Genomic DNA, 121,896 nt, shown 5'->3' with positions numbered 1-121,896 from the left:
AAAATTGGAAAATCTGGGGCTCAAAAACCAGCAGTAAATGAAACTATCCTAAGATCTACATAAAGGCCTTCTAATACAGTATCCATTGGTGGCATCAAGGAAGAGAAATATGGAGCAATAAATATTAACCACTTCATAAAAAGTGGCACCTCATTTTCTATGTTACTACCCTACAAATATCATTGAAGCTGAGAAAACATTGCATAATAGAACGCTACTATTAGAAATTATGACAACAAAATATTCTCTTACAAGTTAGTTTGGCTACTCCTATGTGTGAACTGAATTATAGCCCAATGCCGTCTGCATGACCCTGGGCACGCCACTTAACCTTTAAGAATCTCTGTGTCTGTAAAGATAAAGTCACTTACCAGGATTATGAGAACCAAATGACAATACATGAAAATGTTAGTGAAAAATGGGGTACCATACCAAAGGTATTATTTCTTCTCTGCTTAAATATTAAATCAATATGTTTACTACATTAAACTTGTATTTTATTTTAAGGCATAAATAGATATTTTCTGCTTGATATTTGAGTAAAAATTCATACTAAAGGACAGAAATTAATAATGAAATGTCTAGTAGTACTACAGCCATATTTTAGCAATTTTCCTCTCTCAAATGAGTTCGAGTTCTATTTTATCCTATTTAGATGTTATCATGTAGCAAGTGGTTCTGACTTTTCACTTACTGCAAGAACTTGTACAGGATGCTTTAAGTATTACGTGTTCCCCAGAGCCTATTCTCATTCTCATTCAGCCTGGGGAGAAAATGATATGAAACATTTTTTCCTTGAAGACTATAGGACACATGCTCTTCCTCCTCCTCCTTCTCCTCCTCCTCCTCTACTCCTTCTTTATCCCCTTCTCTTTTGCCTCCTCCTTCTTCCCAGAAATATAATGTGGATATGAACGCCAGAGTTCCATAGAGCTTCAAAGGACCCAAGGAACCATCCAGGCATTCTTAAGACTTGGAAATTTGGGACCCACACGGTACAGGACATGCACAAGATCATACAGCTCAAACAACCCTGAGAAATCTAATTTTAGAACTGTAATCTGTGCTTTCCTCTTCAAGGAGCAGCCAAGTTGAAAGAATCAGTCCATTCGAGTCTTCATATTCAAGTCCAAGATCTTTACAAATTTCCTTAACTTGTTCTTTCCCTCACCAACATTAAGCAGGATGTAAACAATAATTTTATCCTTGTTTTTCTGATAGCTCAATGTAGGGGAAAGAGAATTGGACCAGACGTAAGAAGTCCTGGCTTAATGTCCTGGCTCTGCTCCTTAATTTGTAACCTTGGATAAGTCACTAGATTTCTTTAAGTCCCTGTTTTTGTACTTGTAAACAAAGATGCTTGTCTTAATTACCTTACAGAGTTTTAACAAATTAGAAGGTGAATGTGAATACCTTTTATTCTATTAATATATCTATTAATGTGAATATCTTCTATTAAATTATACAGTTCTGAGTGAACACAGGCACTTTTATTATTTATTCTTTGATCTCCTGGAAGGTTTTTGAAGATTAAAAGAGAAAATTTTATGGGGCAGAAATATAAACCACTTAAATTCTCTTTGTAAAATGTAGGATAAGAATGATGTCAGATTCTTGAGTTGAGTGTCCCATGAGGAGTTTCAGCGCACGTCCCAAGCTGAGGTGTCGGCTCAGCTGTTTCACGAGGAACTCTGGTCTGAAGGGCCGGGGGCAAGGCCTCTGCATGGGGCCCGTTATGAGCAAGTGAAACAGACTAAGCACAAAGGGAAAAAAGGTGGATGGGCTAGGCCTGAAGTGAGATTGCCAGATTTATGTCCTTTCCAAATGAAATGTGGACCCTCTAGCAGCAGGAGGTGTGAAGAGAGAGGACCTTCAAGATGGTGGAAAAGTAAGACGTGGAGATCACCTTCCTCCCCAAAAATACATCAAAAATACATCTACATGTGGAACAACTCCTACGGAACCCCTACTGAATGCTGGCAGAAGACTGCAGACTTCCCAAAAGCCGTGTGGCTGATAGGGTCTTGGTGCTCTGGCCGGCTGTCAGGCCTGAGCCTCTGAGCTGGGAGAGCTGAGTTCAGGACATTGGACCACCAGAGACCTCCCGGCCCCATGTAATATCAATCGGCGAGGGATCTCCCAGAGATCCCCTGTGTCTTGGCTGAGCATGCTCCTTGGCTAGAAAAATCCCTCAAAAACTCACAGCTTTTTGCACTAAGTGGCCTTTAGCATGAAGAGGTACATGCTAAAGAAAAGTGGACAGAGCACCAACAGCATCTACGACAATGCAGATCTCAATATCTAAGTGATTAAAATGTGACTGAATAGTTTGATTTTGGTCTTTTGATTGGAAGGAAAGAGAGCACACTTCAGCTAACCAAGAAAAGTTAAATTTATTGTAAAGATACCAGTAAGTTTGTGGCATACCAGTACAGAAACCAAAGTAATGCCAGGTCTAATGGGAACTATAACAAATAAACAGGTAAGACGCAACATAGCTACTTTGTCTCTTTTAAGGGCTATACTCATGACTTGCCTTTGCCTGTCTCTTCCATTTATCTCTCTTTACTACTATATTAGTCAGGTTAGGCTGTGCTGTGTTACAGTAACAACCCTCACATCTCTGGCTTAACACACAAAAGCAAATTTTCCTCAGTTGTTCTTCAGGCAGTGAATCACCAATTCTGATAGCTGCTTTCTATGTGCAGATTCAGGGATCCAAACAGCTTTGATCTATGGTTCAACAAAATCTCAACACATTTTCCATAACTTTGTGCAGGAGCTTTTTATTAACTCAGTCTGGAAGTGACACACATTTCTGCACACATTTGTATGGCCAGACCTGGTCACAAAGTCTTGCCTAACAACAAAAGTTTGCATAGTCTCCAATACATACGCCCAGGAGGGAAAAGATATTGCTAAGCACTGATAACATCTGCCGCGCCAGACATGTTCCTTGAAACTTTAGCTTACATATAACCATACTGGCTAATTTGGCCTCTAGTACACTTCATGACCTTTATGTTTTGCACCTCCAATTAACATACTAGTCTTTCAGTTTCCCAAATTCAAAATTCTAAGAGAACAATTCCTATATTCCTATATCCTATATTCTCCTATATTGGTCTTCCAGCATTACCAAAAGTAATAACAACTAAATTTAAAAGAAATTGTGTATGACTCCTGACTTTGAGACTTAAACAGAGAAGAGCTTGGGGCAATGTTCACTGAACACCTACAGCAAAAGAATTCTGCTGACAAGTTAATTTTTCTAGCAAATTATCTGCTTCTTAAAGGCAGGGAAAAAATATTTGAAAACTTGTAGAAAGTAGAGAAATTCACCAGGAAGACAGCTCCAGAGAACACTATAAGAAGCAATGGCATTGGAACTGTACTGGGAAGCTTAAGTAGAAACTAGCTCTGGTTTCCTATTAGGATAGAATAAATGATATATAGTCAGATTAACACTGTAACAGCATATGTAAAGTAGAATTCCAAAATTTAAGATCAGAAACATGAGATGCTTTTTAATTCTGACATGTAACAATGAAGATTAGATAGGAGAAAGGGAATTACAAGTAACAGTAGTCACACTCCTTCAGAAATTATTTCAAAATTCTTGTAAGAATTATTTTTTAGATATTTTTCAAGTTATAACACACTTGTAACACGTTTGTTACAAAAAGTGAAATAACCTAGAACAAAGTGTATAAAGGCTAAGCCAACATTTTTCTTTGCTTTTCGAACTTTTTAACTTTATTGATGTTTGTTTTTAACTTTAATAGATGTTTCCACACAGCTTACTTAGAATCTTTATTTACAATTAATTGACCATAGATATATGAGTCTATTTCTAAACTCTATTCTGCTTCATTGATATATATTTCTATCCTTAAGCCACTAACACAACAGGTTAATTACTGTAGCTTTTTAGTAAGTCTTAAAATCAGTTAGTATAAATCTTTCAAGTTGGATCTTTTTCAAAATACTTTTGGCTGTTCAAGCTTCTTTGCATCTTCAAGTAGACTTTAGAATCACCTTGTCAATTGCTTACCCTCAGAAAAAGCCTTCTGAAAATTTTCATTGGAATTGCATTGACTCTATAAATCACTTTGGGGGAAATTGCCATCTAAACAATATTGAGTCTTACCAATCTATGAACACAGCCTATCTCACCATTTATTAAAGTTGCTTTAATTTCTCTCTGAAACGTTTTGTAGTTGTCAGTGTATAGATCTTATACATATTTTATTAATTTAGATTCATGGTTTTTGATGCTGTTATAAATGGTACAGTTTTAATATCAGTTGCTGATTGTGCATTGCTAATGTATTTTTGTATATTCAATGCTTCCTCTTCATTCTGGCTAAAGAGAATATGAATGATTCCTGGTCCTATGTGTGCTCTGAGAATTGTTTATATTACAAATCCAATAATTGCTCTTTCCTCAGAAGTTGTTATTGCCCATTCTGGTGGAGAGTCACCCTATATATGCACACATTGTGTTCAAGCACTCAAGCAAATCCCCATGCAGATTCCTTGAAACTGTCTAATTCTTTCCTCTCTCCAATTCTAGCTTCCTTCACCTCCCCAAAATTGAATCTCTTTCTCCTCAGCTCAGGGAGATTGGTGGGCTTTGTTTGGATTCCTCCTCTGTATCACAGTCTGGAAATTACCATTTGGTCGAAAGCCTGGTTGAAGGTAGGGCTCACCTCTTTGTCTGCCTTCTCTCAGGAATTATAACCCTACACTGTCTGTTATCCAGTGTCTGACAATAGTTGATTCCTATAGTTAATCCTGCTTTTTAGTCATTTATGGAAGGAGGATTATTCCCATATGGCCAAAAGAGGGAATTTTGCCCCTTTAATTTTTCATGTAATAATTTGTGTTGCTAGTTTACCTGACACTCAACTGTACTAAGATTCCTGGGGAAATCCTAAGATCCTAATCTTTTGCTACAGTGTTGAAATCTGTTTGCTAATATCCTACTTAGCGTCTTTACATCTATTACTTAGGTGGTTTAGGTCTATAGTTTTTGATTTATTGCATTCTCCATTAAGTATATTATTATTATTATATTGTGTTATTAAACTTATGATGGCTTTATAAAGTGGACTAGGGAACATTCTATATTTTTCTTTAATTTAGGTTATTTCAATAACATTAAAATTACTTGTTCTTAAAAAGTTAACTAGAGCTCATCTGTACAACCATGCTATCCTTTTTAATGATAAATCAAAACTTAACCTTTCAAATCTCTTTAATGGAGGTTGGTCTATTTAAGCTTTCTACTTTGAAGGATTAATTCAGTTAATATATTATTTTGCCAGGAAAATATCCATATCTTTAAGTTTTAAAATTTGTTGTCATTGAGTTTCACATAGTACTGCCCCCAGGTTTGTTAATTGTGAGTTATATTGTACTTTCCATTATATTAATAGTTATATTTCCTTTCCCAGGCCTCATAATGCATGCATATATTTACTCTTAAGTGAAAAAGAAAAGATAATAAGTAATCCCTCCAACAAAAATATTCTATTTCTCACCTATCCTTTCACATTTTTTCTCTCTCCCCAATTCTGAGGTCCTCAGAATACTTTTACTTTCTCATCAGCTCCTTACGCATCTTGTGGACTCTAAGATTCATTTGTTATTTAGTTTAAAATCCTTCTCAAGTATTTTTCTTAGATGGAATATGTGAGCGCTGTATTCTCTAAATTCTTGCAAAATCTTTTTTTAACCTGACAATCAAGTGATCTCTTGGCTGGCTATAAAATACTTAAGACATCTTCTTTTACTTCTAGTAGGCTGTAGACTTTATTTCACATTCTTCATGCCTTCAGGGCTGCAAAATAGAAATCCAATGCCAATCTGATTCTTTTCTTTTTATAATTAAGTTGTTTCTGTCTGAGAGCTTGTAGATGTTCTTTTTTCCTTGGAGTTCAAGAATTGTATCTGTATGTGCTTGGGTCTTTTTTTAAAATCAATGTCACATATAATTCTAAAATCCTTTCAGTCTGTAATCTTATATCTTTATTTGATTCAGGAAAATTATTTTTTTCAGTTGTGATCTTTCCTCCATCTGTGCCTTTTCCTCTTTCTAGGATTCCTGTTATTCACAAGTTGGGTCTCCTGGATTTATTCTCCAGCTGTTTTACCTTAATATAAGATTCATTAGATTTCCATCTTCCCAGATTCTCCTGTCTACCCTTTCCAAAGTACTAGTCCCATATTACTTGTAGTTAGAAACAGAATTTGAATAAGGTCATGTTCCAGTAGTACTAAATGGGCAAAACACTCTTAATTTACTGTAATTATTGCATAATTAAAAAGAAAAAGAATATCAACAATAAATAAATATGTAAGTTATTAAAGGATGGCACAAACATTACAAGTTTAAAATTAAATATTAATGGATTAAGTTACCCCATCAAAAAAAAAGTTTCCTCAAAATTTCTTTTGAAATAGAACATCACCTCCATTACTTTCAAATAATGCAATTTTTACAAACCACATTCAGCAATATCCTTAATCACAAAATAAATACAGAATATTTTTATCTATTTGTCAGAGAATCTTAAAGTGCCAGAGCCTTTAATCAGCTCCTTTCATTGATTTTTTTTCCCCCCTGTAACTAAGGATTGATGGCTCTAGAAGAGAACGTGGGGGGAAGAGAGAGAATTCTTTCTCCTCTGAGTGTTCATTCTTTATAATCAGAGACAGTTATGTTAATAATCAAGCATTGTAGTCAAAAGTAAATAGGAAAGCACCTAAATTTTTCATTGGAAAACACTTTAAAAAAAATGGAAAAGCCACTAGTACATTTTAAATTAGCTCAACTTATTGCTAAAGAACATCATTTGGGTGAATAGTAAGTTTCAGAGGCACTTTACACAAATGAGAACATCTGCAGTCACCCCAGGAATGATAAAATTACAGGGCTATCAATCCTCGTGCTTCAGGGCATGGGCTGATCACCAGCTGGAAGAGAGAAGATAGTCCCTATAGTATTTCTATAGTATCAGCTACATTCAGATTTTTATTTCCTTTAAACACAACTCATTGGAGGGTTGTAAAGTACATTATGGCCAAATACTGCAACATGAGGGGAAAATATAAAATATTTTAGAGAAACAAATTCAAGAAAATGCTGAACTATCAGAGAAGGTAAGCAGAATAAGCATGGAAGTTAAAAAAGATCATTTGGGATATTTATCACACACAGAGCCTGACAGAGAGTAGAGCTCAGCAGTTGTTGAATGAATGAATGAATGAATGAACAAAGAAAGAAGTCCCAGCCTCACCAATATTTGACCTTCAGAACTTTGCTTATCCTCAGTTTACTCATCTTTAAAATGGGGATAATTATACCCATCTCTTCTTGTTATTACAGAGATTGAACTAGGTATGCATGTAAGTAAATTAACTTACTTCCTGGAACAGTGTGAACACTAAACAAATGATAGTCATTTAAATCTCCTGGGTTTGATTTAGCTAATCCTGACCAAATAGATCTAACAAATCATCTCAATATATTTCATATTTCATAGATTTCATATATATCTGTCACAGGTCTAGAGACTGGGAAGTACAAGATCAAGGTGTTGGCAAATTTGGTAACTGGTGAAGATCCTCACAGTGGTGGTCTTCTCATGGTAACCTCACATGATGGAGGGGGCAAGGGAGATTTCTTGGGCTATTTTTATAAAAGCACTAATCCCATTCATGAAGGCTCTGCCAAGGGCCACACCTCCTGATACCATCACCTTGGGAGTTAGGATTTCAAGATAGGAATTTTGGGGTGACACTTTCAATCCATAGCAGATGTTATACTGTGATAAGCAAAGTTCAAACTCTTAAAAAGAGTAACAGCTGCACACCTTGAAATGTCCAAAGCACTGGCCCAAGGCTACTACAATCAGCCAAACGCATATAAAAGTCATTTGAAGGATTGTAAATTATGAGTGGTACTGACGCTCCTTTCTAACAATTTATTAATTATTAACTACTTGTTATTAGCAAATTCTCTTGGGACCTATAAATTAGATGTATCCTGCAAATAGATAATGTTCCAACCTCCAAGAAGTTCAATGTTTATAAACAGAGTACATATGCCTTTGGATGCTCTGGACTCAACTAGTTAAAAGCTAGGTTAAAAATAAATCACATAGAAATCAACTATACTCCAATAAATTTTTTTTAAATCACATAGCATTTGTAATTAGCATAACTTAAAAAACAATGAAAACTTTTTTCCCCAAACAATGATCACGTTCTGTTTTTACTGCAATTGAAGGTGGGAAAGATAACCTAGTTTACGGACTATTTCTCCAAGAGCAGGGTTATAAAAAGTCCTTTTTTTTTTTTCCTGCACAGTAGTGTGATTTAAATGAGCTGCATATAATCAAGTTATCTCTTTTTTGGAAGGCGGAAAATTGGAAGATTTGTTAAAACTTGGAAAGAAATTTTGTCATTTACTTCATGAATCACTCAGCAAAACAGCCATGTGCAACTTCAAATAAGTTATTACCTCAGAATATCACTAAGTCACTTAACCTAAATATGAGTTTTTTGTTTTTTGGATTTTCTTGTTCGCCACCATCAGATCAACAGTTCTGCAGGCAAGGGGCAGGACCAATTATCTCCAGCGATGTCTGGGGAGAGGGAGAAGAGTGGAGCTTAATATATGAGTACTAACACTAGAACTAGGCCCCCACCATCACCAGCACCTCTCGCATTTCACTAGAAGAAACAGAAAGAACCCATCCTTCTGGAAGCAGTGGTAGATGCTCGGGCCACATAACATTGAATAAAGCTGTTTGGAGTCACACACTGAGACTCTACAGTGACACAGTGATTCATCTACAGAGCTAGTTTACTAAACTATGGGCCCTCAGAAATAAGCAACCCATTCCTGCCTCAGCTGAACCAAAGGTTCTACTGGCCTTGTGAAAGCTCAGCCAGGTGCTGAGCGCCCCGGTGAGAGGACAGCTTTGGGGGGAGGGGGACTAAAGAGGGGACAGAAGCTCTTTTACATGAAGAGGGGATATAGAGACACGTTCACACCACAGGGTAAGAAGCCTCTGGGCCGAGCCTGAATTGAAAGCGTGAAATGAAGGGGGCATAGATTTTAACGAATATACTGAGCCTTTACGTGGGTCGCGTAATTTAAATCTCACAGCAACACTAGGAAATCGATATTGTCAATCCCCTTTTAGACACCAGGAACTGGGAGAAAAAGAAGCCAGAAGACTCCTGCCAGGCCTGCGCCGTCAGACCCCCGGGATGCAGGAGCACAGGGGCCGGCTTCCGCGGGTTCCTGAGCGGGAGAATGGCCCGGCTGGGGTACAGAAACCTAGGCCTGGGTGAGGCGCCAGCAGCGGAAGAAGGGGGGGTCTCCCGCGCGGCGCAGCACGGGCGAGCGGAGATCGGCGCGGAGACTACAGCTGCAAGCCAAACGCAGACGCCGTCGACAGGCACCAGCCCCTCTGCCAGCCCCCTCGCTGCGGGGAGGGGTTTCTCACGCCCCGCTCTTGGGCGACTGAGCCGGAGGTCGGAAGGAAGCGGGGCGAGGGATGAGTCATCCCGCCTAATCCCTCCTTCCCGGTCCCCTCGCTTCCGCACGCCGGCCCCCTCCCGAGATCATGCAGCCCAAAGCGAAGACTCCCCTCATCCTCAGAATCCTCCACCAAACCCCCTGTGGCCTGCGGAGGAGAGGAGAAGGACGGGGCGTGTGGCCAATGAGAGCTTCGCTCTCTCGCCCGCCGTCCAATAAGCCGCTGCTTACAGGCTGGGGCGGGACTAGAGGGGCAGTAGGGGGCGGTCCCGGGTTGGCGCTCGGCGCCGCGGTTCGGTGGCTCACTGAGAGAGCGCCTCACAGGGAGTCGGCGCCTAAGCGACGCGGGAAGGCGCCACTGCCAACGCCACCGCCGCCGCTGCTGGCCAAGGTGCTGGACACGACAGGCCGGCGGCCACCTCGTCAGTTCAGGCTCCAGTTGCAGCCGCCTCTGCTTCGCTCCCAGCCAGGTCCCCATGGAAGAGATGGAAGAAGAGTTAAAATGCCCCGTGTGCGGCTCCTTCTATCGGGAGCCCATCATCCTGCCCTGCTCTCACAATATATGTCAGGCGTGCGCCCGCAACATCCTGGTGCAGACCCCGGAGTCGGAGTCCCCCCAGAGCCGACGGGCCTCGGGCTCCGGGGTCTCCGACTATGATTATCTGGACCTTGACAAGATGAGCCTGTACAGCGAGGCGGACAGCGGCTATGGCTCCTACGGGGGGTTCGCCAGCGCCCCCACTACCCCGTGCCAGAAGTCCCCCAACGGCGTCCGTGTGTTCCCCCCGGCTATGCCGCCACCGGCCACCCACCTGTCACCGGCCTTGGCCCCGGTGCCCCGCAACTCCTGTATCACCTGCCCCCAGTGCCACCGCAGCCTCATCCTGGATGACCGGGGTCTCCGCGGCTTCCCCAAGAACCGCGTCCTGGAAGGGGTAATTGACCGCTACCAGCAGAGCAAAGCGGCGGCCCTTAAGTGCCAGCTTTGCGAGAAGGCACCCAAGGAGGCCACCGTCATGTGCGAACAGTGCGATGTCTTCTACTGTGATCCGTGCCGCCTGCGCTGCCACCCGCCCCGGGGGCCCCTAGCCAAGCACCGCCTGGTGCCCCCGGCCCAGGGCCGCGTGAGCCGGCGGCTGAGCCCAAGAAAGGTCTCCACCTGCACAGACCACGAGCTGGAGAACCACAGCATGTACTGCGTGCAGTGCAAGATGCCCGTGTGCTACCAGTGCTTGGAGGAGGGCAAACACTCCAGCCACGAAGTCAAGGCTCTAGGAGCCATGTGGAAACTGCACAAGGTGAGTCCTAAGAAAACCCACCCCTAACTCCCCGCGCCTCCGATCCTCCGGTTTTGCAGCAGACGATCCCCCTCTTCTACGCACACTGCCTCCCAACTGGGGCGCAGTGCAGGTGCCTCCAATATCTACTTCCCCCGTCTGGTGCATTGCAGGAAGCGCAGGGGACCGTAAACGGCGCACAGGGGAGTTGAACCTCTCCAGAGAGTTGAACCTCTCCAGAGAGTTGTTTCGGGGATGCGTAGAGCGGGTCTCCCGGTGCACGCTGCCTGCGAGCCAGGCTTAGGGCGCCCCCTCCCCGCTGCGGACGTGCAGCTCTCGGCGGCCGCCAGCGTGCGGCAAGGCGATGAGTAGCTGGGCCGATCCGCGGCTGTGCTCAGGGCCGCCAGGGAAGCTCCAGGGCAGAGCTAGTTGCGGGGCTCCGGCCGTGGTCCCCGGGGAGGAGGTGGGCGCGGCTGGGCGGTGCGGACCGAGGGGTGCTGGAGCTACTGGATAGGCTGGAGCCTGGAGTCGCAGCGGGGGCGGGGAACACGCCGCGAGCTGAATGCTGATAAGTCGGCGCTGGCCCAAGCCCAGCGGCAGCGTGGTAAGGATGCAGGTCCGGGTGCTTTGCGCGCAAGAGGTGTGCGAATGCGGAGTGGGGTGGAGGAAAAAAAAAAAAAAAAAAAAATCCTGTAGTCGCCATGGCAACACGGCCTGAAGGCTGCGGCCCCGACCCTCGCGGAGGGGATCTGGGCTGGAGTAGCAGGACTGGAGGTTTCTGCGCGGTCGCGGCCTGAAAGCTAGGCAGGTGCATCTCCCAGTCTCCCAGGGTAACCCCTTCCTATCGATCACCCACACACCCATTTGTCCAGAGTTCAACCATTTTCCTCACAGTAGTTGTCTGTGAAAATTTGGGGACACCTGTTACCAAATTTATCTTTCTGATGTCATTTGATGGTACCTCCGCCAAAGCTAGCCTCAAGAACAGGGCCTTTAACGACTTGTTAGGTGATGCCACTCCTCTGTTCAAAATCCTCCAATTGCCCCCCGCGTTTCTTAGATGGTCCTTAGGATAGTCCACCAGGACCTCAGATGGCCTGTTCCCCTTTGGCTTCATCGCCCTCATTTCCTCCCATTCCCTCTGCTTTAGCCACGCAGTCCCTCTTGCTGTTCCTCCACCAACACCGGGCCCCTTCTGGACCCGCAGCCTTTGCATCTGATGTTCCTTCAGCCTGCATCTGAACAGTTCACTCTCTTGCTTCCTTCAGATCATTACTCAGATGTCACCCTTGCAGTGAGACCTTTCTGAACCCCTTGGTTCCGTCCCCGCTTTATTTTCCTCACTAGTACTTACCACTAACTGGGACGCTATATATTTTAACTATCATGTTACTTTTGTATTTATCTATTGCCCCCCCCCCACAACATACACACACAAAATAAGCTTCGTGAGGAAAGAGATCTTTATAATGTTATTGCCCACACTGCTTAGAAGGAAGGAAACCACTCTTGAGGAGATGTACATGAATTGGACTTTTACTTTTTAAATAATCCACTTAGTTGGGGGTGCAAAGGGCAAGGCAGGGGTTCAGGACTGTTGTAGGGAGGTTTTCTTCACATCATTGAGTTGCAGGCCCCAGGGTGAGGCAGGGCAGTAGGGATGGTGTTTAGGCATCAGCTCTGCCCCACTCAGGGTTTCCTGGCATTCCTTGGAGACCAGAAAGGCTAGCCTTTGAGAGAGGCCTTGGGGTTAAGGAGGGGAACATTGATATTTTATTTGCAACAAGAAAAAATAAAATAAAACATCACCATATTCAGCAATCAGGGAGCTCAACTCAATACTGAATACTGAATGGGATCCATGTTTACAGTCATTTATGTTCTCACATATAGTCTATTAAACTGTATTAGTACTGATGGAGAGACTTAATTCAGCACAAATTTGAGCTCCCCTCCTAGGCACATGCCACTATTTTTTAAACACTTCAATTTAAGTTGTTTAAATGATGTTTAATTTTGAAAGTTTTCAGGACTTTAGTTCATGGCCAATTTTTTCTTCATATTACGATTTCACTCTTAAACTGCTAACTATAGCCTATGTTAAATTGCCCTACAAAACTCTCCTTGGAACTAAGAAACTAATCACCTGTCTGGAAAAAGAACTTAGAGGCACATGCTAATTAGGATGGTCAAACCACTGCATTATTCTTCTGTGAAGAAGAGCCTATACTTTATCCATTAAGACCAAAGGCAGTCTTTAAATCTCCGCCAAGCCCCATGTAGATTTGAAATGTTAAACTATTTGTTTTATCGGTAATGGACATTGTGAGTAGACACTGTGGCGTGGACAGGGTTGAAATTTGGATGTCTGCTAAAAAAGAATAATGTAAAGCCCTTCAGACATGACATAAGTAGGCTAGGAAGGGAATATTGGTTCATTTTTTAAAAAGACCATTTCTTCTCTGATCTTTTGCACATTTTTTCAAAAGAGTAAATAGTTATATTTTTTGTTCAGTCAATATCAAGATTATTAAACTGCCAATAAATATAAGGCAGAAGGATGACAGATTTTAACATTCACTTATCATCTGTTAGATGAACAACAAACATTATTCCCCCACCTTATCTCCTTAATAAGGTAATGTGATAACGTGCGATTTTCTCCTATGTCTATTTATCTTCCATCCTCACAAAAAGCTTATGGGCCAGAATTTCTATGTCCTTCAAAACATAGGAGAGCAAAGAATTACACTAAGTAGTTCTCCCAAAGTTGGGCAGTTAGTTATCCACCCAAGTTATCGCTAGACCTGAAAGTTTTCATTAATATTTAGTCATTTCCAGTGATAAAGAAAACCCTGTGAATAACTGTTTCCCTCAGAAAGTCATCATCTTACACATTTAAGACAAAATGACTGAAGTTTATCTTTTAAATGGTATTAAAAACAACTGGTTGAAATTCATTAGTTGTCAATTGTCTAAATTAAAATACGTTTCAGATATAGATGGCCTTCAAAATCCATGAAAAATAATGCAGGAAGTGGCCTTATAGGACAAATATCTGGTGACAATTTTTATTTAGTATCAGCACTTGCTGTATTCCTTATCAAACTTAGGTTGGTATAAAGAATTGCCACTTAACACAAAAAAAGATTTTGTAGACATTTTCATATAGGCAATTGGAACCATTATTATTACTTTGTAATTTTAGCAATTCATATTTCTAAATCTAACATTATCCTTGAATTCTTGGTGTATTTTATCAATCACTGAATCAGTAATATATTTGTGACCGTTCCTTTGTGTTTGTACTGTTGAGCAAGAATTTTCTTTTCCTTTGTACTCTAAACACTGACTATTCATTCTGAATCTTGTCTCAAATGTTATTTCTCTCTTACCTTCTTTTTTTTAAACAAAGATTTGCAAGTTAAACATTTTAAAATAAACCATCAGTTATTATGCTTTCACCTTCAAAGCCTTCTGGAAAAAATACCTGCTTTGTAGTATGGTGGCATCTCATCAAATATTTGTGTAGTAAATGTGTTATTTAATGTAACCAAAGTGGTGTTCAGTTTTATATCTATATATTAAAAAATATATAATATATTATATATATTATAATTATAATTATATATTATAATATATACAATATACATATTATTATATATATTATAATATATTACATATATTATAATATATTATATATATATATATCTCAGCAGTAAATACAATATAATCTAGATGTCCATATGGTAAATGTAATAGGTAACATATGTTCATGTTTTTAAATTCTTAAAAATTTACTTTTCATATAATCAGAACATTCTGTGAGCAATGTAAATATTCTTACAGGTTATTAAGGAGAATGTTACAGAGGAATGAATTGTTCCTCTTTGTACTGAGGCAAAAATAGAAAGAACTAGATGAGGTTCTGGGTTCCAGACCTGATGCTGCCACTTACTCGCTGGTAATTTTAAGCAAGTCTATAACCTCTCTGTGCTTCCTACACACAGGATGTAAAGCCCCTAAAACTATATTTGTGAAAATATTTTGAAAAAGTAATTTAGATGTTTATAACTTACTAATTTCAGTTTGGCAAAATAGAAAGTTTTTGCGTAAAACGGAAGTTATTGTCTCACTAGTCAACAGTTACTGCATAAAAATCTCATCCCCCAACTTGGGATAATTTGCTTGCTCCTTATAGAGCACAAGGTGCCGTACAAAGACTACTCTTAAAGGTGGCCTAAAAGAGTGAGCCAGATCCTCATGGGTCCTCCGAGAATAGTCAGTTGAATTAACCCCAAGGAACAAGGACACACACAAAGATTTACTTGTATATTAAACAAAGATATTTTGTTTTTCAATTACAAAGCTAAAATGATAACTGATATAATTCAGTTTTGAAGATATTATCACTTTTGAAGCAGCAGAAATTGTTCTTCCTGTATATACCATGAAAAGATGCTATTAACTGGAATTTCAGATCAAATCACAGTTTTCATAAAGTTAGAGAAAACTGTCACAGCCATCTGTCATTGAGTAATAAATATAATGCACAGGCAAAAATTATCCTTACCATGAGTACAATAAATTGCACTTCTCTCACCTGAGCACCTTTCAAAGTGTGTGTATTCGTATAACTTAGCCTTGGCACAGAGGAGGCTAGAACCTATTATATGATAAATGTGTAAGAAAAAAATAGTTCTAAATAATATTGTTTTTTATCAGTTTTATCAGAGATTGTTGGTGGTAAGGAACAGAAACCCACTTAGGGGATCTCAGAGGATTTCATGGGAAATAAAATCAACTCACAAGGAGACTGGAACTGGAAAGCTAGAGATTAAATTCACTTCTGTGTATCAGTCAGCTTGGACTAAGTTATGCTGCAGTAACAACCAATTTTTTGTTTTAAAAAAACAAAAAATTAATTTTTTAATTAAAAAGTTAATTTTTAAAATTCTCAATGAATTACAACAATACCATATAATTTCTTACAATAATACCCACTGAAAGTCAGCTCTGGCCCTTCTCCACATCCTCCTTATTCTTAAACTTAGGCTGAAAGAGCATGTTTGGAACATGCCAACCTTATGGCAGAGAGAAGGGAGAAGAGCAGAACCACTCAATAGCACTTAAAGTTTCCACTCAGACATTGCGTGTCTCTTCTGCTTACATTCCATTGGCTAAAACAAACCATGTGGCCAAGACTGACATCCGTGCTACAGGAAATTCACTCTTCCAACAGAGAAAGGCACCGAGAAGAGCCTTGTAGAGGAGGACAGAGAATATTTTGAACAAATAATACAGTCTGGCATATGCCTAACTCTCTCATGCCTGCTCCTCTCTCTGGATGGGCTTCCTTGGGCTGCACAAGGCCTGACATGACTCCTCCAGCCCCAATGCAGCATGACATTTCAGTTCAAGTATCCACTCTCATCTAACTACTGTCTCTGTGTCTCTTAGGCCACATTTTGAAGTTTAGAGAAAGAATGTGATTGGCCCAGCTTGAGTCAGGGGTTTACTGATGACTGCCTAGGTCACAAGCCCACCCCTTTAGTGAGGTGTATGCAGTAGACTTGGGTGAGACAAGTGAGGCACTCACCTTGGGTGAAAAACATAAGGGGGTACCAAAAACTCAGTAATCAGGATAAAAAATATTATAAGGCAATATCTTAAAAAACAAAGATGAATACAAAAAATCCATGATGAGCAGAATATCAACGTTTTAAATGTTGATCAGTAACAGTGCCATGCTGAGCCATATAGGAGCCTGAGTCAGAAGGGAAAATCAGTAGTATTGATCCTATCTTTGTTTAAGATTTTGCTCTTTTGTTCATCATGTATTTTGGGGCATTCATTTTTATTTTTAAAAATATTCCATTAAAATATTAACGTTGACTACTGAGGTTTTTTAGCACCCTTTTAAATTCTGCATCCAAGGAGAGTGCCTTACTCCCCTCACCCTAGTCCTGGCCCTAATGAACAGACACTTGATACAAACCTGGCTCCTGGTTTCACTGTTCAGCTGGAGGAAAGCCCAGGGCAGAATGCCTTTGTGAGCAGCAGGGGCAGGGAGGCACTGACCGGCGCCTCTTGTACAGTCTAAGAGGAAACCATTCTGAGTGCAGAAGAAAGCCCTTTTGCTCTCCCTGGATCTTCTGCATTTTAAATACAGCACTAATTTCTTGAGATGCTTCAAAAGTGGAGCAACAGAGTTGATGAAGAAAAAGAAGACAGAAAAGGGTAGAGAACACTGACAGCTATAGCTCAGTGCTTCCTCTCCCCAGTAATGCTCCACCACCAAGCAGTTTGTGTGGTTATTCCTACTGCTATTATATATTATGGTAAATGTGGCCACCTACGAGCAAAGTGATCCCTCACTTGGCTTGTGTATGAGTGGAGGAAGGAGGACAGAAGGTGCCAAAACACAATTTTGCACTAACTTCAGGTGCCTCTTTAAAAGTATGTGATTGGGTTGGGAGTGGGGGGAACCATATAGTTTCATTTCAATAATTCCATCTATTTGTTAGAAGAAGAGAGTGTATAGCAACCATAGAGTTTAGTGTTTCGTGTTGTTTATGTTTTGGTTTCATAACGGCAGTATTCTTCTTACTTAGTTAAGTGCTTCCCCACACCACCACATTCCTGCCTCTGCTCAGTCCTTGTGATTCTGGTGGGCTGCCAATCCAGTGCTCTGCCTTACCTGGCCAAGTGGGAGGGCATGTGACATAGGCCTGACCAATCATCACACCCTATCCCACTGGCCAAAGTGATTAATTCAAAAAATGAGCACATGAAGCAAGCCAATCCAATCAGAGTCCTCTTCTGAGGTTTATAGATACTGAATCAGGGACAGAAGAGCATTGCTTTCCTCTGGGCTTGGTGCAGCTAGAATAAAAGCCAGAGGTGTCTGTGTCCCTGCCTCTTCCTCTTCCTCTTACATTAGTAGAAGAAAGTAAGGCAATCCCCAGAGTTACAGAGATAAGAAACAGAGACTTCTGAGAACACTGTTGAGTCCCTGGAACCCTTCATAACCCACTTCTACCCCCTCCTGCCTTTCCAGTTATGTGAGTCAGCAATCCTCCCCCTCCTTTTTCTCTTTGGCTAGTTTGTATTGGTTTTCTGTCACTTTCAACTGAGATTTAGCACATATAAACATTTGTATCTGAAGATACTAATTCTTATTCATTCTAAGTATCATCTCTAGAATACTGTAGTTGGAAGGCTGCATTCTGATGCCATAAATACAAAAAAAGTAGTTTTGATTCAATGAAGCAGAAATTATATAATGTTTAATCTAACTCTGTCTACTCGTTGACCACTGTGTAATCTTCACTAGTTTTTGGCTAGTCTCCTCTATTCTTATTGAGAGATTGCTTACAAAGAAGCCTCAGGGATTTTTTTTTAACCAATTCTAAATTACTCGGCATATATGGCGATGTTACGGTTAAGACCAACAGGCTAGACAGGGAGGTTCTGAAATCAAACTTCTGCCCCAAATCAATTTTGTTTGTTTTCAAAGGCAAGAAACTTCTGAAGACATGCATGTTGTTTTGACCCATTCTCTAGGTTGGAATTTTTTTAAGTGTGTTCCCACGAAGTTTCCATAATTAAATAAGTTTGAGACTCTCTACTCTGCACATGCTCTTGGTGGTCCACTTTCTGCATTGTTATATCCATATACCGATCGATCCTGAGACGGAGAAACCTGCTTGGTTCAACCTAGAATTTTCCAAGCTTATTTGACTTTGGAAACTCTTTTCTGTTTGTTCGTTTCCTTTTGTTTCAGCTTTATTGAGAAGTTATTGATGTATATATAAATTTAAGGTGTACAACATGATGATCTGATACATGTATATACTGTAAAGTGATTACCACAGTAAGATTAGTTAACACTTCCATCCCCTCACATAATTATCTTTCTTTTTTTACAGTGATAACTTTTAAGATTTACCCTCTTAACTTTCAAGTATATAATACAGCATTTTGAATTATAGCCACCATGCTGTACGTTAGATCCCCATAACGTTTATCCTATAGCTGGAAATTTGTACCCTTGGGCCAACATCTCTCCACTTCCCCCCACCACCACCCCACCCCCAGCCCCTGGCAACCACCATTCTACTCTCTACTTCTTTGGGTTCAGATTTTTTAGATTCCACATATAAGTGAGAGCATACAGTATTTGTCTTTCTCTGTCTGACTTACTTTACTTAGCATAATACCTTCGAGGTCCATCCATATTGCCACAAATGGCAGGATTTCCTTCTTTTTATGACTGAATAATATTCCATTGTATGTGTGTGTGTAGGTGTATATATATATATATATTTATGTATATATATATACCACATTTTCTTTATCCATTCATCTGTTGATGGACACTTAGGTTGTGGAAGCTCTCTTTGCTTCCACACAAGTTTGGGAGACATCATTCTAGGCAATGACTAGCCAGTAAGTCAGTAAGTAGGTCAGTGTTCTTAATTTCTTGTGTGTGCAGAGTAGACTACTCTAAAACTCTACCCTGCACATAAATGTCCCTAATTAGCCTATCCTTAAATCTTATGTTAAATCTAAAATATTAAAAGTTAAATTTATGTTATTCCTTAAATATTAAAGTCAAAGACAAAGAGGTAAAGCAATTATATAAATTTTGTAGTATGTATGTACACATATTTAATATATGTTGCTTCTCTTTCTATTATAAATAACTGAAAAATGATTTTGGACGTCAGTAATACTAATGTAATATAATTAAAAATAACTGCTTTGATCTACTTCTGACTACTTTTACACTTTGTATACACAATGCCAAATGACTGGCCTGATTGAGTTGGGTTTTTTTTGTTTTTTATTTATTTATTTATTTATTTATTTATTTTTGGCTGTGTTGGGTCTTCGTTTCTGTGCAAGGGCTTTCTCTAGTTGTGGCGAGCGGGGGCCACTCTTCATCGCGGTGCGCGGGCCTCTCACTGTCGTGGCCTCTCTTGTTGCGGAGCACAGGCTCCAGACGCGCAGGCTCAGCAGGTGTGGCTCACGGGCCTAGTTGCTCCGCGGCATGTGGGATCTTCCCAGACCAGGGCTCGAACCCATGTCCCCTGCATTGGCAGGCAGACTCTGAACCACTGCGCCACCAGGGAAGCCCTTGATTGAGTTTTTCATTAAATTGTGATAGATAGATATAGATTGTTTTAAACGTTCTTTTATAAAGCAAAAAAGGACAATATTAAAAGGTCAAAACTGGTGCTGCTGCTGTGACAACAGAGCAGAACAATGTGTGAAAGTTAAGAGTAGTACTTTGCCTGTTACATCCCAGCCTTTCTAGTACTTTCATATTGACATTCAGGATCAACTTTTAACCTTGGAAAAGGAGTTAGTATAAAATGGCCACCAGCAGAGAACCTAGATTATCAGAGACCATCTAGGTTTTGTCAACAGCATGTCTAATTCATCCCCCAAAACGTCTCAAAGCCAAAAACCACTGTCCTGGGGTGTTCTCACAGCAGTTTTATCCCTAACCTGAAACTGCGCCCCTGTGTTAAACTGAGAACTATCTCAGAGTAAGATTACTCAGAAAAACCCAAGCAGAATGCACGGAAGGCACTTGACATCATTGTCAGGGAAATTGTCATTTCACTTCTGTTTGGCCCTGACTTTGCCATCTTCTTAACTTTTCTGGTTTACGTTACAGATACAGCCATAGTCCCACCTGCCTGCCTAAGTTACCTCTTCCTTCTTGACCTTCATGACCTTCCAGCTTCCCCACCAGCCCTCTCCTGGTCCACCAGGCCTCCCTCCACCATTTTCTTAGACTAGACCTTCAAATCACCCCACTAAGCTTGCCAGGCCCAGCTCACAGGAGCCAGCCTCAGTAGCCTTGCCCCAGAGCGGCGTGCCCGCCGGGAACCTGGGTGCAGCTCTGCGTTCCAGCAGAGCCTCTCCTGCACCAGCAGAACTCCCACCCCAGCTGGGTTTAATTACAGACACTTTTATTCCTTAACTGTAGAAAGAGTTTTCTTCCTTTTGACTGATTGATTTTAAGCTGAAAGAGCAAGAAAACTCGTCTTGAATTTCTAGTCATGAATAAAGAAACATCACTGACTTTTCTGTTCTCAACACACCTGTCTCTAGAGACTCATCTACCCCATGGCTTCAACTCCCACATGTACCTGCATGTCTGGAACAGAACCGGTCATTTCAGTGCCCTACCCGTTCACAGTGTGGTCCCAAACTCTGTTCTACCTTCTGTCCACCCCACCCATCCGCCCCCGCAGAGCTCCCATCTTTGTGTCCTAACACTGAACATCCTCCCACTGTATTATAATTGCAAGTTTTAGAATCTCCCATTGGACCCTAATAACTCAAAGTCATAGACTTTTCCTATATATCTCTGTTTCCCCCCATTTCTGCACTCAGAAGATGTTTTAAAAAGGCTTGTTTAATGAAAAAAAGAATCAGTACAAAAAAGATTAATGATTAGCAACATATCCTAATATTTTGTTTCTCATATGAGCCTGACTGTAATAATTAGACTTGAAAACCTGTATTTCACACTTTTTGTTAAAAATGTACTGAACACTGGGACTTCCCTGGTGGTCCCGTGGTAAAGAATCTGCCTTACAATGCAGGGGACATGGGTTCGATCCCTGGTCAGGGAACTAAGATCCCACATGCCGCCGGGCAACTAAGCCCACGTGCCACAACTACTGAGCTCTTGCGCCTCAACTAGAGAGCCTGCATGCCGCAAACTACAGAGCCCACGTGCTCTGGAACCCGCGTGCCACAACTAGAGAGAGAAAACCTGCAGGCCGCAACTAGAGAGAAGCCCGCACGCTGCAATGAAGAGCCCGCGTGCCGCAACTAAGACCCAAGGCAGCCTAAAATAAAATAAATAAATTATTCTTTTAAAAAAAGATGTATTGAGCACTTACTACATGCGAGGCACTGTTCTAAGCCCTTTCTAGCCACTTTCTCATTTAATCTCCAGAATTCACATATTTTCCTCTGAGAAAACTGGGGCACTGGGACTTTAAAGGTTATAAAGTCGTACCGGTTGTAAGAGGCAGAGCCAGAGTTTGAATCCAGGCTGACTCCAGAGCTCCTGTGTCGAACTGCTCTTCTGTCCTACCTTCTGATAATCCCAGGAAACATATGACTGCAAAGCACAGTTTTACGGTCTTATAAATTCAATGACATAACTGAGATCTTTTAGTTCTCATGTATGAAAATTAGTGAGAAATTAAAAGTCATTTGTCTCCTAAGTCCCCTTGTGACAAAATAAATTTAAAGAGGAAAATAGGGGGTAGAGGGAAGGGAGAGACAAGTATATTGAGTGTTCCATAGACCAGATCATCAGAAATGTGCTAGATACCTTGGCCTTGTCAGAACCAAGCAAGCGACAGATAGGCAGTAAGGTTCCATCAGCTCAGCCAAGGATTCATTGTCCTCTTCTAACAAAATAATCGTCTTAAAATTTATAGGCAGAAATGATATAAAAGAACAAGTAGATTTTTTTTGGCATTTTAAGTATATTTCTGTAAATCTAAAACATTTATAAGTCTATCCTGGAAAACATAAAAATGCATTCAAACCTGTAACCAGTTATTAATTCTGTTTACTTTCAGTTTTTTCTTGCACCTTTGGCCAAGATGGTTAAAAAAAATTATGTGTATTCCTGTTCAGGAAAAGACCTAACCTGCCTTTTACCATAAATATAAAAAGGAATATGTGACCTGGAAAAGCCTATTGTTTAAGAATGGATTAAAGCACAACCAAATAAAATGGTTTTTCATAAGCCTTGCATAGAACCAGAGCTGCACATTTTATCCTAATAGCTCTGATCAAAGAAGAAACTGTTCCTTAAAAAGTTAGCTTGGGAAGTAGAATGCTGAACCTTGTGCTTTGGTGTGGGAATAACTACCTTCTGTCATTAGGCAGTACACATAGGTGGTTAATCCTCATCTACTGCTCATTTATTCATTGAAGCTGACTTTCCAGCCAGATAGCATCTATTCAGCCTTACTGAGATTTTTCTTTATCCTCTCTTTACTCTTACTTTCCTTGCAGCTTGCATGTTAAGAAGCAACTGTTTGACACCAAACACTTATCACTCTCTGCCACGCTCCAGGAAGAGCCTGCGAGAAGGCCGTGCTGTTCTGACCTGTGCTGTATATCAGTCTAAGACATTATCTAGTCTCTGAACAAAGCCAGTTGCAGAAAGAAGTAAATGTGAACGTGGGGGATTAAACAATTTCTACCTAAGGCAGGTCTTCATAACAGGCTTTTTGATTTTGTAAGGAGCAAATGCTCAGAAGGTCAAATATACACAGATTCAGTTGTAATTATAACTCACCCAAAGCCAAAGGGAAGTGATTTTATAACATAATCTACCAGTGTTGATCATCTGTACTTTAATTTCTTTTCATCAGTGCAAATAATCAATAGCTGATTTTACTATAGATGTGTGTCCATTACATAGTGCTACTTAGCGTATTTATGCCATCACCCAGACACACCAATTCATGAACTTGAGAAGATGGTGTCACTTGTGCTATGCCATCCCTACCCCCACGTCTATGAAATGTTATCCCAAGAGCATTAGCCACATAAAATCAAATGTAATATAGGACTTCCATCCAATCTAATAAATCTTACACGGCACAGATAAATCTGTGGTGCTTTTAACAAGCAGTTATTATTGATTTTATTGACCATCAATCATCTGGCCCAGACTCAGCAAGGAAATACGATAAACAGCTTTTAGCACACAGTCAGTGCAGTGTGAAGAAGCTCCATGTTTACATTCAGCTCATGTTATCTGGCTACCTTCTGCCATTATGGAAGCAAATCTGCCGTTGGTGGAACTAAAGTATTATTCAGAATTTAATAAAATTTTCTCTACATTCTACTTGGAGGAACAAAAAATACGGAATATAGGAACTTGTATGAGCAATGAATTTCCAGGCTAGCTTTAACAAACATGACAAGCAAGTGTACAGAGTGTAACTACTATTCCCTTACCATTCAAAAACGGCACCTTTCCACCTGAACTAAGAATGGTTGCTCTGGTCACTGTATATAGACATTTTGTGGAAAAGTTTGACTTGACAGTAAGGTCCTGCTATGTAGATTAAAAAACATATTAATAAATATTGGTATTAATTGGCAAATCAACACACAAATATTTTACATTAATTTTAAAAAACAGCAAGCCAAAGAGAAAATTAATGCTTCCAGCATTGAGAATATCCTTGATTCTTGTTTTCCAAAGAGGCTGCATCATCTTACATTCCTACCAGCAATGGATGAGGGTTCCAATTTCTCCATATCCTCACCAACACTTGTAATTGCCTGGCTTTTTGACTAGAGCCATCCTAGTTGATGTGAACGGGTGTCTCATTGTGGTTTTGATTTGCAATTCCCTAATGACTAGTGATGTTGAACATCTTTCCATGTGTTTACTGGCTATCTTTATATCTTTTTTAGAGAAATTTCTATTCAAAGCGTTTACCCATTTTGAAATTGGGTTACTTCTCTTTTATCATTGAGTTGTAAGAATTCTTTATATATTCTGAAGTTTACTCACTTTTTGAATGAAAGGAACAGAGATGTGAGCCTCTCATCTCTCAGAGACACAGGAAATAAAAAGCTGACACAGATATGAGTGGGAGAAAAAACTTGTCAAGACTGGCCTACCAGGACCTACTGCTGCTTCCTTACCCAGTAACCTCTATCAGACAGTTCTGAAGCAGAGCTCAGATAAGCTCTGCCAGGATTGGCTCATGACAAATAGGAAACATGGAAAAATCCAAAAGCAGGGGGAGGAAATAATTTCGTTATCAAAATCCCTGAATATGATGGCTGTGCCTCTTCTTTACCTCAAGTTCCACTCCTCCTGACTTTAGTGATGGAGTTCACTTTAGTACAATATTATAAAGTTCCAGTGGTTCTGTGGTTTCTGTTACTTACAGGTTACCATTGTGGTATTCAAAAAAGTCACTTCAGGGTGTCAAAGTGGTGGATGTTTCCCCTATATTTGAGAGTTATAAAATGATAGAATTGGGATCATTTGCCCAACCCCCTCAAAAGTCAGAGAAATAAATCCCAGAGCACTTCAGTAAATTATGTACAGTATGTATTACCAAAAATGCCTTTGATTTCTTAGAACTTATATTAATTATTCTGAACAACCAAGGACCTATTTTCAGTTGCTTCTGTGTGTGTGTGTTTGTGTGTGTGTGTTTGCACGCACATGCATGTGAAGCTCAGTTGAAACACCTTTTCTCTCTTTTGGAGGCCTTCTCGTGCCCCCAGACAAGCATAATCACAGTTTTTTTTCCCACACTCCATGACTACAACTATCAAAGTTTACCTTAACCATGTTGTTCTGTCTTTAAGGGGAAATTATATATGTCTATACTATTGAATAATGTTCCTTCATTATAAATGATAGTCTTTTTTTAACATTTGCCTTCAGTAGATAGTGCCTTTGCTCAAAGCATTGATCTAATGGTAGGAATATCAGCATAAAGGCTGGAAAAGGAAGAATTTGTAGGCCACAGGCTTTCCTTTGTCCCTCTCGCGGGGAGAACTGCTGCATTGCAGCATGGCTGTCCCCTGATTGGCTCCCGCCCTGGCCAAAAGCACAAAAGAAGTTTATGAGATGACGCGAAAGAGTCTCCTGTTGCTCCTCTCCCCCTTCTGGTGCACTGCTTGCCAGCTTTGTTGGCACCTTACTGGCCGCCACCCTTTTCTATTCCCCCCCCCGCACCCCGCTGTGGTCTCCTGTGAATCTCCTGGTTTCCGCTCACCTGTCTGTGGGCCCAGCTTTGGTTTCAACGTATGTACCTTCCTTCCAGCCATCTCCATGCCTTGCTCTGACCAGTGTGTTTCCAGTCTGCTCATCTAGCTTCAGACCCTTGATAGCAACTTCCGGGGAGTCTCTCTGCCCAGCCCATCTGGCCTGTGCACCCTCTGCCTCCAACCTAACACTGACTTTCCCAGCCCTGGCTTCCTTCCCAGTTAAACGTCCCAGTGCTGACAGCTCCTCAGCTCATACCACGTGGGTAGCAGCTGCAGGGCCGGCACTGATCCCAGCAAAAGATTACTGTAATGTACTTGGCCAATCACCTGTAATGTTAAAATAAGATTCCAACATATATATCTGGGTTGTATAGAAATGAACTCACATAACACTTTTCTTTTGAAACACGCCATAAAATGATTTAACTAAATACAAACACAGAATCCATTGACTTATAGCCACCACCGAAATGAAATATGGCAGCTATTTAGTAGAACCTGGAAGCTCTGCTTACATTGAAGGCAGGAATTAAAGAATAATTTATAAATTTTATCTGCAAAACTGGGAAGGAATGAATTAGTAGGTAGAAGATTATTACCCAGTTTGGAGGCCGGCCAAAGACTGGTCAATTACTCTCTTCTGAGTGGAGCCAAATGGTTCAATTATATTACAATTTCACTCCCCTAGGTCTTATATTTACTTTTATAAGAACAAAGTCATCAATTTACAATTTACATTATTTAATTTGCATGCTATGAGGGCTTTTGGGTTATGGTCAATTATTAAGTTTTCTAAAACTATGTATAAAAGGTTATTATTGTGAGACAGCCATCAAAAATTAATCCAGTGTTTTTAGAGAAATTCTATAGTTAGTATATCTGAAGGGATTGGTATAAAATTTGCATAAATATTAGATTTGAAAACTAATTTCATTTAGTATTTGTTCGTATCACATGATTTTCTTCAGGGATTAAATCGTATTTATCAGTGGCCTACTAAACCCACTACATTCCTACTGTTCTTTAATCTTCCCAGCCATGCTAAGGAATTTAGATGGTCTGTATTCAGAGCTCAATCCTCACTGTAACTTCCTCAAGGCCCAGTGTGGGCTGAGTGAGGACCTTACTGCTGTTGAATCAGGTTCAGGATGCTGATGGTGTAGCGTGAGACCACTGGCTGTTTAGCCAGCACTGAGCTCCGGGTTTATTCAGCTGCTCAACTGAGGAAATTCATACAATGAGGGAGATTTCCAGTTTGATCATAGAAACAAAGCACTTTTATACACCCAGAAAGAGGAGTGGATAATGGTTACACAGATAATGGCGTGTGACCATTTTAACTCCCAAGCACCTCTGAGAAGAACTGGTTCTTGTAATGTATTAAAACAAAGGTCACGGAACAGTTGTTGCTAGAACGGGATTTGCTGTGTGAACTGTGCTATGAGATGTGATGTCGCGTCAGTGTCTTTTCCACCATGAACTATTTCTGTGATTTAACAGTGATCATCATTATAACTGGGTTAGGAGGGCTTCATGCATGTTGAAGTTGAGACTCAGGGCCAGGACTAAAGCCTGGCAGCTCATGATCACCTTACCTCAAACCTTAAAATACCCTATTGAGGCCACCATGTCACCTACCAGAAACATGAGCCTCCTTCCTCCCCACTCCTAAAAGCAGTTGATCATGTATGCCATTGTGAAGTTGCCATATCAATGCCTTGTTGGCTGAGAGCAAATGATGGCAAGCATTTTAAAACTATATATAAGCTAGAAGAATCTGAGATGCACAGCAGGAATTCAGGTAACAGACAATAAAATAGGAGAAACAGGAAATAGACTGAGCATGGCGGAATGTAAAAACTAGTCTCTGGTTAAGCCCTTTTATAGCAAGCGCTGTAACGAGAGTTAGAACCAAAGGACTAGAGCCCAGCTGAAGAGGCCTTTTCATGATAAAGCTGTAGTGGAACTGCCTGCATGGTACTGGGCCAGAAAAGTTAGTATAGGGCCAGAAGAGCTGTGTTCTGTTCTTGGGTCTGCTATTATTCAGGCAACACAATGGAGGAGTTAAGAACACGGACCTTGAAGCAGACTGCCTGGGTTTAAACCCTAGATTTACTACCATTTAACTGCATGAACTTGGGTAAGTTACTTGACCTCTCTGTGCCTTGGTTTTCTCATCTGTAAAATGGAGATAATAATCAGATCGATCTCCAAGGATTGTTGTGAGGATGAAAGGAATGGTAGATACAACACCCTTGGAACAGAGCCTGACCAGAAGAAGTGCATGATTAATGTGAGCTATTGTTACCTGTTAAATAGGACAGGAAATAATAATAAGTCATATATGTATATGACTTATTTTTAGGAATTGGCTCACGCAATTGGAGGCTGAGAAGTCCCATGATCTGCCAGCTACAAGCTGGAGACACAGGCAAGCTGGTGATGTAGTTCACTCTGAGTCTGAAGGCCTTAGAACCAGGGGAGTTGATGGTGTAATTCCCAGTCTGAGGGCAGGGGAAGAGCAAGGTCCCAGCTCAAGCAGTCAGTCATAGAGAGCAAATCCTCCTTGCCTCCACCTTTTTGTTCTATTCAGGCCCTCAGGCTGATGCCTGCTCACACTGGGAAGGGCAATCTGCTTTACTCAGTCTACCAATCCAAATGCTAATCTCATCCCACAACATTCTCACGGACACACCCAGAAATGATGTGTAGGCGAATACCTGTGATCCAGTCATGCTGACACATAAAATTAATCATCACATTGGGTTAGTCAGAAGCTGGCCAAGAGCAGTGAGAGATTCAGATAGATCGGACCCCTCTCCCCAAAGGCTTGAGAGTGAGGGTAGCGCAGCCATCCACATTGCCGTCTGCTCTTCCCCAGTGGCTGCTCCAAGGATTCCTGACTCTCACTCACCTCTGGGTGTTTGTGAGGAATTCGGGCCATGACTTCACGGAGAACAGCAAAAATGGAAAAAAAGATTGACAGGCAACAAGCTGCTAAGGACTGCTTCCAAAATGCAGCCCCAAGTGGGCATGCGTTCCTGAAAACTTCATGTAAACAAAACCATATTTTTTAAATTTTTTTTAATTAATTAGTTTTATTTTATTTTTGGCTGTGTTGGGTCTTTGTTGCTGCACGCAGGCTTTTCTCTAGTTGCGGCGAGCAGGGGCTACTCTTCGTTGCGATGCACGGGCTTCTCACTGTGGTGGCTTCTCTTGTTGCGGAGCACAGGCTCTAGGCATGCGGGCTTCAGTAGTTGTGGCATGCAGGCTTCAGTAATTGTGGCACACAGGTTCACTAGTTGTGGCTCACGGGCTCTAGAGCGCAGGCTCAGTCGTTGTGGCACACGGGCTTAGTTGCTCCGCGGCATGTGGGGTCTTCCCAGACCGGGGCTCGAACCTGTGTCCCCTGCATTGGCAGGCGGATTCTTAACCACTGAGCCACCAGGGAAGCCCAACAAAATCATATTTTAAATGTACTAGAAACATTTCCTACAAAGAAATCTCCGGTATATATTTTTCAAATGTAAAAATATCTGTTGTAAATCTACATTGCCTAGATTCCAGGACACCAACAAATTAATAACAGGCTTTAATTTATTTCTAGGAAAAAAATGATAAACAAGAAAAAGAACTTTAAAAAGAATTACAAGGTACATCCCAAATTCAGAAACATTAACATGGAGTAAGAGTGGGGGAAAGAGTTGGGGAGGGGTCCATCAGGAATTTATGAAAGTGGCAACCAAGTACCAATATGAATAGAAAAAGCAAGAGACACAGAGTTAGAGGCCCCTGTTCTGACCTTGGGTCTACCTCTTGGGCAACCCACTTGGCTTCTCTGGACATCCAGCTTCTTATGTATAGAATAAGGATGTAAGATTAGATGAGAGCTAGAGTCACCCTCAGTGCCAAATTTAATTGGGATCTAGATTTATTGATGTTTCTCTGGCTCATTTCCTGATAAGAGTTTCTTGGATAAAACCGTCTGCTGCCTGCTGCTTGTGCCTTTGTGAAGAGACCCTTTAATTTTCCTAGTGTTTCAAGTTTCTCAGTTGGGGCTTCAATATTTGGGGATCAAAAGAAGATGGACCGGGTAGCTGCAGCATCTTCCGTTCCCCTCCTATTACCCTGGCCTTGGAAGTGCCCCAGGGGTTCCAGAGCCGTGTGAGAGGGAGGCTGACAGCACAGGGTGGAATGGGCAGAGGCAGCTAGGTGGGGACAGGGGAGCACGCGCCCCCCAGCTTTGACCTCTGCTTCTCTGTCCTGGGCGGGACAACCCACTGGCGGGTCTGTAATGACCCCTGTCTACAGATGACACTCATTGTCACCTCCTTGCCGAGAAAGAAAAAGGCAGGGCGGAGGGGGGTGGTCAAAAAGGAATAAAAAAGCTGCTTTGATTATTTACTTCCTAAAATGAGAAGATATGATTGAGAGAGATAAAAGGTGAAAACTAAATGGGTAAATGTGCTTTTGCCTTCTCCCTTACCCACCATGAGGATTTTGAAGTTTGAGTCTTGATGTGGAGTTCCTTATCTCAGTGCAAGAGCCAGTCTGGTGCTCATCTTCTAAGGGGAATGTTCATTTTAGATGCCAAATTTCTTCAATTTCAAGTGATTATTATTTATGCAGAAGAAATTTATCACTGCTGTGATTCAGTGGCACACCGGAAAAAAAAAATGTAAAGCCCTGATTTGTAGGATTTGCCATATCTGACTTCAAGCTATCCTGATGTGAAAGCAATGACCTTGGAGCTGGGATGAGAGTCAGAACAAGCCAGCTCCAGCACACCACCACTCATTGTTAGTGCTTTTGCTTTATGTCAGAGCCAGGAAGTGCCAGATTGCAAGTTTTCTGAAATTACTTCTAAAATTATTTGAGCCTGCAGCTGCAAAAAAAAAAAAAAAAAAAAAAGGAAACGTTACAGCAAGTTTTAGTGGAGAAATCGTGAATGTACAACTCAATGAATTTTCACACCTGTGTAATTAGCACCTGCCCCTGCCAAGGGTACAAGTATCCTGGCTTCTAACAGCATATTAATTGTGCCTGGTTTTGTATTTCACGTGAATGTAATCAGACAGCACACACTCCAGCATGGCTTTTTTTTTTTTTTTTTTTTTGCTTATATTTATGTTTGTTGGATTCATTCGTATTGTTGCATGTAGTTTTAAATCATTCATTTTCATTGTTTTATAGTATTCCGTTTTAGGAATATTCCACAATGTATCCATTCTACCATTGGTGGACATCTGGGCAGTTTCCAGGTATTGGCTATTACGAGTAGTGCAGCTGTAAACATTATAGTACATGTCTTTGGGTGTACGCTCGTAAGCAGTTCTGTGTGTTATATCCCTAGGAAGGGAGCTGCTGGGTCATAGGGTACAGGTAAGCTCACCATTAGTCCATGCTGCCAAACAGTGTTACCAGGTGGCGGTGCCGTAGTGCGTTCCCACCAGCAGCACCCCTCATTCTCACCAACACTTGCTATTAATTGTGTTTGCATTTTAGCTATTCTGGTAGGTATATAGCGGTATCACAGTGTTGTGATAGCCAATGGTATTGAGAAGGTTTTCATATGTTTTTCTGGTCATTTTAATATCTTCTTTTACATGTAGTCAGCTAAGTAATTTGCCCACTCTTCCATTGAGTTGTCTGCCTTCTTATTACTCACTTGTCTTTTTTTTTTTTTTTAAAGTATTTATTTATTTATTTATTTTTGGCTGTGTTGGGTCTTCGTTTCTGCGCAAGGGCTTTCTCCAGCTGCGGCAAGCGGGGGCTACTCTTCATCGCGGTGCGCGGGCCTCTCATTATCGCGGCCTCTCTTGTTGCGGAGCACAGGCTCCAGACACGCAGGCTCAGTAGTTGTGGCTCACGGGCCTAGTTGCTCCGCAGCGTGTGGGATCTTCCCAGACCAGGGCTCGAACCCGTGTCCCCTGAATTGGCAGGCAGACTCTCAACCATTGCACCACCAGGGAAGCCCTACTCACTTGTCTTTTAAATTTCTTTTCTTTCTTTTTTTTTTTTTTTTTTTTTTTTTACTCACAGATACTAAAAACTCCCTAATTCTGAAATAAGCTGCTTTTCCTTGGGGCCCAGAGGTGCTAATTAGAAAAGATTTGCCACCTCTGCTTTCTCTACACTGTACATCTGCCTATCAAGTCATCAGATTTTGTGCATATTTCATAGTGTCACTTGGCAGTATTGTGAAGCAATTTAGGGAAAAGGGCTTTTTAAGAGCAAACAGTGCAAATGCAAATACATTTTCAAGAGAGAACAATTCTTTCTTAAATGAAAGTAAGAGCTGTTCAAATACTCTGTTAGAAAAAAATGAGTTGAAACATAAGTAATCTCAAAAAAGTAATTCTGATTCCATATTAAATATGAATTTTTTAAAGTTTCCAGAGGTAAGGCTTCTTTTTCCTTTCAATTATCTCAATAGAAAAGCTTTGTTCCGTATCCTCCGTCTTTTTTTTTAGAACCTTGTCCACTAAAAATTGAATTCCTCTTGCATATTGTGTGAGCTGTCTTATTTTTTAAATCCTTATTTAGATATGGGAGTGCAATCTATTCATCTATAAGTGATTCTTTGGCAAGAATATAGAAAATTATAAAGAATAGTTCACTATTTCAGAGCTTAGGGAACTTTCCTTGGATGGCTGGATGTGGGTCAGATACACCAACAGGTTTGCCATAGAAGCCTAATTACTTTATCCTCCTTCAGTATTTTTTCTCATGTAATAAGACAAAGTATGAAGACAACTATTTTGGGAGTGAGAATTAAGTTCCCCTATGAGAAGGCAGAAATAAATTTCTTGAAATATTTCAGAAAGAATTGGGGATATTCCCAGTAATTTGAATTGGATCATAGACCTAAAAGTATAAGTTGGAACCGTAAAGCTTCTAGAAGAAAACATAGAAGAATATATTTTCAGTTTTGAAAAAGCAAAAATTTCTTAAAGAGGACACAAAAAGTGCTAACCATAAAAGAAAAAATATATAAATTAATGTCATCAAAATTTTAAATTTTTCTACAAATCAAAAGGCATCAAGATGTAGACTAGGAAAAAATAAAACATATATCAAAGAACTTGAATCTGGTATATATATTCCTGCAACAAAAAGCAAACAATCCAATTTTAAAATGACAAAATACTTTAATAGACACTTTACCAAAGAAAATAGAGGAATGGCCATTAAGCACATGAAAAAGTACTCAACATCATTAATCATTAAATAAATGTGAATTAAAACCACAATAAGATACCATTTTATATTATATTATACATTATAATTATTTTTTACATTATATTATATTTTATATAATTTTTATATAATTAAAAAGACTGACAATACCAAATACTAGCAAAGGTATGAAGCAATTAGAAATTTCATCCATCACTGGTGGGCGAATAAATGATTTTTGGAAAGCTGACAATTTCTCATAGATTTAAACATGAATCAATAATGAATTGATCACTATTACACTATGAATCAATAATACCACTCTTACGCATTTACCCAAGAATAATGAAAACATATGTCTACAAAAGACTTGTGCAAGAATATTCATAGTAGTCATATTCATAATAACCTAAAACTGGACACAACTCAAATGTCTATGAATAGGAGCATGGATAAACAATTGTAGAATATCCACATAGTGGAATACTACTCATCAACACAAAGGAATGAACATGCAACAGAACGAATGAATCTCAAAAACTTGATGTTGAGGAAAAGCAACTGACACAAAAGAACATATACTGTATGGTTCTATAAAAAATAAGAAAAGTATGATATGTGCAGAGAATGTTATGATGTTGACCTAAGAAGTAATGAAGGAATAAAGAGGTTGGCAAGGTGGTAACAGGAAGATTGGCTGATATAGGACTTCGAAGGGTAGTCTAGAGAATGAGAATTGACCAAACAAAATAATAATATTTAGACTCTTGACAGGTAAGTAATATGATAAAAATGCTTTCTGAAGACTATCCTGCCAGTCAAGTGCATTTTTCTTTATAGAAGAAAGAAACAGAAAGCTAGAAAACCCATTACAAATTCTGAAGTTTTCCAGGCAGGAGGTGATTCACCTGTGTATTCCAGTTTAGTGGAATTTTTTTTTGAGTGAAAGAGCCATAAAAATCTTGAAACTGGGACAAAACATTTCTTTTACAGAATTTATTCCACATTTTCCGCTTAATGAATTATTTGGAACCTGGTTTTAGAGCCTTGCTAGTAACCAGTATTCTAAAGAAACTGCACTGATATCTGTAGCTAGAGGAATATTAAATTCCCTAGTAAAGCTGTATTTTTTCCCATTCTTCTCATTGTGCCCCCAATTCTATGTCCCCAATTTGTGGTGAACAATCGAAAGTAAATGTTGAAAGACAAGACTACCCCATCATGTATTTTTAGCAGATGGCCTGTAATTTCCTATTACTAACGAAGGCACCTGGGTAAACGCTATGCTTATGGTGTCCACAACTGCTCTTTCTGTAGAACTTAATTCAAAAGTCATGTGGTAACCATGGTAACATCAGGCAAAGTTATAGAAGTAGTGTTTAGGGGAAATGAAAAACCCCAGCCCTTCTTCTCATCTCTGATCTTCTGTGCTCCACTGTTTCCCTCCTTGGAGGAAAGAGCTGATTTCCCAAAAACCATTATGGGGAGGATGGGCTTTGGGCTAATATTGGGCTGGTCCTAGGCCTAGCCAACTTAGCCTCCATTTCATCACTTCTTCCTTAAAAACACATTCTGGGGGACTTCCCTAGTGGCTCAGTGGTTAAGAATCTGCCTGCCAGTGCAGGGGACATGGGTTCGAGCCCTGGTCCGGGAAGATCCCACATGCCGCGGAGCAACTAAGCCCGTGTGCCACAACTACTGAGCCTGCACTTTAGAACCCACGAGCCACAACTACTGAGCCCATGTGCCACAACTACTGAAGCCCGTGCTCCTAGAGCCCATGCTCCGTGACAAGAGAAGCCACCGCAATGAGAAGCCCGTGCACCACAACGAAGAGTAGCCCCCGCTCGCCGCAACTAGAGAAAGCCCGCGGGCAGCAATGAAGACCCAACGCAGCCAAAAATAAATAAATAAAATAAATACATTTATTAAAAAAACAAACAAACACATTCTGACCTGCCCTACAGAACTTGGAGACCTGTGCAGTCAGCCCATGGGTCCCAAAATCCTTGTTTCCTACTAAGATCTCCAAAGAAAACTGCAAATCATCACAAGAATTCTTACTTGTATGTGGAGAGCTAAGAGTATAATTTTTAAGCTTAAGAAACAGCAATAGTTTTCTTATTCTTCAAACATCCTATAACAAATCCCATCCAGAACTTTCAGGGCATAGGTCATTCAGATTTAGTGTGATAGAGACACACCACATGCAGCTGAACTGAAGGCACTTAAACATGATGGAAATTTTCTTCTTTTACATAAAAGTCTGAGCTGAGTGTACCTGTTCTGCTGAAGGAGTCATCAGGAATGTAGGTCCCTTTGGTCTTGCTGCCATCATCCTCACGGCCCAGGATTGCTCACCACCACACCTGCATTCTCACCACCACCATGGCCAGAGTTAGTTCTAGGGCCACACCCAGAGGCTAAGAAATACAGTCTTTATTCTCGTGGAAAGAATTCACATGCAGCTGAATCAATAACCTAATACATACGTGATCTCATTTAGTCTTCCCAACCTGTAACATTGATAGAATAGGCAACGCAGGAATAACTCTTCCCATTAGGTGGATGTGAGACTCATAGCACCTCAGTAACTAGCTCAAGGGCACTCAGATAATAAGTGGTTATGTCTGGACTAGACTAGCGTTTCAGCTCTCAGTTCCAGTGCAAGACTGTGTTGTGCTGTAAGTTCAGGACCCTCTCAGCCGTACTGAGGAAGGTTGAAATGTGCTAGCCCAGGCCCCTAGATCACCATGGGACTTTTCTTCATTTTCACTTGTTTTTCAAGTCTCTTCACTAGGCTATCAACTGTTGTCTCTTGCTGTAATCTGTTTATAGAAACGTTACTTTCAATGAGCCATAGACTTTGAAACAAAATAATCAAGGTTGTTAGAATTTAATTTAAAATCAGAGTAAATTGTCTTGGAATCAGGTCCCAACTTTCTCTCCTCTGAGTAAATTATCTTGAATTGATCTTTAGCGGATAACCTTGCGTATCAACTTGGCTCTGTCAACATCTTTTCCAACCCACCTCTTCTTTCTTACTGAATTCCAGAGAGATGGTTTAGCCTGTACAAATTGTTTTGGTCTCAAAAGAATTTTTTTAATTTATGGATTTTTAACCTTGGTGATTTTTTAGTCAACAGACTATATTACTAGAAGAAAGATGAATAAATTCAGATTAAAAGACCATGATTTTGGTTTTTTAACAAAAATAAAACATGATTTTCATACCTTCTGAAATTTGCTGATGTGCAATGCTATTCTGCCCATGTACTGTATGTCATATTTTCAGTGGGTCACAAATGAACAGTTGACAAGCAGATTTTAAAGATAAAATCTAAGAAAAACATTTCAAATATGACAAAGCAGTATTTTTAATTTAATGTATTTTATTTTAGCAGATAGAATATTACTCTAAAAGATAGGGGACTCAAGTTTTAATAATATTAATTATTATGACTTCCCAGAAAACAAATCCCTTCATCTTTAAGAGGAAATAGTGTGACTTGCATTATAAGCTTCCTGAAGACAGATAAAAGAATATTTGTAAATTTCTTTGGGTTATTTTAGAAAACAGAAACATTTCAATTCTGTAAAATGAGCAACACTTCTAATAATCAGGCTAATAACAGTAATAGAACAATTCATTAGCTCAGTCATTTGCTGTTGAGACCACCCAAGCAATTTGCTTTCCATTGAAAGTGTGAGCAGCAATTTCTGTCAAAGTGTGGGGGGGGGCGGTTTAGGGTGATGAAATAAGGATCAGAAGATTTAGAGCACAGCATCAATGGCCATGCAGGTATAATATGTCTGAAACCCCATGCTGGCTACCCAAAGAGCCTTATCAATAAGTGCTCCAAAAATGAACATCTCCAGAATGATTCTGTTAATGAATGGGAAGTGGGTTCATTTACTCATTTTTTTATCTGATGGGCAGAAGCTAAGCCAAGCCAGATGAATATTAAGGTACAAAATATTGCCTTAAATCTCTATTTCACTGTAATAAATATTTGCTTCTTGATCCCAGAAGCTGGAAACACTGACCTTCGATTTGAAGAGGATCAGGGAAAGGGTTGGGAAAATTGCATTATGTATGACAAGACAACAATGATAGAGGAAACAAAGAAATAAAAAGAAAAAAACTGTTGGCCAGAAAAAACAAGATCTTGGACCAGCCACAATTAAGATCCTTCCTGGAATTGTGAAACGCGAAGGATAATGACATAAGAATAACAAAATAATAATTTTCTTTGATGGTTTGCTGAGCTGGTGCTCCAAACCAATTCTTAGGTCATCTATTTTGTATTCAGAGTGCTGTGCCCCCTGAGGGATAGCTCACTGTGCCCATGTGAGGTGACATTTCCAAATTGCCTGAAAAATGTTGGACTCGTTTGTTTAATGTCAAGGTTTTATACATGAGATTATGAGATCTGGGATCTAGAGTATAGTAGACCTGGTGCTGGGGATTATTCAAAGATTAGTTTGTTTATTTTGTTTTTAGAAATTCAGCTTTGGATTTAGGTAGTACAGTTGCAAACTATACATGTGTATAGAATGAATGTATTATGTGCTAGACTGAGGGCTAACACAAACAATTTGATATTTAAAAATTTTTGAAACCAAATAAATACCAATTAATGTTTTTCATTCCATTACATGATAAAGATTCACTGACTAAAAACTAATGTCTGGTCTGGTTAGAGAGGTTTTAATACTCTGGAATATTCTAATTTTTTAGCTGGATCAGGGATTATGAATGCATAGGCATTACTTTGTCCCATTGTAAAGGGTTTTTTTCCACGTCTGTAATAAATAGAAGTGAGCAAAACTTCAGAGACAAGTGAAATGTTGAGTAGTGAGGTTGGTTCCTGAACATATTTATCTGAATTTATACATCCTAATGAAGGTTGTCCCCTATGGGAATGGAGTGCATAATTAAGCTTTTCAGGCTTGTCTAAAATTGTTTATGAATAACAATTGAATAAGTCTCACGAATTTCTATATCTAGTAAAATATAAATATTATAATTTCAAATTTGTACAAGTTATATTCATGGATTCTAAGATGTACATTGTATTAGCTTCCTATCCCTGCCATAAAAAATTACACAAACTCAGGAATTCCCTGGCGGTCCTGTGGTTAGGACTCCGCACTTCCACTGCAGGGGGCACAGGTTCGATCCTTGGTCGGGGAACTCAGATCTCACATGCCACACGACCGAAAAAAAAAAAATTAATTAAAAAAAAAATAAACGACAACTTCTCACTAAAAAAAAAAATTATACAAACTTGGTGGTTTGAACAATCACAGGTTTATTACCTTTTACAGTTCCATAGGTTAGAAGTTCGATACAGATCTCTCTGGGCTAAAATCAGGGTGTCAGCAGGGCTGCATTCTTTCTGGAGGCTCTAGAGGGAAATCTATTTCCTTGCCTTCTCTAGCTTCTAGAGGCCACCCACACTTCTTCACTCATAGTTCCTTCCTCCATCTTCAAAGCCAACAACCTTGCTCCTCTCTGACGATTCTTCTGTAATCATATCTCCCTCTGACTCTTCTGCCTCTGTCTTCCACTTCAAGGACCTTTGTGATTATAATCCAGAATAATCTCCCCATCTTCTGATTAGCAACGTTAATTCCATCTGCATGTATTCATCTATATGAATACCTAACATGTTTGTGCGTTCTGGAGATCAGGTTGTGGACATGTTTGGGGGCCATTATTCTGCCTACCACACACATTTTTTTTCACATTTTATCATTTCTGCAATCAGGATATGACTTACAATCAATATGATTTAAAACAATTGCTTCATAGTTTAACTGGCAATGCTTTTCTTTCTTATTGGAACATAAAATGATGGTGCTTCTTAGGATCGATGGCATTTAGACCTAATGAAATAACTTATGGTAACTTCAAAGTAATATGCCGAATGAGTACAAATAAGGTTTAATCCTTTCTTTTCTGTGTGAGTCATAAATCATACTCTCAAAATGATGTCAAACTTCTTTCTAGAGAAAGATGAACTAATTCTGTGATGGTCCCTGGACTTCAATTACTAAATTTTAAGATAATGAATTTTTAAAATTCAGGTTGACCATTCATCTATCTTTAGAGATGATGGCTGATTAAACTGACAACTTCTTTTATTAAAGATTTTAAGAAAGCGGACGCTTGTAGATTCATTTTTGCCCATAAATATTTCCTGTACATTTGATAGTCTTTATCTTCAGGTGATAATTTGTAACCCCTCTCATCCCTAAGAATACTCGTTCTGATCAATCTTGCAGTTGAGCTTGTGTGTCTGAGACACTCCCGAAGAGTGTGAAGTATGAACTACAAACTGAGTGTTGAATGAACTTTTCTGCATTTGAATTGAATGAAGCCTCATCCCCTGTTGTCAGTGTGTGCAGGGCATTGCTTCTCATCAATAAGCGCCTCCCCAGCTCCATAAAGACTAAGCTCTTTAAAAGAAAGTACCAGGAAGAAACAGATGATTTCCCTCAGGACTTTGGGAGGAAATGGGCTTGACACCTTGACTCATCTTGGGACCCTTAAGAGTCTGATAAATAGTGTGAGAGTACCTAAAATAAAGCTCATCTAATTATCATTAATAAAACATTTCATAAATATGAAATGAGTGCTTAGTGCAAGGTATTTTTCAAGATTCTTTTCAATTCTTAGTTTTTTGTTGGTTTGTTTAGTCTACAGATGGTAAAATGACAAGTTCTCTCCATCAGTGTCAGGAATGAGGTATGGGGCTTATACTGTGCATCAATAAAATGATGTGACCTGTGAATCCTAACTCTCAACACTTAGAGATTTACAGCCAACGATGTTTGTATCTGGGGTCAAAAATGAGGGTTAAAGAGGAACCTGCTTAAGTAACGGAGTCTGAGTGCATAGTGGCAGCCGCTAAACTGAATTATAGAATCTTGGCAACCTCTGTGCCTATGTCAAAACTCTGCTTTGAAATCGGGGACTTGTATCACTTGAAGAGTGATGATATATCAGAGTACGCTGCTTCAGGCAACAGAATCACTGTCTCCTTCCCATTCAAAATCAAATCCATAGGGATTAAACACAAATTAAATGTTGCTAATAGCAACGATAGCCAAAATACTAGGGGATGAGACTGTTGGTGATTAAATTTAATTCTCCTGAGAAGAGGAATTCCAGCAGACACACAACAGGGGGTAAAAATGTTTTGAAGAGTCTTTATTAACTAAAAAGCAATTCCTAATCTTTTTCACAGACCTTGGCCCTTTTGTTACTTGTAAAGTGTCTCCTCAAGTGTTAGGGAGTTGGCAGTTTGCTTTACAACATTTATAGGCCTTTTTTCCACCATACTAATGATTTCGGAAAAATACACATTGAGAGAATTAATTTAATGACAAGCCACATAAGGTATTAATAGAATTCAGTAGCTGGATCCTTGTGCCTGTTAGATAAAAAGACCGTAAGTATGGATTGTTCGACTGCTCCATCTTTTCTTCAGGGAGCCTCCATTTATACCTCACTAACAGTCCAAGTTTAGGATGATTTAGCTATTTGCATTCCACTCCTCTGCTAATTACACCCACACTGGCAAGTTAGGTGAATGCATCTCTTCCTGGGTGTTTTCTGTAAAAAAATCTCTCAATCTCAATGTGCAGCAGAGGCCTGCCAGGTGAGAACTGCCTGCCTTCACCTCACCCACCCCAAATTCTTCTTCAATCCTTTCCCCACAGTGGTGGTTTGGCTAAGAGAATCACAGCTCCTCTGAGTGGCACTGGGGAGGCCAAGGAGGGAGGGAATGCGAGTAACTGAGAGAAAGGAAAGGAGCAACAACAAGAGAGAGGGGCATTAAAGAGAGAGCCCAGGTGAGAGAGATGAGATAAAGAGACAGGAGGAAGGAGAAAAGATAGATACATGTTCAGGGACAAAGAGGGTTTCCTGTAGTTATCTGGTTATGATAATATTTTTTGTAACTGGCAAATCAGATCATATCAGTTCCTTACTAAAAACCTTCCAATGACTTTCCATCATACGTAGAATTAAATCCAGGCTCCTCACCATGACCTGCAAAGGCTTGCATGATCTAGCACTTAGTGACACCACTTAGTGACTAAAAACAATTCGTCATCTCTCACAGTTTCTGTGGGTCCGGAATCAGGAGTGGCTTGGCTTCGTGATTCCAGCTCAGAGTCTCTCATGAGGTTGCAGTCAGATGCTGGCTGGCACCGAAGTCATCTGAAGGCTTGTGTCGGGGTGGAGAATCCATATCCAAGGAGCCTCACGCATATGGCTGGCACATCGGGGCTGGTTGTTTGCAGGAAGCCTCAGTTCCTCTCCATCAGCTTCTCCAAGGGGTCTGGGCTTCCTCACAACCTGGCAGGTGGGTTCCTATGGGCGAGCATCTCTGGAGACAGAGAGGGAAGGAGGGAGAGAGAGAGGAGAGAGAGAGGGAGAGAGAGAAGAGAAAGAGAGGGAGAGAGAGATTGGAAGCAAAACAGAAGGAAGCTTTATCCTCTTTATGACCTAGCCTTGGAAGGCACATAAGATCACTTCTGTCATACTGCAATGATTGGGACAGTCCCAAGCCCCTCTCTAGCTTCAAGGAGAGGGAACATAGACCACTTCTCTTCGTGGGTCACGTTGTTAGAAGTACATCTAGGAAGAGATAAATATATAGATACGGCCATCTTTGAAAAATACAGTCTTCCACGGGGAGGGTTCCCTGTGGTTATATGGTTATAATAACTATTTTATGTAAATGGTAAATCAGGTAATATCAGTTGGTCTAATGGCTCTCCATCAGTTACTTTCAAGAACTCCTTACCTACAAAACCTTACATGACCTAGCCCTTCACTGTGAACCCTTCTTCTACTCCCCTTGTCCCACCACACCCCTCTCCAGCCACGCTCATCTTTTTGACACTTCTCACACCTGCTAAGCACATTCCCTCTCCGCGGGTTGGTTTTCTCCCAAATTGTCACATGATTTGCTTCCTGGCTTTATTCAGGTCTCTGTTTAAAGGGTACCTTCTGAGAAGGGCCCTCCCTGTGACCCCTCACTACTTGCCCACGTACACACTCACTTTCTCTCTCTCCTCTCTTTCCCCTTCCCTCACTCTATTTTTCTTCAAGGCACTTGTCACTACCTGACATCATGGATAGAGAGCTAGATGGATAGATGGATGGATAGATAGATGGATAGAAAGAGATAGAGATCTATATCTATATAATGTCATATATTAGATACAGATATAGCTTTGTTCTCTTGCCTCTCAGCAGAATATGTGTTCGATGAGGGCAGGAACTCATTTTGTTCACCAAATGAGTTCCAATACACAGAACAGTGTCTACCCCAGAGTAAGTGCTCACTGTGTGTGTGTGTGTGTGTGTGTGTGTGTGTGTGTTGAATGAGTGAATGAAAATAAAAAAGGATGGCACCTCTTCCTGAAGGCCATTCCCAAGTTGCTCTGATCAATGTTGGCAGCACTGTAATGAGTGTGTCTGGGAGGCTTAGGAAGGGCAGCGCTCCACAGCATGTACACCTTCTAGCTGCTAAGTCACAGTGAGACCCAGTATAGTCTTTTCAGGCTTGATGAAAGAATAAGAAAAGCCCATCACGGTGCTTACACTAAACTAAGTTAACGTAAATGATAAGACTGAGACGGGATGACTTTTAATTTGTGGATTCAGAGTCCAACCCAGCCCTTTGCTTTGCTTTTGCGTTTGTTGATTGTGCCAAAATCAACAATCTCGGAGGCTTTTTGAAGTAGTGGAACACTGTTTTAATGATGATATATCAAAGAGTTAAAACTTCAGGGTAAGTAGCATTCTGCAATGGATTTTAAAGGCAGGCTTGCCTTGCGTATCACTGGGTTCAAGGGAAATGGTACTGCTAAGGAGCTGAGAGTTCCGACCTTTTCTGAAAGCCAGCAGAATAAAAGCAAGAATAATGCGTATGCTTACTCATTTAAGAAATTTAGCAACAACTTGATCAGTGATGGTTCTGCTTACTACGGGAAGCAGAGAAAGCATCAAGACATCTCTGGACCAGGTCTCCTCACTGCTCTGCTGCAGCCATGCTGAAAGTCTCACAGTTCCCAACCAAGCTGGGCCGTCTTACCCCTCCACGCCTTTGCTCGCTGGAAATGCTACAGCTCTTGAGCTTTACCTCCTGACGCTCTCTTAACCCACACCCCCCAAAGTAGAACCAGGCGCTGCATTCTGTTAAGTCCACAGTAGCCTGACGCACACCTCTCACAGCACCATAACACTTTTTTGCATTTATGTAAGTTCACGTGCCTGCCCCCTCTCCTGGATCACCAGCTTCTCCAGGGCAGTCTGGGGTCATGCTGGTCTTTGTGTCCCTACTAACTAACCAATGACTTTGACATAGGACACACTCAGTAGAAGGATTTGATGGATGGACAGGCAGACAGACAAATGCATGAACTTTCTTAACAGTGCTCTGTTGAGAACGGCTCTTGAAAATATGAGGGAAGACGTGCTCAGCACCCTGCTGTCGTTCTCACTGGGGAAAAGCATTAGTGGCTCTCTTCCTAGACTGTTACATTGAATGTGGCTCCTGTCTGTAAAGTCTGTGAGATGAGAATTCTCAGGACAGGCCTTCGGGGACAGAGCTGCATGACCTCTATATCACCTGCAGTCAAACCTTCACATGGCAGACACTGCCCATATGATGATCCTTCCCTAAGCTGCCAGACATCCAGTTTAACCCTGAAAACCTCTGCATGTGCAACAATTGGAGAATTTAATTTGGTATAGCTAGATATTCATTTTTCTAACATTAACGATAGAGCCTTGTGGGAGTAAAATTTAGGAAATGGCATCTTGGAGCAAGCTATTAATCAGGAAGGAAAATATTACCTTTCAAGGCCTGAATGAAGGCATGGACTGTACAATGATAAGATTAGCTAAGGGGACTTTTTAAAAAGAATAAATTGTATAAGAACGTATATATTCGAAATAGATTGTTCTTTTAGGTGTTTCTTTAAATTACAATGTAATATAAATTTGTGTTAAAAGCTATGTATTTCCATTGAAAATATTTTTATATGAAATGTTGCTAAAAGCTATATACTTCCATTGAAAGCTTAGTTCTTGTTCTCTAAAATGTGTTGCATTATTCTCACTTGGGGAAAAAAAAAATGAATCTCTCAAGATTTTCCCATAGCATTTGGTTGGTACCCTTCTTTGGCCATTTTTCTTACCAGATACAGATCATATGTGCAAGTCTTGCCTGTACTAGATCTTATGTCCCTTGTCCTGTTTGTGTTTGTACAGCAGGGCCTAGACCAGTGCCTTGCACATGTTAGATGCATCCGGAATATTTTAATTAATTACCAATCAAATAACTGCTGCAGAGTGTTAATTGTCCTCTCTTGATTCCTAACTTTGCAACACTGCTGGTAACAAATCAGTCCCATGATTTCACCATCCTACAGGATGGATTTCTAAGCATTATGTTCATTCCTCAATATTCAGCCATTGCCCAGTGGGCCTGACCTTGCCATCAAAGAGCTCCGGTGGGGACACAGCCATGGAAGAATGAGTGCTGAGGCAGGGGTAGATGAAGGTGCTGTCTGAGTGTGACTGATGGTCTCACCTGGGGCAGGGCAGTCAAGGACAGCATCTCAGGGGAGGTGATGTTTGAGCTACAGGACTCAAGAGATAACACACTATACAGACAAATGATGCTCCCAGTGTGTGCCTCCCCAGGGACATTCCCTTCCCCGTTATCAGAGGTGACTCTGTTCTGAATTTGTATTTATCACCTCCATGCATTTCTTTATAGTCTTACTATAAATATACGTATCCCTGTTTTCCACCTTTATATCTCACTGCTACCATAGTGTTCATGCAATAAGAACCAATGATTTACTGGGCACCTAAGATATGCCAACACTGTTGTAAACATTGTACATATACTGAGCCAGTTAATCCTCACAACAACTCGATGATGTGGGTGCTATGGTTATCCCATTTTTACTAAGAAAGAAACAAAGGCTCATAGTCTTTCTTTCATGATTTCTATTAGCTTATACTGAAAATAGAATTGCCTACATTTCAAATTTTATTTAGATTTTATATAGCTGAAACCCTGCTTCATTGATCAAAAAGACTTTGAGATTGATTTCTTAAGCAGTTGCTTTATTGAGATGTAATTCACTCACCCTTTTAAAATTCACCGTTTCAAAGTTTACAATTCAGTGGGTTTTAGTATAGTACTCACAGACTTGTGCAACCATCACTACAATCTAATTCCAGAATATTTTCATCACTCCAAAAAGAAGTTCTGTACCCATTAGCAGTCAATCTCATTTCCCCCTCCCCCAGCCACCGGCAACAACTAATCTATAATACTTTCTGGCTCTACAGATTTGTCTATTCTGGACATTTCATGGAAATAGAATCATACAACATGTGTCCTCTTGCATCTTGCTTCTTTCACTTAGCATAGTGTTTTCAAGGGTCATCCATTTTGTAGCATATGTCAGTACTTCGTTCCTTTTTATTTTTTATTTTTTTAAAGAAATTCACGTTCTTTTTTTAATTTATTTATTTATTTATGACTGTGTTGAGTCTTTGTTTCTGTGCGAGGGCTTTCTCCAGTTGTGGCAAGTGGGGACCACTCTTCATCACGGTGCGCGGGCCTCTCACCATCGCGGCCTCTCTTGTTGCGGAGCACAGGCTCCAGATGCGCAGGCTCAGTAATTGTGGCTCACGGGCCCAGTTGCTCCGTGGCATGTGGGATCTTCCCAGACCAGGGCTCGAACCCGTGTCCCCTGCATTGGCAGGCAGATTCTCAACCACTGCGCCACCACGGAAGCCCCGTTCCTTTTTATTGTTGAATAATATTCAGCAATAATACTGCATAGATATAACATTTCATTTATCCATTCGTTAGTTGTTGAACATTTGGATTTTTTTCACTTTTTGGCTTTCATGAATAATGCTGCTGTGAATATTTCTATACAAATTTTTGTGTAAACATATGTTTTAAATTCTCTTGAGTTTATACCTAGACATGGAATTACTGGGTCATGTGGTAACTCTATAACTTTTTGAGGAACTGCCAAGCTGTTTTCCAATGTGGCTGCACCCTGTTACATGCCCACCAGCAATGTATGAGGTTGCAATTTCTCCATATCCTCCAACACTTGTTATTGTCTGTCTTTTTTATTATATTCATCCTTGTGGGGATGAAATGGTATCTCAATGGGTTTTGGTTTGCATTTTAATTTGACTTTTATATGCACAGAGTTCTTAGCATTAAAGAAGACTTTATTTGCTTATTCTGGAACTAAATGTTTTTCAAATCTTTCTTTCCCTTCTATATCAGCCAGGGTTCAATCAAAGAAGCAGAACCACTAGGAGATATGCCAGTTAGTTAGTTAGTTAGTTAGTTAGTTAGTTAGTTAGTTAGACAGACAGGGGGATTTGTGACAAGGATTTGACCTCACACAATTGTAGGAGGAAGTGATTAAGCAGTCTCTGTAAGGCTGTTATCTGAATTCATATCTGATCCTGGAACTTGAAGTCCACAGGGCAGAACTAGAGGAGACTGAAACACACAAGCACAAGCTGGAGCTCATGAGGACGGACCGAAACCCATGTCAGTTCTTCTTGCTTCTGACCTTGGTGACGTGATGCAGGTGTCTTGCAGAATCTGGGGCCTTTTGTCATAGAACTAAACCACACACACACCTGGCCTAGGAATTGGAGAAGCTGGAGGGTCCAGGGGAAGGTGGAGCAATTGCTGGCTCAGTGGCTGCCTCATGCCAACTAGTTGAACCAGCAGATAAGTGACAATGTGTGTAAGTTACCAAATGACTGGTAATTCCCTCCCCCACTCCAAATCTCCCTCAAGGATCTCTCTTGTGGCCCACCCTAACTGGACATCCAGGAAAGGGAATTCTGGAGAGTGCAGTTCTACTTTCCTTCACACATTTCAAAGCCACCACCGCTTCTCAGTTTCTTTCTACAAGCAGAGAACTGAAAAGTAGGCATATAATTAGTGAGATGCCTAGTTCTATTAACTCTGTATGCACATCCCATAAAAACAGGTAAAGGATCTCTAAGTTATAAATCCTAATATTTGGTTTCCTGACCAAATTTCACATAAGACTTCTGTAGATGGAATTGATCAAGAATGCTTATGAGTCAACAGGCATTTCAACACTACCCCAGATGGTCTAGTATTTGATTCTAACTTGTTCTCTATCTTCTCTTTGTACATTTCTATCTTGTTCTTCTCTCCATCGTTCCCACCATTCTCTGCCTTCCCCTCTTGGATGCCCCCCCACCAGCTTGATGTCTCTGCTGTGCTCTGCCCATGAGACCACATATTCTACCCACTCTGGTTTCTTCCTTCCCCAACACCTCTCCTCTCTCCATACTTAACTCTAATCAATTAGCCATCAGCATACCAGAGTTCTGTCATTTTAAATATATAACTAGAAATAGACGGAAGATGATATTCTAAATATAAGACATTCAGGTAGACAATTCCCATAAAGCTGATTCACTCTAGTAACAACATTCTCAGTCAGAAATTCAGAGGTAAAAACACTATAGGAGCTATAATGTTTGCATTTTAGGACCTCATGTAAGCAAGTTAAGCTGTTAACATTATTAACCATGAGCTTAATATTTTATGCTGGGAATATATATGTGTGATACATATGTAATTAGAAGTGGCAGAAGAGGAGGCCAGCCCTGTGTTCACCCAGAGAAGGTTGAGGCCGGGTCTAGAAGAAGCAGGCAGGTCTGTAGCAGAGCAGGCTTGGCTCAGCTCCTGGGAAAGGCTCACGATGAAGGGACACCAGTTCCTCCACCCACACCTGCCAATAGGACCAGGCCTCCAAAGGCCTCAGAGGGCTGCTCTTACCCTAAGGAGGAAGATGCCCAATGGGAGGGATGGGAGGAGAGAAACTTTATCCTAAAAAGATCATTTCAGGTTTGCCTTTGTGGCCAGCACATTTGTAAAACTAATGTAACCTCAAGGTCCCCTTTTCTCACCAAAATTCTTCCCAGTTTTCTCAACATTACCAAAAATTCCCTTAACTACAAAGTCTTTCATTTGACAACTAGAAATAAAAGATTTACAAGGGAACTCTTTGGTTTAGATAAAATTTTAATGTGAATGAATTTCAGTGACAGGATAATGGCATATTTGGTCGATCATTCGATCATTCTTAAGTGACTGGTATCCGATCCTTCCTAAGCTATGAGAGGAAGAAGGAGAATTGACATCAGGGGACAGGCTGAGGGGACAAGGAAGGTGCACAGCACGGAGAGGCAGACTTTACCAGATTTGGCCATAATTATCTTCTGCTGGGTGGGGAGAATGACAGGTGGGATACTGAGGAATTGCTGTGTAACACTTGCAATGACATTTAAAAACCACTTAGCATACTGCAGCTTAGGCTGGGGAGGGAGGGGTTGATTTAGCTATCAAGTTCACACTTTGCAGAGGGTCCTCATCACAGTCTTGAATAATCAGCATCCTTATTCAAAGCTGCATACTCATTCCCTTCTCAGTTCTCTGCTGAGGACACCACCTCACTCCAACAGAACTTCCTGCTCCAGCAGTGAGTCCCATGGTTCAGAAGGAAGTGTGGCTTAATGGATTCAGGAATGGAATTAATGGAATTCACTTTGTTAATTATATACTGCTAGATTGATGGCAATTTCTTTCTTACAAATCAGAATTAACCATTATGAGTTGTATAAATGTTATTAGGAAAATATGTTTATAAAACATTATTTGAAACTCTGAACATCATGTTAGGTTTTGAAATGAAAATAAAAAACCTGAAAATGTTCCTACATATCTTAACATATAGAATAACTAATATATTTTAAATTATTTTTAATTGATAAAATAAGATTACTAAGAAGGGGAAATGATGGTAAAGAGAAAAGAGTATTCTTGGACAATAGCAGCACCTTATTTTAACAGAGATAATAAGCAATTAAATTCATATCATACTTAAGAACAGCTCCGGGAATCTCGTCTTTTCAAGAACTAATAGTTTCTGGAAATAAGAGGAAAGACATTTGGGGGTGAACACTTGTCACTTGCTGTGAGGTGCTCTAAAATCTATTCCTTCTACCTCGGATGAAAACATCATTGAAATTCACAGGAGGGCTAGGCTGTGCAGCCCACACTTGGCGGGTGCAGAACGCAGCGAGCTGCAGCTCCAAACAGGCCTTTCCCTGTACATTGCTCTGTCTGCGTGATGTCAGCGGCAGATTCGGCAGTCACCTCACATAACCCACCCTTGCTCATGCAAGCTTTTAACAGGCTTTTCTCTGGAAATGATTGCACAGTTATTTAGTCGTTTACAAAATCAACCAATTCCCATGGTGAGATTTATTTCTGCGGGAGTCAAATCTTAGATTCTAACTAGCAGAGCGAAAAGCTGTTGTCATGGAAACCATTCCCATTTCACTAGGCAGGAGCTGCAATTCACTTGCCTGGAGATAGATTGACAAAGACGCAGAGGGAAAGGGTAAAAAGAAATCAGACAGAGCTTAAATCCATTTTTCTGAACAATATTGATGATCGCTATTAATCTTACTTTGGATGGAAAATTGACCTATAAATACTGGATCCTAACAAACCTTTCAATGCTGGGGGATAAAAAAATCGAAGTATGTTTTAGAAGCTATTTGAGATAACCCAAAGAGTTTCTCTTTTGTCAATGAAGAGGATCATTTATTAGAATAATAAGATTGTGTTTTAATTTGTTCTCAGAATAATTGAAGCCATGGTAGTGAGAGAGAGAGTTATGTTAAGGATAATTCAATGTCCTTATATTTAGGCTTTATAAGTTAAATGTTAGGACTGTCAGAGAAGTAATATGTGGATTTATCATGAATATGAAAGAATCGCATGCATCTCAAACTCATAGTCAAACCAAGCACGTCTGCACATAAGTTCTTCTTTCTACAAACTTCTGGCGTCATGAGTTGACCAGAAAGGACATGTGTATTTCGAGGCTTATGGTATTCGTGCCTTCCTAAAGGACGGGACATTTCTAAGCGTAGGTGGAGGTACTAGTAGAGGTGGTGTGAGCCATCCCATTTCTTATTCCATAGCCCCAATCATTCCTGCTCCCTCTGAGAAATTACTACTTTTCAGATTAGGCATACATTTCCTCCTAAAGGACCTTCAACCAGACACATCCTTTATTTTATTTTATTTTTTATTGAAGTATAATTGATTTACAATGTTGTGTTAATTTCTGCTGTACAACAAAGTGATCGTTATACATATATATGCATTCCTTTGTATACTCTTTTCCATTATGATTTATCAGAGGATACTGAATCTAGTTCCCTGTGCTATACAGTAGGACCTTGTTATTTATCAAACCAGACACATCTTTTAAATTACAATGATGTCATTGTGAGAGGGCACACAGACCAGAGTTAACAGATGCCATGTGGCCAGATTTCAGGTGCTGCTGGGTATCTGCAAAAGAAGTGAAGTGACAACATGGTCAGAGGAAGGGTTGAGAGATGACGGTCTTCATCCAAGGCAGCAACAGCTCCCAATATCAAGTAGTACAGAAAATTGAGTGAAATATTTCTAGTAGTCAACTATAAGATCCTTGAGGGTTTTGTGGGTATCTGTTTAAATTCAGAGATTCAGTTGAAAGACAAAGTCATCTGAAAAAATACTAACCCCACAGCATGGGGTCTTAGTAAAGAAAGATTAATTACATATAAGGAGTATTTATCCTTGGGAAAAAAATGTTCATTTTAAAATAAAAAGCGTAAAGTATCTCCAGTAAAATATACAAACCTTAAATTTACAGCTCGATGAATTTTTATATATATACAAACTTTTACATTTATATATATATTTCCACCACCCAGATCAAGATGTAGAACATATCCCTACACATAACACTTTCACCATTTTCCTGACTTCCATTATCATGGATTAGTTCTGCCTGTTCTTTAACTTTACATAAATACAATAGATATATTTTTGTGTCTCACTTCTTTTGATCAACACAATGTTTTAAAACTCATTTATGCTTCTCATATATCATTATCTTGAATGTATTCATTGCTAAGCAGTATTCTATTGTATGAATATACAGAATTTATTTATCCATGTTACTATTGATAGACATCTGGGCAGTTTCCAGCTTGGGGCTATTATAAATAAATAATGCTGTGAACATTTTATCTAAGTCTTTAGATAAAATGGACATATGAACATATGCTGTCATGTAGGGTAGCTGTATATTTAACTTTCCTAGAAAGCGTCAGTTTTCTCAAGTGGTTTTGCCATTTTAACTCTCATTAGCTTGTGTGAAGCTCTCCATCCTCACCAGCACTCAGTGTTGTCAGTCTAGTAGGTGTGTAGTGGTCTCTCTGTGTGTGCCCTTTTTTCTAAAGAAGCTTTTTAAAGAAGCTGTGCTAATATCTGCCTCAATGTTATAAGAGGGTCCTGAGGTCAGAATAAAAATTCAGATATTGTGATTAACACTTCCCAGCCTCCCAACGACCCCATGACTTTGAAAAATGTAGCTTTTCCAAGATAAGTAAAATTTCAAGTGAGCTGAGATTTCAGGGTATATATAAACTGATGGTCATAACAGGTTCAAGTGGAAAGGAACACTGGTATCCAAAACACACGTCACTTTAGGCTTGAACAAATAGCCACTTGCTCTGAAGAGACCAAAAATCGGTTTCCGGTCCCTATTTTAAAATAGCTGAAATTCAATAGCTGACTCCAGCCTCATGGGGAAGCTTCACTCTTGGTGATTAGCCACAGGGCTATTGAGACAGCTCAATCTCACAGAATTTCTAGTTTATGAGGAGGTCAGGTGCCTCAGATACTTCACATGTGTATGTAAAGGGCTGAATAGCCAATTATTGTTCCTTAACCTTGAAATGTGTCCACAGATTTCACTGGGCCAAATTCTTTGTGGTCGTTCTACTTTTCTTTGGAAGCTAGTCCAATGTCAAAGGGAGAACAAAGGATGCGTATTCTAAATACATTTACAATATATAAGATGAAGCAGTCTGGCCATTGCCCAAGGGAGGAAGCATCCAGCTCCTAACTGACTGCCTTCTCAGGTGTGTTAGGTTTCTATTACCACAACCCTTCATGACTTAAAACAATGCAGATTTTTTAATCTTATAGTTCTGTAGGTTAAAAGTCCAACACACAGGGCTGAGTCCCTTCTGGATACTCTGGGGAGAATCTGTTTCCTTGCCTTTTTCATTTTCTAGAGGCCACCTGTGTCCGTTGGCTCATGGCCAGCTTCAGAACCTGCAATGTTGCTTCTCCCTGATCCTTCTTCTCTTGTCACATCTCTCTCTCATTGACTGTAGCCCAGAAGGTCCTCTGCTTTTAAGGACCTATGTGATTAGAATGGGCTCATCAAGATAATCCAGGATGATCTCCCCAAACCAAGGTCCATAACCTTAATCACATCTGCAGAGTTCTTTTTGCCATGTGAGGTAAGATAACACAGGTTCCAAGGATTAGGGCGTGGACATTTGGGGGAAGGGCATTATTCTGCATACTACATCAAGAAATAGAATCGACACCCAGGAATTGAACCTGGTCACCCTGATAATGGTGGCTGAGCCCTGCTCTCAGTGACACTACCAAGGCACAGGTGCTCCCTTGGAGTGAACATTCATTAATGCTGCTTAATGGTGTAGATGCCACAAGTGTGGCTTTTATTCCTCCCAAGGTGTCACAAAAGCTGAAGAATAGATGGTATCCCACCTCTTGTATTTGTTTCCCAGTAAAGTTTAAAGGAAACTTGTGACTTTAATCTCAGTTACAGGATTGCTTAGCTGTGAGCTATTCTTTGATGTTATGAAAAATATTTTTAAAAGAGTTAGAGACCACTGTATCTTGCCATGCAACTCATAACTTAATACTGGAAAAAAAGACACTGAAATTATTGAATGTTCAGAACATAAGAAGAGTCTGCCAGAGCCATCCTGATGTAAGCACTTAAGTGCAAAAAAGCCTCTTCTTTCTTTTATGATCTGGCCACCATTGTGATTTACCTTTGAAAGTATATTAGAGTTGGGAAGGATTCTATTCTGGGTCTAGGAGGTGCATGATAGGGAGAAGGGAAAAAAATATTGCTGGTTTTCCAAGTTCCATCTAAGAACAGTATTTCTAGTAGGAACAATGTTATAAAGAGTATGTGGGTTTCCTACCTCATCCAAATAATCATATTTTTAACTGTAATATATTTTCACAAATTATTTCTCATTAATATCTAGATAAATTATAAATTCAGTTTCAATTTCCAGTTTGATCCAAGGGTTATTTAGAATGGTATTTTTTATCTTCTGAGAGATACATTAAGCAAAGCATTTGGGGTACTGTAGTGGGAAAGGAGAATCAAAGTTATTAGTTAATTTTGACTCAGTAATGGACAGATGTAGGTTTACAGGTGATGAAGATGGGAAGGTAGCAGCTTGCAAATGGAAAAGCATAGCAAAACATCCAAATTAATTGGTGAGTGGGATTAAGATATTAAAAGAAATCTGATAAAGCCACACATTTTTTAAAAAGGAAAAATGGATTATAACAAAGAGAAATATAAACAATATTGATGGAATACAGTCAACTATATCAATTAATACAATAAGTGTAAATAGCCCAAGTTTCCCTATGGTAATGAAAAAAAATCAGATTGAGTTAAAAACAAATGTAGTTTTAAAATGAAAGATGAGCAAAGTTTTACAAGAGAGACAGGAGGGTATATATATAGTAGTATCATATGAAATTGAATTCAAGGCCAGAAGGACTAAGTGAAACATAGAAGGATAAGATCTAGTGTTAAAAGGTATAAAGAAGATATAACAAAGAAGAAAGCCACAGATACAGAAAGCAAAAACTCCTAAAAATAAAGGAGAACATGATCCTTGTGGGAAATTTGATATCTATTTGTTTTAGAAAATTATAAGTCAAGTAGACAGATAATGAACAAAAATATAAAGTATCTTAATAACCCAATTAACAAGTTCAAGTATGTTTACAAATATGTTACAAAGGTTTATATTATGCATATCATCTTTATATTATACATATCCTGTCCTGTAAGAAGAGAGTATATTCATCTCTTATGCCCGTTACATGTTTACCAGAAGCTATCGTGTACTTGTATCTGTCCACAAAATAATGATTATAAATTCAAAAGAGTAGAGATTTTGTGAACCAGACTTTCTGACCATAATCTACTAAAACTAGCAACCTATGACTTCACTTCCTCTCCAACAGGCAACCTGAATTTTCCAGATCTCTTTCCAGTTTTTGACCCCTAAGGTAAGCAAACACGTGTGGTGAGGCCAGCCTTGTCTGGTCTTCAGCAGTGGGAAGAAACTAGTTTCTGTAATTAAACACTTAGGTAGCACCCCATGGACGAGAACCTCTTCTAAGGGCTTCACAAATAATACCAGTGAGAACTTATACCTTAACTAGGAAAAGATCAATAAGAAGCTTTTGAAAAAAACCCACCCACCCACGCTGGTAATTTTAAAATGCAAATTTTAAAAATGAGGTTCCATTCTTTGCCTATCAGATTACAAAGATAGATACAAATTATGATATTTAGAGTGAGATATACAGACAATAATACTTGCCTATATATTACCTTCAGCAGGAGTGTAAATTAGATGATTACTTAGAGGGACATTTTGATAACATGATTTTTAAAACCCTCTAACTATGAAAGTTTGCTGATCAAGCAATTTCATTTTCGGAAATGGGAATAATCAAGAATGTGTCCAAATATCTCCTACATGAATTTCATTTTAGCTCTTTGCAACAAGATGGAAACAAACTAAATATCCTAAAATAGGAGATTATTTAAATAAATTATGATGCACCTGCACAGTGGGTTACCCTACAGTTTATTGGTGAATAGCAGAGATTCTGGCCGCAGACTTCCTAGGTTTGAATCTCTGCTCTGCTTCTTAACAACTGTATGACTTTGGACCACTTAACCTCCCTTGCCTTCAATCTCTCACCTATAAAAAATATGAATAATAATAGTCACCACCTTTGCTGGGTTATTTTGTGAAAAAAGATGAGTTAATATGTGTAAAGCTTTGTGAGAAGTGTCTGCCATGTAGTAAATGTTATCAAAGTGTTACATAGCTATTATATAGTCAGATAGGTAGTCAGTGTACTTAGTCAGATGGAAAAATATTTATAGCATATTAAATGAAAAGGTCAGATTTCAAGACATCAATAAGTATATGACATGATCCCAATTTTGTTGATATACACTATATGGAGACATATATAATTGACTATAAGTGTATACAAAATTTCAAAAGATAAACATCAAGGGTTCATTATCAAGGCTATTAGTAGTATGTCTCTGGTGAGATTGAGGATTTTCTTTTTTTCTTCTAAGTCTCTTTATTCTCTGATTTTTCTGAAATGAGCATGTTCTGCCTTTGAAATAAGGTGGGAAAAGTTTTTTCTTAAAACAAATAAAAAGTCTTGCTCTTGCCAATTCTCCTCACTGGAAACTTGAAGGGATGAGTAAGAAGTCGTTCCCGTTTTGAGCACTTAAAACTTGAGTCTCTGAAAAAGCACAAAGCATTTCTATATGAAAAATAGTTCAGTGCTTTTTTACCTTTTCATGTATGTTTCTAAGATCATGTTTTAAACTATTTAGTGAAAAGTCCTGATTTTAGAACTGAGAGTTTCTATCTGAGGTATTTAAATACTATTAAGAACTGAAAATTTATAGATCTTACATCTGTTTTGCTTGTCTTAAAACAATTCCCTGGCAGTAGCAGACAAAGCAGAATACTGTAATACCACCTGGAAGAACATGATGGACCAGTGCAGATGTGAAGGCAGCCAGGGGGATCCACAGAGAAAATAGCTTTCTGGAAAATCACTCAGAGCCTGCTGGTTGGGGCCCTAGAATTCTCCTAGGAGAAAAGGCAACACACACACAAAGGAGATCTATCCTGTAGACCATCTCCAGGATGTAAAATCCAATATTTGCACGAAGGCTTAGCCCAAGGAAGGCATATTTCTGATTCTCGGCTGTAAATAACTTAGTAACTGCCTAACAACACACATGTGGTGGCTTAGAATATCCACAGAAAGGCGTGCTCTGCCTTGGGCAGAGTGGTGTTGACCTTACAGCCTGTGTGCCTGCCACTTTATTAAAGTTTCAAGCCTTCAATCACAACAGTTTCTGCATGAATTCTTTCACAGCTTGCAGCACTCTAAGCAAAAACCATAGGGACATGGAAAATCAATTTCCACCAAGAAACTATGAACACTGGGGTGAGGCAACAGTTATTTTGCTTTACGATGAGGTAAAAAGTGGCTCCTCTATTTCATTGCTGAAAAAACCTTCAGTGTTGATTTGAATCTCCATTTTGAGTGTTTTCTGTCTAAGACAGAGAAAGATCTGAAGTTTGGTGGATAAAGGCTGTGCAGAGGACCTCTGGAATCAAACTCTGGCCGGAACTGGCTATGTCTTACTAGGAAAGCAGATACTTCTCATTTTCTCTGAGAAGTGGAGAAGCTACATTTCTGTTGTTAGTTGTTAGAATATTCCAGCTTTCTTCTGCTTTATTAGAGATCCTATGGGAGAGAACTTTTAAAGGGGACATTATTAAACTCAGAATGGTGGAAGTTTCAATGCAATGATGGTTCCTTGAGGTAAGAGATTATGTCTACTTTCTTTATTATTGTTTTCCTGGCATGAATCACTGTGCCTCATCCATGGTAAAAATGGAAGGTTGATTAAATTAATAAATCATGAAGGGAAAGTTATAATTGCTATCTGTATTAGTCAGTTTTGCTGCAGTAACAAACAACCCCCAAAATCTCAGTGGCTTATAAACCAAAGGTTTATTTTTTGCTCATATTATATCATAGGAAGTAGTCTGAAGTTCCATTATACATGTCTTCTTTCTAAGGGCCACAGCCACCATGTGGGATATGCCCTGTGGCATACTGACCTGACTTATACCAGCCCACAGCTCAAAAGAGTTGATGGTGCACATCTCTCTCCAACTCTGTTCAGTGATGCCATGTTGGTGGCCTAAAATTAACTATGTATTTACACCATGGGAATTGGCAAACACTGAAAATCAAAATTTGTTTGTTTCTTGTTTTTGTTTTTTGAGGGCCAGTTTATCAATACACCCCTGGATCTGTGTGACAAAGAGGAAGAGCAAAAGAGCTGGCAGAAAATCACAAGGCCTCTTTAAGCTAAAGCAAACCACATGGCCAAGGGTGACAATGGGGCAGGAACACATGCTCCATCTACAGGAGGTCCTCCAAGTCCTGTGACAAAGATGGGGAGGGAACAAACAATTGTAAATACTACAATATACCCGACTGTCTAGATAATTATAATTGACCAAACCCCACATTGGGACATGTGGTATGACAAAGTGTTTTAATGATTTATGTAAGTGTATTTTAACATAATTCTCATTGTAAAAACAAGACTATTTATTAAATGCTTACAATATGCCATGTGTTGTATAGAACTTTATATAGTACATAATCCTCACCACAGTACTATGATACAGGTACTGTTATTATCCACGTGTTGCAGATGAGGAAACTGAAGCCTAGAAAATTGTTTTTTTAGATAGGGTCCCCTGGATACAGATTCAGAGAGTTGAATAGGGATGATTAGTTGCTCAGTGGTCTCCATAGATCCACCTCCAAGGAAGTGAGAAGGCCAGGATTGAGCAGAGGGAGGAGTTGACCTGCAGGAGCCTCAGCCAATCCTGCAGGGAGTTCTGGAGCTGGGATGACCCTTCAGGATTATTCTCAAAACAAGGTAAGGGGGTCCCAGCCGGTCCCTATCCATGGGACACCCCTGGAAGGGGGCATAGCCTTGAGCAACCCAGTTTGCTATGGCCAAGAACAATTCCTAGTGTAATTTATCAACAGCAGATAGTCCCAGCTGGAAGACGGATGCAGCAGCCTTGAAAGGGAACCTGGGCAGAGCACCACGGAATGCACTGTGGTTAGGTGATATGTCCAGGGCCACACAGCTAGTAAAAGGCTAGGATTGAAACCCACATCCACCTGCAAAGGAGGCAAGAGTATACAGTGGAGAAAAGACAGTCTCTTCAATACGTGGTGCTGGGAAAACTAGACAGATACATGTAAAAGGGTGAAATTAGAACATTATCTAACACCCTATACAAAAATAAACTCAAAATGGATTAAAGACCTAAATGTAAGGCCAGATACTATAAAACTCATTGAGGAAAACATAGACAGACAGATACTTTAAGGGAGACTAGGGTCATCCTAGGGATGCAGTCTTGAGCTATTAGAAACTATGTTAGTGTTTGTTCAAGTCTTTGTAGGCCAAAATTGAGGCCTATAAAGTAAACAAGAGGGCTCAGAGGAGCCTGGCTAGATAAAGTTTGGTCAAGGAGAGACTCTTTGTCACAACCAACTAGCAATAAGCAGCAGTTTAGTGGACCAGTGCCCTACCCTTAAGACCCCTGTGATACAAGCCTCATCCAAAGCCAAGAGCCTCCCCATACACCACTGATGAGACAGCTCATACACACAAAGTCACATACTCTCACACACTCTATACTCACATTCACACTCACATATACACTCACACTCACATTTACATACAATCACACATAGGCTTTCGCACACACATATGCATACACACTCACATACACAGCCTCGCACACACATGTTCTCACACTCACATACACTCACACACACACACACACACTTGCCCCTGGACTGTGTGTTTCTGTTCCCAGGCCCAGCTACTCAGTTTGTAGATTGCAGCCTGTTCGCTGCCCCAGCCCTGCTGTTAGGTAAGAGACAGGGTGGCAGCTCCAAGCAGGCCAGCCTCTGAGGCCTCCCACCCATCTAACTACCGTGAGCTGGGGCTGGGATAGATCCGGGATCTCCCACCAACAGAGAGACCAGAGGAAAGAGCCCTTCGTGGAGGGAGGAAAGGTACAGGCAGGAACTGAAGTTCTAACTGGAAGGAGAATCAGGCCCCTTGGGTAGCTCAGCTTAGAGGCTCCCCGGGTTCTACTCACTCTTCTCTTCCTTGATCTCATTCCACACTCAGCCCAGTCCCTGCCCGAGATCTCAGGTCACTAGGTGATAAAGCCAGTACTGGACCCCAAACTAAAGCTTCTGGCCCTCTCTCATGAGACCCCTCTCTTTGACAGGGGTCCTTTTTAAAGTCACTAAAAAAGCTTCAAGAAGGAAAAAAGTTGACCATTTCATAGGGTAACCAGTCTTGCTGTGGTTTACATTTAAGCTGACTGTTAAGCATAATCAAATTCCCTAATAATCATAATCCCCTCCTCAACTCACATTCTTTAGTTTTACGTGCTCTCACCATGGGTTGTTTTTGTTCCTCTGTGGGTGAGGAAAGAACTCTCTTCTCAGGAGGCTGGAGCAAAGAGCACAGCTTTAGAATCAGACTAGGGTTTGTGTTCTGGCTCTTCCATGAACCAGTGAGTGGTAAAACCTTAACTCAGGAGTATCCACACCTTTGAGCCTCTGCAAAATGGCAGGGAGGTGATTGGGGTTAAATAGGACACCTGATAAAAGCACCCATCAGAGTTTGTGGCTCATAAGAAATGACCAATGTGTTGACACCGTTTGAATTTCTTGTTTTTACTTTTTAATTATATAATGTCAGTAATGTAGTGAGACTCAAAAATCAGTATTTCTTCAAGAAAAATTGTTATTCTCCCGGGGAGTGGGGGCGGGGGTTGGGGGGTGGTTCCTTCTGAATCGCATTACATCGATCCTCACTTTTCTCCTGTGTTTTGTGGTGACCTCAGTATCTGGCAAAGAGGTGGTGTGGGCCACAGTCCCAAGCGGGGTGCACTATGTCAGAGCTGCCCAGGGTGGCAGCAAGGTTGTTTTCCGGGCCATCAAGGTGCCTTTGCATATTTGCCGCCTCACCTATTTTGTACCAATTCTTGGTTGACCCTTTTTGACCCATCTCGTGCTTATAACTTCAGATCCCAGACAGCCAGGAAGCTTCCTTTCATTTGTTCCAATTTGTCTCCATCCAGTATTTGTAGTAAACTGACGGGGGGAAGAATAATGTTCACGGCAGGGAAAGGAAAGAAGACGCGACTTTCTGTCTGGGAAAGCTTGGTCTCTGGGATGATGCACTGAATTCGTTACCGGTTTCCTGAGCCTAAATAATAGTGGTTCTGAAACATCCTCCACAGGGGCTCCCAGACTGAGCTCTGACCTCTTATAACACACACTCCTTTGGGAGGCTAGGGGAGCCAGCCAGGGTAGAAGCTGGAGGGGGAAAAGCCCGGGAAAAAGAAGGGAGGAAGTGGAGTTCTTTGTTTCTCTCCTTCAAGCTCCAAACAACGTGCCATCTTTCTGGGCGATCTTGGTTATTCCGAGCATTCTCTGAGCTCTGGACTGGAAATGTGTCAGTGCTTCTTTGGCTACATCATTTTCCCACTCCCATTCACTTTCTGATCATGACATCTTTTCAAAAGTAAATTGGAAAACAAATATCCAAGAAATCAGGATGTCATTGCTTAGGCATTATAAACAGCTTCTGATGGCTACAGGTACAGCCAAAGATGCCGAAATGAAAACACATACTAAATATTTTCATCTTCAGTGTTCTGGTATAAATTTACAGGGCTGCTCTGTGGTCCTGAATACAGAACATCTCTGTTAGCATAGAGCAGGAATTTAAATGCTTCTGGGAAATAAAATCAATCAAAAATAATGTTCTTCTACATCAGATGTGGCTTATAAATGTAATCGAAAGACTGTCCTATAAAAGCAATGCACATATAAATCCTTACAAGGAGACCATTGTCTAGTGATAGATCGTTTCCAGGATTTTTCATTGTCTCCTGCTCTGTTTCCACAAGGTGGCAAATCTTAAGAGAAAGGTTTCTAGATCTTTATCTTATAATGCAGTTGTTTATCAAATACCAGAACAATCATTAGCCAGGTAGAAGGCCTGAACATAGACACAAAGGGAGGAAATCTGCAAATAAATTGAGTTTTGCAGTTTATGTACTGCTTTACCGTATAAAATCCAGGGAGTGGTTGAGGCCAGCACTCTTTTTCTACTATAGTATAATTTTCTTCTAAGTATATAGCAGCACCTGGTCAACAATTCTTACTGGGCGTCAGGTCTGACTTACATTATACACACACATTTAGTCGCAAGGCTGGACTGTAAGAAATCAGGTAGCTCCAGTTCTGTGCAGCTGAATGAATTTGACTTCTCTACTCAAACCTCCAAATGTGGTTACTAGGCATGGGTTACAATAAAAGGGGGAAGAAAACTGTGGTAGCCCAGCAAACTCTGACTCATTTAGAAGGAGAGAGAATATGAGTTCTAAAGTCACAAGAACAAACTTTTTCCTTTAGAATATGATTCCCATTCTGTTGCTCACTCTTCCAAATAAGACTCTCTTTACCTTCTTCATCCCTTGGGCTCCTGAAAAAGTTCTTGAGAAAACTTTTACCCCAAGTTATAGTGCAGCTGGGACCCAGTAATAAATCATTGAGTAGCCCTTTCAGCAACTGTAGGCTCACTTTTTACTTTTTCTTCCTGGGCTGCATCGGTTTAGACTCCCAGAGTTTGAGTACCTCGATCAAAGTACAAGTGATGAAGGGTATCCTCCGAAAGATCCTGTGCCAAGAACCTGCCCTGTGAATCCCACCCCAGTCAGTTCGCAGGTGTTTGTGGGCAGGAAGGAAGAGGGGAGTAAGAGTTCATAACAGCCGACATTTATTAACATGCACCATGTGCCAGCAGGGTTCTGGACTTTAGACACAGTATCTCATGCGATGCCCACAGCACCCAAGAATCGTAGTGTTCTTCTCATTTATGGATGAGGTAAAACTATGTGTAAGATATGAACAGCCGGTAACTGGCAGCATTTATGAATTTGGAATAGTTCCCCTAACCACTATCCTTTATTAGCAGGAGCCTTCACGCTGATGAATGCCTTAAGCCTTCACAATAATCCAACTACAAAATATTATTATTCCCACTTTTTCCATTGGAGTAACTCAGGCAGAGGTCACTTTCTCAAGGTCACGCTTAGGAAGGGACAGAGCCAGAATCTGAACCCTTCCAAAGCCTGTGCTCTTCCTGCCTCCCCACAGTGCTCGCACCAAGCCTGTAGCATGCACACTTTTAAAGAGATTCAGGGGGGCTTCCCTGGTGGCGCAGTGGTTGAGAATCTGCCTGCTAATGCAGGGGACACAGGTTCGAGCCCTGGTCCGGGAAGATCCCACGTGCCGCAGAGCAACTAGGCCCGTGAGCCACAATTACTGAGCCTGCGCGTCTGGAGCCTGTGCTCCGCAACAAGAGAGGCCGCGATAGTGAGAGGCCCGCGCACCGTGATGAAGAGTGGCCCCCGCTTGCCACAACTAGAGAAAGCCCTCGCACAGAAACGAAGACCCAACACAGCCATAAATTAATTAATTAATTAATTAATTAAAATCAATAATAAAAAAAAAAGAGATTCAGTGCCTGACTGGGTATTTAATTATGCAAATATAAGTGAAAAACATCCATAGGACCAAGAGATATAATTTTAAGATTCTGCCCTTTAACTGAAAGGACAGAGTGGTTGAGGCACTGTGTTGGCAAGGAGGAGAAAGGGATTTAGTGTTCAAAGAAGGTGTTGTGGGGAAAGGCAGCGTGTCTCTGTAATTTATAGGAGGGATGGAAGGACTTGCCCAGTCTGCCAGGAGCAGGAATTTTGTACCAAGTACAGTGGTAATGGCTGCAAGTAACGGTAAACTCCAGTACAGGGATTAAACTCGGAGGTAATTTTCCCCCCACCCTAACAAGAAGTTTGGTGGTAGGAGACTTCAAGTGTTGGTTCAGATGCTCAAAGATGCCATTGGAACCCAGGCACTTTCTCCTTTCACCATCCTCCCTTACCACGTTGGCCTTCTCTTCTTGAGAGTCACAAGGCATCTGCCGTAAAGTCAGCCGCGAAAGGGAAAAGGTTGCACCAGCCACAATGGTCCCATGTTAGCAGAAAAGCAGAATCTTTCTCAGACCCCTCCAGCCCCCAGCCAACTTCCACTTAGGTCTTGTCAATCAGCAACAGAGATTGGGAGCCCCTGTGCAGGGTGTTTCAGAACCACTATTATTTAGGCTCAGGAAACCGGTAACGAATTCAGTCCATCCTCCCAGAGACCAAGTGCCACCCCCCAGCAGCAAGTACTTACCTGGACACCTGGCCCCCCCAGCAGAACTGCATCCGCATGTGGACGGGGCGGTGTGGAAAGTCAGAAGAGAGTGCACCTTGCTTTAGGAGGCTAGTGTGGAGAGGAGCTGGGGCAACAGGGCTGCACTTGAGAGAAGGACGAAGACGCTGATGAGGAAGAACATCATCCTGCCCTCTGTACCTGTCGTTACATTTAAGTGACCCAAGAGCATCGCACGGGCTCTCACCCTTTCTTCCCTCATCCTGTTCTTAACTCTCTTCATTCTTTCTGCCCTAATCCCAGATCAGTAGCACATGGAGCTAAATAATATTGATAAGTATCAGATCATCTGACTCACTGGTTTTTTTTAATTTAAAATTAAATAAATTACTGCTGAATTAATTAAGTAATTAATGAGACGAGGAACTTCCAGGCAGATATCAGCTGGGAAGGGCCTTTGACTGTGAAGTTTTCACCTTCTCAGAAGGGACAGTCCTCGGGGGCCTCTGGAAGGAGTCGGGATGCCGTTATTACCAGCATCCTCAAGTACAGATGTTGGCTCAGTGGCCCAGCTCAGACAAGAGGAATCTGAGGAGGGCGAGGGCTCCTGGGTCTTGGATGAAAGCCACCCTGTGTGGCCTTGCGGCTGCCTCCTGTGATGAGAGCTCCATGGTTTCCTTCTTCGTCTCTGCAGAGCCAGCTCTCCCAGGCGCTGAACGGGCTGTCGGACAGGGCCAAGGAAGCCAAGGAGTTCCTGGTGCAGCTGCGCAACATGGTCCAGCAGATCCAGGTATTGGCAACACCGGAGGCGGAAAGCACGCCCCGCGGGTTAAGATGTAACTGTGGGGCAGGCGGCGGGGGGGGAGGGGGGGGGTTGTCTGTCTCTTTTATTTTTATGTTTTGTGGGAAATATCCTATGTATTTTTTTCCTGATCTTTCTCTTCTAATACATACGAACACACATACAGGCCAACTTCAAATATACCCCTTCTCAAGGTGGTTACGTTTCCCCAACAGGCCAAAGACACAACCCCGTTTTCCAACTGGTTCCCATCTTCCACACTGAGCTCCTAATTCTCTGCTGCTGTGCAAAGAAAGATACCTATTTCTTTGTGAATGCAGCCATTATTGTTGAGTTTTTAAAATTCTATAGGTTCCCAAAGCACCTTGCAATCATTACATCTTATCTAATGGTAGCAAACAGGTCACATTTTCTTTTTTTCTTCCTTCTTTCCTTCCTTCCTATCCCATAATAATGCTTCTCCTCTACTTAGATACTTAAATGTTTTTCAACCGTGATCCCCTGGCAGCTATAATTTGCACAGTGACCAACAGATCAGCTGACATTTGAGAGCTTGTGAGCTCTCTACTATAGCTGAAGGGGAGAAGCCAGAAATTGCATGAGATGCTAAAATAATGACCTTCTTCACTGTTTACTGTTCTTATGTTTTGAGGTTTGCCTCACAGAAATAACCTTAGCTCTGGCCTCCAGTAGATTGGCTGAGTTAATATTTAACCTCTGTCAAGGCAGAAATGGCTTTTTAAATGTAAGCCTGGCTTCCAGAGCATCTCACACTGATTTCTTTGCCTTTAGTTAGCGTGCAGGCCCATGTTAAAACTTTTGATTCCCTAACAACCTAACAGTTGTACACTTCCTTCTGTTTTCCAAAGCAGTGGAGTCTATCAGTTGGTCCCTTCTTTGCTTTTGCTGGCATAAAGTGTGCAGCCCCAGGCTTGCCTCTGCCCCTCACTTCTTCATCAGAGCAAAGCTTTCTTTCTGCTTTAAATCAGAGCCTGTATGAAGACAGCTGCCCCCTCCCTACCAATATTACCCTGCTTGGGACATAGAGAGCTCTTCAATGATGTTTTCCAGGAGAGTTCTGTGAGAGCTCAAAAGCAATTGCCATGAACACCAAAACTTAACATTTGTAGAAGTCATTGCTGAAGCAATTACAAACGCACGCCTTATACAGGCGTGTATAAGACCTTGCATTTGAGACAGTGACTTAATACCTGTCCATAGATCCTTATATTAAGAGACACAGTTCTTGATGACTTTGGGAATAAATTAAAATTTGATAGGCTAAGCTGTTCCTTCCTTTCCAGCCCCCCAAATTTTACTCAGTTTACTCAGTTGACTGCTATTTTTTCAATACTATTACTGTATATGTGATGAGTATTCAGCTTTCATTTGCTGTAAATTACAATTGTTTTCCAGATTATGGTTTGAGAATCAAAATTACATATGTAATTTATTGAAAGGGTTACCTTTAATGAATGCTTATAATTTAGGGAGAGAATTGCTTAAAAGAAATGTCTGTATCATGTACAGATTTAAATCACGTAAAAAATTTTAGATCCAACATTCAATTTAAACGTCATGGGAAAGCTACAATCCATTTAGAACATGCTTACTGTTCCCCACAAGCTGGTTGGTTCACATCTGATTTTTACAGCAGGCTGATGCCTGTTACGTATACCAGCTATTTTTCACTGCCTACATGCACTCATGACTTGCTTTTTTAATGAAAGGAGCAAGGGCTTTTGCCCATGATTATTCTGTTGTCACTGGATTATTGTTTCATATCGAAGATGATTGCCATCCGCTTTCTTCTTTGTCCCCCTGGATTCGATGATTCTTTCTCCCTCATGCCTCAACATTCCCCCAGCAACCAGCCTTTCTGAATGCCACCTTCCACCGTGCACAGCTGGGCACATGCCAGCCCTCAAAAGGATTCATGTTCAGCTCTACAAACTAAAACTTTATTTTACTTGATATAAGTCAAACTGTGGAGAGGATTTCCTTCTGATAAGAATAAATGTATTCAGTAACGTTTATTCCTTTGAATCTAAATTTAAAGTGAAACACCACCACTGTGGAATAAAATTTATTCCGTTATTTGTAAAAAGCAAATGTGCACTGTGGACGGGGCTCCTCTTCCTTCCCTTCAGCAGGGATTTCTGCCCCCCGAGTGGACAGGGGTTCTGCTGTCTCTGGCAGCCCCAGGTGCCCAGGCACCTGGCGGCTGAGAGCTGTGCTGTCTCACGCAGGAGAACAGCGTGGAGTTTGAGGCCTGCCTGGTAGCTCAGTGTGATGCCCTCATCGACGCCCTCAACAGGAGGAAAGCCCAGCTGCTTGCCCGTGTCAACAAGGAGCACGAGCACAAGCTAAAGGTGAGTGCTGCGCCCTGGGGGAAGCAGAAGGCCAGCAAGCCAGGTTCCCAGGGTGTGGCAGGCAGACGTCCGCCCACAGCCTTGGATGGCCAGTAGCCCGGCCGGGGAGAAGCAGGCACCTCCCTTCATTCACCACTCACTCCCTCCTTTACATCACCGATACTCATTGAGGGATTTCTCTGGACCAGGAATTGCTCTGGGTACAGACGTAATAAATAAATAAAAATTCCTGCCCTCCTGGGGCTTATATCCTACCAGAAGGGATAAACAGGAAGCAAGATAAGTAAGTAAAATATGCAGTATGTTGGTAAAAAGTGCTAAGAAAAAATAAGGAAAAATGGGTGGGGAATACGAAGGATGGGGGTTGAAATTTTAGACAGAGTGGCCAGATAACCATGCAGAGGCAAATGTATTTTTGAATTGGGAAATGGAATCTGTACTTTCCAGAAAACAAACAAGATTTGTCTTAACTTCTGAAGCAAACTATGCAACTGAACAGCTGTACAGACTTTGGTCATCACACAGTAGAATCAATTGATTACGAGTCTGGGGCCCTGTTGGCAGGAGGACTGATCTTCCTGGAGACATCTGATACCCCATCTACTGCCCCCTTGGAGCAGGGCAACAACACGTGAGAGCAGGGTGGATAGACATAGACGGGCAGCGCCCAGCCGAAGGAAGCAAGAAGTAGGCCATCAGGAGAGGGCCACGTACATGGCCAGTAGCCTCAGGGTGGCTACCAGTGGGTGGTGGGTGGGCAGTGTGCCATGTTGGCCTGGCCTTGGGGTGGAGGGAGAAGTGAGGTCTGACTATTGGTCCTCTGTTGGGGTCAGGCAGTCAGCATCAGGGAGCTTCAGTATTGGGCAACAGTGAGTGGACACAGCCTCGGGGGAGCTGGCGGCTGGTGAGCAGCCCAGGAAGTGGCAGATATCCCCAGCAGGCTTGGAACAGGCTTTAGTCCCTGAAGAACCAAAGGAGGTCCCATTTCTAAAAGAGTGGGGTTCCAGTAGGAGAGCCAAGGGAGAGTTTCAAAATGAAGAACTAAGACAACAGAGCTTACAAGATTTGGGGCCAAAGCTTGGTGGCAGGGAAGCTTCAAGCAGGGCCAGCGCCCAGTTCATGGTTACTAGAAACAAGGCAAGAAACTAGTTGCCTGCTGGGGCACGAGACCTCAGCAAGACCTGCAGCAAGACGGCAATGCTGAGCCTTGAGCAGCGGAGTCACCGTCCTTAATCTGTGCCCAACACACACCAGCACCCAGGGCCCAGGGGACTCTGCTGTGAACATGGGGACCTGGGCAGCATGAAAAGAGAAACATTTCCCGAGGGAAGCTTAACAGGTCTCTCCAAAGTTGAAGGAAACCCCAACTCTATCTTCTTCCTTAAGGTTCCCTCCTCTGCTACCCACCTGCAGCTCCTCAAAACACATTGAGATCCACATACCCGCTTCTTCCTTCCCCAAAGCCAGGGCAGTGATGTGGCTGGAATATAAACCTTTCTCCCCTACCTTTGTGACTTACCCACCTGTCACTCTGAAGGTGCCTGTGACATGGAGGCTGAGCTGTGACAACAGGGTCCAAGCCAGAAAGGGCCTGTGAGGGCTGTGCCCTACGATAAAGTTGGCCGGCCTGACCTCACTGGTGCTGTATCAGGGCCATGTCCCTTTGAGTGTTCCCGATGTGACACAGAAGAGCAATTGCATCAAGGAGAGGCACAGCAGATTCTTTGTTAAAGACAATTGCAGGTCTCGAAGTTGGAATCTGAACCAGGAGTTAGGAAAGAAAAGTGCCCGGGGATTGAATGTTCAGAGAGCCTCAGTCTGTTGGCTTGGACAGCAAGCCAAGGCTGGGGATCTTACCGTTTCTTCCAGATAGGCCATTGCTGTTTCGGGGTGGTGGGCCTAACTGGAAGACCCTCCCAGTTTCATCTTAGAATGGACACAAGCCCCTGAGGGGCACCACACCAACCCCAGCCCTGTGGCACCTTTGCAGTGAACTGCAGGTGATGAAGAGAGCCCTGGGTTTTCCTCGGGAGACACCCACACTGACCCGTGTCATGCATGACTCACAAAGTGCTGACTGAGGACGAGTTTTACTTAGACGACTTTCTCTAGCTCATCAGTTTCCAGGCTCCTGTCCCTTAGTGTCTGTGATCAAGGTTTTTGCTTTTGACTTTTGTATAGGGCCACTGGACTGTGTGTGTGTTTCATGGTAACATATGTAGTCATTCCTAAAATGTGCGGGAGACAAGTGTGGGTGTATTAAAGATGCTGTTTTATTACCCAGAAAGTTCTCTGAAGGTTGTACTATGTGGTTGTTAATCTTATACATTTAGCTGCAACAACCTGGAAAATGGGTTTAAATCCATAAGCATTTTCATCCAAGCTAATTTAGGCCTAAATGAAAATTTCTTCTGGAGTCACCATTTTTTATCTGAATTAAAATCTAGAAGTGCTGTGAAATGTGATTCTGTAGTTACCCAGGAGCAACACAGAATGAGCATCCTTGATGACCAAGCCCTGGCTTTCATAACAGCAATAGCTAACGTTCGGGGATACTTTCTTTGAGGCAGCACTATACAAACTGTGTTACAGGGATCAACTCCTCTATTCCTCACAACAACTCTGCAGGGTCATTATTACTATTGTCCACATTCTAGAGATGAGGAAACCATGGTACCATGATATTAAGAACTGGTCCAAGGATCCAGAATTCCAGTCCTGGTAACCTGGCTTCAGAACCCAGAATCTGGACCGTGGCCCCCTACTGCCTCTGGCTGGTAGTACAATGCAGAGAGAAGGCATACGGGGATTTACCTAATCCGTTCACCAGTCAGCCAGCATCTACCTAAGGCACACCTGCTAGGAGCTGAGTGCTGGGCACAGGGGCAGGGGGAGGGGGACACAAAGGTGACTCAGGATTATGGGGCTTACAGTCCTGTGGATGAGATCAGTCACACCCACAGATGACTCCAACGCAGGTAGAAAGTGAGCTTCCAGGAGAAGGTGGCCCATGTCGGTAGAGTTGTGAGGAGGGCAAAGTTACTTCCAGCTAAAAGGGTCACAGAGCGCCTCATGGAAAAGCTGGCATTGGAGGAGCCCAAACTCTGGGAGGCGTGTGTTGATGGCGACTTGCGTTCTTGCCTGCAGGGATGGGCCAAGCTGTGCGGAAGGAAGAGGGTGATCCGCAGAGTGCACCCTGGTCTTGCTGCATCCAGCTCGTCATGAGGACCGATGGATGCTTTCTGTGTCCATCTCCTGCTCTAACACTACTAAAAACGTTATCACCAGAGCCCTTCCTTTTAGCACCCTTCGGAAACCCAGAACTTTTATTGTTATAGTGGAACTTAAAATGTCATTTGAACCACATAGAGTATCTAGAATAAAACCACAGCTGTCTTCGGGTAATGAGCTGGACAGCTGGGATTTCCCTCTAATAGTGGACCAGCCATTTTAATATGTAGCCATAAAATGTTAACTTTTTCCTTAATGGACGTCTCTTTTGTGAAACATTGCAGACACTTTCCTGGCATCTTTAAACAGAACACTGGGAACAGTTTGTGTTAAGTCATAGGGTGACGATAGTGGCAACTCCGGGTTTTCTATACGGGAGAGATGTAAGGGCAGCAATCTGGACAGATAGGGGACCGAGGATTGAGAACACATCATTTATCCATATCAAAAACTGCAGAGCCCCCTGTCTCCCTCTCCTTAGTGCTGCCTCTGCAGGACGGGACTGTGTGGAAATCAGTTATAGGCTGTGCTGTGGGTACGGATGAGGATGGCACAGGAATAGCCGAAATAATGTCTCGGGGACCCCACGTCCAGTGTCAGTTCATCGGTGCTGGTGGTCTGACCGGCCAGGCACACTGATGCACTCGGGGACCACTGAGCGGAGGCAGCTGCCTGCCCTCATTACACCCTGCCCAGGGTGGAGTTCCCTGCCCCAGATCCCAAAGGGCTACTGGAACGAGAGACAGGTGGCTGGCTGTGGCCCACGGCAGCAAAGCTGTTCTGTCTTCCGTCTCGAGTGATTTGTTTCTCCGCGGATTGTATGTCACTGCTTCTGAAAACAGCCAGCAAGGTCGACACCGTGACTGCTGATGCCAGCCTCCATGTCTCCCTCCCTCTGCTTTTCTCCTCCTGCCTCTTCCCTTTCTTGTCACTTCTGTGGCTCCTCAGATTTGTGAGAAAAGACTGGCCTTTTATAGACGTCGCTTGCCAAGCACAGTACTTCTTTCTGTCTTTGTTGGCTAGCCCATCACTCACGGTCTGGCAGGGGTAATCTTATGGTCTTCCGCTTCCCTTTGGCAGAGTTCTCTTGGGGGCCTGCTTTTTGCTGACAAAGAGGAGAGTTGTATGTGTGTGTTTTTCTGGAAACTTTCTCTTCTTGAGCCATCCAAAAGGCTAGGGGAGCTGGAAAGCAAGTGTGCATAAAGGCAGTCTTTATAATCTACTCATGCCCCTCTCTGAAAGCACTGATTGCTTGAGCAGATTGTACAGTTCTGGTTCTGAGGCAAGATGGAGCTGAGGGATGAGGAGCCCAGATTCTGGGTCATAGAGAACGGGGTGTGAGGACAAACTTTATCACTTACTAGGTCTCTAACCATGGACAAGTCTACAGCTCCATTTCTTTCACCTGCGTGTAAAATAAGGCTAGACGTAGTCGACACCTCACAGGGCATTGTAAAGCGCTTAGCACAGTACTCAAGATATTAGCTTTAGGGTTGCTGTCATTGGAAGACTGGAAATATGGTCTCACTCAGCACACTGAAGAAGTGCTCCTAGGGACTCATTTTCCATAATACCAGAGTTCATATTGTAAAATTAGCCTATGTGCTGGTGTGATTGTCTCTGAACCTAGGAAATTCTTTAGCGGCTTGAGTATAATTGATCATCGCATAAAATAGTGCACCAAATTTGGTGAGCTATTTTTAAAAGCTGAAAAAAAGGCTTTGAGGCATATGCAGATGTGACCATATTTTAGGAACACTGTCTGAAATATAAATTATAGTTAATGCTGTTCTGTGGTTTGAAAACACACTGGGAGCCAAATGTCTGTTTTCAGGGTGTGGTAAACTAATCAAATGTCAGAAAGCTACTGGAGAGAAAAAATGCTTTTGAGCTTTCAAAAATTATTACTAACTCACATTTGGTACTACTTGGGCAATATTCCCACTATCAGCAGAGTCAGCTGGGTCCCCAGTTTTCTTGTATGAACTGCGTATGTTGTTAACATCCTTCCCAGGTCTTCCTTAGCTGAGTAAGTCTTTAAAATATCTTCATTGTCTGTGATCCTCAGAGGGAATTTGTGACAACACTTAAAATGTGCCATTAATGAGATCTATGCTTTTTTTCAGGAACTTTTACAAATGTCATTTTTCTTTTGGTAAGCCCAAAGAAATATCTGAGAATTATTTTTATTTATGTAACATTCAGAATTTGAAATAATTCCACAATCATCTTAAATGTGTTCTCTCCCCAATATTTTAGAATGAATTCATGTGTTGAATAGTACACAACTATGATGATAGGTGATAGGTGACAGGTGTCTTCTTGGTTTCTTGGTTCCCTTGCAACTCTAGAGCCTCTGAAAGAAAAAAAAAATAATTATAGCTATTCAAATATATTCTGAGAAAATCTAATCTTTAATTTCCATGTGTGGTTGGTAAATTAACATACCAATGACATTACTCAGTGAGAATGCTGAGGGATAATCATAAAGCTTACTGTTTTATAGAGCTTTCACTTTTACAGAGGGCTTCCATGTCCCAACTGTAGTTATCTATGGAATGCTTGATTTTGAATCCAAGTGTACCATTGAGTTTTGTTAGATTCATTACCATGATTGTCATTGTTATCTTTGTTATTATTTACCATGTATTGCCTGTATGTCCCCATTATGTTAGCAAAAAAATTAGTTATACGGCCATATCATTAAGAGTAGAAATTTACACTAGGGATATTACTGGCTTGCTTAAGCCATTTTGCCAATGCTTCATAATAGGCAAGTAATCCTTTGATTCAGGTTGAGAGAGAAAGAGAGAGAGAGAGAATGGAAGAAAAGGAAGAAGGTAGTCAGGAAGGAAGGAGGGAAGGAAAGATGACCAAGCTCACAAAGAATTTAAAAATAATTAGATAGGATTTGACTGTTACAGTCATTTCTAGAAAGAAAAGCAACAAACTAGAAAGAAAAAGTCAATAACCCACTCAATTCCCATAAAACTACTGGCAAGGAGTTCCATTAGTTCATTACAGTGAAGACATTTGGAAAAATTAGGCACACTGGAACGCTTGAAACCTTTGCCCTCAGCAGAAGTCTTTTGGGGGTCAACTTTCATAATTTAACCACAGTTATTATTGATTACAAGCCTATCATTAATGGGGAATTCATTTGGCAAATTCTGTGGTCCTCTGCTTCCCACCGTGTAGGAGCAAAAGTCACAGAGGGCCTGTAAGGAATAGAGTGCCCAAGAGGCCCGTGGAATCATCAGGATGCCACCACTCACAGTTGGAACTCACCAAAGTTGGAGGACATACCTTTAAACACCCTCAACCCACTCTGGCAATGCCAATGAAGCATAGTCACAGAACTTCTTTAATGCCCTTTGCCTAAACCCATATATGAGTGACATTCTTAACTCCAGAGGACACTTAAAGCACACTTTGAAGATGATGGAATAATCCACCATATCTCACATCTTACAAGACACCATACTGGATGCATCACTTTCATTGCGGAACACCATAAATTGTAAATGTTCTCCTGTGTGGGTGGGACCACACCAGGATGCTTCTCTCTCTCCAAATACCTTGTATTTCTTCCTTCATTAACTTCTCTGTACAAGGATACAGTATTCTATACACTAAGAGCATGCTTTGGATATTCCACTCAATGTTTATTGATGGGGTTATTGGCATTCACACTTCTGAGATAGAAAGTTCACAGTTTTACTGTTAAAATCTCAAGCCTTCCTCAAAACAGGTATGTGTTTTATTTATTTAATAGGCCTAAATGATACTTTTATTGATTAAAAACTCAAAGCCTCAGACTTGTCTTTGAAATAATTAGTTGCCAATGTGGTTAAATTAATAACACTAGTACAGAGGATGGTATCTAGAGAATGGGGGAAATAGCTGCCATATTTCCATAAACCATGTGGGAGAATGGTGGCACGTGAGAAATTAAAAATGTTCTTCCTTAATTTAAATGCCTCTAAGTTTCAATGAATGTAATAATATAGGAGATAATATTCTACTCTAGGAGAAAATCAAGAGAATTATTTATTTTACTAGATGAATCTAATGGTCAAAGTACTTCACCTGTAACTCACCAAAGAGTTAATTCCAAGTATCAGTTGGGCATCTTGCTTCAGGACATTATGGAACACATAGAAAAAACTATCCCCACTGACCAAAGGGACCTGTGAAGAATAAATTCTTCAAGACTGTATCTTGAAAGTACTTGTATCTTAGACAGAAAAAAAAAAAAGAATTGCATTATACTTAGAGGAAATTGTTTTAAATGGTGATGGAAATGTATAGATTCTATTTAAGAAATAATATCTTGAAATATGAGAGAGAGAATGTTAGTATTTACTTAGACTAAAAATTCATTAGTGTTATCCCTCCAGACCCCATGATGAGAGAGAATACTATGAGAAAAAGTATTTATTAAAAAGAAGATTTAAAGAACAATTTTTAAAGAGCCACATGTATGATGGAGAGGTGAATGGAGGTGGAGGAAAGGTGTCAAGGTCAATATTGGATAAAATAATGAAATTCCCCTTAATTAACCTCAGTTCTTGCTGCTCTTTGTATCACCTGAGCTGAGTGGCGAGAGATTGGCCTGTTCGAGATGTGGTGGGAAAATGTAGTTGTGGATAGGCAGAATGAAATTTCACATTTGTACTGTATAAGCTCTCATGGGTTACTCCCTGACACTAAAAAAGTCTAAGCATTCAAAGGGGCACAACAGTCTGTTCTCAAATTCTCCTTTTCTGAAAAGGTACAGTGTCATATCCTGACCCAAGAAATGACCTTTATAAATTTGCCACTCAACAAAATAAAGCTCTTCAAGTGATCAGTAGGACTTGCCATCCAGAAGAGATGGTGACTGCTTATAAAATTGTGGAAGCCTTCTCTGAAACAGTGGACCACAGATTAATTGTCCCCTGAGAGCTGGTTTAGGCTTTAATGCACATGAAAAAGGGAAGATTGTTTCCAAGTTCCTATTTGTGTCACTCCTGCAACTTGTACATTTCCTTCTTAAGAAAAGAAAATCCGGACTTCCCTGGAGGCACAGTGATTAAGAATCCGGCTGCCAATGCAGGGGACACAGGTTCAATCCCTGGTCTGGGAAGATCCCACATGCCACGGAGCAACTAAGCCCGTGTGCCACAACTACTGAGCCTGCGCTCTAGAACCTGCGAGCCACAACTACTGAGCCCACGTGCCGCAACTACTGAAACCCACGGGCCTAGACCCTGTGCTCCACAGCAAGAGAAACCATCACAAGGAGAAGCCCGCGCACTGCAACGAAGAGTAGCCCCCGCTCGCCGCAACTAGAGATAGCCTGCATATAGCAACGAAGACCCAATGCAGTCAAAAAAAATTAAAAATAAAAAATAAATAAATAAAAGAAACTCCTTAAATCCAGCCAGCTGCAAACATGGTGCCAAGGGTTTCTCCGGAGCATGAGAGCCACTGCACAGAAATGTGGAACTCAAAGAAAAAGTGATATGGCCTGGCTTCCTAAGGATTGTTTTTCATAAAAAAATATAATGTAGAAATAAATAATAATAAGTGGTAGAAATAACACAGAGTAAAGAAGGTAGCAAGTAAGAAAGCTGATAAAGACACTCAGAGAGGGACTTCCCTGGCCGTCCAGTGTTTAAAACTTCGCCTTCCAATGCAGGGGGTACAGGTTTGATCCCTGATCCGGGAGCTAAGATCCCAAATGCCTTGCGGCCAAAAAAACCAAAACATAAAACAGAAGCAATATTGTAACAAATTCAATAAAGACTTTAAAAAATGGTCCACATCAAAAAGATCTTTAAAAAAAAACACTCAGAGAAAAAAATATTTATACTCTTAAAAGATTTAATTATCTGGCTGATTTCCATAAGATGGGAAATCTTGCTAGATTAATTGAGAAACTAAAAGTTAATTATGAGGGACTTCCGTGGTGGCGCGGTGTTTAAGAATCCCCCTGCCAACGCAGGGGACATGGGTTCGAGCCCTGGTCTGGGAAGATCCCACATGCCGCGGAGCAGCTAAGTCCGTGCACCACAATTACTGAGTCTGCGCTCTAAGCCCTTGAGCCACAGCTACTGAGCCCACGTGCCACAACTACTGAAGCCCGTGCGCCTAGAGCCCGTGCTCCACAACAAGAGAAGCCACTGCAAGGAGAAGCCCGCACACTGCAAAGAAGAGTAGCCCCTGCTCGCAGTCCCTAGAGAAAGCCCGTGCTCAGCAACAAAGACCCAACGCAGCCAAAAATAAATATATAAATAAATAAAAATTTTTTAATCTTATAAAAAAAAAAAAGTTAGTTATGAAACACCCAAAAATGCTGCTTCTGGGAACCCCACTGTTTAATTTTTAACAGTGATTTTTATCACAGGCTACTGTGATCATTGCGAAACAGTTCATTAAAATGCTTTAAAAATGGACCAGCATCCATTGTGGCAACAGGGGGAGTTGAGAGCCAGGAATTTAGGGATGTTGAGTCCTTCCAAGAAGCTTGAACCATGGACTACAGGAGCCAATGGCAAACAGCCTTGAAACTCAAAGACTCTTGGCAGTGCAACAGTGAAGCTTCTTCAGAGTAGTCAGAGCCCCCAACACTCCCACAGCTCCTTTGGCACCAAAAAACCTTGCTTGAGAAGGAAATTTATAGAGGCAGACATAGAATTTTATGAGGCCTGAGTAATGTATTTATTTCAGCACATTTAGGTCATAAAATTATCATTGAGCTGATTGTTCTGGAAAGTAAACACAATTCCGTCTTTTTTGCCTCAAAAGCAGACTTACTTTGGGTTACAGCACTCAGATCCAGTCTGTGCTTGTTATCTGGACTTTCAGTACCAGTCAGTTCTGCATAGTCTAGAGCAGATGCCATTTGGATAGTGAATGGTGACTGCTGAGGTTTCTGCTACCTAGCAGCATTGATGCACTGGCGGCTGAAATGTAAAAACATTTTTTGGGAACAATTTAGTCAAGCCTCCTATAGCAGAGAGGAGTAGCGTATTAGCTGTAGGTCACCTGTGTTGCATTTTTAAGGGTTTAACCTGTGGGTGTTTTTTCCCCCTAAGAAGCAGAAACTTAACCTTTCTTTACTTTCCAATTTTAAAGTAAAATAATAAAATATAGTAATTTGCATTCCTTGAGCCCAGACCAACAGACGGTGGTGGTAGTTTGACAGAAACATGCTAGATGTCAGAAGAAAATAAATCAAACAGTGAATTTAAAATTTGATCTCTCCACCCCCGCCAGTCAAAATCACAAAACAATCTTCACATCAAAGTTGGTTTCTTTCACCAATTCCGATAAAGAGATTTTAAAGCCTACATTTTATTTTTTATTTTAATTATATTAAAAGTTTAAAAGCAATAACAAATCAGCTGTCAAAATATTAGGAGACTCCAAATAGTCAAAACAATCTTGCAAAAGAAGGGCATGATTGGAGTTCTCACACTTCCTGATTACAAAATGTACTGCAAAGCTATGAAGTATAATACGGGCATAAAGATAGACAAAAGACCACTATTGAATAGAACCCAGAAATAAACTCTCACACATATGGTCAAATGATTTTTGACAAGGGTTCCAAGACCATTCAATGGGAAAAAGGAAGTTTTGTAACAAATGATGCTGGGGACACTGGCTATCCTCATGCAAAAGAATGAAGCTGGGCAGTTACCTAAAGCCATGTATAAAAATTAACCCAAGGTAGATCAAAGATTGAAATGTAAGAATTGAAACTATAAAACTCTTAGATGAAAACATAGGGCAAATGCTTCATGACACTGGATTTGGCAATGATTTCTTGGATATGACACCAAAGGCACAGGCAACAAAAGAAAAAGTAGACAAATTGGACTTCATGAAAATTTATAAACTTTGTGCATCAAAAAACAGCAGAAAAACCAAACAACCCAATTTAAAAATGGGCAAAGGACTTGAATAGACTTTTCGCCAAAGAAGATACACAATAAGCACGTGAAAAGACGCTCAGGATTACTAGTCATTAGGGAAATGCAGATCAAAACCACAATGAGATACCACTTCACACCCACTAGGATGGCTGTTTTTTTTTTTTTAAACAGACAACAATAAGTGTTAGTGAGAATGTAGAGAAATTGGAACCCTGTGCATTGTTGGTGGGAATGTAAATCGTGCAGCTGCTGTGGAAAATAGTATAATGATTTCTCAAAAGAAAAGTTTTAAACAGAATCACCATATGAGCCAGCAATTCCACTTCAGGGTATATACCAAAACAAGAACCAAAAAAAGTGAAACAGGAACTCACACAGATATTTGTCTTCTCATGTTCATAACAACTTTATTCACAACAGCCAAAAGGTGGAAGCAACCTGAGTGACCATCAATGGATGAATGGATAAACAAAATGTGGTATATACATACAATGGAATATTATCCAGCCTTAAAAAGAGGGGACTTCTGACACAAGCTACAACATGGATACACCTTGAAGACATTATGTAAGAAAAATAAGCCAGTCACAAAAGGACAAATACTGTATGATTCCACTCATATGAGGGGGGACTACTAGAGTAGTCAAATTCCTAGAGACAGAAAGCAGACTGATGGCTGCCAGGGGCTGGGAGGAGGGGGGAATGTAGAGTTAGTGTTTAATGGGTACAGAGCTTCAGTCTGGGAAGAAGAAAAAGTTCTGGAGATGGTTGGTGATGATGGTTGCACAACAATGTGGATGTATGTAATGCCACGGAATTGTCCAATTAAAAATAGTTAAAATAGTAAGTTTTATGTATATTTTATGAAAATAAAAAAATCAGAAAGGAAGATCAACAATAATGAATGTATGAACTGTCAAAAAATTAGGAAGAACTTTAAGTGTCAAAAAATAGGTTAAATAAATTATGATAAGCCACGCAATCAGATATTTATGTAACCAGTAACATTTATTGATGGCGGCAACATGGGAAATGCCTATGATATGGTGTTAAGTGGGAGGAGATAAAATTGTCACATACTATAATTGCAGCTATAACTAAATCTAGCTCGGAAAAAAAACTGAAAGGAAATATCAAAATGCTTTAACCATTTACATTGGAGTGGTGAGGTGATTTGCTTTTTTTTTTTTTTTTTTTTTTACCTATTTTCCTATTGTTTTTGAAAGAGGATGTCATAATCTTTCATGGAAAATAAATTTATAATGAAAACTGAAAAGAAGGAATAAGGAAAAGTTTTAAAATAATTGTTATTAAAACCCCTTTTAGTTATTACCCATAAAATCCAGAATGGTGGTTATTTTTGAGGCTTTTTGCAAGTAGTATAAATATAGAGGATGAGTAATTGTGGTTCCTAGAAAACCCTTGTTCAACTCTATGCTTCAAAAACTCCTTCAGGATTTGGGTCACTGAGCAGAGGACACAGAAGATGAGCGTTTCTAAAGAAGGAAACTTTTCAAGGACTGCCATGCCCTTGACACTGGGCAAAGACAACTTCCTGGAGACAAAAACTGCACGTTCAGAGAGATGCCTCTCTAGGTTAAGGTAGACTCATCTCTCGGCAAATAACCTTTGAAACTGCTTTCCGAAGTGAAGCAGTGAGTGATACTAAGTGGATTATAACTTGATTCTGTATCCATCTTTCTCTGGCATACTTGCTGTCATTAGCTCATTGTCTTTCAGCAAGTTCCACCTCTAGCCCTACTCTACCACCCACCCAGGGAAAAGAGAATCGGAACAAGAGAGGATCTGGGTTCAGATGATGTCTGCTCTTTAGGAGGGACCGGTAGAGGGCTTCTGTCCCAGAGCAGAAGCTGCAGGTGCACCTCAGGTTACTCAGCTCCTTGACAGGCTCTCCACGACCTCCCACGTAGAGCAGCTCCCAGAAGAGGGGAGTGAGGGGGACCTGTGGAAGATGTCCCTTGAGGCACCAAGGTAACCCGCTTCCCAGAGGTCCAACATCTGCGTGCCTTTCTGATGGGTCCAGTTGTTATAAGCCCCTCCCCATAAGAACCATTATCCAATCGGTCTTCCAGACCCATTGTCCACAGCAGACATTGCCATGCCGCAAATATTCTTATAAATTTATATATAAATTTAAAAGTACTTCAAAGTGTATGTTGTTCTGGTCCCAGTATTAAAAAAAAAAAAAGTAGAAACTTTGACCATATATGCAGGAAAACAAATAAAAATTCAGCAAGGAACATAAAGGAAAATTTGAACAAGGGGTAAAATATTTTCTTACAGGAAAGCACTGAGTAAAAATGTCAGAAGTGAGTAGATAGGTTATACAAGCACTTTTATTATTTATATTATTGCTTATTTATACATGTTTTCCCTTGAGAAGGTGTGTGGGTGGGTGTAAGCATCGGTGACAGTGCAGAGCCCTCCAATGTCAGAAGGAAGGATGGGTAAGTGATCAATGTCAGTAACTGACACCACACAGGGGTTACTGTACCTTCTGGAATGTAAGTCCTAATAAAATTTTATTGTATTTTAAAATTAAAAAAAAAATATTCTCATAAATTTAGTTCCATTCCATGATGCTCTTGGATTCTGGTTGAAAGAAGCTTTCCAAAGTCCCAGTTTGCTTTCTTTTCTACCCTCTGCCATTTTGGACCATTCTGTTGTCTCCTCAATCCTAGGTGGTTCGAGATCAGATCTCTCACTGCACAGTGAAATTGCGCCAGACCACGGGTCTCATGGAGTACTGCCTGGAGGTGATTAAGGAAAATGATCCTAGTGGCTTTTTGCAGGTAAGTGTCAACTAGTTTCTGCTTCAGATTCTCAATGTCCCACGAGACTGAGTCTACGACGCCAAGGCCAGACTCCCAACAGCCCTGGCTGGGCATGGGCCCCTGCACAGCAGAACCCACCTTTGTGCGGCCGTGTGGACATGGGTGCCTGTGGAACTTCACTGGCTTCTCAGAAGTCTCTGCCACCACGTGCTACAAGATTGAGAAGGGCATGGGCTTTTAAATTTGTTTTTGTTTATGTTTGATCATGAAAACATAATTCCCTCTAAGTTCCTCCAAAGCAGTTATTGCCTTGCTTAAGAACTGGGTCCCTTTACTAATATCCTGGACAGTTTTGTCAGCTAGAGATGTAATTATACAAGGTTTTTACCTTTTTTGACACCTCCTTCTGGCCAGTAAGTCAGTGATTTCCCAAATAAATTGAAGTTTTTTCATTCCTTGGATGTCTCATGATTTCTTCAGAGTTGTTTTAGTGACATGTTATGATGTCAGCTAAATTTTACTTAACTTTTGATCCTAGTGATTAAGGGACCTTTTATTAAGGAACATGTAGATTCCTTCCAACTGACATTCTACCAAACTGTCCAAGAACAACAGAGGGAACCTAAATATAAGAAATGAAAAAGTTCTCTACCAAAGAATAAAGTCATACGTGAAGAAGATATGCTTAAAGTGTAGGAAATTCTATATTACAAGTTAGCATATGCAGCCTCTCTGAACTATTTAATAAAACTAATTTCTAAGTCTTGACAGGATACCCACAGCTCCTATCAGAAACTTAGGGCCATTGGTTCTAGTAGATTTAACTAATTGCTAACATATCATTATTTAATGTTGTTGGCTTTGAGTTGATAGGTCATAAACAGCATGATCATATATTAGAGCAATTAACAGCAGCTGATTATATATAGTGCCTCCCTCTGACTCGCAAAAGTGTTCAGATTTTCATGATAAATCACGGGTCACCCTCGTCATAAGAGGCTCCTCGCTGCCTGCACAGAGACAGGAAGGGTGTGAGTCCCGAGGCACTCAGTGGGCTGCTCTGGGAGAGCCAAAGAGCTCTGTGTCCATTGTGGGGATGTATTTCTTAGGCTGTGGTCTTTGTTGCGATAGATTTCTGACGCCCTCATAAGGAGAGTGCACCTGACTGAGGATCAGTGGGGGAAAGGCACGCTCACTCCCAGGATGACCACGGACTTCGACTTGAGTCTGGACAACAGCCCTCTGCTGCAGTCTATCCACCAGCTCGACTTTGTGCAGATGAAAAGTGAGTGCCTGCGCCACCCCCCACCCAGTCATAGCAGTACCCCGAGTGGATCCTGGTGCTGGAAGCAGCATAAAGGCGGCTTGCCAGATTGCAGCAAACAAAAGGCAGCCTCCAGGTTTATAAATCAGCTGAGAGGTGGGAAAGTCCACACACACACACACACACACACACACACACATACACAAACACACACACACACACACCCCTCTGGTTAATGTTACAAAAATCTGGAGTGGCTCCTATCTTATCATGTAATAGAAATGTACCCTTTTAGCTGGGTGACCTGCCTCTCAGAAAGTCAGATAAATCCAGATCAACTCAATGCTCGCCTCTTTGAGAATCTTAAGAGATTTCACATGCTCAGCATCAGAGAATAGCTGACATAAAAAGAGGAAGAAAGAGAGCTGTACATAAATAAAATCTTGTTACAGATAGTAACCCAGATATATTGATATAAATCAAGGGAGTTAGAATTGAGACTGCTTCCACAGGAGTAGAGATAGTGGCAAACAATTGAGTGTAGATTAGCGGGAATTTGAGAGGATCAGAGTCAGCCTGCCTATAGTGGTCAGGAAAATGAGAGCCTGGACACAGAAGGAAAATGAAAATATGAAATAAATTTTAACTTTTTAAACTTTTTGGTCCATGCAATTCAGGGATATGGCAAGATCTGTTTGCGATTTGGGGTGGATGAGGGGAAGAACAAGTACTTAAAATTATCTTAAGGAAAATAACTCTTTGAAAAAAAGGTAAAAACTCAAACCAAACATGCAATGATATTTTTATGGCAGGGTAAGTAATAGCCCATTTGAAAAATATTTCTGATTTTTTAAAACTTCTTATTGTGAAATAATTATACATTCACAGGAAGTTGCAGCAATATTAAGGAGAGGTCCCCTGTACCCTTCAGCCAGTTTCCATCAGTGGTTACATCTAGCATTTAACTATCACATAATATCAAAACCAGGAAACTGACATTGGTACAGTGTGTGTGTGTAGTTCGGTGCCATCAGGTCACATGTATAACCGCCTCTGCAATCGAGATACAGAACGATTCCATCACCACAAAGATTTCCCTCCTGCTGCCCCTTTTAGTTACACCCACACGCCTCCCCTCCCCCATCCCCAATCCCTGGCAACCACTGATCTGTCCTCTCTCCCTCTGACCTTGTCGTTTTCTGATCTTTTTTTAAAACTGAAGAAATTGATTTGCTCTTTGCTTCTCCCAATTTAAGCATCCGCGTAATAAATAACTTAGAATTCAGTGCCTTAACATTTTTGTTTCTTAAGAAAAATCTGCATGCGTGCTTTTATTAGACAGAGAGAGCCATATAACCCAGCGAGTGTTAGGGCTACAGACTACATCTTGCAGTTACAGTCATTCCTATCCCTGGTACATGTACTTCCCTCATTTTTTTAATGGATTTTGGCCCTCTTTTATTTTCAGTTTTCTCATCCTTTTGTTTCATATGTATTGCTTTGGGATAATGCCTTAATTTTCGAAGTAAGTAGTGTATAGATTATAAATAAAAATGCTTCGTTGTAGTAACAAAAATAGTTAGCATTTACTGACTGCCTACCAAACCAGACACACTCCTAATTGCTTTCCACGCATTAGCTCATTTTATTCTCACAATCCTAGTAGGCAGCTGAGAAAACTGAGGCACAGGAAGACTGGGTTACTTGCCTGAGCTCACCCAGCTAGTGAGTGGCAGGGCCGAGATTCAAACGCGGGGAGCATGGTTCCAGAACCCACACCTACAACTGCTGGTTTGTGCTGTAAAGTTAATAATGCCTTACTAAGTGGCTTCTTCAAGGAATAACTGAAGTCTTCTCTTAAACTTAAGAAATTTAATTTTTTGTTGCAGCAGTGCTTTCAAGCTTTAAAATTTTTTTTTCTTTAACACCTACATGGTAGCCTGTGATCTGTCACCATCCAAGTAGTACAGGGAGCCTGAGGTAAAGCCCCCTTGATCAGCCTCTCTCTTTGCCCAGTTCCTTCAAGGAGGTAGAATCATTGAAAGGTTATGTCACAAGTAGCTCAGAGGAGAAAATGTGTCACAAAAGGGTAATGTAAGGGCTTTTGGTGGAAGAGAAAAAAAAAAAAAGAGCCAATCCAATTAGCCTTGGTGATGGGGCAGGAGGAGGGGCAGGTAGAGGACAGAAGCCTCAGGGCTTTCAGATGGTTTAATCAGCTGGAGAGTCCTCTCCTCCCCCATCCGTCCTGAGTCATGTCCATCTGCCGTGGTGGAGTCCCGGCCAGCTGGCACCATGGTAACTATTGTGCTGGAGTGAACTGGCCCTTCATCTGATGTGGGAACTGCAGGTTCACGTGTCGTGCATCACAGACCACATTCCTAAAGCATTCTCGCTTGGCCATCTAGGGCTGCACACAGGAGTTAAGTGTGGACATGACTGTACACACAGGAGAGAATGCCACACACGCTAAACGCCAAAATGCAGAAAACTCTCACAGCAAAAATTCACCTGGAACACAAAATTATCCAGAACAGTTATTTATGAATTTAATATTAGCAGGTCATTTGGTATGAGACTGGATTATTCCATTTTCCTTTTCAACACTTCATGTTAAGTTAATTTACTTCTGTTAAGTATCCCTCTGCAGAGTTCATTTATAAGCTTTGCTTTGTGCTCATTAAGTTTAATTAATTCAGTGAGAGCCCAGTCCTCCTTAGAATCTGAATAATTTTTATCTGTCATGCTTTCAATGGAAAGAAAAAGCCAAAAGGTATGACACAGTAGAACTTGATTGACGGTAGTTAAGACTTCTCCTCCTGGCCCCTTTGATATCTGTTAGTATATACACAACCGTGCCTGGTGTAATGTTCGTCTTTTTATTTTCTTAGGATATTCATAGTCAGTTTAATAAACTGTGCTTTCACAGCTTGTCAGTAAAAATATCTCAAGAAATTACACCCCAATATCCATGTACAAATGGCCAAATTTAAGTAGCATTTGGAATGGTGTTAATCTGACCATTGTGAGACTAACAATACGTTAGTTTCAATATATGATATCTAATTGTGCGAAGTGGATTAGTAGAAAGTTTAAAATATTTTCAAAGTTACTAGAAATATGCATTTAAAGCTATGATTCAAACTTACAACTAGAATATCTGTTTAATTCCTGACTCAAAATCTGAGTATCTCTCTGGTTTTGAAATTTCATCTCAGGTGCCTTTTTTTTTTTAATATCAAAGAAGATAGGTCTGTGGTTGGTTTTTAAATATTTCCACTTAGGCCAGCTGCTACTCAGCTAAAATGCATTGCCTAAAATTATTCTCTTATTAGTTAAGGATTTAACTGATCTGCTCTTTCTGATTCCACATCACCCTCAAGCAATTGAGATTTGAGTGGAGAATGCTGGTACCCTCTTTGTTCAAACATCCCTAAATTGTGATGGCATGTTTTCCAGTTGCATTTTGATTAGAAAATCATCTTACCCTCTTTCTAGGCTATGGGAGTTGTGCTTGATCTCTCAGGCTTTTCTTTTGTAGAAAACAACTGATTAAACTTTGTTTTCTGTTTTTATTATGGAGTAATAAACACATTTTTCCTTAATTCTAAATTGCTATTTTCAACTCTTACCAGGTCATGGGAAGGAAATTTTAATTTTTTTTTCCCAGTCTATCAAGAGCTCTGCTGCTTGGCTCAGAATAGATTTCAGATACCTACCCTCTCCCAGAAAAATATTACCCCAGAATTGCCTAAGTACACAAAGTGTTCCAAGGTTCAGGAGTCAGTGCTGAAATGAAACACCAGTGTGTTCATTCCAGCCCAGGATGAAACATTGACCTAATGGTCTATCAAGCATTTTTAGCACATAGATCAATGGCTGTTAATCCCTTGAGTGCCTCTACTCACCTAAGGACACATTTATCTTCATTAACTAATGTTGAATGTTAAAAGCCCTGAGTATGCGCCAAGGTCATGGGCAAGGCCAGTATGATCTGAACAGACCCTCCTATAAATCATGGAGAACGAATGCACAGAGCTTTGGCAGTGATTGGGGATGAGCACACATGCAGACTCGTGTGAAATTTGTTCATGATCTGAGGGCCTGGAATTCGTGTCCTCAAAGCCTGTGTTCACGTTTATCCTTAGCAAAGTACTAGTGATAGCTTTCCAGAAACAGCCTGTCCTTCCTCTAAAGTCTAAACTTTCCTCAGATGCCATTTGTATTGTTCAACCACCATAAAAAGGAAAGACAGTCTACAAAGGAACCTTCAGAGAACATGACAGAGTAAAATTGCTTTCCCAACCACCATAGCTCTTAAGGTGAAATGTTTCTTTAATCTATACCAGCAATTCTTGAGAAGCTTTATTGTTCACATTATAGGAACCAAAAATGTTTCATTCCTCTTGGAATTAGGCCTACACTTACCCTGTCATTCACTATTACTGAACCCCAGACTGGAGAGGCGATAAAAACATCCAGCCCCTGGAACCAACCTGCTGGGCATCAGAACCCAGCTCTGCCACTGACTAGTGGTGAACTCTTTCTGTGTTTCAGTTTCTTTGTCGAATATAGGGATAATAACAGTACCTACCTTGTGGGGTCGTGTTGAAAATTAAATGAGTGAACACATGCAAGCCTCTGCCCACAGTCTGGCCCTCCGCAGTGTTTCCACATCACGGGATCTCTTTTCTCCCATTGTCCTCACCACACTCCTGTGAAACCTCACAGAGGAATTCTGGATGATTGTGAGTGCTCTCAATCTGGAAAGTACTGGGAAGAGGGAAAAGTAAACAAATGCGAAAAACGTGAGAGATAATTTGAACTAGAATGGCCTTTAAAAGGTAAGACATCTGGAAACCTTGGTATAACAAGCCACTGTGGCAGAATTTAATTTTGAGATGCTCCACCAGACCCCAGGGAAGTCAATAAGAACAGCTACCCTCCTGTGTCGAAGAGAATTTTTAGCCTGAAGCTTGATTTTACAGGCTAAAAGGATGCTGAGTACTAGAATTCTGATCAGGTCAGGGGAAACTAGTTCTTTAGGAAAAATAAAGATGTCCAGGAATGATCATGAAGGTGTTAAGATAGTTATTGTAGCTCCAACGATAGGAATTTCAATAAAATAAAACCTTCTCTCTCAGAGTTCAGCCCAGGAGCTGTAATGCTGTCCATTTCCAAAACACAAGAGACAAATCAATTTGAAAATACTTTGGATTCTTGTAGGTCATTTATTTTATACCTAATAAAGTGAAAAAGGGTAATAATAATATAACACCCAGTATAAAATCCGTTGTTCTGAAATGCCAGCCTTAGTCTTTGCTAATGAAGCTGTAATTATGTCACATTTCCTTTTATATGCAACATCACTTTGGGGTAAATAAGGAAAAAGAAAAAATAATTCTCAGCACGTTGAGAAATAGATTTAGATACATGCAAATGTTTCTGGGTTCCTTCCTTCTCTCTCCTCCTTTCTCTCTCTCTCTCTCTCACTTTGCTTTCTTTGCTTGTTTGTTTAAATTTGGGACAGTGTTAAGATCTGAAGATTAGTGACTGGTTAGACTTCTTTCTCTCTTCTTGGCCTTTTACAGTGTATCCACTGAGGACTTATGAATGAAGTTCACATGTTTTAATTACATATGACACCATGTATTTCAATTAATCTTTTAATTATACCTATGTCTATATGGGAAATTTGAGGTTTCTTATCAGAGACATTGCAAGTATTTGTATGATTCAAATTGAAAACATCTTGTGATCTTATTCTTTGATTTTAAAATAGATGAAATGTAGACTTGCCTGAAACATGAACAAAGGGAAAATGAAGACTGATAGGGCAGATAATGAAATAGAGTCCAAGAAATTGTTGTTTTATGGAATGCTGTAACCATTAAGCACAGCTAAGAGCAAATATCCCCAGGGAGAATCATTCTGTGTCTCTAGAAGCCCTTTGAAGAATGGTTTGCTAAAACTTGTCAGATTTTACTCCACTGTTAATATGTTAAGATGTATTCTGTTTATACAGAAAAAAATTTAAATGACAAAGTAAGTTCCTAACTGGAATAATGACCTTAAGTTAACCTCCAATTACAACTCCTAGATGATACCTATTACATGTAGATGGTCATTAGAATCATTCAAAGGAGTTCTGTCTTCTGTCTCCTCTTCCCAGCCAGTCCTGTAGTCTATGTATTGGACAAGGCAGTGCATTTATTTCCTTTCCTCCAATTCCAGATTTCCTCTGAGGCTGCAGAGCCCTTGTTCTCTGATAAGATTCCACCTGAACCCTGTGCAATTGAAACTTGAAACATTATTTCCCTTCCTAAACTGATGACCTCCAATTAACTGGTCGTAATTTTGATTTAATTATGTTTGATCTGGTAACTCAGGCATGGTTTTATTGTAATGTACCAGCCTTCTTAAGTATAAGATAATAGACCTGCTTCCCCTTCACATCACTTATAGTCACTGCTTTTGTTTTCTAGGTAATCCACCATAGAACCTGTTTTCTAAACTGCTGTTAAATGAACCATCTTAGTCAGGGTGACTGGCGAGGAGCAGATTTAATTCAGTGCAAGACACTCCAAGTCCAGTTTTGGTACAGCATACCAGGTGTTCCACAGTTAATATTTGTTCATCTGAATGTCCCTGGACGTGGTCCACACCATTCTCTCCTGTGTTAAAGTGCTACAAAAATAAATTCATGTTTTGGTGCTGAAAAATAATTTTAAGCAGTTAGTAAAAACACTGCTCCCAGGTACATAAATTGAGTTCATATGTTAGGAACTAGGATTATTCATTCCTTGACATTTCTATGTCTGTATGTCTGAAGGCTCAACTAATCTGCAGTTTTAAGTAATACAAGACTCAACACAAAATGGGGGCGGGGGCAGGGGGGTATTGTGACTAGTAACACTGTGACAGATTCTCACAAGGTCACGAGGACACTCTGACCTTCCCTGCCAGGCCCCATCTGTTCCCATACTACTCTCTAGGCTCACAGTTGACTGCTCTACACCTACAGAAAGAACAGACTTGAGCTAGTGCCTTTTTCAAGGTATAGCTGCTTTGAAAGAATGACGTCAAATTGCTCAGAAGTTTCAAAACTGAGAAATCACTGTTTGTGTCACTTGGTACCAAATTTTCAAAAATCCAGAGCTATAGCTACTTATGTGCACAAAACCTTGAGTGGAATCACTAATAAAAAATGATAGAACCTTAGAAATATAGTGGTTTCAGAGCTATTTCTCAGCATAGGCAGTTCCCATTTTATTAAATGTGGTTTAAGGCTCAGAATAAACTCTATGATAAATTCATCAGGCATGTTATGGGTGAAACAGGCTTCAGTGGGCTGGATGGGACATCCATTTCCCACGTGAAACACTTCTCTTAGGGGTGATGCCTTCGGCGCTCAAGGGGGTGAGAACAGAGCCGTTGTCTCCCCGCCAGTTAAGGTAGGAAGTGAGCTGGGAAAAGGCAGCGCAGTAGACCAGAAACCACTGCCACTCCTGGAGACTCTAGGAGGGATCCTGTTCAGGCGCCCCGCACCTCCATGCACCCCAGGCTAGCTGCTTAGCCCAGCCACTTGGCCTAAGTAAGGGCGTGCTTCTCATTCCTAGATACTGAAAATGTTGGCAGCTCGACAGAAGCCAGGGTTACACTAATTTCTGTTTAGCTTCCTCTCCAGTCCCAGCGACCCCCATCCTACAGCTGGAGGAGTGCTGCACCCACAACAACAGCGCTACGCTGTCTTGGAAACAGCCGCCCCTGTCCACGGTGCCCGCCGACGGATACATTCTGGAGCTGGATGACGGCAATGGTGGTCAGTTCCGGGTAAGTGGAGAACCTACGGCTTGTCAGCCAAAACCGGTGACGACCTCGGAGGACCCGCCATGGAGTCTCCGACCCATCCCGGCAGGGCCTGCCTGCTCTTCATCTGAGGCCTGCTTTCTCCATGTCCCATCAAAGAAGGACAAAGGAGTCCCTGAATAGAAACTGCCCCACTCTTCTGAAGAGAAAATATTGATACGTGCAGTACTGCAAGTGCTGGTGTCAGATTGCCTGCATTCAAGTCCCAACTCCCCCACTGGGCTGTGGGACTGTGCCCATTTGTCAGCTCTCTGAGCCTTCAGGTCCTCATTTGGAAAAAGGGGATGACAATAATAACATGGACCTCGTGCACTGTTGTTAAGAGCCACTTAGATAATTCATATAAAATTCTTAGCATGCTGCAATCTCAGACCCCAGTCTACTTAGTATCCCACTGACAAGTTGTCATTTTAAGGCTGTGCTTTGGATGCAAATTATTTTTACTCATTACATCAGCATAATGTTGCAACGTGTACAGCTAAAGAGAGAGGCAACTGCCTAACCTATGCTAAGGATGCATTATGCTAGAATTTATTTTAAGCTTTGGAAATGTCATTCTTCCTCCCTTCCCTGTTTCCTCCCTCTTCCCTCTGTACTGTGGTGAAAATCTGAATACTCATGATTTCCCTTCCTAAACTTCAAAACTCCTATGCTTTGTGACAGTTTCTGAAGTTATCAGTGGGTTATAAACATAGCATAGAGACCACTTCATGTTTTCAAACCTGTTTTTTACAAATCATACTGATGAATAAAGAAAGATATTGCTCAGTAGGTATAATATACTGAATAAATGCCAATAATAATAATAAGCATAATGCTAACTGTAAGTACCCAGTTTTAACCTTTTAAGCCCTATCTGCTAATAACTAGCATTCAGTAGGCTGCCAGACCCATGCTAAACACAAGGCACTATGCTAGTTAGTTTGCACGTATGACCTTATATAATCCTCACACCAACCTCATAAGGTAGGTATTTTTGTCCCCATTTTACAGAGAAGGAAACTGAGGCTAAAAGAGGTCAATTCAGTGCCCAGTAGCTCACAGGATGAGCTAGATCAGGCAGACCCCAAAGCACCTGCTCCTGTCCACCCTGCAACACTGCCTCCTGACCAGCCCCGGGCAAGGGTTGGAGTTAAATGGTGGCCTGTTCTTTTCTGCCCCTCAGGAAGTGTATGTTGGAAAGGAGACCATGTGCACCGTGGATGGTCTTCACTTCAACAGCACATACAATGCTCGCATCAAGGCCTTCAACAAAACAGGAGTCAGCCAGTACAGCAAGACCCTGGTCCTCCAGACGTCCGAGGGTAAGGCCCTTCAGCAGTATCCCTCAGAGCGAGAACTGCGAGGCATCTAGAATGGCTGGCAAGCCCGGAGGTAACCCCACCACTGCCCACATTCGCAAGTGTTTCCATGACTTGCCCTGCATTCCGGCACAGAGCCGCTGTTTCTCTCCTGCCTTTAGCGAGCCCATGGTATGTGGACGTGATCAAACCAAAGAGTCCACAGCGGCAGTTCCAATGGCCTTGGCCGGTGGCTTCCTTTGATAACGCTCTAAATAAGCTGCAGCAGAAGAAGCTGAAAAGTGAAGGCCTCAATGTGCCGCGGTGTGTGAGACAGATGTATCTAGGCTCTAGGGCAGGCTCCCATTCTCCACGATACACAACATTGGCCAGTTTTGCCCAGATGATTCTCAATTGCTTTGTAGCGCTGGCTTGGGTCTGAGGGCGGGGCCGAGGTCCTTTCCAGCTGCGGATTTATCCGACTGAACGTGTTTCCAAGGGGTGTGGGGCGCAGGAGCCGTTCCGAGAGGGCCTGTCGGCCACTCCTGGCTTAACCAGAAAGTTCCGTTTCACACGCTGGGACCGAGGCTCCCTGTGGGCACCAGCCAGGAAGAGGCCAGCGCCTCTGCATTACCTCGCCATTTTCACCTTTGCCAGTCCCTCTAGGTTTGGTTAGGCTGCCCGGGGCCTCTGCACAAGGTCCATCTCCAGACAACTTTCGCTTCTTGGCTATACTGTAAATATTTTGGTCATCAAAGGCAAGCCGTCCATCTCAGGAGAGGGGCTTGGATTTGATGGCCAGGTATAACCTCTGAGGCTCTTAACATTTTCACTCTAAAAGCAATTGCAACACATGAAATTAAACCTATGACGAGGTATTTGTGGTCGGTGCCAAAGCATTTTCAGACCTTCTGGGTGTCATTTTAATCATAGAAGCCACCCCCATCCCATGGCATTCTCTGTAACTTCCCTCTGCAGAACTGATTATGTTGATTTTGTTCACATGCCAAATGTTAGCTAAAAGAACTGTGCTCCGCTTCCCACAAACCTCAGCATGTGCCAGTCACCCCTAAAATGGTTCACATGGTTAAAAATAAGCACAACTTCAAATCCCACAGCAAGGTTGAAAGGCCCCTAGTCGTGCAAACCACACTTGGGGAGCACTTGTAAGTCTGAATGATGCTACTCAAAGAGAAGGATCTGGTGAAGGGGAAATGCCCACATACCTATCCCCCTTTGGGTTATAGGGATGTGGTAGCCAAGCGTCCCCTGGGATGATCATTTTAGCAGCTTCTCTCTGGGAAGAGAGCTATCAGCTTGAGAGCAATTGCCTCTTTTCCCAAAGCACCATGCTAGATGCTAAAGCCCTCCAAAAGTGTTCCTAGGTGCAATGCAGAAGGCCCTTGATGGGGATGGCCTTGTTTCCCATGTGTGTACAAAGCGGTTTGATTGAAGAGTGAAGTGCATGCCATCAGAGCAGGGAGACAATTTGCAGCAACGTTGTTAATCTGTGTCACCAGACCTATGGGAAAACTATCTCTATTCATAATGCATCATGGAAATCATACTATTCTGCTAAAATCAGTTATTAGCATAGCAGCCTGAGCACTTATGTCTCTCTTTTCATCCTGCAGGAGGGTGTAGTTTCTAAGTTTCGATTAATGTTCATAAGATTATGGTGTCTAATAAATTACAGGATTGGAACTGCGATCCTTGGTACCACAGTCACAGAACTGGGGGTCATTTTCTAAAAGAAACTAATGGAACAAGTCCTCTTCCAACAAAGAAACTGTACTGTAGAAATTAATTTCCTCCATGAATTTTATATATTGTGTACAAATATAAGGTATGTATCTAAATACAAAGAAAACCCTATCCTCGTGTAGATATCAGTATTCTCTGTTACTGCACAGAAGTGATTTTCTCATGATGAAATAAAGTTCACACACATACTTTCTCCATAACTTTGGTTTGTTCTATTTGTTTCTCCCTCATTCTAATTCATTCCAACAGTGAGACAAGATTTAGAAAGCAAGAAAAAATATAATGAATAGCTTATTAGGAAAAAAAAGATTTGATCAATCTGTAACAATTGAGAAAGCCTGTAGAACTAAAGAATTATACCTCTTTTTTTGTTTTTTAGAAACCAATGAGAAAAATGCCATTAACAGAGTTTTAATAAGTTAACTGAACTTATACTTTATATTAATCTTATTTCTTACCATTCCTGGAAAGATTTGCTTTGGAGATTTTTTTTCTTTGCTGCTATTGTGGGTGATGGGATGGTTGGTTTGCTTTCTACTTTAATAAAATCTTTTATGTTCTTTTTAGCAAGAGTTAATTAACCCCTTTCCAAGGTTCAAAATAAAAAGTCTGTATCACAGAAGGGTACGATCTCGTATGTGATAGCAAGTCTAACTCGTATTTACATGCATTTAGTCCAAGGTTTAAATCACTTATCACTCATGCTCTCTGAACTATCACAGAACCTTCTGCTGACCTAAAGGTAACATTATGCAGGGGAGATCAAATGTCCACATTGTTGGGAATTCTGACCTTTTTTTTCAAAAGCAAATTTGTTTATTTGTCTATTTGTTGGGCAGTATTTGATAAGTGTCTGATATGGGTATAGAGTGTTGAGCAGAGGTCACCCAGCTGTCACGGAGCTCACAGTCTAGGAAGAGAGACAGGCCTTAAAGAAATAGACATGCAAATATTGCATATTTACAGATTATGATAAACACTGTGAGAGAAGGAAAGGGGACCATAAGGAAGACATAATTTGTATAAGGGAATCAGTCAGGAAAACAATGAAAAATAATTTAATGCAATGGAATTATAAAGAATGTGTTATCAAAAGGGAAAAGGAAAGGAAAACAAATTATTATATGAGTTCAAGTTTGCTTAGTTCCCTGAAAGCAAAGTTCTTGAGAATGTACCTAAAACAGCCATGAGAATAAGGCCAGTTGCAGATCTAAACCAAATTACCCTGACTTAAGAAGAAACTTAACTGTAAGCAATTAATAATTTTAATGAAATTTTAAAATAAGGCCCACAACCTGTTTGTATATATCTTTAAAGTAATTCATTTAATAGCTGTGATGGCTGTGTCACGGTCTCTGAAACCATCTACAAAAGAGTATTTGTTTAAAATATTATGTGACAAGGCCTTGTTAATACATAGAGTTCTAGGGCTCATTCTGTGTCTGGGAGACTATTCTCCTGCCCCCCACCCCCAAAGAAAAATAGACATGGGTGAGAATAGGACAGAAAATTTTTTGTTCATTTTTCTCTATTTTCCTTCTACCTATCTAAACAGACTACTTTTTTTTCTCTTTTCAAATCTGGAGAAAAAATAAGATAGACCAAAGATAATATTCCTGGTGCTCAAATAATTCACTGAGACTATTATCTGGCTGGAGAAAGGTCTTTCTCTGACTTCTCTCAGCTCTCAGAGCCAGGTAACTGCTTCACGCAGCCTTCTCAGCACAGGAGGAGCTGCAGCCCACCAATCCTTCCGGGGAATTAGAACACACAGGGTTGCACCTTCTGTGCAAAAAATACACTTTAATCCAAATCTTTGCGGAAAAGATCATTTCACTGGACACATTCTTAGAAGTAGAATTACCAGACTAAAGAGTATGAACGTTTTTAAGCCCTTGATCTATGTTTGCAAATTGCTTTCCGGATAGATTTTTACACCAGAAATGTATGAGCCATTCCATTTTTAATATCACCTTAATTCTACTATTTAGAGTTTAATTTCGACTAACAAGCAGCCTCTTCTAAAAGTAAAAATGTTTCTAACAGAGGGTTTTTTAATTCGTATTTTCATAGACATAATATTCTGATTGTCTTACATCTAATAGCTACATGAAATACAACACACTACAGGGAAAATGAACATGATCTAAAGGGGAGGAGAGACTTCTCAGAGAAGGGAGAGAGAGAAATCCTAACAGAGGGAATAACTGTAGGTAAGGTAAAAACTTCAAAATATGCCTTGAGCTGACTTTGCAAAGGAGGCCTCATTCACTCAAAAACATTAATTGAGCGAGCCGATTTGATGATCACAGCAATGCATACAGCATGGCCCTGCCCAGTGCTTATGGGCTTTACTCTTCCTCCTTCCCTGAACTCCATGGCACCTGGCTCAGAGTGCCTAAAACTACGGTACCACCTCACCCCTCGAGAACTAAGATTTCCACCCGACAGTGTAGGTAGTCATCTTACAGTCAAGACGTAAGCAACAATGACCTGTGATTGGTAGGGAAAAAAAGGACCAAGTTCAGGCACAGAAGCTCCTGCGTTGTTCTCACGGCAGAGCTCGGCTCTCACTCTTTTTATGCACAGTTCCGCTGAGCTCATTGACCCATTTGCAAAGAGCACAGCAGACCAGAAACATCACATTAGAAGAGAAAGGAATTTGATATAGAAGTGAATTGAGGCTGTTGGCAGCACTGAGCAAGGAAGGTAACTGGAAAAACTGTGAACAATCCAAAAAAAGAGAGAGAGAGAATGTTCTGTGGCATATGCTCAGAAAGTCAGAAAGTATATAATGCATTTTAGAAAGATTTCCACCTAATACATTTAAAAGTCAGTATATATTCTGGAACTCTTGATAATGGAGTATTAAGTATATCAGAAGGCTTTATGGAATTACAGTATAAGTACCCCCCCCAAAAAAATGCTATGGTAATTTTGTGTAGAGCTTCCAAGAACTTTCTTCATTGCCCATTAAAAGATTCCATGAAAAAAGACAGCAATATGAAAGCCAGCAAATATTTTTAGGATACTGAAATCCAGCGGAGGAATTGTATAAAAGCTATCCATTTACTGTAAGTTCCTAAAAATAGGGATTCTTTTCTCTTCACCCTAAGACTGCTATATAGACCTTATACCTCTGTACCCATTGCTATTGTTTAAACCTCCCTTCTGTTCTGTTGCTGCAACATTCCAGATTTGCCCTATGTATTAGTTTCCCTTTGCTGCTTTAACAAATTACCACAAGCTTAGCAGCTTAAAACAACACAGATTTATCACCTTACAGTTCTGGAGATCAGAATCCTAAATGGGTTTCACTGGGCTAAAAGTGAGGTGTCAGCAGGACTGCGTTCCTTGGAGGTGGTTCTAGGGGAGAATCTGTTCTGTGTCTTTCCCAGCTTCTAGAAACCACTGGCATCCCTTGGCTCATGGCCCCTTCCTCCATCTTCAAAGCCAGCAGCGTAGCATCTTCCAATCTCTTCTGACTCTAACCCTCCTGTTTCCCTTTTATAAGCATCCTTGTGATTTATTTCCTTGGGCCCACCTGGATAGTCCAGGATAATCTCCCATCTCAAGATCCTTAACTTAGTCACATCTGCAAAGTTCCTTTTTCCATGTTAGGTGCCATAGTCACAGATTCCGGGGATTATGACATGGAGATTTTTTGACGGGCCATTGTTCTGCCTACCACACTCTATGAGGAAAGTAGTAGTATTATTATTCCACTCTACATATGGCAAAACGGAGCCTGGGAGAGGATAAATGACGTGCCAGGCCTGGGCCTTTCAGCTCCAATGCCCAGCACGGTACGCTTTGATGCTGACATTAAAACAGTGCTCTTGAGCTTCCCTGGTGGCGCAGTGGTTGAGAATCTGCCTGCTAATGCAGGGGACACGGGTTCGAGCCCTGGTCTGGGAAGATCCCACATGCCGCGGAGCAACTAGGCCCGTGAGCCACAACTACTGAGCCTGCGCGTCTGGAGCCTGTGCTCCGCAACAGGAGAGGCCGCGATAGTGAGAGGCCCGCGCACTGCGATGAAGAGTGGCCCCCGCTTGCCACAACTAGAGAAAGCCCTTGCACAGAAACGAAGACCCAGCACAGCCAAAAATAAATAAATAAATTAAAAAATAAATAAATAAATAAATAAAAGTATACATTCTTTAAAAAAAAAAAAAAAAAAAAACAGTGCTCTTGGCACTCAACCAAAAAGAGGGAAAGAGGGAACACTATCCTAAGTCTGTTTGCTAGATGTCTGAAGACAGCTTGTAGAAGCAGTACTGTGTAGCTGCCTCACATGTTCATCCAGAAACCCCAGGCAGAAATAGGACTTTAACACTTTCAGTCATGTTAGACTTTTGCTCTAAAGAATAATATTCCTGCTTTAAGAAGGAGATGTGGGAATGACTGTCATTTGCAGTATAGTATCCAAGCACCTCCTTGGGTCCTGTCCTTTTTTCCGTGTCTTCCCTCTGGCTCCCCAGCCCCCCGGGGTGAGCTTCTCTCCAACGTGGACACTTTCAGCTGGCAGTGATGGGTCGCTGCCTGGGAAGGAAGAGGATGTCAGAGGTACATCTTTGAGGTCCTTGAAGGACCCCCAAGTGAGGTCTGGGACGGGGAGCCCTGCTCGGGTTGAAACCACAGAGCTATTTATTCGCAGAAGCTCTCATCCCTCCAGATCTCAACTGTGAGGAAAAGTGGGGAGAATAATCAGTGATCATGAGAGAATCAGGCTGTAGATAAGGCTGTAAATTGCAGCAGTCTCTGCACACAGGTGTGCAGAGCGCTGAGCAGAAGTGCTCTCAAGCATTGTCTTACTTGAACAGCCGTAAAAGCCATCTCCCCAGTGCTTTCCAGGATTGTTTCATCTAATGACAACAAAAGGGTTGGGACTCTCGAAATCACATCTTAGAAACTGCTTTCTAAAAGGGGACGTAGAAGGTGTTATTCATAAAGATTAAAATGCCTTTTTCTGTCCCATTAGGCTCTCAGCATCACAGTACCCTTTCCAGCGTGATAGCTCCTTCTCCCACACATCATAGAAAATAACCCAGAGAATATTCAGTGATGCAGGCAGAATATAGGCCCAGAATGACCCCAGATGCATCTGTTCAAAAGTCTCTTTGCAGATATTTTATAGTGATTTGGGGCCAGGATAAGTGCTGTACTCTTAAACCTTAATGTACTGAGACACACACCTGCCCCGCTTCCCACCAGAGAATATGTAACCTTGTGGGGGGAAAAGAACCTCATCTGATCTCAGCCCGCCCACCTCGTGTGGTCAGAATCCCAAAGGGGAGGGCGACATATTTGCCTTTCAATTCCTAACCACCACGGTCCACGGAACTACTCTATATAGACAAGAAAGATTCATCCTCAGTATAATGCAGGGCGTGGAGAATGATAATTAGGTCCTCCACACAATCCTTGGTCACCCCTGAGACCACTGGAATGTGCCCCATGGCCTATAGCATCAACCTTACCTTTTATACATTTCCAAGGCACAAAAGAGAGCAATGGCCTTGTCAGCCCCCAAATTTTATCTACCAGGAATTGATCTGCCTGGGGCCCTTATCCTGTCCCATCTCAGCTGGCAGTGTGACTTAGCTGTGTCCCTTAATCTCTCTGGACTTCAGGGTTTTGTTTGGTGGGGGGGGGGGATTGTTTTGTCTCTAAAACTATAGACTTAGAGCAGATGACCTCTAAGTTCTTTACAGTTAATACCCCCTGGTTTTCTTCTGTGGCTTCTCTCTTCAAAATCACTGCCGAAAGCTGTTACTATTTCAGGAAACGCTATAGACTGGCGTAGCTGCCTCCTGCTTCCCCCACAGGTTCTAGTGGGTCTCAGAGGTTACCTGTGACACTGAAAATTCAACACTAGTGGGAAGTAGCTGGTGAAGGGTCACACAAGGAAGAGCGTATGGTCCACTCTGCCTCGGCTGTAGTTTTCGTGACTCCGAGCACCAGAGCCGTCCCCACAGCCCCAATTAAAAGTATCTAGTTAGAGGGATATGCATTTCCAGGACAAATTCCTCAAGGTAGGTAAACCATACCTGAACAAATCCGGGTAGATTTTATGAAATCCAAGGTGAGAGGCATCGTGACAGCTTTCAGAGCCCAGAAAAGAGGGGCTTTGCTCCTTTTAATTTTGACAACATGCACGACATCCCAGGGAATTGCCTGATTTTCCATAGGACCGAATTGGACCCAAACCCTATTTTCGCCTTTGGGGAATGTGCTTTGCACTTGACACTCTGGGGAACAGTTTAGTCCTTTGGAATCTTTTGTATCTATTTGAAATATAGAATTTTTCAGTTCTTCTGATGATAGTTCCTTATAAATAATGCCCTGGTGTTCTAAATTGGAGTGGAGGACTTGGTGACAGAGTGTGCAGCTCTCCCAAGGGTGGAAAGAGGCTGTTTCATTTCTTCTTTTAAAAGGAGCTTTTCAGAACAGAAGTGTTTCTCACTTCTCAACTGCAATTAATGCCACACTTAAGAAAGATTATAATACCACCTTTCATTGTAAATTATGTACCAGTGGGACATAACTGTGACTTTGGATGCTTATTAGATCATTTAAGGACACACAACCCCTTCATTTGTTTCTTTGTCTCTTTTAAAGTCTTCCCAACAAAAGCAAATTATTTTACAGCTGGTTTATAATTGAACTGAAACTTATCTTTAACGCTGCTTGTGCAGCTCTTAGTGACATATCTTGCCTTACTGTACTCTGAAATACAACCATCTTGTTGAACCAGCGTCTAAGGACTGCTTAAGTTATGAAGCTGTTCACTACCAGACAGGAAGATAACCAAGAATTCTATGAGAGCACAAAAGAAGCTGGGTTAGCGTATGGAATCCCTGTCAGTTTGCCTTTCCTCTTTGAATTCCAGAAATAATACCTCAAAGACTGTACTTTACATTTCCAAATATTCCACATCTGTAGAAATCTTTAGTGCACTGTACATGTTGGAATCAGTCAAGAAATTCTACCCTCAGAAGTATAAAAACCAATTAGTAGTATAAGATACAGATTTTCTCTAAATAACGGTCAGTTCTCCTCCCAACTTCATGTGTCCCATTTCCCAGCTGCTCAGGTCTAACGCAATGTCTGCTAATGAACAAATAAAATAAATATACAGTAAGGCAAAAAAGGAGCACACCACTTAAATATTCTTTTTTTGCCTCAAACCCAAAAGTCAGTAAATAAATAATAAGTGTGGTCCCCAGCCAATCTTTGCTTTGATAATTCTTGATTACTTCTTTCAAGCAGAGGCCCCAACTCCAGAGTCCAGCCAATCCAGGTGGGAAGGGAAAGCAGTTCAGGCAAAGGCAAGAGGAGAGTGATGGTCACTGACAGAGTTGAGGGAAAGTGTGTCTTGTCACGCTCCCAGTATAAATGCAGTCCCCATCCCAGAGTTACTGGTATGCCCGGAGCTGCCACACCAGTATTCCACTGGCATTCTGCTTCCCATTGCTCTTTCCAGCTAAACTGCTTTTGCTCAGCAAAGCTCTTCAGCAGACAGGATCAGTGCATGTGATGAAACATGACAAGAGATTAAAAATCTTCGAAGGGGCTATTTTTCTTCCTCCAGCGACCTATACATGAAAAATTAATAATAGTTATCCTGGTTATTAGCTATGACCTGAAACGTAGCTTCATATCATGTATTCTGAAAAAAAGCACTAACCCAATTCCTCTTTGTCGTGACTAACAATATTAATGGCTGAAAAGCCTTCTCCAGATCTCAGTAATTGTGCTTTGAAGGAGAGGTAAGGAAGTGGGATGTACATCCTTCCTGCGTCCTGGGTATAACACAGAATACACTCGGGTAGCTGTGTGTAGGCTCAGTGTTAGTTGTGTGATTTGGCTAAACGTGGGTGTGGCACCACTGTTCCCAGTATTGTCTTACTGTCTTTGGTTCATGTCTTTGAACATGTCCAGAGGGGCACGATGAGGAGAGTAAAGATTTGAAATCCACACCCTAGAAGAAAGGTTGGAAATCGATTCTATTTATCCCAGAAAAGGGATGATTTAAAGGGGACCGGTGACTGCTATCAAATAATTGAAGAACTAGCACGCCGTTCTGTAGGGCCTCGGATAGTAATGCTACGATTAAGGAGTCGAGTTCCCAAAGAGATATATCCAGACCAATGTAAGCAATAACTGCAAACAGGAGGGGGCTGCCCGGAGGCCATGAGATCCTCAACCTAGGGGACTTCAAGGGGAAGCTTGTGACTGCTGCTCAGATTTTATCGAGATAAGTGTCTTCCCTCTAAGACTCCTGCAACCTAAGGTAATATCAAGTGACTTAGATGACCTGTAGGCAACTGACCCAACACTTGCACCATGTGCCCATGGGAAAGGGCACAAAGAGTCTGCTGGGATCAAGTGGAAAGTGCTCTCTCTCTTGCACTTCATTTGGACAATTTTCATGACGAGGTAGGAAGTTTTTTTTAGGAGCTTCTTAGAGAAAATGGGGTAAGAGCCCAGCTGGTAGGGTATGGGAGGCCATAGGTGGGAAAAACTCAGAGACAGAGATGGAGTGATTGGGTAACATGTGTATTAAATAAGCTTGCTTGAATAGAGAGCATGGTTCACGATTGAGAGGAGTCAGGGACAATTGGGTCATCAATAAATAACGGATCTACATAAAAGCATAGAAGAGCTAACCATTTTAGTGTCAAGTTATTAATCCCATGAATAACCATAGCTGCCCTCAGCCCCATCCCGCAGAGTGGTACCATCACCAACTCTAAGTGCTTCTTCCTGGTGCTGAGAATAGAAACGGTGAGTATGATGGGATTGCATATGCTCCCTGAGTCTGGATTCAGTACACGTCTCTTCACTGGTTTTCAGATGGTTACTCGAGAGTTCAATATACTCTGAAATTCATTCTGCTATATATGTCCTTTCCCTTAATTTTCAGGGCAACAAGTATTTTAAGTATAATGAATTAATTATTATCACTTGGTGAAAAATACATTTCCAAGCAAATTCTTGGTAAAAATATTTTACTGAGATAAATATAGTTGTAAATTCTCTCCCTAAAAGAAGCCCATATCAGTCTGTGGTGCTGTGCAATTGTCTTTCAAATTTTTCCATTAAACTAAAAGACTAATTCCCCCCTGAGATCATTATAATGTAAATTATTTCTGAACAAGGAAATGATCACACATGCCAAATTACCCAAACCATTTGAAGTTTAGGTAGAAGAAAATTGGAATGTATTATTATTGGGAACACAAAGCCTTAACTCCATAAGTAGCCATTTCTTTTCTCTGAAAATCTGCTTTACACTTTTCTATAAAAAAGAAAAAAAGAAAAAGAAAAAAATTTCCCCCAAGGATAAGTCTAAAGCCTGAAAAGCTAATTTTAATATGTTCAGAAATGAAAATAAGACTGGGTTGGCAGTATTAAACTGAAATGCTCCGCCAATGCCCTTGCTCTGAGCTCTTCAAATAGAATCCCGTTCTGCGCACACGTGCTCCACTGAGCATGTGCAGAACAGCATCTGGATAGCATAAGGATGTGTTCAACACAGAGGAACATGCTAACAAACTCAAACCAGAAAAATATTCCCAGGAACACTCTCTGGCCACCAAAACAAAATTATTTTTTCAATGAGAAGAAAGTTCCTTGGTGGTTTTGGACATAGAATACTACCATCATGCCATCTGTATTTCCTAAATTATTACTATCAAACTGAGCTCTAAGAAGGCCCCTATTGGTAAAACATCTGTCTCTGACCAGATAACCCTACTGCATACAACCACCTATTGTTCAACAAAAGAGAAAGGAATGATTTTAGTAATTTAGAGGAACTACCTCTAAATTACTCTAAATGTTAGAACCAAATCAAGTAATTGATATGTCCTTACTCTGGGATAATAGTGATCTTCATGCCAGACCTGACTATCTGAAAATAAAGACATTTTTGCCACAAATGCACCTCAGCACTGCCCATGGTCTGCTTATTGTTAGAGAACCAGAGATGTTCAAGGGCATCCCTAGGGTCTCAACTTAATTCAGAAACAAAGGTAAGGCTCCTTCCCTGATTACTTGTTCAGCCCTATCTTCCTCTCCTATTCAAAGAGCAAGTCTTGAGTGTGCTGGTATAGAAAAACCATCTCGTCCATTTAGAAACAGAAAAAATAAGAGGCAAAAGGGAAAATATGGAACACCAAAGAGTTGGTCAAAATCGTCACCTCCTAAATAGAAACTCTTTAAGAAGCCATTGTTGTACAGGTAGTAACATTCAAGGGAGCTGGAGAGGGTGAAGTATTAATCTCCTCTTGGTCATCAATGGGTAAAATTTACCTCTAAGGTTTCTAAATTCAACTCTAAAGATATTTAATTAAACGGAAACTTCCAATACTTTCTCTACCACTAAAAATTGGGAGAAGAGAAAACAATTGCCTGTGATATTTGAAGTATCCTCTGGTCACGGGTTGCGACCTGCCGAGAATTCCCTCCCAGTCTCAAACCACATTGGCAACTATGGGGTGGATGAGGCTTTGTGAAAGTGCATCCGTAAGGCAGGTCTTGGGGAAAACTGTGCACAGCAGGTGGCGGATTTCTGATCTCTAGTTTGCATTGATCTTACATTTAGACACAGATTCAGAAGAACAGACAGTCCCTTTTCCAGTGCCTTCGGAAAGATTGCCGCTCCGTAGAATGAGTCCTTTCTCCTCCACCCTTAATCTACAGCCCAGCTTCCCCAGGAGATCCTACTTTGATTTCCGGCCCTCACCCCATCAGCTGAGCTTGCATTCCTCTTTACAGTCTCTCAATGCACCGGGTGAGCTGAGCTCGTCTGACCTCTCCTCTCCATCTATGTGCCTTGAAGGCATCTCTGAATACCTGTTTCGTTCTTGGCGTTCATGTGCGTGCAGGGGGTGATGAGCTAGTCTGTATGTCTGTGGCCTGCTTCCCGTATGAGGAGCATTTGGATGATGGAGCTTTGTGGCATTCTTGTGTGTGTGTGGTGTGAGGACCAACCATCGAGCTGTGGTCAATGTATATAATGGTGTCGGAAAGTGATGAGTGAAGTTGTTCTTTTTGCACAAGCTGGTACCACCATGGGAAACCTGCTCTATCATCACATGCAATGGCATAGCACGCGCAGGTGCTGGCTGAGTGGAGGCTGTGGCCTTAGTATGGAGGTTTGCAACCCAACCCTGCTGTATCCAGGAAACCAGCTGTGTCTGGGAGACTGGATCAGTGCATCCAGCCTGGAGTGTCTGATTAAACATAGACTCAAGAGATCTTTATTGAAAAAATAAAAGTAAAAAACTTGCCAACAGCAGAATGCATCATACAAAGCAGGCAAACCAGAGAGCAGAAAGTGAAAGTATTTCCTGCCGAAGCCTGTGCTCACTGGTCAGACAGTCGGGGGCATGGCTGATTTTTTTCTAAGCAAAGGGGAGGAACCACCACCACCAGCTAAATCAGAAACCCTCAACTAGCCTAAGGCCCAAAGATGAGAGTCACTGAAAAGTCTGGCTTCCCAAAGTTTCCCACAGCCAAGAGGGTTGTGACATGGCTTCAGGCTGATTTCAGGAAGCTGGACTAGTGATACTATGCCGTGAACTCTGTCTAGCCAATAGAATCTTAAAATATCTAAACTGCAGTCCTATTTGATCTCTTCAGGACTATATTGTAATCAGGGATACACATGATGCACATTTCATATTTCCAAAGGTTTCTTTTTTTTGTTATTTTATTCTGTTTGCTCATCCCACATCCTGGAATGAAGAAGGCCACAGCATGACAGTGCAAAAAGGATGCAGGGACTTCAAGCTCTCTTTAAAATGACATTTTTCTTTGTGCTTTTATGTTTCTTATTGTTTTTCTGTGCGCTATTGGCTTTTAAACATGCTTTGTTATGGAAGCCTTTCCACTTGTGTCTAATGTACTGAAATATTGTTATAGTCTTTGTAATGTATATTGTCTCAAGAATAAAATATGTGGGTTTGGGGATATTTGATGGCTGTATTTGACACCATTGTTCTAGTTGTATCGTTGAAACTTAAATGTACGATGGTGTGTTTAAAGTAGTGTAAAAAAGATTTCAGAAAACTTGTTTTGAAAAAGACTTGCACAAGGCATGATTCATTTAAAAAATTTAAAAGCCCTATTCAGATTCTACAAATTTATTTCCAAAGCTGGATATGAGATTCAGTTTTAAAACTCCAGGTGTCCTGTACTCACTAAGTTCTAACCTGTGAATAGGAATTGAAGTGATAATTGATAGAAACTAAACATAAGTATCAGCCATGAGTTGGAGAAAATGATTATTCTGCATATGAATTCATCCCAGGGAAAAAAAAAACCTAAAAGTAAGATCATAATCTTTACATTTTGTTTTTAATTTAAGCATTAGTCCTTTCTAAGGTGCTTTCTTAATTCTTCTAAAATTCTTTTAATTCAGTGTATTGTCCTTTATTTAGCACATAAAGGCCTTACTGAATTGAAAAAAAAATTAAATGATCCTTTCTAGGAGATACCCTGGTGCTCATCAAAAACACATTTCCTAGATCAGTCACTGACAGCACTTGAAATTGTAGTTCACACACCTTTGAACATTTTAAGACTAGACTGCTTCATCCACCCTGATGAAACTTCTCATGGAGTAGGTAAGGGCATGTTAAGGAAAGAGGGAGATGGTTGCAAAAGTTGCACAGGTGATTCCAATACATCTCTGAGGTCACTCCCACCCCAATCAGCACCATCCCCCCTCCCCTCCCTTAGGTGAAAAGCACTCATGTAGTAAAACAATCTAAGAAAGAGATGAGGTCATTCTCATATTTGCTACATTTAATTCATGTCATTATTAATAATTACCAGTTGTATTTATTAACATAAGGATTACATTACACATTTAGTTATATAATTATCATGTGACTTGAGCCCAAGTCACAGCAAAGGCCTTTGGGCATAACCAGAGTTAGAAGTACATGGAATAATGATGTAGAATGGAGTTTTATCAAGATTCAGTGATTTCTCCATTTCAATTGGATGAATTTTTCTCATTTTCTTCTGAATATGGAAACTTTCGTGGAAAAGATTAAACTTGGAAGATGATGAAAATTTAAGCTCTACAGTTTAGAAACAATTGGAGGAGACTTTATTAAATGAAAACAAAACAAAACAAAAAAGATGTACTATTCATTTTGAAAGAGCAGAGAGGCAATTTTTACCCAGGCAAGTAAACTAACATAGAAAGGGCTTTGGTTTTTCATGAATCAGGCCTCTGGTGACTCTCTTCAGCTGGTGCTTTTTACATGTATACAAATAATTTTTATTGACCTGGTTGTTTTTTCATAGCTTTGATGTGTAGTATCTCTTTATAGGATGCAATTTTGAGACACAATCTGCACCTTACTCTCAATTAGGCAAGTATACCTATTGTCATTGTCATCTTTTACTTATGTGCTTGGTATGCTCCACTCCCGTCACAAAATAAAGGGTGACAGCTTATTCTATGTCAATAAAATTGTCTAATTGTCATTCAAATCCCATTATAGCAGTTTCTCACATACGCAGAAAAATGAGTCTGTATTTTTAAATGTTATGCCTCAGAGAAGATTACTTTTCCCCCAGATTTCTTGTACATCAATGCAAAGCACTCTCTATAAGCAGAGCACTTGTGGGCAAAGGTACTAATCAGACCGATATGGTTTTAAACTGAGTAGTGTATGCAGTTTTGAACTGAGCCCTTTTTTGGTATTAGTCTATCAGAAGAGACATGTTTTCTTATCAATGTCAATTTTGCTTCCTATTTCTCTCTCCCATGCCTTTCACTCGGAATGACAACAGTTGATATTAAAAAGCTGTTGGCAGGTATGGAATAAACTTATTCTGTTACAAATAGCAGAGACCAAAGTGCATGTGAGGTGGCTCACAGATTTGATAAATCAGCCATTTCATCTGTCCAGAGCATGTTCTGGGTAGGTGACATTTAGAACTCGGGCACAGCGCTGTGTACAAAGACGTCATTCCATCTGCACCTAACGTCCAAAACGTTTTACACGTTAGTTTTAGGAGTAACACGCAAACTGCATTTGTGGTGAAGGAAGCAACCTGTCTTACATCCAAGTCACAATCACTCATGAAAATTAGTTTCTGTTGCTGATAGCTTCGGAGCTTTTGAGCTTTCGCTAACACTGAGGAAATTTTCCAAACGAGTAGATATGAGCACTTCTGCAGAAGGGATATTTCCTTGTTTCACTGAGTGTGTTTTATCCCTCCTCCATCTAGGACTCTAGCTCCTAGCCTCCCCGTCTCAGGGTTACACAGGCATCTTAGCGCAGCCCTCTCCCCTTATGTCTCTGGTGTACTGTTCTGCCAGTCACCGGGTGAAGGGACTTGCGCCTTCCAAAGTCGATGCCACTTCACTCCCGGATCACCTGGCTGGGAGTGCAGTCTGAGTCAGGTAACCCCTGCTGAATCGGTCGTGTGTCCTCTGTCTCCTTCTGGGCGCAGAGAGCCCTAGCTCCCAGGAAGTGCCCCCCGTCTGCTCACTCACAGCCCCTTCTGGCCCTGGACACCTCCTTCCCGCATGGAAGCATGAAAACGGGACAAGATGCTCCTCTCCGGCCCAGGAGTGCGTTATGGCGTGAGCTCAGTGGGTCCGTCTTAGTAACCGCCCTCCCTTCTGTTGTTCCCAGTGGCCTGGTTTGCTTTTGACCCTGGCTCGGCGCACTCTGACATCATCTTCTCCAATGACAACCTGACTGTGACCTGCAGTAGCTACGATGACCGGGTGGTGCTGGGGAAGACTGGCTTCTCCAAAGGCGTCCACTACTGGGAGCTCACGGTGGATCGCTATGACAACCACCCAGACCCTGCCTTTGGCGTGGCTCGCATCGACGTGATGAAGGATGTGATGTTAGGAAAGGACGACAAAGCCTGGGCAATGTATGTGGATAATAACCGGAGCTGGTTCATGCACAACAACTCGCACACCAACAGGTACCCTGCAGCCCCTACCCCCAAGCCAAGCCTTCTTCACTTTGGCTTCTGGTCGAGAGCGAGAGCCCAGGTTCAGAGACCTGTTAAACAGACAACATGAAGATAGACAGGCAGGTGATCTTTATTAAGCAGAAGTCCTACTGCTCTTGGCTGAGTCCATCCTGGAGTTTCCTTTTATTTTATTTGCATAATGACAGAGACATGAGTACTTTCCTAGGTCCCTCATGGCTACGTACCACCCAGGGCTGGAAACTAAGAATCCTCGTGCATGTGTATTATAGAAAAACCTTCCAGGATTCTAAACTCCAGACTTACAACTTACCAGAGAAGCACTGTTGGACAAGATACTTAGTTTTTCTGAACACCGGTTTGCAAATCCACCAATTAGGAAAATCATGTTTTTCCACGCATAAGTGTTCCCACGATTACATGAATCATGCAAAAATGCCTCCCATCCACCCAAAAATAGAAGCCACTGTTCTTCTTATTATGATTATTATCAATGCCACCTCTCAGAATAGTAGCCATTCATTAAACTAAGTCGTATGGATGCCTATTTGGATAGTTTCATACTTGAAGAACCCTCTTATTATTGTATGGATTCAGAGTACCCAGTTTGCTGGGGAAAGAGAACAAAGGTAAAGGTTTTCCTTTAACACCGAAATATAGGCAAGTATAATTTAACCCATGCTATCATATTTTTTCTAGACCTCCTCTTTCATTTGGTTTGTGTTTTCTTCCTCAAATGTATTTGTCACAAATTTCCTAGGTAGAGAAGTGTCTTTTATGGATCCTGGTCCACCTGATTCTCAAAGATTTCCCCAGGATACATTCTCATTGGTGTCTCTGGGAAAAAAACAAAAATACAGTTGTATTCAGTTGGATCACAAGGAAAGTGAGTCAGGCAGTGACAGGCAGTGGACTCCACGGTCTCAGCTTCTTCTGTGTCCTCATCACCGCCCCTCTTCTAGCCAGTAGGACTCCTAGGGCCTTCACTTCCTGTTCCCTTGGAGAGTTTCTATACATCTGCATTCAGTTGTGTATTATTCACCATCACTTGAAGTGAGCACACATGCCATTCCAGCCTGATATCAAATCCTACTAGATGTATATAAGCCATTGTCTTCAGTAATTCACATCTGGGGGGACCCTCTGTCACCAGATCCCTGATGCCATGTACCACGCTTACTTTTTCCTTTTAGCTTCTTTATTTTGGAGTGAAGGAGTGAGTAATAACACAACTGCCACACTATGCAGAGAAACACCTTCTTAAGGCAGAACACCTCTGCTTGCACGCAAACGGCGCGTCACCAGTGCCTTCGTTGCTGAAGCTGTGAATTTCCGAGATGAAATTGATACCCCTGTGTTTTAACCACTATGTGCAGTCTGTGTTCTGCGTGCCGGGGGAAAGAACAACACCCTAACATTTCTGTGCTCTGCTGAGATGAGGCTGAAGTTCAGTATTGCTAGCTCTCAAAGAGGAGGAAAAAGACGAATCTGATCATCCATGCTTAATGGCTTTTGTGAAACCATCAATGGAAGCGTAAGACACAATTCGTGGTCAAATGACAGTCACTCCACCTCCTACAGTATAATTAATTATTTCACCTTACAGAGAGGAGATTCCTCTTCTTCGGTGTTGCCATTTTATGAAGAGCCTCCAACTTCTCAATTCAAATTCAGCATGCCCCAAATGACCATCTTTCTGGAATGAGCTTTTCTCTTTCATGGATAGCATAAGGGCCCAAATCCAATTTTTCATGCATGTGTTTTAGGTTCAGCTTAAGTGCTTCTTTGACTTTCAAATTAAATCATTTTGTATTTAATGATGTTTAATTCACACCATATGTGCAAAGCGTGAGACCCAGCTCTAGGCAGAGCTCTGATAGCCCAAAGGCTACTTTTTGCCCTTGGCCTTTGATGCTTTGTTTTCTACTAGGCGACTGCGTGTAGAGACCCTGTATGAAGGAGTTCACTCTCAGCAACAGCAGAGCAGCGCAATGAACCTATACATTCTCAACAGGGGAGTGAAAATTGGTTTTCCAGGGATCGAGCAAAAGATCTTACTTTTTATATATATAAAGCACAGATATACGTACAGCCCATAAGCAGATACACAGTATATCTGCGGTATTAAAATTGTAAGTGAGGAGGGGCGATTAGGCGGAAAAATGTTTTAAAAGGCTCCTGGGGTGGGGATGAGGAACGATACTTTTAAACAAGTTAAAAAATACTGGTTTAACCATACGAAACGGGAAGCTTCTAGAATGATGACAGGCAAGTGAAACCCCATGTTTTCTTTTCCCACAGAACTGAGGGAGGGATCACAAAGGGGGCCACGATCGGGATCCTCCTAGACTTAAACAGAAAAACCTTGACATTTTTTATCAACGACGAGCAGCAAGGTCCCATCGCGTTTGAGAACGTGGAAGGGCTGTTCTTCCCGGCAGTCAGCCTGAACAGGAACGTGCAGGTGAGCTGCAGACTCTGCTTCTGAGGCTGCCCGCGGGCAGCGAACTCAGCCCCTGCCCACCGAAGGCCCAGACCGAGACGCGGAGGAAGGGGGGGCGCCGGGTGGGATGGACGTGACAAGTGAGATGATTCCAGACCGGCGTAAGCCCCTCGGTTATATTTAGACACAATCTAGTGAACAGCAGGTGGGAAACTGGGATTCTCTGCGTGGCTGGCTAATGATCGTCCCTCTGAGCCCTAGATCCCTCTCTAGTAGAAAGGAAACTCTTGAATCAGCTGGCATGAAAACAAATGAAATGACTGAGGCAAAGCGCCGTGAGTGCCTGAGAAGTGAAGGTGTGAGCCTGAAGTGCTAGCACGACGCTCAGAAATTTGGAGCGTTTTCTCTGCACTCTTATCAGTTCTGTCAGGCGCTTCGGGGACAGAAAACACATACTGATGATTTATTGTAAATAAAAACAACAAGTTCTTCTCATTCATTCACTCAACAAATATCTGTTGAGTGCCTTTAATATGTCAGGCACTAGTGAAGTATTATGAGTATTGTTTATCAGTGAAAACAAAACAAAAATCTTTCCCTCTTAGGGCTCACATTCTAGTTATAGGAGACAGACAGTGAATAATAAGCACAATTGCTATGTTAATTATATAGTATGTTAGAAGGCGATATCCAGTGGAGAGAAGACCGAGGGAAGGGTAAGGGACCAAGAGTGCCGGGGTTGGGAGGGCAGTGGCCGTCCTAAGCAGCGTGGTCAGCATAGGTGGGCCTTATTGTAGTCACAGGTGAGCTGAGCCTTGAAGGGGGTGAGGGAGTGAGCTGTGTGGGGCTTTCCAGGCAGAGGGAACAGCCGGGACAAAGTTTCTAAGGCACGAGGGGCCTCACTTAAGCAAGGAAGGGCCAGGAGGTGGCAGCTGGGGCAGATGAGGGGCCGTGGGAGAGAAGATCAGAGCCATGCGGGAGGGTGTGCCCTGCCAGCCTCTGCCGGGATGGGAGCTTTCACTTCCGTCTTGAGCCAGAACTCATCATCAGCTGTGACCCTCATTCAGCAAATGGCTGCCTTACGATAGGATAGAGAGGGCTTGAGAATCAAAACACTGCTGGTGATTTTTGCTGTATATAAAACCACGTCTTGGGAGCTATTTTAAAAATCCATTGTTGTTTATCAGTATGTGCAGTAGAAGTGATTGCAACCCAGTGACCTCTGCCCTTCTGTCTTGCTGCAACTAGATGGGTTTTTCCGGACGGCTGAAATCTAATCTATCAGTGTGCAGCCTCTACATTGGACAAAAGAAAGCTATAGATTTCCCTAGAAGTGTGTCTTAGAAAACCCTCATTCAAAGTTTTCCACATTTTCAGCTGTTTCCCTTGCAAAGAATATTGTACTCGACGCTCTTTAGGGGTTTCCAGGATGTTCTGAGTATCTTTAGAGAAAGACTCTTGGGCTGGGGAAGACAGGGACAAGACAAGAAGGGGAGAGATGACAGACAGCAGTGCATGAAATGGTTCTAGCCTGGTCCGTGCAGCTGAAGTATGAGGTTGGACAAAATTCAGTGAAATATTAAATAAGTGCCCACGTTTCTTCATACCTGGCAATCATGTAGTCCATCCCTAAATGAAAGGCTTATCCTAACTGGAATAACTAGTGGACAAATAATAGGGGAAGGGTTGTCTGCACATCTGCTTTCTGTCCATGGACATGGCAGTGATCACTGCCGTGTGGCCAACAGGCTTTTCTACAAGCAGATCAATGCCTGTGTCTTCAGTCATAGGAACACAATCTCCCCAGAATCCGTTGAAGAAGCAAGTGGATGCGAACCATATTATCAAGTGTCTCCAAGATTGGGGAGCCCAGCATGGTGGCCAGGTTCTTAGCACAGGCTGAACTCTACTAGAATTCTCTTTAATGTCTGCTAGAATAGACGTTACAGAAAACTGAACAGATCCCCTTTTGAGTGAGGAACACACCCACTGTGCTCTGGGGAGGGGGTGCAGGCGGGGATCCTGCAGTGCCTTCGGGACTCACAGTCTCTTCCCACAGGTCACGCTTCACACGGGGCTCCCAGTCCCCGACTGCTACTCGAGCAGAGCGTCAATAGCCTAAAGATGTGCTGTGGAGGCGCCAGCTGCCTGTTCTCACCTCCGCCTGAGCGCAACAGCAAGGAGCTCAGCCAGAGCTGGAGGGAAACGGAGGAGGAGAGAGATGCTGGTCCTCACACCCCGCAGCCCCCCTTTCCCTCCAGCCTCTCTACTGCTGTAAAGCCTGCTTTCTCTTCCATGTTCAGCAATTCTAACCAACGGAAGACCTAGACAGCCCACCATGTCACTTTGTTTCCACAGCCAGATTTTGCTTTTATTTACATTATTTTTTTTTAATGTAGGTGAGTTATCTTTTCTTTCTCCTTTGATCATGTCATTGGTGACTTACTGAACTGGCACTGCCAAGAGAAAATTCTCCTGATAACTTTTTTCTTAAACTTTCTGTCAAAGAGGTAGGTAGTAGGGAGAGGTAAGGAAGAATGAGCTGAATTTGGAGCTGGCCGTTTAGAATGTTCTTGAATGTTCTTGTCCTGTGACCTCTCATGCAGCGTTAGCTCTGCAAAGCTAGTCTTTTCAGCAATGAAAAGTTTTACTATCCACTGAAGCACAAAAATATCAGCAACACGACTACACAAAGACAGATGGGTAGGCTCACAGGACAGCTAGGTCATTAGGACAGGCCAGAAAATCTGGTCACTGAATGAAATTGGAAGGTCTCTAAATATAGGCAGGGCAGGGGACTTCATGATTTGGTTCATTTATTTACAAGTTTTTAATTGAGAACCGATTCTGGACCAGGCACTGTTCTAGACAATGGAGACAGAGTGGTGAATACACAGGTGTGGTCTCTGCCCTCCTGGAGCTTATATTGTCCTAGGAGAACAAATCAAAAATAAAATTATTACAAATTGTTATTAGTATTAGGAAGGAAATAAACAAGGGCCAAAGAGGCTCATTGGTAAGATCTTTCAGATCCCCTAGAATGATGCTAAAAATCCATATATTCTGGCCATAGCACCAGAAACACACCAACTCAATGCCTTTTCAACTGTGCTATTTTAATTATGGTACCTGCTGCCATTCACCACAGAGTCCTTCTTTGGTAGAAATGATGTCAGCATTCTTATTTGTTAATGCTGCAATGATACTAAGCCTTAAAAATAAATGTGAAAAAAAGTTAATGACCAGAAGGAGGAGGACTCATTGTCCGTAATGGAGGATCTTAAGTTGCAGTTCACAGCATTCACATTCTCAGGATTAATGCGCTTGTCTCCGTGTAGACTCACTATCTGTGCCTGTTACAAAAGAACAATCCATCCTCTCTGCTGCCATTCACATCCCAACTTTCTGGAATTGTTCAAATAATGTTTGGGAGGAAATGAAATTGTAGGTCATTGCTATGATGGATAGCAGAATAATAAGCTTATTACTTCCGTGTAGAGATAGACTTATATAAGCTACCCTTCAGATCCTTTTGTTTGACATGAAGTTTTAGAAAATGTAGCACCTAGAAAGAGGTTCTGGTTAGTTGTCTAAATATTTGCCAGGGAGCCAAGAAATTCACCATGAAAAAAAAAACAAGAATAACAAAAGGGAAGAGGTAGGATGGGAAAGCTAACAAATTAAAGTTTGGGCAAAAAGTAATATATGTAAATAGCTAATAATTTACTTTTGGGCTTACTTTATTTAGATTATTTCTATCAGCTGTGGTGTTTTTCTAGTTAAGTGTCCCTGATTTATTGAATAGGTGCTATCCTGTTTGTGTCCACCTTGGTTTTTCTTGGCTACAGAAACATTCTGTTGCAGGCCAACACTAATTTGATATATGATTTATGCTCCAATGAGACTCGATGGCTGGGCCGCGGTAGACTCATAGTTACTCTTGTTCCTTATTAAATTCATCCTGCTAATCAGATTTCTAGTGACCGGTAACACGTAGTTTACACAGAATTGCAGTTATAGATGCATACAGACACTGTACTAGAACAGATGGATATTTCTGGTGTGCCAATAAATGGTTTTTATGAGAGGCCATCCTATGTCTCTTTAGAATTTCTTAGTTTTTGCCTTTTGGGGACGACAATTCGCCTTTGTCAGAGCAAAGTGTCATTGGAAGGTCCCGCAGAGCTCGGGAAAACACCTGCACTTCATTCCATCTCCTCAGGAGCCTTGCACTGTCGCCTAGTGGTGCTGACCTCCTGAATCTTAACTTAGTATGAAACATTAACAGCGAGATGCTGTTGAGGGTTTGCCTCCAAACACTGGGGACTTACCTTAACAAACCTGCTCCTAGAAGCTCCACAAACTTGTACTGCAAGATACAGTGTCACTGACTTTTTCTAACCTGGTTCCTTCACCACTTCTTGGAGTGGCTAAGCAATACGATTGTTTTTAAATAATTAGAACAACTAGCCTTTTCAAATGAACAGCCTTGGTTTTATATTAAAAGGAAAACATGATCTAAAAGCATATCGAAAGCACGAGTTAAATCCATTTCACCTGCCTTCCCTAATTTAGGTTGTTTTAGGACTCGGCTCGCAGCCTAAACTATAAGATGTTGGCGGGAGTGGTTTTCCAGGAACTTGGCGTCAGCTGTGTCTAGTTCCAGCTGAGCTGATTAAGACTGGATAGGATGACCAACCCCTCAACTGGGCATGCGTGAGTGTCCTCTCGGTGACCTTTTGAAGGCGCAGAGGCCTGTAATTAGTTACAGCTGGGCAGAAGGACACTTACCGCACCTTTTTCCAACCACCTTTCCCCATGCCCCCCATGCGCCCCACGAGCCCCATACCTCAGACCGACCTGCTTCCTTATGGAGTTATCCCATAAATACCCCAGCCCCTTGCCTTGGGTGGGGAGGCGGGTTTGAGGTTTGTTCCCTCCTCTGTTTGCTTTGCTGGAAACCTCAGCATCCCAGCGTTTTGGTACGCTGTGCCATGGGCAAAACAAACCTGGTTCAGGGCTTCCCTGGTGGTGCAGTGGTTAAGAATCCGCCTGCCAATGAAGGGGACACGGGTTCGAGCCCTAGTCCGGGAAGATCCCACATGCCGCCGAGCAACTAAGCCCGTGCGCCACAACTACTGAGCCTGCGCTCTAGAGCCCGCAAGCCACAACTACTGAAGCCCACGTGCCACAACTACTGAAGCCCCGTGCCACAATTACTGAAGCCCGTGCGCCTAGAGCCCGTGCTTCGCAACAAGAGAAGCCACCGCAATGAGAAGCCCGCGCACCGCAGCAAAGAGTAGCCCCTGCTTGACACAACTAGAGAAAGCCCACGCGCAGCAACAAAGATCCAATGCAGCCAAAAATAAATAAATAAAATAAATTAATTTTTAAAAAACCTGGTTCAGTAACAATATGATCCAGGTTGTAACCTGAGTGGAACCTCAGGCAGTTGTTAGGAGCTGCTGCTGTGTCCATCCAGGTTTCTGCACTCTTCTTTCCTCACCGCCTACCCTGATATTTTGTTCTTCTTTCTCTATTGGTCCCATCTTCTGGTTTTCTTCTCTTCTGTTTGCTACCTAATGGAACACTTTAGCCATGTTTTCCTCTTCCCGTGGTGTTGAGGTTAATAGAACTTCTGATCCCCCTCGAATTTCCTCATAGTAGTGACTAAGTGATTTGCAAGAAATCACCCTATTTTCTGGAAATGAGATCCTCTTTTTCTGCCTCTAATGTGTGCGTTCATCTTTTGCCCATCTATTCAACTCACTGATAAGAAAGGAGGGCTTGCCATTGAATCAGAATTTCTGATTATGGAGCAAAGAAACTATAGTAATTAAAGAAGTTCTTAGATCACACTACCTTATAAGTTATATGAACATGCTAAAGACATCTGCGTATATTCTTCAAATATATGAGCCAGCTACTTCCACCGAGACTGGTGTTTAGGGAACCTTGGGTCTGACATAATACATCACACATAACTGAGGCTACCTAAATAGTGTCTTTCTCTGAAGAACCAGTTTTGGGGATACATACAGAATTGAGGGTATCGAATAGGAATGAACAGTGGAAGCACCTAATTAAATACACAGAAACATCAGCCTGGTCCTTTGGACTTATTATCAGCTCCACTCTGCCACAGCTGTGCTAGGAAAAGCTGCAGGTACAGAATTAGATAAAACAGAATTAGATAGTAGCAGTGGTTGCATAACCTTGTAAATATATTAAAAATCACTGAGTTGTACACTCTAAAGGGGTGAGGAGCCATGTTGGACATGACCAGGACTCTCCTTACAGCCTCTATCAAACTACTTAATATTGTCTGTTCCTATTTCCCCAAACCTGTCCTCTGAGATAAAGCCTAAGGCAGAGAGGGAGCGGTATCGAGGACCGAGACACTGACCTCCTGGCTCTACCTTTTCTTCCTCTTCCCATATTCCCTTAGTCAGTGGAGGGGCTTTGGTTTGCTACCTCTTCCTGTGTGTTGAAGACTGCCTTTACCTTTTGTCCTTGGCCTTCCTACCATGGACTTTAACCAGCCCCTTTCCTGAGGGTCATAGTGGTGGAGAGAGTAGAAAACCTGGCTACCATTAAGGAAGCAATTCAAAATAGCTCTTACATACCCCCGGTGGATATGAATCTTGCTCACATCTTTTTTCCTTCTCCCACCAGGTAGAAATAAACATTCACCATGAAATCTAAACGGGCTAATATTTTGGTTTGTGTTCTTGCCCTTTTTCCCCCAATGTTTTTTCCTAAAATTCTCTAAGCAATGAAGATAATAAATTATAATTCCACGAATAAGCATGGCTGAAAGTTCAATTACCTGTTAACTTACAAAACGTCTTTTGCTGTATGGCCACGATTTTTAATGTGTATGATGAAGGAAACCATAAAGCTAAAGAAACCACCTTGATGAGAGAAACTTCATGAAGGTATAAACCAGTGAGTCAATCTCCACCTTGGCTAAAACTCTCTAATAAGAACAATATGTCCAGCTGTGCATTTATATGTGTTCTGCACAAAGAAAGGAGCACAAAGCACAGTAAATCATGTAAAAGTGCTTTGTGCAATAGAGATGAAAGACATGTTAAATATAAGTAATTATTAAGTGACCTCTACCCTCTGCACTGTCAGACAACCTGAGAGTGGTCAGGTACAGCAGCTGAGAGCACAGCATCTGTCAGTGACGGTCTGAATTCTGGTCCTGGCTCCAAGGTGTGCCAGCTGCACGCCCTGGAGCAAGCAATGAAAACTCACCCACAGTTTCCACATCTCTAAAGTGGAGGTAAAAACAGAATTGTTTTGAGGGTGAAACCAAATAATAAATGTAAAACACTCCGAACCGTACCTAGCCCATAATGAGTGTTATGAACTGTTAGGTATTATTCTTTTCTGCGCCATCTGTTGGTGACGTCAGTTCCATCCCTTCCCTAAGATACCAACTGAGTGTCAGTAATGATTCTTACTGACACTTCATCAGTCATCAGTCATCAGTCATCAGTCATCTTCTTGAGTGACAATGCCTGTCTTTAGAACTTGACAAAAACTCTTTGTCAAATTCTTCCACAACAATTAACAGAAGAATGTAGGCAAGGAAATTCTGAGAAAAAGCAGTAAGTTGACTTATATTACACATTAAAATCTATTTCAAAGCCACAGTAATCAAAATGGTATTGTGTTACTAAAATCAGCTATAACTCAGAAATAGATATTTCAATGAATGTTGAACACAGAATCACACAGGAGGAAATGCAAATTATTCCAAAATGTTGAAAAGTATTATCTGAAATTTAGTTAACTATTTGGAAACTATATTTTTAATCATATCAAATCTCAGATATTAAGATGTTAAACATGAAATATTTAAAACTTTGATAAACCAGAAGACAATGCAAATATTCATCTGATCTTTCTCAAGGAGGCTTAAGTCACTGTAGATTACTTTATGCAATAGGTTTATCAATTTTCTAAAACTCCTCTCCAACTTATATTTTACATTTTAAACTCTCCTTTGTTATTCCTGCCTATATACCATAGCCATCTGTTTTCTTCTTTAATTGACTGGGCCCATCTTTATCCTGTCTAAACCCACTTTCTAGTACTATAGATTTATTGAATGTATTGATTTATTGTTATGCTGCCATTTAGCAAACTACTTTTAAGGAAAGATTGAGTTATTAAATATGAACTACTCAACACTCTGTTTCTGGACTGTATTTTCAACCTAACAGTTAATGAGTTTCTAACGAGCAAGTCATATGAAGTAAATGAGGATCCTAATTGTTCCTTCTGTAAAGGCTGATTTCCACATGTGATCTGTGAGAAGACCACTCCACTCAATATATTTTCCTAATTGCCTGGTGAGCAGCGTGGCTGTCAGGTGTGAAGAAATAAGTCTCCAGTCTTATCGGTTGGCAGGCTTAAAATGAAGAGCAGGTGAAGGTTAATTGCAGCTTCTCAAGAGGTTGGTTTCACGCTTGGCAATAAATGGGCTTTTTGCAGAATATGCAAACTTTATCTAGGTATAGTGATGCTCTCAGATCTGCTACGCCTGCAGAAAAAACAAATCACAAATCTCTATCAGATAGAAATCAGTCAATCTTAGAAACTCCTGACGATCAGTCAAAACTCCATGCCACTATTAAATTCCCTGTCTTCAAGATTTCAACTAAGACCAAGAATTAAAACGTAGTGTAGTTATGTATACTGTGTGTGTTAGTTGTCCATCATCCAAGTTGAGGGGACACTTTTCCTTGATGTTGAGAGAATCTGAGCATCTGCTCTCCATGGCTTGGGGAGAGAGAATCCCAGCGGATCAGGTGAAGCACTGAGAGCTAGTTCAAGGGCAATCAGGATGCCACATCAAGGACCCAAAGGGAACAAGAGAAAACAGGATACAGGGGCACATTCAGCAACAAGGAGATTCAGATGCATTTCACATGTGCATTTTTTTCCCTAGAGGTCTCAAGTGTTAGGCGTCATCCTTAAGCCTCTTGTCGAGCCTTTGGCAATAACCATAGGAAACTCAACCACTGGGGCACATTCCTAGTAGAAACTTTCAAAGATACTATAAAGGACAACAAAGAAACATCGGTTCTTCCACCAAGTGGGTCTTACTCAATATGATATTTTTCATGGTCTGAATCATCGGGGGTAGACTAATAATAACATCATAATAATAATACCCTATTTTCTTATTTCTCAAATACAAGGGTTGTTTGTTGTCTTATTTTTGTTTTCCACACTTTAACATCTCTGCAATGAAGATACATCGCACATGTAGCAAAAGAAACTCACCACTGGTAAAGTGGTGATTCTCAACCTTCACCACGCATTGACATCATCTGAAGGACTTTAAAAATACTGATACCAGGCTACTAATTTAATTAGCTTGAGATGCAGCCTGGGAATGCGGGCTTTTTTAAGTTCCCCAGGTGATTCTAACACGCAGCCAGGGTTGAGAATGAAGGGGTAAGGGATGAGGGGGTGGCATGCACTCAGAGACAGTTTTTATTGCCTGTACATTTGGGAATTAATAAGATGTGGGGATGGGGAGAGCATCAGTTCATCAGTCTATTACTTCTGTGGAGTTATTTGCATTGATAGCTGGTAAACTTAAATTCACATCATAATTTCCACTTAAAAGATCTTCTAAAAGATCCCACTATAAGGCATTCCCTGACGGTCCAGTGGTTAGGGCTCCACACTTCCGCTGCAGGGGGTCCGGATTTGATCCCCTGTCGGGAAACTAAGATCCCTCAAGTCACGTGGCACGGACAAAAAACAAAAAAACTCACTACAATGTAACATAGAAAAGAAAAAATATACTGTGTGTACACAAAATTAATCACATACTGGATAATGCAATTGAAGGCAATAAAAATAGCCAAAATTCTGAGACCAGATCACAGCTTTTCAATTATTGGGACCAACAGATGTGTTAAAAACTATCATTCAGATGTCCAAATCTGTCAAAAGCTTCCAGCTACTTTCCAAAAAAGCTCTTTACTTTAGTTGTGTGTAATTCAGTTAGCGATAATACAAACAAAATAGCCAAGAGGGAAATGCAAACAAGCAAACAAACAAAACCCCACAGAACGCACAGTATTCTTTGGTATGTGTTTAAATTATTCTGCAGCATCACAAAGATGCTAACAAGGTCCAGATCATCAGCAGGGGTGACCTGACCATTACAGGTAGCTGCCAATGGCCATAAGTGAGAGATAGGAATTTTAGACCCCAACTGTGATTGTCATTCTGAAGAGGAAAGTAGCATGTATTTGTGAGTATAAATATACACTGTAGTAAATTAGATTTTTTTTAAGGTTGTATACATTTTATGTTGTATTTGGTTTTGTCCAAAAGAACTATCAATAATATTTTCAGTGGTGCATCTTACAATCTATAACAAATTTTCTTACAACTGAGAAATACTCTAATAATACAGTAGCTATATATTGGATCTCATTGTTTTCCATGCAATGCCCAAAGGCTTTAAGTGAATCATCTTACTTAATCTTCATCTTACCTACATATTTTTATTATAACCATTTTAGAAATGAGAAAATTGAAGCACAGAGGGGTTAAGTAACTTGCCCAAAGTCACAGAGCAAGCGCGTGTCAGGATTTGAACCTAGATGGCCTAACTCCAGGGCTCATGCTCTTAACCACTTGGTTATAGGGCACTGTGATTGCTGTACATAGGGTGTACCCCATACAATACCTTCAATAAGTAGTTAATGAGCACCTATTAAATGCTATAAACATTGTTATAACAACTAGAGATACTAGCGAATAAAATAGTCAAGGTCTCTACCTTCTTAGAGCTGATAGTCTAACAGGGAAATGCAAATAAGTAAATAAAGCTCAAGGTAATTTTAGGTAGTAATAAATACTATATCAGAAACTGAACAGGCTGATGAGATAGAAGGTTTGGGGGTGGTCAGCAATGGCCTCCCTGAGGAGATGACATTTGGGCTGAAGGGGGGGGCAGGTTGGGGGGGCACTGGGAACAGCAGGGGTAAAGGCCTTGGGGCAAAAGTAAGCTTTGTGTGTCCAAGGAACTAGAGTCAGTTAGGCTGACAAGCAGTGAGAGAAGGGAGGGGAGAGAGAGAGGAGAGCAGCGCCAGGTGTGTGTGTGCTTGAGGCCAGGTTGGGCCAGACCATTGAGGCTCCTGCAGGCCAGGTGCACCAGCTGGGAGTCTGGTTACAAAAAAACAAACTTGGCTCTGGCTGACCTAACGACACAGAAGGAAGGTACTAGAATGGCAGGGAGCAGCTCAGAAAGATGGGATCCAGGGCAGCTCTAGGTATCAAGGGAACAGGAACTGACGCGCAACGGCCTTCTCCAAGCCCCACGAGACCGCATACTCCCGCAGTGCCTCATCTTTTAGTCTCTGCTCAAGATTTGATTCCAGAAAGACAGTGTCTGGTTTGGCTTTGCTCCAGCGTCTGCCTCTTAGCTGACGTCAGGACCTAGAACCCCAACGACTGCATCCGATCTATGTGCTGTTTCCAGAAAGGTAGGGGACGCGTGCTGGCAGCCAAATGAACAAAGCAAAGGGACGGGTTCTATGTATGTCATGTTTTGAATGAATGAATGCTGCTTACGTCTGTGCCTTCAGTTTCTGGGATGCGGGGGGTGGTTTTGGGGTGTGTGTGTGTGTGTGTGTGTGTGTGTTTACAAAAGCAAATGTTTTAGAAACGGTAGGAAGAGAGGAGGCTCAATTTCAATCTCTGCAGAGAATGAACAGCGAAGGGGGGTGTTCTCTTCAGTATTGACTTTATATCTCAGGATACTAAACGCTCACAACTTATTGAGCTCAGAAAACAAAAGATTTTCTATAATTCAGTCGAAACTGGGACCACAGCCAATTTTACCTAATAGAAATTTCCAAGCAATGAACACAGAAATCTCTGCCTCCAAGCTACTCAAAACTGAGCTGGGAATTTTTTCTCATGGCATAAAGAGCCACACAGTCGATTTTTTAAAACTATTCTTTGGGTCCTGCTGATCTGAAAATCTGTCTCAACATGAGCTGTAAAGTCACAAAAACCAGTTTCCCAGCCCAGATCAACCACTTATTAGATATCAGCTTAGACACGTTAATTAACCT

At 41.3% G+C, this 121,896-nt stretch overlaps 1 protein-coding gene across 9 annotated transcripts; it reads left to right on the top strand.

The window, feature by feature from the left end:
* Positions 1 to 9,828: 9,828 nt before the first annotated feature.
* TRIM9 (tripartite motif containing 9) lies at positions 9,829 to 114,339 on the top strand. Of its 9 annotated transcripts, none has more exons than XM_007192846.3 (13): positions 9,829 to 10,854; positions 63,742 to 63,837; positions 66,099 to 66,221; positions 80,080 to 80,190; positions 81,304 to 81,457; positions 89,109 to 89,266; positions 90,468 to 90,606; positions 102,959 to 103,147; positions 105,702 to 105,743; positions 106,168 to 106,191; positions 107,019 to 107,322; positions 109,633 to 109,795; positions 111,834 to 114,338. In XM_007192846.3, exons 1-13 carry the CDS (start codon positions 10,033 to 10,035, stop codon positions 111,894 to 111,896), a joined length of 2,388 nt encoding a protein of 795 aa, XP_007192908.1. In that variant the 5' UTR covers positions 9,829 to 10,032; the 3' UTR covers positions 111,897 to 114,338. The 9 variants fall into 9 exon arrangements, with proteins under 9 accessions (XP_007192908.1, XP_007192909.1, XP_007192910.1 ...); XM_007192847.3 differs by having other exon boundaries at positions 9,864 to 10,854; positions 89,121 to 89,266; positions 111,834 to 114,339; XM_007192848.3 differs by having other exon boundaries at positions 9,864 to 10,854; positions 107,019 to 107,268; positions 111,834 to 114,339.
* The last annotated feature ends 7,557 nt before the right edge of the window (positions 114,340 to 121,896 follow it).

The sequence above is a fragment of the Balaenoptera acutorostrata genome, chromosome 3 (genome assembly GCF_949987535.1).
Source record: "Balaenoptera acutorostrata chromosome 3, mBalAcu1.1, whole genome shotgun sequence".
Taxonomy (NCBI): Eukaryota; Metazoa; Chordata; class Mammalia; order Artiodactyla; family Balaenopteridae; genus Balaenoptera; species Balaenoptera acutorostrata.
The sequence above is the reverse complement of the archived record's forward strand: the minus strand, read 5'-3'. Positions and strand labels throughout refer to the sequence as shown.

What these genes read in the sequence shown, in the direction of transcription:
- TRIM9 (XM_007192846.3), top strand. Translation starts at nt 10,033, where the DNA reads ATGGAAGAGATGGAAGAAGAGTTAAAATGCCCCGTGTGCGGCTCCTTC. An exon ending in CGACTTTGTGCAGATGAAAA is followed by an intron (nt 81,458 to 89,108) that starts GTGAGTGCCTGC and finishes ATTTCTGTTTAG; the next exon opens with CTTCCTCTCCAGTCCCAGCG. An exon ending in TGCACCTTACTCTCAATTAG is followed by an intron (nt 105,744 to 106,167) that starts GCAAGTATACCT and finishes GAATGACAACAG; the next exon opens with TTGATATTAAAAAGCTGTTG.